This window comes from Phoca vitulina, unplaced genomic scaffold (assembly GCF_004348235.1).
Source record: "Phoca vitulina isolate PV1807 unplaced genomic scaffold, GSC_HSeal_1.0 scaffold14, whole genome shotgun sequence".
Taxonomy (NCBI): domain Eukaryota; kingdom Metazoa; phylum Chordata; class Mammalia; order Carnivora; family Phocidae; genus Phoca; species Phoca vitulina.
This window is the reverse complement of record NW_022589717.1, coordinates 20101871-20246049: the sequence shown is the minus strand read 5'-3', so window position 1 is coordinate 20246049 and position 144179 is coordinate 20101871. Positions and strand designations below refer to the sequence as shown.

Here is a 144179-nt window from a genome sequence, read left to right as displayed (position 1 = left end):
TACTTTATTCAGATTTTCTTAGTTTCTTTTCATTTTTTGAATCTTGGGCATTTTATTTTTTTCTGGTTTTATGGAGAAATAATTGACACACATCACTGTACACATTTAAGGCATACAGCACGATGATTTGACTTACATATATTGTGAAATGATTACCACAATAGTTTCAGCTAACATCCATCTTCTCATATAGATACAAAAAAAGAAAAGAAAGAAGAAAAGAAAAAGAAAAAAAATTACTTTTGTGATGAGAAGTCTTAGGATTTACTCTCTTAATAACTTCCTTATGTGTCATACATCAATGTTAGCTATGTCATCATGTTGTACATTACATCCCTAGTACGTATTTATTGTATAACTGGAAGTTTGTGCCTTTCAAGCATCCTCCTTCTGTTCTGCCCCCTCCCATCCTCCTCTGGTAACCACAAGTTTGATCTCTTTTTTATGAGTTTGCTTTTTTTTCTTCTTTTTAGATTCCACATATAAGTGAGAACATACAGTATTTGTCTTTCTCTATCTGACTTATTTCACTTAGCATAATGCCCTCAAGGTCCATCCATATTGTTGCAAATGGTGGAATTTCCTCTTTTTTGTGGCTGAATAATATTCCATTGCATATATACCTTTATCCATTCACCCATCGATAGACACGTAGGTTGTTTCCATATCTTAGCTATTGTAAATAATACTACTATGAACATGAGGGTGCAGATATCTTTTTGAGTTAGAGTTTTTGTTTCCTTTGGATATATTCCCAGAAGTAGAATTGTTGGATCATATGGTAGTTCTATTTTTCACTTTTTGAGGATCTTCTATACTGTTTTCCATAGTGGCTACACCTATTTACATTCCCACCAACAGTGCATAGGGAATCCCTTTTCTCCATATACGCACTGGCATTGTTGTCTCATCTTTTTGATGATGGCCATTCTAAAAAACATGGGTGATATTTCATTATGTTTTAATTTGCATTTTCCTAATGACTAGTCATGGGGCATCTTTTCATATACCTATTGGCCTTTCATATATCTTTTTTGGAGAGGGTGTCTGGGTGGTCGGTTAAGCATTTGCTTTGGGCTCAGGTCATTATCCCAGGGTCCTGGGATCAAGTCCCATATTAGGGTCCCTGCTCAGCGGGGAATCTGCTTTTCCCTCTGCACGCCCCCCCCCCCCACAAGCTCATGCTTGCTCTCTCTCAAAAATAAATAAAATCTTAAAAAAAACCCAAACTTATCTTCTTTGGAGAAATGTCTATGCAGGTCCTTTGTCTATTTTTAAAATGGGTTATTTGTTTTTTTCCTATGAGTTGTATAAATTCTTTATATATGTTGGATATAAACCCCTTGTTAGATATATGGTTTGCACATATTTTTTTCCCATCTTGTAGATTGTCTTTTCACTTTTTTGATGTTTTTTTTTTGCTGTACAGGGGATTTTTAGTTTGATATAGTCCCATTTTTTAATTTTTGATTTTGTTGCCGGTACTTTAGGGGTCATATCCAAAAATAGTACTGGAAGCCCTAGCCAAAGCAATTAGACAGGAAAAATAAATAAAATGCATCCAAATTAGGAGGAAAAAAATGAAACTGTCACTATTTACAGGTGACATAACATTATATGAGGAAAACCCTAAAGATTCCATCAGAAATTATTAGAACTAATAAACAAGTTCAGTAGGGGCACCTGGGTGGCTCAGTCATTAAGCATCTGCCTTCGGCTCAGGTCATGATCCCAGGGTCCTGGGATCGAGCCCCACATCGGGCTCCCTGCTCCACGGGAAGCCTGCTTCTCCCTCTCCCTCTGCCCTTGCTGGTGTTCCCTTTCTCGCTGTGTCTCTCTGTCAAATAAATAAAATCTTTAAAAAAAAATAGATAAATAAACAAGTTCAGTAAAGTTGCATGATAACAAAATCAATACATAAAAATCTGTTGTATTTCTATACACTAATAATGAATTATCAGAAAGAGAAATTAAGAAAACAATCCCATTTACAATGACATCAAAAAGAATAAAATACCCGGGAATAAATTTAACCAAGGAGGTGAAAAACCTGTATATTGAAAACTACAAAACATTAATAAGAGAAATTGAAGAAGACACAAATAAATGGAAATGTATTTTGTGCTCATGCATTGGTAGAATTAACATTGTTAAAAGGCCCATTCTACTTAAAGCAATCTACAGATTCAGTGCAAATCCTATCAAAATACCAGTGGCATTTTTACAGAAACAGAACAAACAGTCCTAAAATTTGTATAGAACTGTAAAAGACCTCGATTAATCACGCAATCTTGAGAAAGAAGAACAAAGTTGGAGGCATCACACCCCCTGATTTCAAGTGTTTATTGATAGATGTATGGATAAAGAAATAATGAAATATTATTCAGTCACAAAAAATGAGGAAATTCCACCATTGTGACAACATAGATGGATCACCAGGGCATCATGCTAAGTGAAATAAGTCAGACAGAGAGAGACAAATACTGTATGATCCCTTTTATATGTGGAATCTATATATATACTAATATATTAATATATATATCTTATATATATTAAGATAATGCATATATATTAATGATTTATATATTTGTAACAATGGATATCTTATATATATCTTATGTATATATTAAGATAATATAATTATATATTAATGATTTATATATTTGTAACAACAATGTATATATCATTAATAATTTATTTATATTTATTTACATATTTATATTATTTATATATAGTATATATTAAATATCATAGAACAGAGGCAGATTGATTGGTTGCCAGAGGCAAAGGGTGGAAGGTGGGAGAAATGGGTGAACTTTTGTTTTTTGCTTTAGTTTAAATAAATTGATATATAATTAAATTAAATTAAATTTTTAAAAAAGGCATCAAGAAATGCCAGGCTGAGAATAGAGAATTTAGACCTATTCTAGAATTTAGACCTACTTCCTCAAAGTACCCAGGTACTAGACCACCCACATCAGGGATATTTTTTAAAATACAGATTCTCGAGCCCTCCTGGATTCTGAGGATTAAAGAAGAAGAAGAAGGAGGAGAAGAAGAAAAGAAAAAACACAATCCCTAAACTCTAAAGTAACTACAGATCTCATAGTTGTAAAATAACTTACATGTAACAGGTCATCAATAATTATTATTTGAATGAATAATTCATACTTTCCATTTCCATCTTAATTTTCTTTGTGTTTTCTGAACGCTGTTTTTCTCAAGTTTTGATAATCATTTACTCATAATACAAATGAATGTGTGTTGAAACTAAGTTGTATGCTCCGTGTGTTTCCACAGTTTCCTGTACTTTCCTTCACGCAAGGGATATCTACCGGCCCAGTACATTGAACTCCTCATGAAAGATGGAGCTTGCACATGTGTTAGCACAAATAAACACTGGACTTTAAGAATATTTAGAAAGACATTCATTAAAAGGAACAATCAGCAAAGCTGGGGCACTGGGAGCTAAAGTTTCTTCCTCCCCACCCCAAAGCCTCAGGATGCCTGCAGGGACCTTTTTCATTTTGGTGCATACACAGTCTGGGTATGAAGCTCACATGATTCTTATCAGACTCAGACTAAGAACTGACATCCGAACTCACTCAGCTTCCCATGAATTTATATTCAACTTCATATGGAATGTTACTGAACAAACTACACTTCAGGTATTCATACCCTTGAGGTATTCATAATGTAGGCATGCCATGGAAATGAACCATCACTGAACACCTCGAATTCTATCCCAGGATGCACTGGCATTTTGTTGTTATTGCTTAGTCAATCAAACCTCTTATGCATTCTAGACTTTAAGCAATGGGCAAAGGGAACTGTGCTAATTTTGTTATCCATTTTCTGTCTGGTAGTTAACACAATGCCTGACACACAGTAGGAGTTATTATTAACTATTCCAGACTCTGTGGGGGTAAGGAGGAGTCACAAATGTGAAAGAACTGGTTGTTTCCCCAAGAACTTGTAACTTTGGTGAGGAAGATTGATGGGAAAATAACTAACAGTAGTGTAAGTCATTAACATAAATGTTAGGACGAGATTAAAATGATCAGCTCTTGTAGTCTCCAAAATAGGGAAGTTAATTGCTAATTTATGGGATCAAGGAAGGCTTTACAAAGGAAGTGTTTTTCAGCTGCACCTGGAAATAATGCAGTCTAATATATGGTAGATTCCTTCTCTAGAGTGCATTCCCTTTTTCCTGACTTCTAGTCTTTTTCCTGAAAGGAGAAATTTTTAGAAGGTCTTCCTGTTACTAAGGGTCTGCTTCCTGCGGAAAACCCTGAATAGTATTCAATGATTTAAAAACAAGAACCTCTGTGTGATAATAATAGATCCAGATCTGGGTGCTTCAGTCTGGTAGGAAAATATTAACCAAATTTTCAACCCAGATGCTAGTCCAGGGCCTTTGGGTGTCTCTCTGCTTTGGTTTAAGCAATTCGTTTTTGGCTTACAAATAATCTCAGATAATAGCAGCATTTCTAATTAGATCTTAGTCTGTTTACTATAATTCATTCAAGGGTGTGAACATTTTTTTTTTTTTTAAACTGGATTCATTGTGTTTCTGAATGTTCTGATGACCAAGAGAAAACATACAGATTTCCGTAATTGGATTTTCCAACTGAAGGGCTATTACCTCTCTCAAAAAGAGAGAATATATAAGAAATCCATTTGAACTCTGGTACTTTCTTATAAAACGATTACACATTTTTATAAAATATTTTGCTAAAATACTACAAGTTTTGGTGGGCTATGTCACTGGTTTACATGAGGAACCTGGCTGAAAAAGTGGAAGAGAGACAAATCATATTATTTTTCTTTAAACGATTCCTTCAGCACAGAAAGTTTAAGAGACTTGCTCTTTATCACACAGCAGAATCATTAACTGTATGCTATATTATGTGCTTGCTTTGTGGCTATAAAAAAGAATTTAAAAACTTTGCCCTAATGATAGAGTTTTCACTAACCACTCAGAAAATGAGGTTGTGAGGTGGGAGATAAAGAAGTTAAAATGAATGTCCTGAAAAAGGCAAGAAGAGGTGGGGAAGATGAAGGCTTCCTGAAGGAAGCAGGATTTCTTGAAGCAATCTGTAAGGCCACACCATTGGCCCATGATGCCAAAATGGTGGCCTATATAACATCAGAAGAGGCTGAGACCCTTGGTGATGGGTAACCAAAAAAGAGCTGTGGCATATCTGACTACATGAGGGTTGGTTGGATGAATTAAACATTTCCAAGCCTTTTCTTCTTCCACCTGAAATAGTTTATGTGGCATTCTCTTCAACAAAGTTTGTTGCAGTCAAAGCATTTATTGTCTGTATCTCAGAATTAGCTCTCATCTATTCCTTGGGCTATTTACACCAGCTTCTCCTCAAATATATTGTAGTTGCTTTAGGGACAAGGACAAGGGGGTATAGATTGCATCCCCACAGGATTTGGTACAATTTCTTCTACAAGTTAGGAAGTCAATAAATACCTTTTGATGGTATTTTGTTTAATTTAGATGTAAGGGATGTCCATTGCGCTTATCACCTGTTCAAGACAATTCCCATTTTTTTAAATAAAGATTTTTATTTATTTATTTATTTATTTGTCAGAGAGAGAGAGAGAGAGAACAGCAGGGGGAGTCATAGGCAGAGGGAGAAGCAGGCTTCCCACTGAGCAAGGAGCCCGATGAGGGACTCCATCTCAGGATCCTGGGATTATGACCTGAGCCAAAGGCAGATGCTTAACCCACTGAGCCACCCAGGCATCCCCCATTTATTTTTTAGGGCTGATGTGCTCCCCTTTCCCACCTGTGAATCACCAGATGAGGTACCAGAAACCATACCTTCATGTTGAGGTTCTCCCTGAACCTCACGTGGAACTAATAAGATTCTTTTTCTTAGACATTTGTAGTTTGACCTAAGGAAAATAGACATTTGAGTTTCTTGCCAGTGGAAACCCATTTATAGAAGAAAGGAAGGTCCACAAAGTCCCTGGTTCCCAAATGTGACACACACTCTGGCTGTGTACCTAGAAGCATAGCTTCTCTTTTTATCCATTATCAAACATCACAATTTCCCTCCAGTGTTAGCTGAAGATTCCTTGATCTCATGGAAAATGAGTACAAACTTCTAGTCTAGGGATGGTCATAAATCTACAACCAAACTCATTCTAATAATAATCATAAACTCAGCTCTATCTAATAAGACATAATAGAAAGTCTGCTAAGTGTCTTCTGAGAAATACTTATTATTCCTTGAGAAAAAGAGAAAGAATAGTAAGTTTCTTTCTACCTTAGCCACCATCCTCACCCCCTGATTCCTGCCTTTGAATGGAGTGCCTGGTGTCAAGGCAGCCATCTTGTACCATGAGACAACTAAGCACAAAAATGGCTGACACACTGAGGCTGGTGAAGTAAAAGGATAGAAATGTCATCTTTGATGACTTTGAGACATCAATGTCTCCTTGATGACATTTTCAAATCACAGAACCAGCCCTGGAAAATCTGGAATGTTATTTTGCCAAACAATTAAATCTCTTTATTTCTAAAGCCCCTCTTAAATTTTTAGTTACTTGCAATAAAAGGTATCCTAAATGATAGACCATAGTGACCCAGATCTTCCTTACATTCTATTAGATTCACTAATATACTTCCTACAGATTCTTTTTCCTCCTTGGATAACTAAAGTAAATTTATATTTTATGCAGTCAAAGAAACATTAATTTATTATATAGGCTTTTTAACTCATTATATAGGCTTTTCACAAAATATTTGAGGTTTCTTTTTACATCATAGGAAAAAGTCAGGAAAAGGTTCATCAAAACATAAAGAATAAATGATATTTCCTCTGTCTCCTTTGAGTGTTTTCCTCTGCAATTTGACTTAAGTCTGGATGAAAGCAACACAAGCTCATCAACTGTTGTTGCTCTGATACTCTCCACTTTGAGAAAGAATTGCAAATGGGCAAGGAGATGATTTGAGCATAGCTTAATCAAAGGTAGGTGCTCTTGCTAGTAACCAAAGAAAGGCAATTCAGAGTTACCATTTTATGTCACCTGAGTTGAAGGTAAAGTTTAGATACAAATATGTGGCAAAGAGCATTTCAAATTGACATCGCTCCCTGTAAGATAACACTGAATAAAAGCTACAAAGAAGACATTCATGTCCTTTGACCAAGTAATCCTACACTAGAGAAGTTTTCCTAAGGAAATATTTTGACAGATGTAGGACAGATGTTTCTATCTGTAAGAGAAAAAAAGAAAAAGAAAAACATTAAATATTCAACAATAAGGAAATAGTGTGTTTAATTACAGATTGTAAACAAGAGGAACTCCAGTACAACCATTAAATATAATGATTATGTAAGCACGTAAGAATACAGAAAATGTGCTTTTTTAAAAACGCAATATATAAAATGACATGTAAACTATGATTGCAATTGTAGATAGGATCTGGAAGTTACATGAAAAAATAAAAATAGTTTTTGGAGCAAGGTGGAATTAAGGGTGATCTCTTTCATTTGTTCCATCTTATGCCAAAGTGTTTTACTATTCATGCCAAGCATTGTGTCATGCCAAGATCACCACCTATGCATAGAAATGAATGTTTTCCCTCTCTCCAAACATCATGTGGACTTAAGAATTTGCTTGTTTTATGTTCTCACGCTGAATAATCTGAATGATGGAAAACTCTTGATGAGTACAGACCTGAAAACTGACAGGACCACCATCATAAGGGACAGAAATGTTCAACACAAAGCTCTTTGAGGCCTTAGCAAGATTGATGATACAGTGTCCAAGTGGGATCAGAGTGGCTTACATTCTTCGTAATCCCTAATTTCTGTTGTCTACCAGGCAGCTATTTGTCTCTTATCCTTGAGGAAGTTCCTGAGCTTAAAAAGTCCTCTCCTAGGCCTGCTGTAGTTCACTCACAAGGAGGTTGTGTTCAAGACACACCACATATGTTGCTGGGAAAAGATCTCAGTGAATAAAAGTAGTTCTTCTTACTAGAACCGAGAGTGCTTTTCTTGAAAGAATGCGATCGGTGCAATAATATCTAGAAAACACTTTCATTTGCCCTTTCGGATGAGGAAGTGTTGGAAAATGGTGAATGTGGGCAGAGCTGGGCTAAGACAACAGAGAGGGAACTCCAAGGTGAAGCAAATACATCCACTTTTATTTCCACATTGCTCTGTGTCTCTATAGAAGATAAGAAAACCCTAAACAACAACAATCATGTGTCATGGTCAGAATGGGCCCATGTTCAGTAGGAACCACACCTTCAGCAGAGAGGAATGCACCTCTGGAGAGAAACCTCTGCATTATGAGTAAGAAATCTTGTGTCCCAGCCATAAGAAGTATAAATTGCCTTTTAGGGTTGTGAGAAATAGTAGTTGTCCATACAGAAGCATACATTAGAGGTATAGTGGTTCTGAACCACATGAGTTCCACCTCGGTAAGAATTTGGAAATGTGAGGGAGAATGTGTGACGTCAGAATGACTAGCAGATGTTGCTCAATGTAGTGAGCTAGGAATATTAATGTTGTCCTACAATGTCGTAGACTGTCCTGAACAGTGAAGAATCAGCCCCCATAAAATTCCAGTAATGGCCCTACAGAAAACACTAGAAGATTGAAGCTGGGAATAATCATGAAATTATCATCAAAAATAGAAAGAGGAGGGGGAATGCAGAAGAAAAACACACTTCTCTGAATAGTGAGTTTTTGTTTTGATGGTAATAATTCAACAATGCAGCAATGTACCGGGTATGTTAGGAAAGGCTTTATTAGAGACCCTTATGTAACATTGTCCAAGGAGAAACCAGCTGCTTTGGAATTCCCCAGTTAGATGCATTCTGAAAGTGGTGACATTGAGAGATTTTTATTTTATTTTATTTTTAAAGATTTATTTATTTGAGAAAGAGGGAGAGAGGGAGTGGGGCAGAGGGCGAGGGAGAGAGAGAATATCAAGCAGACTCCCTGCTGAGAGTGGAGCCCAGCACAGGGCTCAATCCCATGACTCCGAGAACATGACCTGAGCAAAATCAAGAGTTGGATGCTTAACTGACTGAGCCACCCCGGCACCCTGAGAGATTTATTTTAGAGAGAAGCTTTCAAAACTCAGGTTTCAAAAATATACCTGTTGCAGTTTTTATCAACCTTTATAATTTTCCTAGGCTTTACAATTTTACCTAGACTTTTGGGATGGCAAATTTGTACACAGAGAATACCAAACAGATAAAGAATACTTTTCACTTACATTTTTTATTTTGAGCCTAATTCTTACTCAAAACAATCCAATAGCTAAAGAATATCCAATGCATAAAGAGGTGGTATATACACACAATGGAAGATTACAAAGCCATGAAAAAGAATGAAATCTTGCCATTTGTGATAACATGGATGGACCTAAAATGTATTATGCTAAGTGAAAGAAGTCAGACAGAGAAAGACAAATATGGTATGATATCACTTACATGTGGAATCTAAAAAAAACCCAAAACTGGGGCACCTGGGTGGCTCAGATGGTTAAGCATCGGCCTTCAGCTCAGGTCATGATCCCAGGGTCCTGGGATTGAGCCCCACATCGGGCTCCTGGCTCAGCGGGGAGCCTGCTTCTCCCTCTCCCTCTGCCTCTCTCCCTGCTCATGCTCTCTCTCTGTATCTCTGTGTTTCAAATGAATAAATAAAATCTTAAAAAAAAAAATTTAAAATTAAAAAAATTAAAACAAAACAAAACAAATGAACCAACAAAACAACACAAAAACAGAAACAGACTAATAGATACAGAGACCAATTTGGTGGTTGCCAGAGGGGAGGGCCATCTTGGGATGGGTGAAATAAGGCAACGGGATTAAATGGTACAAACTTGTAGTTACAAATGTCCAATTTGGGGATAGTTGGGTTTGTACTAATGTGTTTAGCCATGCAGCATGATAGACTTTTAATTAAAACTATTGTATGATGAACTTACTGAGCCTAAGGATGTCTCGGTAACACATATTCTTCATCTGTCAGCTTCATGCAAAGGCATTCTAGCAACCATACAGCTCCAGCTATGTGTTCAACCTGTAGTTTTAGGGTTTGGCTAAGCCTTTAATCTTCTTTTCCCTATGACTGATTATTCGTTATTACAGAGGATTAATATAAGGGAAGGATTAGTCTAGTAATGACCTTTCCTTAATTGCATTTTATACTGTAAATAAGGAGGAAAACCATAAATTGAAGCACACCACCCATCAAGCTAAGGGTAAGTAAACACATTGAAAAGAGATAATATTATCAACTTCTTTTCAGTCTTTTTCATATGCTACTAATGTATTTGAAAGTGTTTGCAACCTGGGAGGTGGGTGGGGGATGGGCTAGATGGGTGATGGGTATTAAGGAAGGCACTTGTTATGATGAGCATTGGGTGTTGTATGTTAGTGATGAACCACTGAATTCTATTACTGAAACCAATATTGCACTGTATGTTAACTAAATAGATTTTAAATTTTAAAAGAAGTGTTTGCAACCCTAAATCTAGGTTTCCTCATAGAAGAGACTTTAGTTTCCCTTAAAGAAAAATCAAAATCTTCTCTCACTCACTCATTTTCTCTGCTTCCCTTCATTTTTCCTCTTTTTTTATGAAAAGGATTCTAGTGCTTTGGCTACTTCTCAATGTATTTTTGTTCTCCAAGTGCTTTATTTTTACCCATCTTGAGCAATGGAACCCTGTGAAGAAGAAGTAACTTTAAAATCTTAACACACCTTCTCACCCCTTCACTGTTCTTGTACAACTCCTGCCATGTTGCTTTTGGCTAAGTCCTCCGGTACATTTACTTCTGGGTCTTCTGGAGAAAAGGGGTGTGGGTCTTGAGCTGGCTATGGGTCAGCTTCCTAGGTGGCTTTTTGGAGCCTGAACTTCCACTGCACTGACAGGGGAAAAACTCTCTAGGGATTGGAGGGAAAAGATAAAAGAGTGTTCTTCTTAGTTTATAGATCAAAATGAGAACCTGATACTTGAGCTTGGTTTTCAGTGCTCCCTAACCCAAGGAAACCAGTCAGAAGAGGGAAGGCAGGGAATTTCTCTCCACTTAGGAGGTCATAACCCCATTCCCAGACGCCTTCCCTCCAGAGCAGAATATTGCTCACAGCCTGGGTGGCCCTGAAGTTCCCTCCTGGAGAGATGAACTGAGAGTAAGGGAGTGGCCAGAGCATTGGGTAGGTGAGCTGTTTGTGCTAATTCTTCCCTATGCTGCCCAGGGGGCTTCTGTTGGGAGCTCAAGTTGGGAGGGCTGATGGAAACAATTTCTGTTTTGTGTTGTTTTAGGTGAGAGAAATATGACTGTATCATTCCATTCTGTATCTTCTCTTCAGCCCTATTTCTAGAATATACCTTTTTTTTTTTCTCCTCAGTTGATAGTGCTAACTTAAAAAGAGTTTGTAATGAAGGTTTCTTGAGTGTATATAAGAAAACATGCAAGGTAGTCAGAAGAGACACAATTCCCTCCTGATAAATTCTGGTAGAGGCTGAGTACCTGGGTGGCTCAGTCTGTTAAGCCTCTGACTCTTAGTTTTGGCTCAGGTCATGATCTCAGAGTTGTGAGATCAAGCCCCTCTGTGCAGAGCAGGGAGTCTCTGCTTGAGGTTCTCTTTCTTTCCCTTTCCAGCCCCCCCCCCCCCCCGGCCCCCACACGTGTGTGTGTGTGTATGTGTGTGCTCTCTCTCTTTCTCAAGTAAATAAATCTTTAAAAAAAAATTCTAGTAGAGGCTTATGCTGTTTCTGTTGCTTTCATTGTCCACTGAGTTCTTTTCTGTTTGGAGAACTGCTACTAAATTTTCAATCTTCCTCTGCAAAACCTTTCCTGAGAGCATTTCCTTCCCATCTTGTTATGACTTCCCAGTGCCTTACCTTGGTGGAAATAAAGCTTTATTAAAACAGCATTCTCTAAGCAGCCCACAGGCAAGCTGCTTACTAGGTTTTTGTCCTGTCTGGGACAACAGATCAAGTAGTCAGTTGGGCCCACCCAGTCCCCATAGCTTTCTGGGATGGTACCTATAGGGGGATTCTTGAACTTGAGATTTTCAGAAAGACAACAGCAACAAATCTACAAAAGGAAGATGACTGAATCCACATGACGAATGAAAACAATTTACACTTGGCTATAGTCTCAACTTAAATCTCTGTGCTGGATTTTCTGTTGGGATCTAAGCAACATTCCAACTCCACAATATTCTGCCCCCGCCCACACCCCCTCCCTCACCCCATATTCCATATTGTAAGGTTTGGAGGCCTGGAAACTACTTTTAGCGAGCTGCTTTGCCATCAGGCTTCTAGTATAGGTTCCAGAAATGGGAAGCACTCCTTGAGATTTAGAACATAACAGAAAGAAAAAAAGAGAAGTAGAAGCTATCACTGACTCAGCTACTGTGGACTAGTATGTAAGCTCTAGCAATGGGCAGTCATGAGGTTTTGCCAGAAGTTTCTAAGTACTCTTCTGGAAATCACTCATTCTGGTGCTGTGGAAATCTGAGATCATTGGCAGAGGTTTCTTCTGAATCTTGAACTTCCTGATTTCTGAATGTTCTGAGGAGCCTCCCTGACCTTTATTCTCCTCATCCTTCCAGTGCTTTTGTGTAAGAGCTCTGATTCTCCATATTAAATTCCTTTTTTTTTCTTTTAAAAGATTTTATTTATTTATTTGAGAGGGTGAGAGCACAAGCAGAGTGAGCAGCAGGCAGAGAGAGAAGCAGGCTCCCCGCCGAGCAGGGAGCCCAACTCAGGGCTTGATCCCAGGATCCTGGGACCATGACCTGAGCTGAAGGCAGACACTTAACCAACTGATCCACCTAGGCGCCCCTCCATATTAAATTCCCCTTACTGCTTGAAACACCTAGAGTGGTTTCTGTTTTCTTGACCAAATTCTGACTGATACAATCTATATAATCATGTAGAAGAGACATTAAGGGCAAAAGGGTGGATTTTTGATATGAGATTTTGGTTACTACTTATTAAGGCTCAGATGATTAAAACAAGAGTCATGCTTTTTCGGATGCTATCCACTCTGCTCATCCTCTTTTGTGTGTTTCACTCCTGTTTTGTTTCATACTTCTATTGTGATTCGCTTTTCATGTAGCAGCTCTTACTCTATTCCAATGCTCTGCACATAGTAGGACCACAATACTTATTTGTTGAATTAAAAAAAACTATGCTTATGCTTTTGCTTTAAATTCATTTCAGCTTTAATATTTGGTAGCTGAACAGCAAGTAAAGGAGGCTGCTATACTTGCAAAACATTTTGCAAAATGTCTGATGGTTATACACAACAAGAAACAGTTTATCCTTCAGTGTGAATAATGTTGAATTATTGCTTATTCATTTTTGCATATATAATTCACTCAGTAAATATTTATTGGCCACCTACTAGATGTCAGGAATCATTATAAGTACTTGGGATGTATCAGGGAACAAAAGTGGCAGAAATCGCTGCCCTATTCATCTCATTGCTTTGATTTGATTTTGAAACCTGAGACTGGATGCTGTTTCCTTTCTTTGTTAAGTGTCTCATTGTGACTAAGGCAATTATTCTTGGTGGGATAACAAGTGTTCTGATTGCCATTCCAAATGGAAAACAGAGTTCCCATATTAAGAAGAAGCGTAGAGTCCAAAGCTTTGTGAACCTCATCTTCGTGGGATGCTTAATACAGGATTGACACTTTCTATCTTCCTCGCTACTCAATGTCACATACATATATGGACAAATTTTTTTCCTGTGTGAAAATCCAAACTTCTTCCTCTTTATTAGTAGAAGAGTAAGGCATCATTTCTCCCCAAATCTTAGCAAGTTGTTCTACTGAGATGGATAATATGCAGTAGCACTCATTCAAGTTTTTTCTTGTCTATGATTTATAATATAGCTCTTATTGTTTATATTTAGACATAAAATAGTCTGCAGTGGTTTCTTATTCTATCTCTTGTTTTTGGCATATTTCCATGAAAACATCCTCATTATCTTTGCTCCTATACCACTTCTGAGTGATTTCTGGGATGAGACTGACTCACTGCTTATGACTATGTTTGGTAGATTTTCTTTGGAAAAGATCACAGTTAATCTTAATATATAACAATTCTGAAATATTGAGTAATTTAATTGTGGGTAAATGATGGGAAGGTATTGATTTCATGTATATATGTGGTCCTTCTTAGTAAATTTAATACATGAGGTGGAGAATTCACCCAAACATCATTTAGGTTAATTTTACTGCTATTCATGAATAAAGGAGGCTGAAGCAGTCACTATACTCCTGGTGGTCTCAAAGAGTGGCCAGAAGGAAACCAGGGACTGATAGTGTTTCTGGTTGATAGAGTCCTGGAGATAATGCCTTTGCCTTTATTTCCTTATTCAATCTGTAGCTCCTGCCTTGCACCAAAGGTGTGATACTCTGACCAGGGCTGAGAAGGGCAGGGCTGGCAGTGGGCCAGGTGAGATCTGCTGATCTGGGCCAGAAGAGCAATGGGGATCGAGGCAATAGCACTGCTTATTTCCAGCCTAAAAGATGTTTGGTTTGCGCAGCTGGGGTTTGGCTCTATTCAAAAGAACCTGTGATTAAAGTCATAACATAGGCCAACTGAACTTGGATTTTAACAATTTAGGCCAATTAGTACAGCATGCATTTTTCCCCCCCGAAGATGGGAAATATACACTTCCAGATTTTTACTCTCTGGCCAGACATAAAGGTAGAAAACAGCAAGTCAGGACAACTGTATTTTACAGTGTGTATATCATGTTGCCTAGCTGCATATAGAAACAGACTGAGCGAGGTAGAAGAAAGACCAAAAGGGGTGCCTGGGTGGCTCAGTCAGTTAAGCGTCTGCCTTCGGCTCAGGTCATGATCCCAGGGTCCTGGGATCGAGCCCCATGTCAGGCTTCCCACTCGGCGGGGATCCTGCTTCTCCCTCTCCCTCTGCCTGCTGCTCTGCCTACTTGTGCTCTCTCTCTCTCTCTGTCAAATAAATAAATAAAATCTTTAAAAAAAAAAAAAAAAGACCAAAAAATTGTGAAGGGAGTAGGCAGAGAAAAAAAGAGCAAGGTAGTGGGGAAGACTCATAAATCAGTTATAAAAAAAAAAAAAAATACAAGGATGGGGCACCTGGGTGGCACCTGGGTGGCTCAGTTGGTTAAGCGTCCAACTCTTGATTTTGGCTCAGGTCATGATCTCAGGCTCCTGAGATCTAGCCAGCGTAGAGCTCTGTGCTCAGTGGGGAGTCTGCTTGAGATTCTGTCTCTCCCTCTGCCCTGCCCCCTGCTCTCTCTCTCTCTCAAATAAATAAATCCTTAAAAAAAATACAAGGAAAGGAAATACTAGAGGCTTACTTTTAATAATGCTTATGAATTGTCTTAAACCAACAAAGGAACCCAAGCCAAAAAGAAACAAACAAAAACACCTCAAACTTTGTAGGACAGTACATCAACTGAGAAATTAATTTTACTGTATGTCATATAAATAAAATCATAATAAAGTTTTTTAAAACTCAGGAAAAAAAAGTGTTCCAAGCCTGAGGCAGAGCTGGAAGAAGCAGGAAGATGAGGCTTAATGATTACTCTCTCTTTTGTAGTGTAGTTCCATTTTAATTCAATCTGTTAACATTCTGCATGTTATTTATTCAAACTGAGGGAGGTATAACAATATACTATATAATATAGGAAGGCATAGCTGGAGATGTTCCAGCTTTGAAAACGTGGTAGGTAAAATGGCAGTGGAGCTCCCCTGGCCAGCACATTCCAGTTCCCTTGGCTAACCAAAGGGCGGTAGTGCAAAGAAATCCTAAGCAAATATTTTTTCAGTTAATGGGAACAATTACCAAAATTTCACACAACACTTCCATCTTGCTCTGCAGTTCAATTTCCCTTCCATACTTAATATCCAACCTTTAAAAATAAACATTTACAGAGCTAAATTTACTTTAGCAAGTTTTGAAAAGTCCTATGAAATGGGTGGGGACATGCTTTGGCTTGTTTTAGGCTGTGAATTTCTTCTCTTTCCCACCTCTTTTTTCTCCAGATTTTCCTGTCCTGATTTAGGGGCTGTGTTGAGGCAGGGAAGCAGGTGGGGTCTAGAGGCAAGAATAGGGAAGGGTGGTTCTATATACTATCGGGTATCTTTTCTTAGGATGCAATCTCCTTAGGCAGTATCCACAACTTTTTACATACCAATCAACATTATCTTTAATGTCTTCTTTATTTCTACCAAGATTATTTCTACTAAGAAAGATGTGAGATTATAATTAAAACCATATACAATGAACGGAATAATAAGATTAGAAAGCAAATTTAAAGGCCATATAGTGCAGGAAATGAAAATATAATGGACTATTGCTTATATTTAGATCTTTAGAGTAACTAAAACAAGAAAAGAGAAAATATGCATGTATTTATTGAGATTTTGCAATGTGCCCAGCTCTGTATTTGAACACAGAAAAGCACTCATAATAATACATAATAATGTCCAATTATATCATCTTTCGTATCTTCACACTGGAGAAAATTTGGCGATAATTAGCTTTATTCTGACTATTGTTAACTGCGATAATCAAAATACACATTAAGCAGTAGTCATACCTAGGGAGTTAGAGACCTTTTGTAAACATGTCTAAGGACATGAAAAAGTGCTGTTAGCATATGTAATTGAGGAGTCTGGCTCCAGACCCAAATCCTATGTGTGATCGATCTTTCAAGCCCAATCACAGGCAATTAGAAAGGCTTTATCTGGTAGACCTCTTGGGGAAAGCTGCCCTTGCCACCAGTGGTGCAGTCTGGAGGGTGTTTCAGACACTCAGTTCCCCCACAGGCCAGTTGTGCTGTTGCACGTATCGACATTCCTGGTCCAAATGCCTCCATTCGGAGGCCTCCTTCTCAAGGGGACTTCAAGACCCTTTTCTACACTCTGGCTCAGTGTTTAGTACTTTTCCACTCTTGTCCTCCTCCCCATCTAGAGCTTCCCAAATAGTGAGACAATCTCCTCATCTGTGCTAATACATCTAGCTCTCACCTAGAGCTGACCTACAGGCAAAAACAGAACACTGAGGGAGCCAATGCTTTTTAGGATTTTACCTCTTTGTTATACTATTGCAACAGGTCAGCGTAGGCTAATATACCTTGCTCTGTAAGTTGGGCATAAAACATCAACCAAATTTTCTGGGTTCCAACTTACTCAACTATAAAATGGAGACTTTGGACAAGTGGATATCTAAGATGCCTTTCACTCTATGATTTTATGAAGAGAGTGATTGCCTGGGTCATTGCCTCTTCATTCCTGGATGTAGGTCATGGTATCTATAAATAACTTTACTAGGATGTGAGAGAGGTGGAGAAAGTAGATTGGGGCAGAGGGCATAGTCCTCGGTGTCTTCAAGAACAACTGTCTGGTCCTAGATCATTCAATGGGGAGCTCTAGGATTTAGATAAGAATTTGTGTTTCTCCAAGGACAAGAGTAATTTGGCCTGGAAATTTTACAACTGTAAAAAACTGTATAAAACTCATTGTCTAAATATGAAGCAAACAAAAAATGTGGCATGATAATGATTGATGTAATATAAGAAAAGAATATTCATTTGATCTCGACATTGGAAAAGTTTCCTTCAAGCAGCACATGTTTATTGACATAAGCTTCTGTTTCATTCTTTCATTTGTTCTGCTGAGAATAACATTTCCTTAATCATGTTTTAAATATTTATAATTGTTTTTTAGTTTTCATAATTTGGCTTTTAGACAAAGTTTAGAACATTGAATTATAATTGTATGTATGTACATGTATGTAAATCCACATAAAGTAAAAATACCATAAACTTCAATAGTGTACACATTAAATGTAGAGCTGATAAGCTGGAAGAAGATGTAGAAGGAAAGTTGGAGCACGAATGTAGGGAACTGATTTTTCATTTTATAAATTGGGGAGTTGAGAAATACTATCTGAAGTGGGGGGATAGAGAAATAGAAGATACAGTTTTTTAATATTACAAGATTATGAATAGTAGAATCATAAGTAAGTGGTGTTGGAGCCTCTGAAGAGAACTAACCAATGGAACTCCTCTTTCCCAACCAGTTTCTGAACAAATTGGGGAATAAGGCTAGGAGTAGGGTTGATGGGAGATTCCAATGCTACTTTATTATTCATAAAGGCTAAGCTGGAGTATATGATGGCTGTGAGAGCTAAAAGCCTCGTTTAATGCATGTCAGGAGGAGGAACTTGATCCATGCAGTGATAAAAGTCCTGGACCAAGGTAGCCCTTCCTCCATGCAGGCAGAGCCCACATCTGGATGAGCAGCAGAGCACAGTTTCCCCCAGAAGCTCCAGCCCCCAGTTTCTCTTTCTCAAATTGACCACTCAGATTAAGCCATTTAAAAAACAAATTTCATGGTGGAATGGAGAGAGACCAGGACTGACACATCCCCACATAGAAGGAAAAATCAGGAATGGGGAGTTTTTCCCTTAATAGTTTTCTCTGGGGAGTTGAACCTGTGTAGGCTGTGGGGTGGGGGCAGGAGAATAGTTTTACTTTTCACTCTATACTCCTTTGTACTCTTCATATATGTATATATAAAGAGTGACTCATAATAATATAAAAATAACTTAGGAACACTAGCAATAGAGGGAAAGAGGTGAGTGAGGGCTTGGTCTGTGCCTCACCTTCACTGTGGCCTATTTATGTTCTTATTTTGCCCCTTCCTAATCCCCCTGGATTTAGGTTGAGCCATCTGAGAGGAGGAGATGATGGAAGATTAAAGAGGAACAAATACCAGCTCAATACTGTAAGTCATTCTCCTGAGTATTTATTTCCAAGTCACATCACCTCTGATGTAGAAGCCACACCTCAGTCTCCTTCTATAGACTTACCTTTATTTTGTTCACTGAGACATGGGCCTGGCGTGATAGCTCAGCCACCATGTCCTGTTTTTTGGATTCTCAACAGCCTTGCTTTCTTGTCTTGCATGTGAATAGATTCTAACAAGAGTGAGAATCAAGGGAAGACCCCCAGGCCCTGTGAACAGACTGAGGTAAGCTGCTCCCAACAATACAGATCTCTCTTGACTTAAGATGGGGTTATGTCCTGCTAAAACCATCATAAGTTGAGAATATCTTAAGTCAAAAATGAATTCAATACACCCAACCTACCCAACTTTATAGCTTAGCCTAGCCTACCTTAAACGTGCTCAGAACATGTACATTAGCGTATAGTTGGGCAAAATCCTCTTACACACAGCCTATTTTATAATAGTGTTGAAGTTCTCATGTAATTTACTGAATACTGTACTAGAGTGAAAAACAGAATGGGTTGCATGCGTACAGAATGGCTGTAAGTGTATCTGTTGTTCACCCCTGGGAGTGCGGTGCTGACTGGGAGCTGCAGCTCGTTGTTCCTGCCCAGCATCATGAGAGAAGATCACACTGCATAGTGTGTTGGGGAGCTGTGGTTAGAAATGTTTGACATGAGAATGCTTAATGATTTATGTTCTCAGAAACCAGGAAGTCCTGGACATGAGTTTCATTTTTTGAGGAGGTTTTCTTTCTGGTGATGCTGCCCACAACCCACTTGTTTTATCAAAATAATAAGGTTTCTGAAGAAAAATAAAGACCTCCTTCAACCTTCCACCAAGAGAGAAAGGAGACAAAAAGATGAGATTCTTGAGAATGTTGCAGAGTACAGTTGTGTCCCCCTCCCCCCACCCACCAAGTGGAGGTGAAGATGATGCGGGAAAATAGGCAAGGTAGGAGAAAAGAGAGGACATAAAGGCCTCTCTCAGAAGAAGGAGAAAGCTGAGAAATGGAGGGCCTCTAAGAAGGAATGACAGGAGTCAAAAGAACTGCCATCCGGTCTTTGTGGTAACGTGGTGGGGCCCTGAACCCTCTGCATTCCTTATGAGCACAAGGAGTTAACACTTTGAAAAGAGGAATAGAGGCAAACAACACAATGTCCATCAATGAGGACTAGTCTAATGAACCATTGTCTATCCACATGATGGGATGATTCCAGTTCCAAAAGGGAGGTAACACTATTTCTCTGTACTATTACAGAGTGATCTCCAGGATATGCTTTTTAAAAAGCAAGGTGGATAAAATCATGGATAGTGAAATTCCATTTATCTAAGTATGTTTCTATCTATATCTATCTATCATCTATTATCTATCTATCTATCATCTATCTATCTATCTATCTATCTATCTATCTATCTATCATCTACCATCTATCATCTATCTTTATCTAATGTATACATAAATTTGCTTTAAAAAAACAGGAGGATAGGGCGCCTGGGTGGCTCAGTTGTTAAGTGTCTGCCTTCGGCTCAGGTCATGATCCTGGGGTCCTGGGATTGAGCCCAGCATCATCGGGCTCCCTGTTCCATGGGAGGCCTGCTTCTTTCTCCCTCTCCCACTGCCCCTGCTTGTGTTCCCTCTCTCACTGTGTCTCTCTCTGTCAAATAAATAAATAAAATCTTTAAAAAATAAAATAAAATAAAATAAAAAAACAGGAGGATAAACTATAAAATTAAACAAAATGGATTACTAATGGGGGAGGGAGTAGAATGGGGAAAGGGGTAGAAATTGATCTTTGAATATACCTTATTTTATAGTTTTGATTTTAGACTCATGTATGTTTTACATAATTATAAAATAAGAAAATAAATTAAAAATCAATTCCCAAAAATAGAAATTAAGAAAAAGACAAGTGAATCTAACTCTGAATCAAGTTAGAGGCATAACCATTTAGTAAGTAACTATTCTAAGTGATTCTTTATAGCAGTAATTTGATTGTAATCCTAGAGGGATATTTTCTATGGGAAACTATAAAACAGGGAAACTGTTTTATCCAACAATGACAACAACAAATAATTTCCAAGGAAAATAAAAGGAAGAGAGAAGGAGAGGGAAACCTATAGACTTAAGAAGTCTGAGAGGGCGTATCTAAATCCATTGCAATGTATTGATCACATGTGGATTCTGATTCAAACAAAAACAAACATTCTAAGACAAAACGTTTCTAAGTAATGTATAAGACAAAACATTCTAAGACAATAGGGAAAATGACATTGGAAATTTCATGATGTTAAGAAACAATTGTTAATTTTTCATATATGAAATCTTTATTGGTTAAATTTTATTTTAAAAAGAATTCTTAGGACTTAGTGATATAAATAGAACTATTTGAAGACAAAATGAAGCCTGGGATTGCTTCAAAATCCTGCGAGAGGGGAAGTGGTGATAGTACACCGAGGCTCATTATACATCTTATCTTTTTATATCTTTGAAATTTTCCAGTCTAAAAAATAAGTCATATATAGCCAGCAGGAGAGAAAATTCTCATTGAATGGTACATTTGCAAGTTTTATGAGTAAAGTTTTCTTCACACGATTGAGGTCTTTAGTTAGATTTGGGTATCTGTGTTCCCTCCTGTGAGATTCAAACCCCTAGAGATAATGTACTTTTTCAGGCCACAAGAGAATAATGAAGGCTTTAGGAGATCAGAATTCAGAGGTTCATGGGGTCTGCCGATTTTAAAATGGCCCCACAATTTGCTTCTCTCATTCATCTTTTTTTTTGCTGCTGCCACCAGCCTAATTCTATCCTTTTGCTAATTCATGCTTAAATAATTATAGTCACTACCTTATTATTTTTTTCTATAGCATAAGGCTAATAGAATAGAATCATCTCTATTTAATAACACACTTAAGACCTCCCTAAACATAAATGTTTAAAAAAGGGTCTAACCAAAAAGTCATAGAATGGAGAGGCAGAATTTATTTAGGTTTACTGTCTAGTCAGTGATGTAAGTAAATGCAGTAAAATGGTGATTTTAATTTTTACTTATTTATTTATTTATTAAGATTTTATTTATTTATTTAATTGACAGAGAGAGAGAGACAGAGAGACAGCGAGAGAGGGAACACAAGGAGGGGGAGTGGGAGAGGGAGAAGCAGCCTTTCCGCAGAGCAGGGAGCCTGATGGGGGGCTCGATCCCAGGACCCTGGGACCATGACCTGAGCTGAAGGCAATCGCTTAACCAACTGAGCCACTCAGGAGCCCCAGTAAATGGTGATTTTTAAAGAACAAATTGAAAAAATGGGATTATATACACATGAGAGAAAATTCAAAAAGTACAAAAAATATACTGTAAAAACAAGTCTCCTTTCTACCTCTAGTCCCCCAGTTCTCTCCCTGGAAGCATTAATACTAACAGTTTATTGTGTATATTTCCAGAGATATTCTAAATATATTTGCAGAAAATATAATTATATATCATAAATGGTAGAAAATTAAATATAATTATTGAATAGTTTTTAACTTTTCCCAATCTGATTTTTTTAGTACTTCTTTTTATTTCTGGACTATCATCAGCTCAGAAGAAGCAGTTCTGAAAAAATATTTACCTCACATTTATATTTTTCTTTGGTTTGGAAAACCCACTAAATATCAGGTATATGGTAGACATTGGGATGAAGAGATGAAGAAGGCATTCCTTCAGAGGGAATTCAATCTAGTTACAGTCATATTTTCAAATAGAGTTAACAATCAACTGTCTTCATGTACTCATCACTTTAATGGGGATTGTGTTAAATATATATATATTTAAACCTGTAATGGCAAAAAATTTCACATTAATCAATTTATTTGAAGTCTGAAAATTAAAAACAAACTCCCAACTTAAAAAATCAGAGGAGAGTGTTTACAAATAACTCAATATATTAATGATTGATGTTTAAAGTTATTTGACAACCATAAAAACACTCCTCCATCTGTTACAGATTTTCCTAGTGATGAAGGAAAACCAACTCACTCTTCTAAGTGCCTGGTTATTGCATCTATAGATGATTCAGATCCTTAATTTTTCCACTTTTCTGTTGCCTATTTTTGGGGGACTTTATTTTTTAATTAAAATCTCTCCTTAAGATGAGTAGGAGGAGACAGGAAATGAAGGTTAGAGCAATGCTCAAGTATACTTATGCTAGTCATGTAACTCCTTGCTAGCAGCTCTGTTCAATTTCTGTGGAGAGAGTAAGGTAAGCCACTGACTACAGGGTTATCACTGAAGTCTTGCCAATTGTGATCATATGTGTTTTTTATGAAGATCCTCTTTATAAAAAACATTATTAACTCTCTTGTTGTTCTTCCTTCAAAGCAAGTCTCCAATATACTAGGTGTTGTTAATTGACACTGGGTTGCCTAGAAAATGGAGATATGGATTAAGGCACTTATTCTGAGTCAATAATAGATCTGGGAAGATAATTTATTTGCCAGATGGCAACCAATCTATTATTTTGTCTCTAGTATTTAATACAAACTTCGCCCTTACATACTTTATATACTTACAAGTATCTAACCATGATATTCCAATAAGGGATAGTGAGTATTCTGTAACTGTTTCAGAAAACTGCTGACGTTTATATTGGCAGCCAGTGTCCTTGCTGATGACAAAATAGAATATTCTGGGCAATCATTTCCCAAAGCAAGATTCTTAGTTTAGATAGGAATATTTTATTATTATTTTGGCAGGATTTAAGGGAGGCCAGTGGAGACTGAGAGGCAAGTTTTGTATTATTATCATTATTGCTTTACTTTTAGTTTTGTGCTCATCTTAGTTAGCCATTGGTGAGGAAAGTAATAAACTTGTCTCTGATCATTGGCTAATTTGTTTAGTTGTTGCTTCTGCTATTACTGAAAACCAAGAGGGTGGGCATTATCCAATGCAAGAACTTATTCAGCAGAGACATATAGAAGTGTACCATCAATTATCATAGCAAATTACTTTTCCATGTTTTGAACCTAGATTTCAATATTTTCCTCATTAACTCTGGACAGTGTTTGAAAACAAACTGCTCCAAATGGAACCAAATGAAGGTCAAGCCTGCCTTTCACACCTGAAAATGATGAAGTTCTCTGGAAATATAAGCTGTCAAAAATACATCCTGAGTAGTATTTATAAACATGTGCCTTGGACTTGGCCAAGTGTATATAGATCACCCTAGAGAAACTGAACGGCAGCAGTGCTCTCTACTGGAATATTGTGATTTTGATATCAAGAGCACATACCACATCTGTTATTGTCCACTTAAAGAAACTAGGATCAGTGCTAGCAAGTGGAAGACAGTATAACCCCAAGCTCAAGAAATAAAAATAAAATTAAAAAGAGGACAAGATGTTCTAATAGGCAAGCAAGCATTATGAGCTATTTCTTTTCTTAAAGCCATGGGCAGAATGGTTGGTTAATAAATGGTCAACAGAAACAGCATTAAGTCTATTGCTCTGTAGCCTTAATAATTGGCAAGTCATTAATATTGTCATAAGTTCCTCTTTTAAAAGTCATGTATGGTTCATTCTCTAAGAAGGACTCAGCCTGAAATTTCCAGGAAGATGGGTACCCAGAGTTATTTTCTTAAGTATTTTCATTTATTTCAGAATTAGAGAATAGATAGGTATTTAATTTTTTAAAAGGGTACCCAGATAATGGGTATCCAGGTTGGGAACAAGGCATACAATTACAAAATGTAGTTTATCACCACTCAATCATGTCCATTATGGTAGCCATGGCCACATGGGGCCAATGACCACTTAAAATGTGGTTAATGCACCTGAGAAACTGACATTTTAATTTAATTTAAATTTAAAAATACTCAGTTTAGATGTATGTAAACAATTCATTTTCATCCTCTCCAATTTTCTGCAACTCTCTTAGACCAAACCCATCATTCATCACTGGGGCTCTTGTGGTAGCTTCTGAACTGCTTTCTGGCCTCTAGTCTTAAACTCTGCTAGGCCAGTCTTAAAAGAACTTCCTGTTATAAGTAAATTTTCAAACTTTTCTCGAGGTATACAAGACATACAGAAAAGTACAAAATTGTAAGTATACGGTTTGATATGTTATATCATAAAATGAACATGACTGATAAATGAACAAGCAGGTAAAAAACAGAACATTAATTAACATTAATTAATCACACTGCAGAAGTTCCCCTTTCATGGTCCTTTCTGATCACTTCCCTCTTCCTTTTTTTCCAAAGGTAATATCCTTACTTCTTACATCCACAAATGACCTGTTTTATATAAATGGAATTATAAGATTATGCATTCCTTTGTGTCTGGTTTGTTTTCCTTAATATTATGTCTGTGCAATTCGTCCATATTATGATGTGTATCTGGACTTCATTCATTTTCACTGCTGTCTAGGAATTTAATACATGGATATGCCACAATTTATTTACCTATTCTACTCTTCATAGACCCTTTGGTTATTTCAAGTTTTAGGCTATTATGAATAAGACTACTTAGAACATTTAAAATTTTGTTTTGTGCACACATTTCTGTATGATCTATTCCTAGAAGTGAGTTACTGGGTGACAGAGTATGCTTATGCCTAGTTTTGGAAGATACTGCCAAACAGTTTTCCAAAGTAGTTGTTATCAGTTCACATTCCTATAAATAGTATATGAGAGCTTACATCCTACATCTTCATCAATGTTTGATTTGTCAACCTTTTTTACACTTATTCTGTGAGCATTTAAAGGATTACCAAGTGCTTTTATTTACATTTCTTGATGTTTAATAAAGTTCAGCATCTTTTTGTATTAGAAATTTGTTGTCTTTTGAAGTGTCTGCTCAAATCTTTTTCTCGTTTTTCTATGAACTGTCTATTTTTTATTGATTTGCAGCAGTTACTTATATATTCACTTATGAGTTGCAAATATCTTCCATTCCATGGTTTTCTTTCCCATTCTTCATGGTGTATTTGATGAACATAAGTTTTTCATTTTATGTCATCCATTTTATCATTGTTTTCCTTCATGACCAAGGCTTTTTGAGTTCTATTTAAGAAATCTTTCCATATTCCTAGGTTTTGAAGATATTCTAAGTAATCTTTTAGAAGTGTTATCTTGCCTTTTAGATTTATAATCCACCTGAAGTATATTTTGTATATAGCAGAGATGAGGGTTAAGTTTCTTTAATTTTACATGATTATCCAATTGCCCCACTATAAATTTATAACTTTATAATTTATTATAAAGACCATCTTTTCCTTACAGCTCTAAAGTGCCACTGTTGCTTAGGGTGATCAACTCATCCCAATTTGCCTGGAACTTTCCTAATTTTAGTTCTGAAAGTTCTGTGACCTGGGAACAGCCTGTCTCAGGCCAACCAGGATGTATGGTCATCTTATTTTTGTCATAAGTCATATATGCATATAATTTTGGGTCTATTTCTGAATTCTTTCTTCTGAACAGAAATAATTAGCCCACTCTGTATTTATTTTAGCTTTATAAAAGACTTGTTATCCTGTAAAGAAACTCATCCTAACTTGTTCTTCATTTTCAAGAATCTTGGCTATTTTTTATAAATTTTCCATTTTAGAATCGGCTTCTCAATTAATACAAAAAAGAAAAAACAAACAAACAAAATAATCCCAGGGTGCCTGGGTGGCTCAGTCGTTAAGCGTCTGCCTTCAGCTCAGGTCATGATCCCAGGGTCCTGGGATCGACTCCTGCATCGGGCTCCCTGCTCAGCGGGAAGCCTGCTTCTCCCTCTCCCAATCCCCCTGCTTGTGTTCCCTCTCTTGCTGTCTCTCTCTCTGTGTCAAATAAATAAATAATCTCTAAAAAAAAAAAAAAGAAAAAGAATCCTAAGGTTGGGAATGCATCGATTCTATACGTCGGTTTAAGAAAATTTAGATATTGGGGCGCCTGGGTGGCTCAGATGGTTGACCGTCTGCCTTCGGCTCAGGTCATGATCCCAGGGTCCTGGGATCGAGCCCCACGTCGGGCTCCTGACTCGGAGGGGAGTCTGCTTCTTCCTCTCCCTCTCCCTCTGCCTCTCCCACTGCTCCTGCTCTCTCTCTGTATCTCTGTGTCTCAAATGAATAAATAAAATCTTTAAAAAAAAAAAAAAAAGAAAATTTAGATATTTATACTATCGAGCGTTCTAAGCCATGATTTATTTGGGTCTTCTTTAATTTTCTAAATGTTTTGTAGTATTCTGTGTGGAGGTCTTTATACATCTATTGTTAGGTTTCTAAAAAATGGACTTTTTAATATTACTGCATATGTTATCATTATTAAATTTTATATTCTAATACTTGTTCCTGATGTATAGATATACACTTAAATTTTATATATTGGCTTTGTATTCAGGGAACTTGTTAAACTTATTAATTCTAAAAGTTTATATGTAAGTTATATGTGACATTCTTATATTATTTTGGATTTTCTATGTAAATAAGTGACTGGCTCTCACAGGGTATAGCTTGCCAAACCCTACTCTAGTCCATGTTTATACTTCTTTTCCTGGAAGGGAGTCTCTTGTCTTTACGGTGTGTGCTAGATGCATGGTGTGTGCTAGATGCATGGTGGATGCAGCAGGAGATCTAAATTGCTGCTCATGGGCACAGTGTGAGTCTTGAGCTTTTCCAAAGCTGTTCCTCCATTCCTGGATATTCTGTAAATTGAGTCACTGGTGCGAAATCTATTCCCAGTATTCTTCATTCATTTATGTAGATCCAAGTTTCCATCTGGTATCATTTTCCCTCAGCCCGAAGAATTTTAACATATCATCTAGTGCAAACTTCAAGGAAAAATTCTTTTGTAAGTATCTATTTCATCTTCATTTTGAATGACATTTTCACAGATACAGTGAATATTCACAGGTTCACAATTTTTTTTCTTTCTGCGCTTTTTAGATCTGAGTCATTCCATTGCCTTTTAGCTTGCTTACTTTCTTATAAGACTGTTTTTCTTCTGTGTTTTCAGGGGTCACTATTTTTTTTTTCTTATAAAGTGTTCTAGTAAATATTTTTGGCTTTGCAGGCCATACAGTCTCTGTCACAACTACTCAACTCTGCCTTTGTAGTGTGAAAACAGCCACAGACAATAGGTAAACAAGTAGGTGTGGCAGTGTTCCTATAAAACTTTATTTATGAAAAACATGGAGGCAGGATAGATTTGGCTTGAGGGTTGTATATAGTTTGCTGACCTTTTTGTATGTAATGTGTTCTGTTTCTTTGGCTGCTTTTAAGAATTTCTTTGTCATTGTGTTTAAGTAATTTGATTATGATGTCATCATGTGATTCCATGGTATTCTGCTAGGGTTGAGTTTCTTGAATTTTCCACTTCTTTCTTCATTGTGTTCATGTTTTTCTTTACATTCTTTTAAGCTCTTAGTTTGTCAATTCCCTTTCATGATTTCTGAATCTGTTTGTATTGTCTTTTCCCCCCTGGATATATTTTCCCCCTTTGAATGCCTGATAAGTTTTTACCAGATGCTGAAATTTTACTTTCTTAAATGCTAGGTTTATTGTACTCCTTTATTTTATTTTATTTTTTTTTAAAGGTTTTATTTATTTGACAGAGAGAGACACAGCGAGAGAGGGAACACAAGCAGGGGGAGTGGGAGAGGGAGAAGCAGGCTTCCCGTGGAGCTGGGAGCCCGATGCGGGGCTCGATCCCAGGACCCTGGGATCATGACCTGAGCCGAAGGCAGACGTTGAACGACTGAGCCACCCAGGCGCCCCTATTGTACTCCTTTAAAAAGTGTTTAGTTTGTACGACAATTAAATTACTCACAGATGAGTGTGACTGTTTCAAGTCCTGCTTTTAATCTTTGTTGGGTGTAAATGATCAGCCTTTACTCTATGACTAATTTCACTCCACTACTAGGCCATGGCCTTTTCAAAGTAAAAGCAGTAAGACACAATCCAGGATAAAATGGGAGACTAATCAGTTTGGGAGTGTAGTATGAGAAGACTTAAGCACAGTAAAAGGTTAGCAGAAAAGCAGAAATTAGTCAACAGAAAGCAGGGAGGGGAAAGTAGAGTAAGGGAAATGGTATGCTCTACTGAGACTTGCATGTACAAAAGCCTAGAGATGGCAAGTACATGATGTTTGAATAAGAACTATGCAAGATCCAATATGACTGAGGGAGGCCAGAAGGGGAAAAATGGAAGAAGTTAGGCAAGTAAGCAGAATTAAACTGGCTTAGCAAATGAGTTTGCTAAGAACCATGTTTGTCAACCATTTAGATCATTACTTACAGGTTTTAACAAAGCAGATCTCACTTTATGTTTTTATTTTTTTGGAATCATATTTGAAGGGCACAAGGAGAAGTGAAACATTATAGAAATTTTGTTTCAAAAAATTTATTGGGCAAGGCTTTATTAATATGTAATTTGCGTAAGTCTTTAGCTCACATTTTTCTCCCACTTGTTATTATCTTTCCATTAGAATACTGACTCTGGAGTTCTTAAGACTTTGGTTAAAATCTCAAGTCTTAGTTTTAAAAATCTCAATTTTTTATTTTTTAGCTGCATGATTTTGAGCAAGTTCCTTGGTAAGACTTTATTGATCTGTAATGGGGTTAGAGAGAGCAAAGTTATGAGCAAAAAGACATAGAAATATCAACCAGTCTCCTGCACATGGTAGACAGTCAATATACTAGTTATCTTGGATAAAAGCCCTAGGAAAAAACTCCTTTTCTAGCCCAGAAGTTCTCAACCAATGCTGCACATCAAAATCACATGAAGAACTTCAAAAAATATTGATGTGTGGTCCCCACATAATTTAATTGGTCTGGGGTGAGGCCTGGATATGCTCTTATTTTTTATAAACTCTCTGAGTGATTTTAACATGAATGCAAAGTTGAAAACTGCTGATCTAGCTAGGGAAGGCTTTTTCATCTCTCTGAAATCAACGTGTGTGTGTATGTACGTTGTGTGTGTGTGTGTGTGTGTGTGTGTGTCTAGCACACAAAGCAAAATGTGAAAACATGAGATCTATTAAGAGAAAAACAACTGCAGGCCATAACTGACACTGATGAGTGCTGGCAACACACTTGGCTGACTTCTTAGATTCTATTTTTAATGTCAAATCCACACTGGTTATATAACATTGGGGCTGAAGGTTTTACATAACAAATCCCTTTGAATCTGTAAAACCCAGGTTGTTGATTTTATAAAAATCTTTATTTCATGTCTTTAAAAATTAGTTCTATAGTGATTTCTTTTTATAAGGGAGCTGCAGTTTCTTTACAAGATAGTGCTTTAAAAAAAAAAGCCGTTTATTTTAAATCTTTGTTTTTTTTTTAAATCCCCCATTCATTTTGAGATTCACTCACTCCTATAAAGAATTCTTTAAGAAAATTAACTTAGTAATAACAAAATAAGGCTAACAATATGATGGTATGTGACAGTTTGGTAAATACTTAAGAATGTATATATGGAGCAACTTATATTTTAGATTTATTTTTTAAGCTTCCTTAAGACAATTTTTAATTTAAATTTGCTAGCTGTTGCACTTTAAGCGCTCATATTACATTATCCAAGGTTTAGCCTTACTCCCTCAGATGACGTTACTGAGTTGTTAATAGAAGTCAGTTAACACTTCTCATGTTTTTATAAAATGTAAATAACTTATCCTTCTTTACTTCAGCAATAGTTTTAGAAATCTAAACTCATTAGAGAAAAGCAGAGGATGAAAGGATATAGAAAGTATAGCATTCATATGACAAAGATACTATACATAAATGTACGGTATTATTTCCTCTGAAATAGTCACTTAAAAAGCTCTCTTTGTATTGAGTATATTATGTGAAGTGCACAATCACAGGAAAAAGATATACTGGGAATTAAGAACTGGAACAAAGTACACAACATCAAAATGGTGATTTCCATTAACATCTGTGTACTGGACAGACTATGCCAATTTTGTTTTTCTTCAACTGTGTTGCATACACAAGAAGCATTCAACCCTTTCATATAGGAGGGTAGCAAAAGTTTTTAAAGAGGTAGTATATGAAAAGACAACTATTTTGTAAATAACATTATCATAAAGAGAGTAGAACTAATTGAGAAGGAACGTTACAGATTTCAGCTTAAAACTTAGTTTTGAAATATTTTTTGTTCTTTCTAGATTTGAGTTAATAGTAGGCTTTTTTGAACCTGTTATAAGGATCCCCAATACCTCTAGACATCATGAGGAATCTTTATTTCTACATCCAAAGGATTCTTCTGGAGTCTTAAGGTATGGAGACAAAAATCAGGGATCTTAAGCCCAATGCCGCTCTTTCTCTTGATTATTCAGCTGGAAGAGAGATGGTGGGAAGAAGCTTGAACAAAGAATGAATTAGATTCTGTTCTCCAACTTGAACTATGTAAATGTCATGAGTCAGAGCTGCATAGGCACCTGCTTAGTGAATGGATTATAAGGGCTTGCATGAGTGACCACATTATATATATTTTCTTCTTTGCATATCTCTCTGAAGAAAAATTCTGTTTTTCTCAATGTGTCAATAAAGATCTTTGAAAGGAACAGACTTAGATATCCAATTTTTCATTTTGTTGGTGATGGGGCCTAATGTGCTCTTTTGAGGAGCACTGAGCAGCTTCATTTGAACTGATGACCTTGGAATGAACTAAAGAGAAGCAGCAATAGTACCCTAGCAGAGTCAGACCTTACAGAATCTGTAAGAGGCAAAAACCTCTCTATAAGAGGTTAGGAATGTGAGAAATGGAGCCTCTGGTTATTCTAGTTTCAAGTTTCAAGTTCATTTATATAAATACTTTAAATTCAGCAAATGATTGTTATTATAGTTTTAATCTGAAAAGGAAGTCTTTAAGTCTTTGCTACTGGTATGAAATTATTATCTGAATAGTTCCAGTATTATTCTATAACTAGAATTCCATCTTTTTATCATTTTGAAAATTCAGTATGTATTACTTTGACAGATAAAAATCCTTGAATGATTTGGTATTCATAGATAAACCCATGTGTAGGTCTGTCTTTAAGAAAGTTCCCAGGAACACCTGAGCCCAATATTAATGTACCAGGTATTAAATGACTTTACCAATTTCAATAAATGCTAACACTGATATAATCTGATAATAAATCATTAATTACACAGGGGATAACTGAATACCTAGAGTAGCTTAGCAATACACTATTAAGACAAGAGGAAGCACACAGGAAAGACAGTGTGATAAAAATTTGTTTCATTCATTTATAGAAAAGACAAATCTCAATCAATTCTGCAAAGAATTTCCACTTTTAATCCAATTAGTTTTCCTAATCTTCCCGGTGACTGGAAACGAGTTAGGAGTAGGACACAGTGGAATGAAGATGAGGAGTTCTGTTTTTAACTATGACTGTTAAAAGCTTGGGAAAAAGATAAACTCCAAATCACCAAAGAACACTCTTTCCTTAAAATGTTTTCAAAATAAATATGAGACCGATTTCAGAACAATGTACAACCATGGATAAGTTAAAACTTTCAGGAAACGGGACAACCGGGATAACTCCTAGAATACATATAATCAAGACCCAGGAGAACTGACTTGTTTCCCACTCCCTGGTAAAAGAAAATGTGGGATGGTAGGGTCTGACATTTCACCATTTTATCTGAAAACTATGAAGCAGAAACAACTGTGCAAAGCACAAGATTCAAATAAAAAAAAACCAAACAAATGTCCAACGCTAAAAATATGCAATTGATGTTTAATAATCTGAGGATTAAGTAACAAAATCAAAAAAGATTTTTTACTTGCCTAGGCTCATTTCCTCTGAATTCTTCTATGATTTAAAAATAATCTATCACACTTATTGATTTAGAACCATTGGATTTTACTTCAGGAAAATCTAATATCTTTCAAAAAGTTATAATTTTAATGTTAGCACAAAAAAATTACTTCCTAACATTTCATTTTTAAAAAACTTTTCCGCAGCCAAAGATTCCTATTTTTGAATTACAGTACTGCAAGGCACATACAGAACTCACCTCCTTCAAAACACACAGAAGATATACTCCCTGAAATAGAATTTAAAAATCCTTAAACAATTAGAAATACTACAAAGTTAGCAATATTTTAGGTAAAAATGTTCCTACAGGATCATGCACCTTTCTTAAAATCAGTTCAGCATATATGTATAAATAATCCTTTTTTAAAACATTTGTACTTGAAATGCGGATACAGTGATGCTGAAGATAGCACTAAACAAAAACCTGAAAAGTACTATAGCCTAATAAATTTTATGTTATTGCCTTCATTAGAGACTGTATTATCTTTAGCATTTTAAAAGATTTGAATTTAATAATGGGGTACTATGCATGAAATAAAGGATTTTTTTTTCTTTTTAACCAGTATTTCCATCATTTCTAGCATCAATTCTTTTATAAAAGATGCTAAATGAATTATATTTTTTTGTTTAGTAAACTGAGGACAAGACCATTTAAATGCCTCTGCTAAATTTAATGCAGCTTAATTAGGGACCGGGTACACATTTTCCTCTGAAAATTTTTGGTCAAGCATGTCTAACCATAAAAGCAAATGGAATTTTAAGAGGTAGATTTTTTTCCCATGATGCATTTGTTAATAAATGTATTGTCAAGAAAATAAAAACAAGCACTGAGTGTGTTTCCTTAAAGTACAGGGTCTAATGAAAAGAAAAATAAAAGATAGGTATATTTGTTACAGTCTGACATTTTAACAGTCATAGTATTAGATGTTTTGTGACCAGTGCATTTTGGATTCTCTCAGGATCAAAATACGAGTCTGCCAACTGTATTAAATCCTCCTCCACCCCCTCCACCAGTTGGTCCACAGCTTCCTGGTGGGTCATTGTCATCAAATCCATTGGGACGAAATGAACAGGAGGCAGATGCAGCTTGTAGGGCCCGGGCTCGAGCGTTCAACTCTTGTTCCTAAAATAAAAAAGAATTTTTATAAAATTAAAACCTTAATGGGTTTTAATGGATGAGTATATCATCTACATAAATATTTTAAAACTGACTTAATTCTTAATAAGCATCCCTCAAATCTCAGTAATTTAAAGAATATTGACTACCCTAATCCTTACCAAATCTTACTAAAGTACATAATCACAGATAGAGCAAGTAATACAGAGAGCAAAATCCTGGTGTAACTCTACAGGATGACAGATCCTAAAGCCCGTTCTTTTTCAATACTTCACTTTGCGGAAGAGAATATTGAAGTCCCATATCCTAAAATTCCTCTACAGGAACACTATAGTTCGTGTAAATACTCATCAACACACAGAGGAATAGATTTCCTTTCTAATACACAGAATGTAGAATTTAAAGGTTATGACAATGGGTCATCTACTCTTTATCCAGTGGGACTATTTTGTATGTGGGTGATACAGTAAAAGGTATAAATAATGAAAGAAGGCTGAATGCTGCCTACCCTTTCCTCAGAATCCTTCTCAGTAAATTAAGGTAGGATTTCAGTAACATTGCTAAGGAAAATGGTGCCTATCTCCTTACAGTATTACTTACAACGTTTCCCTACCAGATTATCAGAACTTTTATCAGGAACCAGTCATACCGGTCTACGGGCCAGACACATATTAGGTGCTCAATAAATATTAATGATCTCAGATTAGAACACTATTAGCTACTTAGCTTCAGAAGGAGCAAATGTAAATAAATAATGGCGAATTCATTTGGCAAGGTGTCAAACTGCATTCTAAAACTGGTACAAACTCCTTGGAAGAAAATGTAAAATACTCTGGCATGTACCCATTTTTCTGGGAAAGGTTCTATAACTTTCAAATGACGTGCCAATTAGGTCTAAAAGCTACTCTTATAATTTGTTAGGCATAATCATCCGACGAACTTTAAAAACACACTTAACAGTAATCATAAAAACTATACTATTTCCAATTTTCAACTAAAAGCCCAGTTACTTTGCTCCAACTGACAAGGTAGTGTTATTTTATAATTTCTAGCTAAATTTTTTTAGCTAACTATTCTCCCCTCTTCACAAGATGCCCAATTTTTATTATGGAGTAAAAAGCCAAGCTTACTTGGACATCTATTTCTCACATTATGAATACCTTATTTCTCAGTAACATACAGTGACAGCTGTGCAATTGCTAATACAAAAAAATGATCAAGAATCGCATATTTTTATAGCTGAATGTGACCTTAGATAAGAAATCCTTGTAACAGAATGGCCTAATTAGCCAGTCTCAGGCAGGTTTAAAACTTAATTTGCAAGATACTTCTCAAAAACTTTTTAATTTACTGTGCTGGTTCCTTTGTATAATGTTTTTTAAGATATAATCTATTTTTTAATCTGTAAAATTAAAGTAAGAATTAAAATAGAACTAAAATTTTTAGTTTTATAGATAGAAAATAAAAGCTATAGGTATGTATGTAAGAAATAGACACAAAAATGAGAAACAAAATCCTCATTGCTCTAGCTCTATAACCTGTTAAACTATCCAAACAAGCAACGAAAATGACTCTGTATCTAAGACTGGTTTCAGATATAGATCATGTTCCCTAATGAAATAAATAAAACTGAATATGCAAGGTAGAGTTCAAGAAGTTCTGCTCCCAAAAGATATGGCAAATTTTGTTAGAAAGGAACTCCCCCCCAGAAGCAGTGTTAAAGGACACACACAATATAAAATTAAGTCTATTGCTTCTAAGACGCATGAAAGCTACATTGTATTTCAAGACAGCTTCCCAAGAAAGGAATATTCCTTTTTTGCTTTTTATCTACTTATATAAATGTATGGCTGACAGAGAAAAATGTATGATATCCTGTTTTCAGAAGACAAGCTTAATGGATGAAGCGGGGAAAACTGCTTCTCATTTTACTTCTTTTAATACAGATGTATAATGTCAAAAATTATGATTCTCATAGTATATATAATTTATATCCCAATTTTATATCAAGTATTAAAATTAATCCTTATTTCAGTAGTGGACTATAGGCCTGGAGTTACTGTTGCTTTGGGACAAATAACTTGCAGAATATTTAGATCTCTCATTTAAGTAAATATGTTAACATTAAATTAATCCATCTTTTATTTTTCTTTAAACTACACAGATATATTATGTATACTTTTCTGTATGTACGATGAAGAAAAATATTAAGACATTAAACTATCACCTCCTCCAAAGAAACAAAGGAAAGAAACCAAACAAGAAAGGACAGAAGCTCTGTCTGTAGTTGATGTGGGACACGTGGGGATAGGTGGTGATCTTCACAGTGCGGTGCTGGTGCTACTCACACCAGCTTTCTCTCTCTGGATCCTACCCAAAGCATAATTTTGGCGTCCAGACACTAAAATAATACAGACATTCCTTATGCAAGTTGGACTGAAGGGAAAGAAAGAAATGAAGAAAAAGCCCTTCCCAAAATTTACTTTGAGATCCACAATCTGCACTGCTGTCCTATGTGTCAGGCTATGATACACAGCAGAAAATGGTTTGGTCACATGGGAATTTTTGCCGACTTTTCAAAATCATTAATCTCACCAGTTCCAGAAAGAGCAAGAGTTTCTTTCTAACACAGGTCAATCTAGATATGATTTTAGTAAAATTTAAAAATGGAATCCCCAAAACAGCTTGTTAAAATTATACAAGATGAATTTCTAATTTGATTATGAAGAATTAAAAAAGAAAGTAGCTACCCTGATATGTACTATGATGGTAAATTCATTTGCAGTACTACTCAAGAGCAAAGGAACTCAAAATGTTCACTCCACATCCTTACTTTTACTAAAATTTGGTTAAGTTTTTGCAATTGTTTTATAAAGAGGTTTAAAGCTATATCTTAAAACTAAAGTTGTATTCTTTTTTTTTTTTTTTAGATTTTATTTATTTATTTGACAGAGAGAGACACAGCGAGAAGGGAACACAAGCAGGGGGAGTGGGAGAGGGAGAAGCAGGCTTCCCGCCGAGCAGGGAGCCCGATGCGGGGCTTGATCCCAGGACCCTGGGACCATGACCTGAGCTGAAGGCAGACACTTAACGACTGAGCCACCCAGGTGCCCCCAAAGTTGTATTCTTGACATAGCAATCTATTTTAAAGCATTACTATGAAATGAGCACAAATTTTGAACTATACCTCAAAAATGTAAAAACAAAAACGAAAATAGGAATGAAAACATATGTATACATATATGTGTGTGTGTATATATATATATATGCTCCATGTATTCAAAACAATATAGTCTCTTAACACAACTTAAAATACCAGAATGATTCAGTTAAATTGTATGAGAACCATTACAATTCAAACCTCAACATGAATCAATTACATTATTGTATTTAAAAGTAAGTAATACAAAGTATAAATGTACTTAAGTTTTTAAGTAAGAGTTGAGTATTTATTATCATAATTTGCTTCAAAAAGGTAGTTTGGTAATAAGCATTGATTTAATAGCCGGTCTTAATACAGGAACATAAATATCTTATTGTAAAATTTGGCAGTATCTTTTTTACATTCAATAACTTGCCAATCTGAGACTTCAGACAGAATTTAGAACAACTGCAAGCACTGAAAAACTGAATTAACAAAGTACATAATGCTTTCCTTTATAGTGACAACGGGCCTTAAAACAATAATGAAAAGAACGGCTTATCACACTCAGATATTGTAAATATTGTAATGGGGTAAATAGTTAAGAAAGAGAAAATCATTTGGGGGAAGGCTGTAATAAAGTAGTTGTTATGGTTACAAGAGCTTTTGGCAATCCAATCACAGAAATAAAGCAGTTCCTCATCTTTTTAAAACCCATGTCTCTCTCCTTTGATAAATATACTATTTTACCCAATCACTGATATATAATCTGCATATTTTCACAAGTCAATATTGTACTAGGCCTTATTATCTGTATCTTATATCACAGAAATTTTCTATTTTAACCTAACCCTCTTGCCCTTACTCCTCCTTTCTAATCTTCAAGAATCATGATTATTAATATCTGGTGCTTATTTAATATCTAGCAAGAAGGATATGGTTGAATACATCTTGTTACCTAAATCATAAGCCTTCTGACTGGATGTAAGAATCTTTGGTGGTGAATCTGGTTTAATAAATATTGTTTCTATTTTTTTTTTTTTCCTGAAAAATACATTATTTTTGTGTTACTCTAGAACATTGCCACACTCCTTTAACAATGTATCATGTATCATTATTTGAGTATTTTATAGTATGGTAAATTTGAAAACTTTTGAGAAAATTTCCTTCTAAAAATCAGTACTATAGTGACCCATTTCTTCTCTTAATCTGTATCTTTCAGCTTTGTGATTTTCAAACACAAAATTTTTAGAACTTACTTATGTAAATTCATAGTCACTTGGACTATACAGTTAATACACCTACAATTTCACTGATAATTTAGTGTTGGTTTTTATGCTATTAGCAAGTTGGCAGGTTTCAGAGAAAAATACTTGCAGCAAGATCTAGCTCATATGAAACCTTTGTTCCATGGCTTTTATTTACTAATTGTTCTATTAGCTTCTTGGTTTTATTGCTCAGTTCCTTAAAGAATACAAATATGCATTTTTAAATATATTCTACCTTTCAATGTCCTTTATCTTATCCACCTGAATGTTAATAAGTGCCCTTAAAATATCTGTAAAATAGTCTAGAATGGAATAAACACCAAATTCAGTAACTGTTTCCCCTGGTAGGTGGGACTAAAGAGGAGAGGGAAGACACTTTCCATTTTACTAAGCTTCCTATATTTCTGTATGGAATGATTTGATAATGATCACATCTTTTGTAATTAAAAACAAGTGAGGTCTTTTATACTGCATCTAATTGCAACTTTCCATAATTAATTCATTAACACTAGAAAGTAAGATAATTTATATAGGCTGAACCCATTTCATATAAACCCAGACTCAAATTTCAGAATTGCCACTCTTAAATTTCCTTCAAAATGCAGAAGTTGGATTTCAAAATTAGGGTATTCATTTAACCACTGTTAAACCAATTGTTTAAATATTTTCCACAAATGATGAAGTTTTTATTTCCAACTTACCTGTAAATATAGTTTATTGTCTTTTGTTATAGCATCCATAAGTTCTTTCTGTAGAGGTGGGTCTCCATTTACCCACAGTCCACTGGTTGAACTGTTACCACTTAAACTGTTGGTGCTATTCTGTTTTTTATACAAAAGCACATAAGCTGTGTCCTTTGGAAACCTACTTGTAATTTTCTGGACTGACTGAAATGAAGTAAATGTCACTCTGCTGTCATTAAATAAAAACCATTCTTTTGACATTTCCTTATTTTCTAAATCCTGCTCAATAACTGCACCGGGACTATTTCTCCCCAGTAAATGACTCTGGGAGGATGCTAATGCCAGAGTTTCAGACTGATGGCACATCTGGTATGAGGACTCTGTACCTGTGATGTTTCTGGCATAAGAATAGTAATGCCCACTTTCAGAGGATATACCAGAGTGAACGACAACAGAACTTAATAGATATGGCACCAATCTGGAGCAGCAAGTTTCTTCAGTTCCAGAAGGCTTTAATTTTTTAGCTAGGTTCTCACTAATATCAGTGAAGTCAACATCTATAGACCAGCTTTCTGACAATGAAGAGAAAGAAGTAGTTCTTTTAACTGGCAACTCCAAAACCAGTGGCAGTGACACGTTGTCTAAAATTTTTCTTCTCACATGATACTTTTGATCATATGAAAATCTCAGGAGAGTAAGAATAAGGTACTCAGGCTCCTCCGTGATTTGCATAGTTTTCTCGGCATTCTGCAAAGAGGCACAGTTTTCACAATAATACTGGTTGTCGCCAGTAAGAATCTCTGGAGCCAAAAAATAATTTAGTAAGTCAGTTACTGAAGGTGTGCTTCCACCTCCTGGTTTCTGAGGTACATCTTTATTAACAAGAATCCTGCTAGATTCACTGGGGACACAGGTGTTTTCAGTACAGCAAAACTCATCAGAAGGACTGCCTAACATTCTTTCATTCATAGCTGAGTCACAAACAAAGGCAGCTTTTGCTGGATTATAAACTCCTGGTTCTTCTGAAGGACCGGGTATATCGGCTTGCATTAGACCACCATCTGGTGTATTGGGTGATGATGCTGGATCTTGAAAGGACATGTTTTCGATAGAAGAGGAAGGACAAAAGGCCAGTGAAAGATCGGTAAAGGCTTCCACTTTTTGTGAGGTACTCCTGCAGTTCAAACAACATATGTGAGTTCGTAGTTTTCCTCCAAACATTTTTTCTATTAAAGTCTTCTCACCATCACTTGTGCAAGAGCTCTCTGTTAGTACAGCTGCCTTATTGGCTATTTCCTGCAAAGAAGTTTCATTGCACCCCAGACTTTCAGAAGGCTTGTGTGAGGACTGAACTTTCAAGATCTTTTCTTCTTCATGTAGCCTGCAGGAGAGTATATACCATTATATCGCTACTTCACTTACGTTTCAATGTCATTGCTATTTAAAAATATTGGTGGCTTATATAAACAGCCAAATTATTTTTATCAAATATAAGATTTAATTTTAAAAAATCCAGTTTTTTCTCTTTTAAAATAAGAGGAATATTGAACAATTTGAGAATGTAAATTAGAAGTGAGGGGCTATCACGACTCTATAGACTCATTCTTTCTTCATACTGTTATTTTATAGCACTTATTACATGATAGTAAGTGATTATCTTATGTCCGCTAATAATCTTATATATCTTTGTCTGCCTGACATCTCATAGAAAGCCTAGTACAAAGAAGCCACTCGACATGTCCTTAGCTGATTGCACATGTTAAGTTCAACTAACTTTACTAGTCATCCACGTAATAGAAGGGAGGCAAAGATCTGGAGAAGATAGAGGTTTTATTAATTAAGTAGTAAGGACACAATAAAATATACCAAACTCATCTAATTATGATCTAAAGGAGCAACTATTAAATTTTTTGGTCTCCAGACCCCGTTATACTCTTTAAAAGTAACTGAGGAAAATTGAGGAACCCAACAGCTTTAATTCATGTGGTTATATCCATCAATATTTACTGTATTCAAAAACTAAGAATAAAATAATACATTTGAAAACAATAATAAACCCACTACGTGTTAATATTAATAACATTCATTATGAAAAAGTTATATTTTCTAAAACCAAAAAATTTAGTGAGAAGAATGGCATTGTTTTACATTTTGCAAATATTTCAAGTATCTGGCTTAACAGAAGACAGCTGGATCCTCATAGCTGTTCTGCATTCAATCTATTGTGATATGTTGTTCTGGATGAAGCATATGAAGAAAATCTGGCCTTGATTACATATACACAGATATACAGTTAGAAAAGGGAAGACCCCTGAAAATGTTTTGGAACCCCTAGGGGGTCTTTGTACCACACTCCGAGAACAGCTGGTCCAAAGTAAGAAAATAAAAAAAAAGACACCAAATTAAAAACAAAGAACACTTAAATATATACAGTAAATGCAAGGTATTTTAAAGATTAACATTTGAAATATGTTTTTAAAGGCAAAAACAATATGCCACAGTGTTATGAAAGAAAACAATTCAAATCATAACTTTCAAAATACTTTTTACCTGTCTAGCAGAAACCTGAGGTATTCAGAACAGTCTTGCTGTGATCTGGGGGTAAACCATGGAGGTCTAGAAGCCTCAAAGAATACCCGAGGTGCATATGCTTCTCTCTTGATATCAGCAGAGAAAATACAAGGAAATGATTCTCACACCATGAATCAAATAACTGAAATCTTAATTTACAATGTTTAATAAAGATTAATTAAAATTACATTGCACTTAACCCTACTACAAAGTACCAGAAATGGGGACAGATAAAATTAGAAATAAATTTAGGTAAGCTTCAGTCATAACTTCTCATTCTGCAGATAAGAATTAACATCTAGAGAAACATGTTACTTGCCCAAGGTTATACAGCTAAAGTAGTGCCAGAGGGAGTCCACATTAGAACCTAGGTCTCTCGAACACTTAATATAATGCTACTGGCATTATCTCTCTATAACAGTCATATGCTTGCATCCATAATTTTTTGGAAATTATAAGGAAAAGACAGGCTGAAGAGTATGTATTTTAGATAAAATAATGAGGGGGAGTACTGTATAGGGCCATGCATATCTACTTTAAGTGAAAATTTCTTTGACTAGGTACACATTTCATAAATGCACAGAATGTAAGTATATTGTTTAGGGTCCTTGCTGATTTTTTTTTGGTGTGGAGGAGGCTTAGTGAAGTGGTTGCTCACTGACTTCGAAGCAATCTTGGTTCAAATCCTAGATTTTGCAACAACAAAAAGGAACTGAAAAGGCATCTGAAAAGATGTGATTGTAACTTGAAAACTTAGAATTCTCCTGACATTTTGAATATTTGTGGTATATAACAGAGTCCTCAGTTAAGAAAAATTTTATCAAAATAGGGGTGTTGATAGCATTCTGAAGGAAGGAACTTTAACATACCAATTGAGCATGAGCTCTAGAGTCATTTGGTTCATACCCCAATTTGCCACTTGTTTGCATGACCCTGAAAAGCAGGTAATGTAAACCCAGTTTCTTCATCTCTAAAATGGGGATACTACCTTATTAGTTCATAGATTGTTTTTGAGGATTAAGAAATAATACATGTAAACTACTTAGGATAGAAGCTAGGCAAATTTAAATGCTCAATAAATGTTAGCTTTCTCAATTATAAGAAAAAAAGCCTTTTCAGTTATATAGGGAAATCTATCTACCTAAAACAATCCTTGTTAGCTTGCTATCAGACAAGGTCTCAACTGTGACATAACTTTCATTAGGTTCTCTTGTGAATTCCTTTCTTCTTTCCTTGGGAGCATGGAACCCTCCTATAGTTTTTTTCTAACAGTTCTGATTCAGTAAGGTAATATAGTATATATAATGTATTTATATCTACATTAACACACATAGATACATATACATTTTATATAGTATATGGTAAATATAGACTAGTGATAAAGCAAGTACAGAAATCAATTTACTAGGAAAACAATGTTTGGCAGTTGGAGGGAAGAGATTTCATCTCCCTTGGTCCTGAGATGTTAAATTTAATTTGTGAACATATTTTCCTCAGAAAGAGAATAATTATCTCTTTTTAATTTATCTTCAGAAAGAGAAAATTATCTGAGTATATTACTACTTATAGGCTATCACTCATATGTTAATTTTTTCCATTTAAGAAGTTATACTTGAGCTATTTCACAGCGTATAGATAGAAACAAGGCATTCTTATCAACTCAATCCCACTAAAGCTATCTTCTCTTCTGACTCTCCCACCTACTCCTTTAGAACTCTGTAAAAGTAAGACAATCAGAGTAAAACCAGAAAATAATAATATACATTATTTATAAGTGATATTTATATTATTCATACGTACTGCTCAAAACTTAAGAGTTCCTTGAGCATAAGAATTCCCTTCCCCTTTGAATGTTTATCAGACTCTACATTGTATTTCTCAATAATTGTCTCTTGAATGAATATTTACTATATATGACTTTCTTGCCAGCAGCATAAATTCATTTTCTTGGATTAATTTGTGGACATAAAAGATCATCATAAAATTTTAAGCCTTAGAACTTAACAGATAAAGTTGTTTATCTGTTAACTTCTAGAGCTTAAAATTTTGGTCACAATGAGAATGAGAGGGCACATATATAAGAAATAGGAGAAAAAAGAAGCCAATGTGCCACAAGATTATTTTAATTGTTTATTATTGTGAAAAATCTATCAATTTAGTATCTACAAGCTATTAAAGATGCATTTAAAAAGATTTCTTCATGAAGAAGCTTATTTATCGGGGAGAAAATCAGCTTTTATCTATAATAATTAGAACAAAGGGTCAGCATAATATTCATCTACAAGAATGGAAAACAGGGGGAAGAAATAAAAACTTAGAGCATATCCTGATTTTAGGCAGAATCTCTTTAAGCATATCTAAGTGGATTTGTTGTGCTGCGTCAAATATGTATTATTTAAAAAAGATTCACCAAGTTTGGTATAATGTGAAGTTTAAAGAATATTATCAATGAACTTAACACATACATACTACACACACACTCACCTGTGTATGAGCCAAAAAGGCGAAGAGATGCTGTAATTTTTTCATTAATGAATTGCACCCATTTAGATTTAAAGATAATACTTGTCTCCTGAAACTGAAAGAGAATAAAACAGTGATTCTTGTATACATGTACATACATACACACATGCATTTTTTTAAAAGCTAAAAGGAAGTTAGTTCAAGAACTTGTTATCTTCAAAGTAAAACGTCACTCACCTGATGGCCCTTTACCTAGCAGAATTACTACTTACAATGTAGTGAAGAAAGAAGGGAAGAATGGCGATAAACAAAACAGTTACTAGGGGACCAGGCAACGGCCTATGTGCTGTCACATATTATTCCTATTTTCTGGATTAGCAAATAGAAATGGATTAAGCTATTAATTAATGACTTAAATAAGCAACTTTTAAATTCTTTCACACACCTGCATGAAATAAAAAATATATTGTCAACAAAACATACTATAACGTTAGAGTGATTTTAAGACTATGGTACAAGTACAGGATGGGAAAAGGATAAATTATTCAAACAAGAGAATAGGAACAATTCAGTATCCATTTGGAAAAAAATGGAATTAAATAAAATTTTACATTACTACAAATGCCACACAGGAGTAATGAGATAATGTAAAATAGAAAACTACTGAAGTATTTAAAAGAAAAAAGGGGGGGGAATGTCGAGGGGGAAGCCTTCCTACAATTCAGACACTACAAATGAGAAATAGCAGATTTCACTATATAAAATAAAAAATTACAAATGAAACACTCTACAAATTTGAATCACACTAACAGGAAGAGAGCATGTAATGAAGGATTATCATCCAGCGTATATAAAAATCAATATGAAAAAGAAAAAAAACTCAATAGAAAGGTGCACAAAAGAAAGAACACGTTATTTAGAAACCAAACACAAATGAACAAAGAAAAATATAGAGAGAAAACTGTAATGGTCAGCAATATTGCAAATTAAAGCAAAAAGATGTTTTCCCCCGATTAGAAAAAATTTCAAAGACTACTAAAGGTATGGGGTCACAGGTACAATTACATATTAGTATACAAGTTCAAATGCTACAGTCTTTCTGGAGAGCAATTTGGCATACCCCTTTCAAAGCAAATCCTCTACATCCGCATATGGGCAGAGAGACGTTAATTATGAGCAAAACAACCTAATGTTCATCAACAGGTGTATGGTTAAATAAAATATAGTACATCTATTTATTTAGAATGACAGTTCTGTCACTACCCTATCATGGGAATACTTCCAACACGAATCATTAAAAGATAAAAGCAAGTGCTGGAAAAACCATATAAATAAGACTATAAATATTTTTTAAAAACAATATATTTTTTCTTATTCTAGATAAAATCTTATAACTGTAAAAAAATGATCTGAAACAAGGCACACAAAACTGTTAACAAATTACTTTTGCAAATGGGGATGTTTGATTAAAAAAATTTTTTTATGTCTGATTTTTATTTCATATACTTCTAAATTTATTTTTTTAAACCACAAAGAATTCACATATTACCAAAGAAATAAAATATGCTATGTGCTTATTCTTAGATAGTATCGTTGGCTTATTCAATAAGATGACTCTTTGAATTGCTGTTGCTAGTTACAATTGCTTTGGGTCTCTCCTTTCACTATCATCTGGCTGGACTAGATGACATCTGGTGGTGACATACAGATTTGAATTTAGTTTCATGCTTAGTATCACTTGTGTCTAAGTGTACACATTTTTTTTAAAAATTAAAAATCTCAAATACAAACAAATAAAAAAAAATAAAACACTGTGCCAAACAAAAAAACACCTTAGTGTTGACAGTATATTCTGGGTCCATAAAATAAAATAAATCTAACTCTTCATCTTTTAGTTTATGATTCTAGGTAGGCATAAAAACTTACAAAGCCATGGAACTCAATTTGTAAAGACCTTTGGTCAAGTTCCATAAATACTCTCCTGGCGATGAAGAGAAAAATCCAACCATGTTGTTGTCCTTAGGAAAAGTTTATCATTATTTTGTACTTTTACAGATAGCAATCACATAGCTAACAACTTCTGATTTTATATTTGCTTGGCTGCAAAAGAAAATGAATTTGAAAGTAAATCTGTAAGAGGACAAAGGAACATATATGTTTGTAAATTTGTTCAGTGTCTACAACTTGTGGAGGGAAACAGAGCTTAAGCTTCTTTCACAGTAACAAAGAAGTTATCAATCTGATAAACAGCAAAATATCTACAAGCAGAAAAAACTAACTGTAACTCCCTTAAAAGATATATAGGTTAAAAAAAATACACTGTCTCATAGGATAATAATAAATTAGTACTTGAGGACACTTAAACTCTTTGGAATAAGCCCACTTAATCCTTCTGTTACACTAATAAATATCCAGCCAGAATAATTCAAAAGATTCTCAATGCAATATATAATATAAACAAAGTAGAATTTATGTAAGTTAACATTTTAATAGTTCCTGAGCACTGAAAGCAATTTCATTTCTAAATAAGGCAATTATATACAAATATTAATATTTCTGCCATTTATAAGAAATAATGTGAAGACAATCCCACCATCTTACATTTCATCAGTATGCATCAATTTCTACAGTTAACAAAAAAGGTTCAATTTTAAACTTACTCTGTAGCCATAAACAATGCTTGTATAATACTGTTCATATAACATGTATTTCCTAGATTAATAAGACCAGTTTTCCCAGTTTCAGATTTTCCAGAAAGTCTAGACAAGCAAGAGGCCAAAGAATTGGATTGAGAAGTCCAGGCACTTTGATTGAGAATCAATTTAATCTTCTCTTCACTGGGCTTAGGAAAATCCTGTAGATCATCAAGAAGAGAAATAGCTTAAAAATATAAACTATTTTTGTTATTAAATTAATTAACACCATAAAGATTCTTCCACTGACATTTAACCTTTCTTTTCTTCCACTTAGTTTTGAAATCACCCCAATACTTGACCAGTCATCAGAAAAAGTTACATTATATTACATGGCAAAAATAATTGTCTCCTAAAATTAATAAGTACATCCTAAAAGTAGAGTTTATCAAGTTAAGAAATATTCAAGAATGAGGAATTCAAGTCACACTTGAACTATTTATGTTTCCAATGTGGCAGGAAAATGTTTCAGAATAAAACTGAGGTCAGAGAGTATACTGCAATGCTACTCAAAGGGACTAGAATGAGGACTTAAATTAGCACACAACTGAATAACCTAGACAATTTGCTTTCAAATTTTCTAGTGAAAGTAAAAAATATCTCCTTTTCATTCACTACTACTATTTACTCAATATTAACCCTTAGAAATAAAAGCTCAAAGTAATCGGGATGAAAATGAAAGCACCTAAGCACAATGACCTCTGACTTGGAAAAATAAAACTCAATCTCATGTTTAACAATATAGAAAATTATTAAAAGATACAGATTCTTTTATCTGCTCTATGATATTTGAGATACAATTTTATTTTATTATTTATTTATTTTAAAGATTTTATCTATTTATTTGAGAGAGAGAGAGAGCAGGCAAAAGCAGGGGGAACGGCAGAGGGAGAGGGAGAAGCAGGCTCCCCAGTGAGCAGGGAGCCTGACGCGGGGCTCGATCCCAGGACTCTGGGATCATGACCTGAACCAAAGGCAGAAGCTTAATGGACTGAACCACCCAGGTGCCCTGAGATACAATTTTAAATCTAAGTGATTTCAAGCATGAATAGAGCAATGGAGAATAATGAAAGTTGGTAACATCATTAAGCCTTTTTTTTGACTGCTACTACCATCTGGTACTTAGACCTCAGAAAATATTTTCTGAAGGAATTTTTATCTCTTAATTTTCTTGTTGTTGACAGCTAATAGAAAAGTGTTGCTCTTGGATTAGGAGTGAGAACCTTGCTTCTTCTGAGCCTATTTCAGTTGTCAGAGTTCTCAACATGTAAAGCACTGAAAAACGGCAATTAATGGGAAGAGGTGAATCATCTATCTTCACAGAGAGACACCGTAGAAAGAGATTAACATTACTATTAAGTTCAAGATAAAATGCTCCTATACATAAAAACATTTATTTCTGGAGGGTCAAATGTCACACTACTGGAATACATTAATTGCTCAACAGTCTTGTTTTGGGTTCAACCAAAATCAGTTTGATTTAGCTAGCTACATAGTAAAAAGAATAAACTTTGTATTCATTTCAGATACAGAAGAGGTAATAAAGATAATGAGACTTATCTTGTATTTCAGATCTCAAAAAGGAACATTATTAATAGAACTGATTTCTAATAACTTCTGATTCGGTCTGCCTGAGGCAAATTTTCCAATTCTTTTGCGACACCCTGATTATGCAGTAAATTTAAGAGTGAAGTATGTATATCGTGACCCATTCTTTAAGACAAACAGAATCAGTGCTTTTTAGGTCTACTATCTACACAAAGTTGAAAAACAGGGTAAGTTCACAAAGAGCTCAAGTAAAGATTCTATAAAATATGGATCTTCATGAACAGTCCATAGCAAAAATGGAATAAAAACAAGTAAGGAAACAAAGTCAAATATTTTATTGAATTGCCTTTTCTTGATTCTAAGATGTTTTTTAACACTACTATAGGAGCCTGGGTGGCTCAGTCCGTTAAGCGTCTGCTCAGGTCATGATCCAGGAGTCCCGGGATCAAGCTCCATGTTGGGCTTCCTGCTCAGTGGGGAGTCTGCTGCTGCTTCTCTCTCTGCCCCTCCCCCTGCTCATGCTCTCTCTCTCTCTCCCAGATAAATAAATAAAATCTTAAAAAAAAATATTTTAACAATTCTGATACTGGACATCGTATGTATTCACTTAATGTAGCATTTCTTTTTAAACAAATTTCCCCAACAGCTGTTATAAATTTAAAGATATGCCTTATAATTGATGGCACTGTAGAACTGAAGAAATATGGTTATTTAGATTAGTTATAACAAATAAGAAAGAGATTACTTCCAAATATTAATGAACCCTGATTCCAATTACATTTTTCAAATAAAAAGCATATTACCATAGAATAGTAAATTGAATAGTTATAGAAATGTTTCACTACATTCATCTATCACATCATGGTCTGCAGCTATACAAATATTGGTGCAACTACCATCATACCTTTATTGCTTCCAAAATAGGTTCGTAGAGATCTGGAAATCCAGAATAATGATACATCATACAGTGTATCAGTTCTGTTAACTGCACTAAGAAAGCTGTACTGGAAGGCAGACCATCACTTTTGAAGGAGTGAACCAAATTAACTATGTAAGGAATAATCTGAAGAGAAAAAAGACAAAAAGACAAACATCCCTCTATTTATACAAATGGCAACAAATTCTCTAGCCTACAAATGGAATGCAAATGTTACATGATCAGCAAGTACTTTTCCGTATGTTCAGTCAGTCTTTTTCTAAAAAAGTTATGAAGTTAAAATTTCTAGAATATCAAGGTAAATTGAGTTTCAAAGTCACATATAATTTTAATTCCATATTAAGACCCCTCCCCTTTTCCTTATACTCCATCTAAAACACAAACTAAGGTACAAAATAGAAGCCTTAGTCACCTCTACCATTCTGAAAAATGTTAAGTCGAAAAATGTTAGGACTATTATATTTACCAGATTGTTTAATAGGAACAAACTTTTAAAATATAAACCTAGAATTAGCTTAAGAGCTCCATCTAGTGTGAATTTTAGATTTTTCACTTGAAAGAATTAAACACTGTACATTGCACATTAAAGTCTACTTCAAGAAAGTAACTAAAATAACTAAAATTACAGCTCAGGCTCTTCTTTTAGATAAGTATAGGGAAGATGTCTTATGTTAGCATGGTTATCCTTATTAATGCCTTCAATTCCCCACCTCCAAAAGGAGGAGATGGTTCTAAAAATAAATGGAATCAGAAATTTCTATTATTTTTAAGAAACTGGAGTTAAAAATAAAAGGGAAATTTAAAATGCTCATTGTTCAAAAACATGTAGAAGACTTAGTATTGATAATAAGCACAACAGTGTCCTTTCATTATAAAATTAGACTAAAGTCAATATAGAGTCATCACATATTCAAGAGGTTATTAACAAGATAAACTTGGTTTTGCAGAAATGGCTCATTCCATTAGTGCAGTGGTATCCTTGTTCCAATTAATTATTAATCACAATCTAATAATACACATTTATACTTCATATGTAAAAGGCTTCTAATAATATTATGTTCTATTTGTAGAACATTTTTTGGTTGCTAACTTGTGATAAAAGTGAAGTTATGGCTTATTGTCTTATCACCAATGGCAGTAACAACAATTATAGTAGCATCATGATCAACTCCCTTTCCCTCCTCCTAAAAGGAACAATCATATTCTTAAATTAACAGTGCTATTCTCATTTTGCTCTGATTTTATGCTTCAAGTCTTAAAATCGCATTTTAACTTTTGCACTACCTTCTTTGTTCTTACCTCCATCAAAGGTATTAATTTGACCATGAAACCATCAGTTCCTAATAAGTTCACTCTACTGTTCTCATCTCTCATTTCTAAACAAAGCTGAATTATAGTTCTGCTCCATAAAGCCACATCTTTCAGATACTCTCTTGCTAAAGTAGCAGAAATCCAAAATTATTTTGTTTCCTCACAGGTGAAATGAGAGAGAGAAATGGAAGAGAAGAAGAGAAAATAATTTAAAAAAATGATTATTTAATTTATAATTCCAAATCTTCCAAAAGCCTTCCTAGTGTAGATCTGGTCTTTGCAATCAGGTAATATAGTTGTCTACTATTATATCCTATATGGTCAGAATTATTACTAACATAGAAATGAGACTAAGTTCTTCACAGGCATATAAATATATGTCCAAGCAAGCTATTACTTTCTAACTGCTTGAAAGTTGATTTTTTTTGAGTGAGCAAATCTAAATATTTGTGGACATTTACTGTAATACTCACTAAATTTAAGTTACTATTTGAGAAAATGTGTATAACTTATTAGAAACTTTGATGTTTTGTTTAAAATAAATTTCTTTCCACTTATAAGAGGCATATAAAAAGCGATTTGGTCTATAATAACACATATTATAACATCAATCTTGGTTTGCTCTAAAATGCCATGTTGGTGATTCCAGGTTATTGATCATATTTAACAACTTCTAAACCTGTGTCCTTCACTGAGAATTATAGTTGACTTAACTACTACATGACACACCACTAGATGCCCAAGTTCAATTTAGTTGAGTAGCCAGTCAGGCTATACACAGTATGTAGGCAATAATTAGATCTTAGTTTTTAGAATTTACTAAGCCAGATGACAATTTTCAATTTCAGATCTAATTAATCCTTAAATAAATGGTTTCATATCAATATTTCAATAAGCCAAATATTTCAGAGTCAACCATTTTTATTTTAACTATCTTTTTTTTTTTTTTTTCAGAAAAAGCAATACAACATATGGAGATATCCTCCATCTTTTAAAAAACTCTATCTTTAAAAAAAAACAGATTTAGAGTATGGCATAAATGGCTAATCAGAGAGATTAAGAAATGTCCTCAGTGTGAAGAGCAATAAACATTAGAATGGATGAGTAGGTTAGAGAATCTCCTTCTCAGAAAATCTGAAAATAAACCTTTTCTCAAATGGCCCACACATGATTGTGCCTGAAGACTGACACAAATGATTGATGTTCTATATCTTATTAGACTTAGCTAGTACACGTGCTATCTTAGTTCGAGTTTTGAGTTTTGTTTATGTGACAGATATAAGGTTATTGGTTGATGGTCAAGATCATCAATTATGCAATTAACTGTAGAAATTCTCAGAAAAACCTATTCTAAGTGACAATGTATAATATAATTACTTGTTGATAAGGATTACTTTCTATAAAGCCTGCAGATTTTCCTTCAGTAGTAGTGAGGCACTAAGTAGCCTAAGTATGCATGTGGTTCTTTGAGGCTAGTTCTATTTCTAGCTAATAATCAACAACTGGAATTCAGCACTTCTTCATCAGTCTCCCTTGAATTTGCTTGTACTGAGTCAGCATTCCTAGGATATTTACCTTGTGGGTGTACTAATAATGAGAGTCTAGTCCTGGGGATCAGACCCTAGGAGAAGCAAATAACCACATAAAGCACTGCTTTCCTGTGATACACTAGATAGATAAATGGACAGGTTCTCAAAATAACATTTTGTCATTTCCACATGTAATGACTGATAATCAAAGAACTGAAGTCAAATCAAATCAGATCAAAACCAGTGATGTAGCTCATTAAAAGTCGTAGGGTTCTGGATATATTTTAAAGGTAGAGTTAATAGCATTTGTACATTATGGGTTGGAAGAGAATGAAGTCTTAATTCTGGGGCGATAAAACAACACCTGATGTTTTCACATTTCTGAAATTCTAAAGCATTTTTCTTCTACACTGTTCTACGTGCAACAGACAACCATCAGTGACACTGACACGTGACATCTCTCATGTAGAGCAATAATATTCAACTGCTGATAGTGGTTGTAAGTGCGGCAGTTTTGGTGAGACTCAAAACATTGTGAAAATATATTCTTTAGAGGGAAATCCCCACAACCTCAATTTTCTAAGAAATCATAAAGCTACAAGAAAATAGATTCAGGACTAACCTATAATCTTTTTCACTATATACAAATGTGACTCCATATTAAACTAAATTTTAACACAAAGTTCTTCAGTGCAGAAAGCTTGTGTCCTAACTTACCAGATGGAAAGCCTCTGGAGAATGCTGAAAACTGAGCAGCATGTGAGAAAGAACTGCAAGAGCACCAGGTCTCACAAGAGGAAACCAAAGTCGATTAAAAACCTTCAAAAAAGATAAGACATCCACCTTATGAGTTTGTAGGGAAATCATTAACGCAATCAGTGGTTATTTTCCTTGGACCAAAAATATTTATGTGACTATTCCCCTTCCTGGAAAGTTCTACCATAATACGTCACTTTGGGAGAGAAAGTTGGGAAATAACAACATGACAGAGATCAAGGGAATATAGTGGCCTAAAAAACTCTTAAAACCCCTTGATCAAATACAAATCTGTCAAGCCTTACCTACAAAGTGATTGTTCCTTGGCCCATGCTTCATTCGATTTCATTCAACAAACATTGATTGAGTACCTACTATTGCTTGGCATTGTTCTAGGTACTGAGGATACAACAGTGGATTAAAAAAAATTTCTAATTTGATAGGGCTTACTGTCTCCAGGGTGGGTAGACAATAAAATGTAACATGGAGATAAGTACTATGAAAACAGGGTATGAAGAATAGGGACTGTTGAGTAGCAAAGGGGTCTGTTATTTTATTAGGGTATTAAAAAAATGTGTCATTTAAAAGGTGACATCTGACTATAAAAAACTGAAGGAAATGAAAGTAAGCCTGCAGATACCTGGGAGAAGAGCATAATAAGCAAGGCAAAGGCCAAGCACTACAAAAGCCCTGAGGTCTCCAGCCTGGTGTACTAGAGACAGAGCAAAGAGAGCAGTGTAAGCAAAGTACAGAGACTGAGGCAATAATAGTGGGAGACTCAAGGAGAGAAGCAGCAGTGGGCTAGATCATGTAGGTCTTGTGTGACACCTGTAGGGGCCCAAGGGCAGGAGCAGGGAGACTACTGCAATCTGTACAGCAAGGGATGATGAGGGCTTTGGACCAAGGTGGTATTGATGAAGCTGGTTAAAAGTGGTAAGATTCTGGACATTTTAAAGGTGGAGTCGATAGGATTTGTAGGATAAGGGCTGAGAGAGAATGGAAAGAAAGAATGATAGCTTTCAGGTTTTGTCCTGGGAGAGTAGGATGGAGTCACTATTTAGGATGGGGAAGAGCAGGTCTGGGAGGGAAAAATCAGAAATTAGATCGTGGATAAGTTGAATTTGAGATTTAAGTATAGACACTTGGATACATGATTATGGAGTTAATGGGAAAATAATGAACAAGAAATATATACCTGGCAGTCATTAATTTAGAAACATTATTTAAAACCATGGGACACATATGCTGGGAGAATGGACTGAGAAGAAAATGGCTCAAAAATGAAACTCTAAAGCACTCTAAAGTTAGAAAGATCCATCATGGGAGACTGAGGTGCCAGTAAACTAGGACAAAAGTCAAGAGAACTAGGACAAAAACTAAGTGAGGCAAGTGTTTCAAGAGGGAGTGATCAACTGTGTCAAATGCTGCTTATAGGTCAAATGAGAGGAGGCCTGAGCAGTAACTCCTGAGGTTAGCAATACGGGAAAGCACTGGTGTCAAAGATAGTTTTGGTAGACTAATGGTGGTAAAAGCTTGATTAGTTGGATTTAAGAGATAATGGGAGGAATAGGTTTTCATATTAGATACTTGAAAACAGCAAAATTATTTTAATTACCTATACTTAAATACCATTCTTAATTTCTATTTCAAAATTATGATTCAAAACCAAACCAAAAACAAGAACATATTCAACATGCTTTATAGGGGACTACCCAAAGATTAAAAGATTGAGACCATTCATTCTAAGAGATTTATATACTCCCACTTACCAGTTCTATTTTCAGTAAAGTAACATCTATCAAAATAGTAAACTTCTGGACAGCTGCCAGTCCTTTTAGGAGTGCAATCACCCATGTATCCACATGCTGAGCCAATGGCCAGGATAGCCAGTCAATCATTCTGAAAATTTAAAAACAAAACTATCAGTCGTGAAAATATTTTCAGCGTCTTTTAGTTAGGAATAACAAGAGTTACAGTAGGTACAGGGGTTCCTTCTTTTGTGACTCAATATTTACTGAGCTTGCTTGTGAAAAGCACTGTTCAAGATGCAGAAATGAGTATAAAGGTGCTTGTAATCAAGGAGTTTCCAATCTTGTAAGCTGACAGTTTCTTACATATTTCAATAAAAAGAATTTCTGATAAAGTGTCATTTCACATAAATGCAGTTTTAAGTTGATTCTACACAGTGCTATCTAGAATTTATAAGGCAAATTTACTGAAAGAAGAACAGTTCAAATGTAGCTATTGGGCTAAGATACATGGAAACAAAATTTCTCCTTTCTGGTGATTGCAGTCTAAATATGAAATGCACCGTTAAAAATGACTATTTTGAGTTGTGAAACAGGTCTTTTCATCCCTTTCATTATCCTACTATACCAAGACAAGAAAGGAAGCTTTACATAGATAAAAGGGCACTGAATGTGTAAATACACTAAATGGCCTCATACTGAATTAGTGAGTGTTCTTCTTGAATATCAACTCAGTTTAATGGAAATAAAGACAAAGTAATATGGGATGTGATGGAGACTGTCCTTAATGTTAAATATGAATCACAATGAAGAGCGGTACAACCCTTTTGGAAAGCATTTGGGTCAAATGTTCATAGTATTTGATCCAATAATCCAGTTTTGGGGATTACACAATAAGAAATAGTAGTGGAAAAAAAAAAAAAGGTTTTTAAAATCAGAGTGATCTGGTTTCAAAATCTCAACTTACCATTTATTAGTTGGGGGGCCCTAATACCTATGTAAGTTATTTAAACTCTGTGTCTCAGTTTCGTTATCTGTAGATTATAGATAAACATGTTTATTTTACAGGGTTGATTTGAAGACTACATGAGTTAATATATGACACCGGAAATACTCATTGTGAATGCCTCTCTTCTACCAAATATCAACATATGTGGCAATAAATAAATAAATAATTGAACAAAATGTCAAACATAAATACTAAGTACAAAAGCACTGCCCAAAAGAGCAACTAACATGTTAAAAAAATTGACATGTTCAAAATTGACATAGTTATTTTCACAATAGCTATGCTATAACTAACTACATTAACACTAGAGTGTTATCTTTTTTTAAAGTTTTTGCTCTTAAGATTAAAATGTTCCATCAGATGGAACCAGAGTGGCCCAAAGTCCACATGCTTATGTTAATTACAAGTTATCTGTATGTTCCTTATGTTGCCTACACATATTTTATTTCCCTTCTTGTTTTTCTGGCCATCTTCTTCAAATAATGATGGTTACAAATCATTAAAATAGCCTCTGACAGCTGTTCCACATATTCTAACTGTTGTTAAGCTGATTTTCATAAAAGTTTGTAGCCACTCTACATACAGGGAGTAGAGAGACACTTGCATTTGTGTATAAAGAGTAAGTTCACTGTAGCACTGTATCTAGGATATGGAAAAATGCAAACAATCTAAATGTCCATCAATAAGGGAATGGCTAAATATACTATGGAACATCATGTAGAGTTTTAAAGAATGAGATGGATCTATATGAATCTATCCGTGAGGATCTAACACGGAAAGATCTGAGATATTGTTCAATTAAAGAAGAAAAAAAGTGACAATAAGTCTTTTAAAAACTGTTCTCGTTTAAAAAAATCACGTTAGGACACGTTTTGTATTTTTTTAGTACAAATATGCACACAAAAAAAGATGTGGTTCAGAGAGAAGAACTATATGTGAGCACATGTCCTTGGCTCTGTGAACTCTGCCCTGTGGGGAATGGTACCTCCAGAGCAGAAAGAAACTGGGCTCTCCAGAACACGGGGCCCTGGGCCAGAACTCCCTTAGCTCAGATCTAAGAGCAGAGTAGAAAATTCCACTTGGCCATTATACCTAATCTTCATTATACTTAATCACCCAATCAGCTTCATTATATCTAATCATTATACCTAATCACCCAATCAGCTTTTTCCTCTCCTCCCCATTTCTAGCTTCCCATCTCAAAAGCCTTCACTCTTTACCTTATCCCATATGTACGCAATCTCCTGACCATCCTAAAGAAACTTCAAGTCAGAAGTAACATGAATTAGAAGCCATTCACTCAACAAATATTTGAGTGCCTATTATATAACAGTTACTCTGTTAAGTGCTGAAAACATAATAGTTACAATTTCTGCTTTCAAACTGGTAAGAAAAGTTAGGAAATTTGTCAACAGTTACACAATTAATAAACAGAAGTACTGGTGTTTGAACTAAGCTCTGCTAGTGTATAAATGCAATGCTTTTAGCTACACTTTAGTTATATTCCAGTTCTGCTTCAATTTGATTGGACTTGCATATATATGCCCAAATCCTTTCAGGCACAGGCATTGTAGGATGAGTTATTTTTATGGTTAACTACGCTAATCTTGTCCACCATGTATTGGTTACTACATGAATTTTAAGGACACTTAACCCTGATATATTGAGTTAATTTCTTACTATTTAAAGAACATTTAACTATAGTTGTAATTTATGTACTTTGAAATCTTCTTTCCTCCATTAGACCATGAGCTTAAAAGCAGTGATCTTCTTGTTGTTGTTTTTTTTTAATCTTTAATCTGTGGATCCCCAGTACTTAGCACAGTGCTTGGCACTGAGAAGGAGTTCAAATTTGTTGAATAAATGAAACCATTCAAGTTGCAAAAAAATGCAACTTGAAAATCTTAACATTAAAATTGGCAATATTATAAAAGACAAAAAAATAGATTTATTCTTAATTTGTACAGAATAAAATCAATTTTTACTTTTAGATGGCACCTTCATGGCTAGATCTAGCCTCAGTTTACCTTGTTCCACTGTTTTAAAAATTGGGAAATTTCACATAAAAAACTGGATTATAGGCTTCTTTTGAAAAATCAGATCAGCAACACTGAATTCAAATTTCTTTTTTTTTTTTTAAAGATTTTATTTTTATTTGACAGAGAGATAGAGAGCACAAGTAGGCAGAGTGGCAGGCAGAGGGAGAGGGAGAAGCAGGCTCCCCCCAAGCAGGGAGCCCGATGTGGGACTCGATCCCAGGACCCCGGGATCATGACCTGAGCCGAAGGCAGCTGCTTAACCGACTGAGCCACCCAGGCGCCCCTGAATTCAAATTTCTTTGTGGCAACAAGAAAACTGGAGTTGAGGATCAGCATTCTCTTTTAGAAGGTGCTTGTGTACCCCATTCCTTATTATTTCAGTTACATCTGGCCAATTTCATACTTTAATGTTATTTATCTGTTTCTGGTATGGTATTTGCATTTCTTTGGATTACAGAAAATAACAGTTCAAGTATGGTAAGTGCTATGTGTGGGGAAATATAGACTATGGGGAAGTAGAAGGTGGGAGTATGATAAAAATAAACACTGCTATCCTGTTCAGTTACATTTGCAATATAAGAATAATTACTCCAGATAGACTATGGGTTAAATAGGATCATGCAGGATAAATTAGAAATGAAATACAAAAACTGGATCACAACTTCCCATAGAAACAAATAGGTAAAAATTAATTACCAAATATATTTTAAAAACAAAACAAATTCAGAAGTTGGATACCATGGCTGTTTTGAAAAGGTTGAAAAATTAAGACGAAGAGTGCTAAATACCAAGAATTGGAATTTGCACCTGATTTAGTAAGGGGTGGAAGTCACTGCAGATTGTTGATCAGAAGGGAAAATTGAATAGATCAGGATGACTTAGAGAAGAGAGAGAAGTAAGTATAAGTCATGCTGGCAAAAAGACCAACTAGAAGACTCTGCTGCAATGACTTATGGCATGTAATGAAAAATGTTAGATATTATTACCTAGGCAATGAAGGTGACGGACAAACTGATTTCTAATTTCACTTTCAGCTATGAAATATGTAATTCTCTGAATTCCTATTTTGCTTAAGGACAACATAATTTATGATACATTCATCTCAAAGAGAAAGAAATTTTAGTGCTGTTGAGGTCACACTGATAAAGTAGTGTTACTGCTAAATAGGACATATAAGGAATTTCATTATGGAGAGATGGATGGGATATGAGTCTTTCTTTTTTTCAAAAGATTTTTATTTATTTATTAGAGAGAGAGAGCACAAGTAGGGGGAGCAGCAGAGGCAGAGGGAGAAGCAGGCTCCCCGCTGAGCAGGGAGCCCGATGCAGGGCTTGATCCCAGGACCCTGAGATCATGACCTGAGCGAAGGAAGATGCTTAACGGACTGAGCCACCCAGGTGCCCTTTCTTTCTTTTTTTTTTTTTAATAGGCTTCATGCCCAGCGTGGAGCCCAATGTGGGGCTTGAACTCACAACCCTGAGATGAAAACCTAAGCTGAGATCAAGAGTCGGAGGCTCAACTGACTAAGCCACCCAGGTGCCCTGATAAGAGCGTTTCTTAAAATTAAAAGTAAATGAACAATGAGAACTTTACATAAAGACTTGGAAATCAACCACATATAGAAGAGAATTGAAAAAGTGGTACGAATAAAGGGAAAAGGAAAAATAAAAAGAACAGACAATATGAAGAAAATCCTAACAGCATGGTGTCACAGGATTTCTAGAATTTTAAGAACTATGAATACAAAGACATCAAGAAGATGAAAACAAAAATACAGAACACTAAATATGGCAAGGAGATAACCATAAATTGAGAGTAGTAGAGATAGAGGCCATATAGCAGGAACAATATTTATATAGATCTGTGGAACTTTGAGAGAATGAGCAACAAGAAACTGAAAGTAATATTTACAGCTAAATTGATTCAGTTAAATTTAAGACCACAAGGAAAAAAGAAGGAAAGCTAGAAGAGAAGGGTCTTTTCAAACACTACATAAAAAGGGGGAAAAGGTGGAAAAAAATCCAAGTCCCCAAAGTTTGTGTTACAGATAGTAAAATTTATACATGTAGCTTTTGGAAAATACAACATAAATACTTAAGTTTATATGTCATGACTGCAGTTTTATAACAGGTACACAGAAACCATTTTGTTCCAAATCCTTGTATTTTATTTAGATGTGCCACATATATACACATACATGTGCATGCACACTGTAGAAAAAAATTACAAAAAAACCCAGGTAGATGTGAAACAAAAATTGGAAGAGAGGAAAAGCTCAATTAGAAAAATAGAGTCATTGAAATAAAGAAACTCAATAGCTAGAATAAGCTCTACAAATGGGTACCTTTGAAGAAAAAATTAGTGAGTTGTAAGACAATATTGATGTTCTTCCCCTTAGATCTCCACAGGCTTTGCTCCCTCATTTCTTTTACGTCTTTACTTCATCTTCATGTTCTCATTGAGGTCTTCCTAACCCATCTTATTTAAAATTGCAAACCACTCCCTCATACTTTATGTCCTTCCTATCTACTTTTTTTTCCAAAACACTCATCACTATTCAAATACTAAATTATAATTTTAATTATCATATTTAATAAAATCTAAAACAAAATCAATTTTAGGTTGTATAATTAGTTTATGTACCACTAAGGAAGGCAAAGTCATGCCAATTAAACTAGAATATCAAGTGACTGTATATTTCTACATTTTGACATCTCTGAAATCAGGATACATCTTATACGTTACTAATTTACTGTCTTCCTCTCCATCTAGAAAGCAAGTTCATGAAGACAGATTTTTTTATCCATTTGTTCAAGGTTTTGAAACACTGCCTAGCACTCATGGTAAGTAAGTGTCCAGTAAATACGTTTTGAATAAATGAACAAATGAATTAATAAAAGCATGAAAATGCTGAGGATAAATATTAAGTTTACACCTAGAAATATAAGAATAAACTGAAAGACATCAAGAAGAAAGAGACATAAACAGTACCAGAAAAAGCCTAACTACTCACAAAGGAATGACAATTGGATTGACAGCAGACTCCGTATCAGCAACAATAAATGCCAGAAGACAATGCAGTATTATTTTCAAAATGCAGAGAAAATGACTATCAAATTAGAATTCTGCATCTTACCAAATCATCTATTTAAGAATAAGGAAGAAAAAACATATTTTAAACAGACAAAGGTAGAGTGTATTATCCAGAGATTCTGATTGAAAGAGAACGTAAAAGTACGTACTTAGCTTAAAAAAACAAAAACTAAAAAACCCAGGGAGAAGAAACAGGTTGCAGGAAACCATAATGAGTAAGGAAATTAGTAAAACATATTGATAATCCAACCAACTCCTTACTGTACAGTAAGTGTATACACGTGTATATTTTTGGAATTAAAAAAAGCTGAACTGAAAATGGACTTTGAATTACCGGGAGGCCTGTCAAACCTATATAGTAAGGTAAATAATTCATTCCAATTAGTTTGGAGAGTATGTATTTCATCCTATGATTTCAGTTTTAAACATCTAAGTTTTTCATCACCCACAAAATACAACAAAATATCTCCTCCTCCCAAATCTACACCACCATCTACAGTGTCATGAAGAAGTACCTGCAAAGAGCTTGGGTCATACTTGCATCTTTTACATTTGGATCCGTAGTTAGGCTCCTGATGAGAACTGTAATCATCTGAAGAGGAATATGCTGCACAAGGCTTGCCAATGCTACAGAAGGTTCAAATGATGTATCTATTTTTTTAATTAAAAAGAAAAAGGAATATGGCAAGAAGGTTCAAGTGAAGTATTTAGAGAGAAACAACAATTTACAAAAAAAAAATGTACTTGCGGCAAAGGTGTTACTCAGGAAGCACTTGTTAGGCTCTACCTCATGGGTAGACTCTAACATACAAGGAATGTTAAATTACAGAGATGAGAGATGAAGGGTGAGTAGCAATGATTGCTCATTATAGAGAGAACTACTGCAATATAAAAACTACTGTTCACTACGCCATATTTAGTTCATAAGTTACTTTATTTTCCTGCATTATTAATATTAAGTCACTGTTGTGTTAAAATATTCATTTGTAAGTCAGCAGTCAGAAAAGAAATTCAAGGTATCATTTAAATTCCCACTTTAGACAAAGTAACTTATAACTATTAATTACAGTAGTCATTACATTGTTCTAAGGAAGATTTAAAAAAATCTCTTAAAGAAGTAAAAATTAAGGTGAATTTTGAGGGGACTTTGCTTAAACTATATAATAATTAAGCCAATTCAAGGCAAGCACCTTTACTGCCACTGTTGAAAAAGTTCTGGGGAAATCTAACAGTTCTAGCAACACAGGCAATACAAGAAAAATTACAATTAAAAAATTAAAACAATTCAGATACTGCAAATATATAGTTGGTAATTCTTTCCTAAACACATTTAATTCATCAGAATACATGGAGCTTGTTAAAACTCTATTCTTGTTTCTGGTTCCCAAGATAAAAGACACCTGCTTCACAAGTTCAATTTCAAACAGTAGAAAAGGAGAATGGTTGTACCAAGTAGAGAGGAAGCGAACACAGTTTTGGGTCTATTGTTTCACAATTTACAGAGCTGAAAGCTCCAAGTCCAAACAAGGAATGTAAATGCAAGGTAAAATTCCTGGTGAGAAAGTATTTTCTTGCCAATTATCACTTGACTCCTTCCCACTTTCTAAGGATGTAGTTCATGGGCTATACACTGAGTACAAAAACACCTATTTAAGTCCTCATACTCTTTCCTTTCCCTCATTCTACCTGTACCCTCTCTGCCTGTACACTATTGTAGAAAAAAATGTCAGTATTCAAAAACTACTAGTTAACTGTGATAATCCAGTAATAAAACAAACCACACAGCCCAGGAATAAAAAAGTGGGAAAATTAAAAAACAGGGGAAAAACTTATAATGACAAGATGACAGAGTCACAGTACAATAATAATATGGTAAACATTATTATGCTATCATTAGTCACTAATGAATAGAAGCTTTATTTAGTAGCTATCATCCTCAAAGCATTCCATAACTTCAGCAGAGGCTGGGTAATTAAGCAACTTATTTAGTGCCAAAGGTCTTAGACCTCAATGTTTTCAACATTTAGAATAGGAACACTACTTTTTTTTTTTTTCAAAGGTACAAAGGGACAGCCTAAATACGGAAGTGGATGGGAATTAAACTTTGGATGAGGGTATTAAGATTTGTTCTCCATTAAGAATGTTTTCAGGGCAGAGAAGCAAATATGATGTGTGTCTAAGAGACACACTGAATTTCCAAGAGAGATTTTTCTGGAATATAATGACACTTACCTGTGGAAGAAATGCTTGCAAAAACTTCTTGCAGGGAAGGCAGGAGTGTGGAGGGCTCGGCCTTCCAGATGTTCTGCAGCAAATTACTCACTTTTGTCACCTGAGAGACATACTCCCGCAGCTCCTTCTCCTGGGTGGACACGCACTGGAAATGGCCTATCGTTCGAACAAGCTGTTGACAGAAGGTGATCGACAATTTCCCCTTGGGGATGCACTGCATGAAGTCGGTCAGGAGGTCGCTCAATCGGGCACAGAGCTGCGGCTCCGGCCTCTCACACACCATGCGTAACACCTCCACTTGCAGCAGGCTGAAGAGGTCCAGCACCGATGGGCAGCTCATGATCAGCTTCAGGCCGTTGTGAATGTAGTCCAGAATGGCTACGTCCTTCCTGTCCAGCGAGTGGTAGCCCTGCTGAAGGAGGCCCAACACGAATGTCTTGTTGAAGAAGGACTCGAACTCTGGCCGGTGGTATCGCGCATAGGCCTCCAGCACTTGGTGTCCCACCTGCCGCTGAAAGGGGTCTTGGCCCTCCAGGATGAGCCGGGTGGTCAGGTCAAACATGGCTTCACACTGCGCCTCGTCTAGCCAATGTTCTGCCGATTCCACCACCTTCCTCACAATCACCCGCTTTAGGGGCAGGGGGTGCGAAGAACTCACCAGGCCCTCCAGGATCTTGTCCATTGTCGCCAAACTGCAAGGCCAGGGCCAGGGGGTTAGGAGCGGGGGGGCGACAGTCCCGACGTGGGGCAGGAGAGTCCCGCGGCAAAGGTGGACTTGGAGCGCAGCAGCAGCAGCGGCACCGACCACCGCCACCGCAGTCTCAGCAGCCACATTTATCGGGCAGAGGGGCCCATCCAAGCCCGGGCGGGAGGTGGCAAGCCTGGGGAGCGTCGGAACCGGCACCGCCCGCGGCGGGCCTAGGGAGCCAGCGGCTCGCACTCCGCCGCCGCCCCGGGCCCGCGCTCCCTCTCAGCATCAGCGCGAAGGGGATGGCGAGGACCCCCGGCGGCGGCGGTCACTCAAGGCCCGTGGCTGCTAGCCAGTAGGTGGAGGAAGCGCGCCTTAGGGTCCCGAGGCAGGTGTGGACGTCCGGGCTCAGCAGGTCGTAAGATGAAACCAGCCCTGGCTTGAGTCAGAAGCCGCTGTCACTGAAAGTGCCGGGTCAGCCCCGGAGAAGATAAGGAGGTGAACCCCCTTGACCCGGATTCAGAAGTTCCCGCAAACAGGAAGTGAAGGACGGAGGTCCCTCCGGAAAGGCCCGCCCTCCGGCCCTCCGCCCCTCCAACTCTCTAACCACCTCTTACCCCTCTCCCCCTTCTCCTCCCCAACTCCCGGCCACCCTCCAGGCTACGCTCGGACCCCCTCCCCGCCCCGCCCCGCCTCTCTCCGCCGCTGCTGCGCAGGTGTGGCCGCTTCCAGTCGAGTCGCACGGCGACTCTCGCGTCATTGGGGAACGTGTGTCGAGTCACAGGCGGTTTTTTGGGAGGCGCGGCCGGGAGTGGACGCTGAGGAAGTGGCCACGACTTTAGTATTCCCACCTTCCGACCTCTGTAGGTTCTGTGCAGGTCAGGTTACTCGTGAAAGCCTGAGGAAGTGCTGTTTATGTAAAATTTTGTGAATGAGAAAGTTTTGGAAACGAGAGAAAAACTTTCGGGGAGAAAGTAAGGAAGAGAACTCAAAACTGTGATTGAGGAGAAATGGTTTAGGTCTTGGTTCGTTCATCGAGAAATGAGCTAGGGCTCCTAAATGTGAGTGCCTTCTCCTATGTTGTGGTTATTAAAGTAAGAACTGTACTGGCAGCTGCGTGCATTTAGTGAGGGTCATTATTGGTAGAGATTTGTTTTATCAATCCTCTAACTATCTTTTTAGTGAGCTTTTGGGGCACGCTGAAAAACTAAAAGCTGTCCAAAAAATGGTGGAAGAGTAAGGAAAAGGTGGCAGGTGAGAAAGAATGACAGATATATATTTGCCTATGTCATATTAAAGAGTACTTTGAAAATAGAAAACCAGGTGAAAATTGCACAGTGTTTAGTTTCTCATTTTGTGGCACTTCACGCACTAGAGTAAATAGTGGTTTGCAGATACTGGTTTATAAATTGAAGGCTTGTGGCAACCATGCGTTAAGCAAGTCTATTGGCGCTGTTTTTCAAACTGCATTTGCTAATTTTGTGGCTCTGTCACATTTTGGTTATTGTAGTATTTTAAACTTTTTGATCATTACTTGTTATGGTAATCTGTGAGCAGTGATTATGATTCACTGGAAGCTCAGATGATGGTTAGCATCTTTTAGCAATACAGTATTTTTAAATTAAGATATGTATTTTTTTAGACATAAAGCTCTTGCACACTTAATAGACAACAATATTGTGTAAACATAGCTTTTATATGCCCTGGGAAACCCCAGAATTCATTTGACTCTTGTGATATTCACTTCATACTACAGTGGTCTGGAACTGAACCTGCAGTATCTCTGAGGTTTGCCTGTATGTGTGCATGCTGACATTGAAGACGGTTTACAGTAAACAGCTGCAGTCATCATGCTTGTACTTCTTTCAAGTTAAATTCCAAAGATTTACAATAAGAATATAGGCTTTAATCAGAGGCCTTTAAATTGGAAAAAATTGTGTAATTATAGCCCCATTCAGGTTTGGGTAATATAGTTGTGAAATAAGGCATAAATGGCCTCCAATAATGACAAAACTTAAAAGAAATGGTTTAAGATAGAATAGAAGTAGAATAGATAGATATATTTTCCAATAGAAAAATGAACAAAATTGTACATTTTTTACTTTGCTAAATATTGTTTTGCTTTTACCAATTTACAAAATGATTATACCAATATATTTAACATGTCGATTAGGGTAATCTTAAGAATAGCAGTTTAGATGAGAAAGGAGCCGAGTAGAGGAAACTTGAGACTGAGTTTGCAGGAAGAAATTGAAGATAAAAGAGAAATAAGGCAACTGATCAGTCTAAAAGACAGTCATGCTAGAGCACAGGAATAGCTTTGGAACTTTTTCCTTTTCAAATAGATAGAGGGTAAAACTACAGAGAAAAGTTGGAATTTACTGGAAATGGTGCCATATTGGAAGACAAAAATAATGTAGAAAGTAAAACATTAAGAGGAAGAATGGTAGGACTGGATTTGTGGAGTAGCAGAGATTTGGAATTAGCCTTAGTGGAGGGTTTGCTAGGGAGCCACTTGAAGATCATTGAAGATTGCTGAATAACAGGAGTGAAGTAATTGCTCCAAAATAGGAAGGAAAAAAATACTGGTTAGTTAAAAACTTAACAAATCATTAATAACCTTTCTTTCTGTTAATATTCTGTCTTGAGAAATTGAATGTTATAAAATAAGATGTCTGAGAGAACATAGTGCAAGTTGTTCTCAGTCTGCATAATACGGATAACACAGTTTCATACTGTCAGGCTTCCAAAAGCACCATGACTCAGTATTTTTAAAGTACTTCTTGAGTGATAGATGCATGAAATGAAATATTTAGTAGGTTTTTATGCTAAAGTATTCAAAGCATGTTTTCCTGTTTTGCCATTGGTAAAAAAAAAGAATGTACACAATATGCTCTTCTGTTGTTATAAGATTTCAGTTAAAAGTGGCTGGCTTTACATAATTGATTTTATCCCACAACTAAAAGTTACATACAGTACCATGTTCTTGTTCAATATCTTAAAATATTTTCAAAAGTCTATGGAAAGATTTTGTTGAAGGGTGTTGTGCCACTAATCATTGAATTAATAGGTGCTATTGCTACAGGCTTTAAAATTTTGTATAAAAATTTACTCTAAGGCCCCAGTTATGAATTAATGGTTTTATAACTATCTTAGATCTGGAAATAGGAGCTAAGTGATGGGGGTGAATGAGAAAAAGCTCAGGATAGGGAATTATCATTTATTAAACACCCTCTATTTGCCTGGAACTCAGTATAGTATAATTTATTCTTAGTTCTCAAAACAGACTTTGGAAGTAGACATTAGTGACTACAATTTATAGATAAGGTTATGAAAGCATGAAAGGTTAAATAAATAGCTATTAGGTGAAAAATGTGTGTTTATATGTTTGTGATAGGCAAAGAGGAAAGACATTTTCAAAGGCAGTGGTTAGAGTTGTCCAACTGCAACAGCACTACTATGAGGTTATCTTTACCCAGGATATTTATATTTCCTTATAGAATCAAAAGCAAACTCATTGTGTAGACTAGAAAGAGCTGTGATTAATAAATCATCTTGTGAATAGTTGCTAATAATCACTTCATGCAGTTTATGTTCATGTACATTTTTTAAATTTTAAAAAGATGGAAAGAAATATGGTATGGTGGGATAATATTTTTTATGATATAAATAATGCACACCACACTTACCTAACAACTTAGTTTTAAAACCTTCAGTGCTTCCCATCTTATTTAGAATAAAATTCAAGTGCCTACCATTAACTGCAAGACTTTACATGAAGCAGCTCTTGAGTCTTTTTCTTACCACTCTCCTCCTTACTATGTGAGCCACACTGGCCTTCTTATGGTTTTTCCTCAGGTAACTCTTTCAGGTCTCTGGGCTTTTGTACTTACTGAAACTTTCTTCTGTGGCTACTATAATATAAGTCTGCTGAGAAGTCATCTCCTCATAGGGTCAGTTCTAGATTATCTACCACACTATTAGGTTATTCTGTTTATTTCTTTATAGTACTTAGCCATCATGTGAAATTAACTTGTTAATTAATTGCAGTCCTTTTCTTTCCTCTAGAATCTAAGCTCCATGAGGTCAAGAAACCCTAATTTTCTTAGTAACCTCCATATCTAGTAGTTAGAACAGTATCTGGCACAAAGTAAACAATCTAATAATTTATCGAACAAATGAACTTTTTATTATTTTTAACAAAATGAAGGAATTAGTTTTAAAATTCCAAGAAATCAACAAAATAACTTCTAGAAAAGGGAGTTCAGCAAGATCTCAGGATACAAGATAATAGACAAAAATCAATTATACTTTTATGTATATACTAGCAATGAACACATGGAAACCAAAATAAAAAATGTAATATTTACAATCATAACAAAACAACTTAGGTATAAATCTTCTAAAACATGGGCAGGACTTGTACTGAAATTGACAAAACACTCATGAAAGAAATCAAAGAAAATATAAATATATGAAGATACATATTGGGTTCATGGATTGGGAACTCGTAGTAAAGATGTTAATTATTCCCAAACTGACATATAGGTTTAACATAATTCCTCTTATAATCCCAGCAAGATTTTTTTTTTTTGTAGTTACAAGAGTATTCTAAAATTTATATGGAAAGACAAACTGGAATAATAACAATAATTTTGGAAAAGAAGAATTAAATGGGAAGAATCACTCTACCCAAATTTAATACTTATTATATGTTACAATAATCAACACAATGTGGTACTGGCAGAACAATAGACACATAGATCAATTAAACAGGTTAGACTACCCAGAAATAGACACACACAAATATGCTCAACTGAATTTTGGCAAAGATACAAAAGCCATTCAGTGGAGAAAGGATAGCCTTTTCAACAAATGGTGCTGGAGCAACTGGATATTTATAGGCAAAGAAAAATCTTGACTTAAACTTACACCTTATATAAAAATTAATTCAAAATGGATCATAGATTTAAATGTAAAACATAAAATCATAACACTTTTAGAAGAAGACATAGAAAAAAATACTTGGGACCTAGGGCTTGATAAGAGTACTTTGACATAATACTTAAAAGCAAATCAATACATTGGACTTCATCAAAATTAAAAACTTTTCCCCAGTGAAAGACCCTGTTAAGAGAATGAAAAAACAAGCTACAGACTGGGAGAAAGTATTTGTAAACCAGGTATCTGACAAAGACATACCTAGAATAAAGAACTCTCAGAATTCAACAGTGAAAGGCTTTTGCGTATCCAGTGACACTATCAAGAGAGTGAAAAGACTAAACATGGTATGGGAGAAAATATTTGCAAAGCTTACATCTGATAAGTGAATAATATCCCGAATATATACAGAACTACAACTCAACAATAACAAAACAATCCAATTCAAAAATGGGCAAAGGAGGGGCGCCTGGGTGGCTCAGTCAGTTAAGCATCTGCCTTTGGCTCAGGTCATGATCCTAAGGGTCCTGGGATTCAGCCCTGTGTGTTCTGTGTCAGGGTTCCCTGCTTAGCAGGGAGTGTGCTTCTCCTTCTCCCTCTACCCCCGCCCCCCCCCCCCCCCCTTGTGCCCCCCCCCGCCCTCCATTAAAAAAAAAAAAATGGGCAAAGGGCGTGAATAGATATGTCTGCAAAGAAGATATTACGGATATACAAATGGCCAGTAAGCACATGAGAAGATGCTTAACATCAATAGCCAGTAGGGAGATGCAAATCAAAGCCACAATGAGATACCACTTTATACCCATTAGGATGGGTATTATTTAAAAAGGGGGGGATAATCAGAGTTGCTGAGGATGTGTAGAAATTGTGCATTGCTAACAAGAATGTAAAATGGTATAGCTGCTGTGGGAAACGATGATTCCTCAGGTTAAACATAGAATTACCATGTGATCCAGTCCAGCAATTCCACTTGGAGGTATATGCCCAAAAGAATTGAAAGCAGGGACTCAAATGGATACTTGAACACCAGTGTTTGTAGCAGCATTATTCACAATATCCAAAAGGTGGAAAGAACCTAAATATTCATTAATAGATGAGTGGATAAACAAAATAAGGTATATCTACACAATATTATTCAGCCTTAAAAAGGAGTGAAATACTACAACATGGATCAACCTTGAAAACATTATGCTAAGTGAAATAAACCAGACACAAAAGAACAAAAATTAAATGATTCCACTTACGTGAGGTACCTAGAAAAGTCAAATTCAGAGACAGTTGAATAGAAGTTACCAGAGGTTAGGGGAAAGAGGAATTTGGGAGTTACTGCTTAATGCATACAGAATTTCTGTTTGGGAGGATAAAAGTGTTTGGAATTGGATAGTGGTGATGATTTTGCAACATGTACTTAATATTGAACTGTACACTTAAAAATGGTTAAAAAGATAAGTTTTATGTATGTTTCACCACAGTAAAAAGTTTTTAGAAAATGGGCAGTAAAAAAATTAAGAAATCCAATTGAAAAGCAAAAAACCTGAAGACATTGCACTGAAGAGTATACACAGATGGCAAATAAGCACAGGAAAAGATGTTCAACATCAGTAGTCACTAGGGAAATACAAAGACCATGAGGTATCATTACACACCTCTTAGAACAGCTAGAGTAAAAAATAGTGACTATACTAATGTTGGCAAAGATGCAGAGAAACTGGATCTCTCATACATGCTGGTAGGAATGCAAAATCATACAGCTACTCTGGAAAATTATTTGGCGGTTTCTTAGAAATTAAATATGCAACTACCATATGACTGAGTCATCAAACTGGGTTTTTATTCCAGAGAAATGAGAACTATGTTCATACAAAAACATACACAAATGTTCAGAGCAGGTTTATTTCTAATAGGCAATAACTAGAAACAACCAAAATGTTTGTCAGTAGGTGAATGACTAATCAAATTGTGGTACATCCATACCATGGAATACTAATCAAAATAGAAAGGAACAAACTCTTGATAGACACACCACTTGGATGGGTCTTAAGGACATTATGTTTAAGTGAGAAAAGCCAATCTCAAAAGTTATATAATGTGATTCCATTTAAAAAAATTTTTTTTAAAGATTTTATTTATTTATTTGACAGAGACAGACACAGCGAGAGAGGGAACACAAGCAGGGGGAGTGGGAGAGGGAGAAGCAGGCTTCCCGCCAGAGCAGGGAGCCCGATATGGGGCTCGATCCCAGGACCCTGGGACCATGACCCGAGCCGAAGGAAGATGCTTAACGACAGCCACCCAGGCACCCCAGTGTGATTCCATTTATATAACATTCTCAAAATGAAAACAAAATTTAGAGATGAAGAATGGATTAGTGGTTGCCAGAAGTTAGGGATGGTAGGGTTGGGGAAGAGGAGGGTGGGTATGAATATAAAGGGATAGCTTGAGGGTGATTTTTGTGGTGGTGAAATAGTTTTGTAGTATATTAGTGTGGGTTCTCCAGAGAAACAGAATGAATAGAAACAGAACTGTATTGAGATTTATTATAAGGAATTATCTCACACAGTTATGGAAACAGAAGTACTAGGATCTAAAGTTGATAAGCTAGAGTTCCAGGAGAGTCAATGCTATAGTTCTAGTCTAAGTCTGAAGGCAGGCAGAGAAAATGAATTTTCTCTTACTCTGCCTTTTTCTTCTATTCAGGCCTTTATTGGATTGGATGAAGCTCACCCACATTGGGTAGAGCAATTTGCTTTACACAGTCTAGTGAATCAGATGTTAATCTCATTCAGAAATGTCTTTACAGACATACCAAAGAATACTACTTGACCAAATATCTGGGCACTCTGTGGCTCAGTCAAGGTGATACAAAATTAACTACACAGTCTATCCCTTGTCCATTTGGCACCCCCACACATCTCCTTAAACCATATTTAATCTCCAAATAAAGACAATGACAAGATCATAATTTTACCAAATATCCTGAAATATGGTTTCCCTGCTTCCCCAGAAGAGAAGATAAAGTTTTGAATGATGTTCTCTCTTCTTTATATCTTAATAACTTTTTATCTTTATAACGTAAATACCAAATGTTGTAAAATTAACAATACTTGCATACTGTATGTTCCATCTTATGTTACTTAAGGGAATAAGAGGAAAGAGAAAATATTTGCTGCATATATTAATATATATACTAAGAAAATACTTTTCTTATACATACCATGCAAGTATATTACATACACAAACAGATAACAAAATCAGGAAAAAATATTTAGGATATTTATGGTCCTCATTTGTGTAACTGGTCATGTTATAAATATGTTATAAATAGCTGGTATTTATAAGAACCTTTTTCTCACTATCTTTATTCCTTTTGCCTTCAGCAAGCACTTTAGCTGGTTGTGGTTTTTTGCCTGGTGGAGTGACTCAAACCTTTATTCCTGAAGAGTCCCGGTCCATTAATAGTCCTGTTTTGTTTGGATTCTTATAGACTGACTTTAATCACTTAGGGCATGTAGTGAGAGATGCCTTAAAGTATCTCTTATATTCCGGACAGAGTACATTCCTTATCTCCAGGGTAGACTAGCAGTCTGATTTCTCATTGATGGCCAGGATCAATCACCGTAGCCAGCACAACAACCCTTTTTTTTGCCTGTTGATTCATAGGTATGAGTTGTCCAATGTGGCCTAGTGGCATTCTTAACTCTTAGTTCATTGGAATCATTGTTGTGTTTCCTTGTGGAAGCATTCCTCTGTTTGGATCCAAGACTTCTAAACTAGCAGAGCATAAGATCTCAGTAAGAGGGAACAAAAATTTTGCTAGTAGGTCACCAGGGGTAATGAGTGGTGCCACTCCTACTTCTACCCCTTGATTTCAGGACCTGTGAATCCTGGTTGTGAGAGAAATAGCATCATATATCAGATATTGATTCAGAGAATACATAGCCTTCTGGAGAACTTTGCTTTAGCCCTGCAAGTTGTCACCAAGTTGGCACTGTAACTGAGTCTTCAAAAGGCTGTTCCACTGTTCTCTCAAGCCAGCTGCTTCAGGATGGGGGGTGGGGAACAAGATAAGACCAATGAATTCCATGAGTATGGGCCCATTGCTATACTTTGTTTGCTGTGAAAGGAGTTCCTTGATCAGAAATAATGCTATGTAGAATACCATGATGGTGGGTAAAGTGGTAGTTTAGGCAGAAGCATTGTATGCAGAGAAGGAAAACCCATATCCAGAGAAAATGTCTGTTCCCAGTAAGAACAAAACACTGCCCCTTCCATGATGGAAGCAGTCCAATGTAATCATTCTGCCACCTGGTAGCTGGCTACCACCTCAGGGAATGGTGTCATATCAGGGATTAATATTGTCTTTTCTATTGACAGATTGGACACAGCAGTGGCCATAGCTAGGTCAGTCTTGGTAAGTGCAAATCTATGTTGCTGAGCTCATGTTAACCTCCATCCTTGTCACCATGGCCACTTTGTTCATGAGCCCATTGGGTGATGCCAGGAGTGGCTGGGGAAAAAGTGATTGGCCACAGTCTATGAATCAGTATGTAATAATATGTCTGGCCATTTCTCCTTCCAAGGAAAGTGAGCAGTCAGGTGCACTGTTCAGAGTTCTGTCCACTGGGAGGGTTTCCCTTCACCACTGCCCTTCAGGGATGTCCCAGAAAAAGGGAATGTAGCGCTCCAGCTGTCCATTTTCGGGTGATGTCTGCATATTGTCCAAAACCATCGGTAAACCAGTCCAGAATCTTCCTCTGTCAACTGATTGTAGGGAACTCCCCATGAGGCCATAGGTGCAGGCTAGGAGAGAGAAGGTAGTGTGGCAGGAGTGAGGACCATGGGCATTTGGGCCACTTTTACAGGTAACTTGTGCCCTCAGGGCCTGCTTGAGCCTAATCACATATATACCATTTTCACTTGATAATGGAGTCCTACTTTGCCTGCCACATTTGTGCCTTGGTGGGTCAGATAACACCCAGTTAGTTCATGATGAGCAACTCTGGTCACATGTTATCCTGGTGGCTCATGATTGTACATTCACTTTCTACTAAGGTCCAGTTGCAGGCCAGGAGCTGTTTTTCAGAGTAAATATCTACAGAAGATGGTAGAATTTTGCTTTAGAATCCTAGGGGCTTGTGTTGTTTACTTCTAGGGACTTGCCAAAGGCTCCAAATAGCATCTCTATCTGCCACTGACCTTTCAAGCTTTCAGGCTCATCGGATATGGTGGATCATATGGCGCAAGTAACAGAGCTGCTTGCACAGCCACCTAGACTTTTTGCAGAGCCTTCTGTTCTAGACCCCAGTCAAAACTAGCAGTTTTTCAGGTCACTCAGTAAATAGGGTGGACTAAAACACCCAAATGAAGAATATGTTGCCTCCCCAAACCAAAGAGGCCCACCAGGGGTTCTGCCTCTTTTTTGTTTGCCCAAGGGGCCAGATGCAACAAATCATCCTTTACCTTAGAAGGGATATTTAAACATGCCCCATACCACTGGATCCCTAGAACTCACTGAGGTAGAAGTGAATATTTGGCATATTTATTTCTCACTCTCTGACATACAAATGTCTTACCAATAAGTCCATTTTGCTCACTAGGTCCAATCAGCATACTGTCATCATTGTAATAGACCAGTGTGATATCTTGTGGAAGGGGAAGGTGATCAAGATACCTGTGAACTACATTATGACCTCTAAGTTAGGGCTGGAGAGTTAATAGTCTCCCAAGGTAGGAAAGTGAAAATGTATTACTGGCCTTGCTAATGGAAGCAAACTACTTTTGGTGGTCTTTAATAACAGGTATGGAGAAAAAAAAAAAAATTTGCCAGATCAAAAGCTGCATACCAGAGACCAAGGAATGAGTTAATTTGCTCAAGCAATGAAACCACATCTAGTAGAGCAATAGCAATTGGAGTCTCCACCTGGTTAAGTTTATGCTAATCTGTTGTTCTCTAAGATCATCTGTCTTCTGCATGGGTTAAATAAGTGAGTTGAATGGGGACGTGATGGGAATCACACTCCTGTAACTTTCAAATCCTTGGTTGTGGCACTGATTCTGTAGTCTTTTCAGGAATATGATATTGCCTTTTGGTTTACTGTTTTCCCAGGTAGAAGGCAGTTCTAATGGATTCCACTTGGCCTTTTCCACCCTAATAGCCCTCACTTCACAGGCCAGGGAACCAATGTGAGGATTCTGCTAGTTGCTGAGTATATATATTCCAATTATGAATTCTAGAACTGGATAAATAACCACAGAATGGGCTAGGAGACCCACTGGGCCCAATGTGAGACAGACTTGAGCTAAAATTCCATTGATCACTTGACCTTCATAAACTCCTACTCTGGTAGATCATAATGATGTTTTGGATCTCCTGGAATTAGTGTCACTTCTAAGTCAGTGTCCAGTAGTCTCTGAAAACTGATTATTTTTCCCACAATGCAGTTAACCGTGGCAAAAGCTTGTAAGTCACTTTGAGGAAGGTTTGGAGAAAGATTAACAGTATAAATTTTTGCCAGTGTACAGGGGTTCTTCCTCAAGGGTACCCAGCCTCCCCTTCTTTCAAGGGGTTTTGGGTCTGTAAACTGGCTCAACTCTGAGAACTAGTTGAGGAACCATGACTGTTTTTATGATTCAAGTTAGACTTTTGTTTACCTGACCCAGAATCTTCCTGTTTATAGATCAAGTAAGAATTTAGTAGGCTTCCTATCTATTTCTCTATTTCACTTCCAGGAACACTATGATTGACTAGCCAATGCCATATGTCTACACAAATCAGACTATTCTGATTGCTGCTTTGACTCTGCTATCCATTATGGTAACCACACCTTGACTTTGGCAGTTAAGGGCTGCCACTTGACTCCTGCTACCTTGGGATCCAATTACTCTCATTGCATTTAGGTTTTCTAATTTGGTGACTACAGTGCACGTTGTAAGGTCTGGCCTATAGAGAAGAGCAATCACTGAACATTTCAAAGATGTTGGGGCTCCCCTTTCATATTTATTTCTCACAGTAGTAAAAAATATGTTCTGTGGACTCTCCCAGTATGGGCAAGTAGATATTAAATGACAAGTCCACTTTAACATTCCAATCTCCCAAAGCCTTTGAATCTCTTCTTCTGCATTAAAGCAAGGCAGGTTTGGCATTTCTTTCTTTCTTTCTTTTTTTAAGATTTTATTTATTCATTTGACAGAGAGAGAGACAGCGAGAGAGGGAACACAGGCAGGGAGAGTGGGAGAGGGAGAAGCAGGCTTCCCACTGAGCACGGAGCCCAATGCGGGGCTTGATCCCAGGACTTTGGGATCATGACCTGAGCCGAAGGCAGATGCTTAACAACTGAGCCACCCAGGCGCCCCAGGTTTGGCATTTGTAATTTCCTCACTGTGGGGTAATTGAGATTACTAAAGTAATTAGTGTGGTTAGAAGAGAAAGCATTCTAAGCTGGACACTCCAACATTAAGACTAGAAGGAAAAGACTAGAAGGAAACAACAAAAGAGACTATGAAGAAGCTACAGTATATAGAAGGGAAAAACCAAGAGAATATGGTATCCTGGAAACCATGTGAAGAAAACAATTAGCTGCATCACATATTGCTAAACGGTCTAATATGATGAGGATTGAGACCTGACTACTGGATTTAATAACATTAAGATGAGTGGTTGGATGGAGTGGTGAGTATTAAAGCTTGATAGTAGACTCAAGAGAAAATGGGAAAGAAAGTGGTGACAGCAATTTTTAACAACTCTTTCAAGGAGATTTGCCAAAGAGAAGGGGAAAAAATGGGGTGGTAGCTACAAAGTGAAGGAAGATCAAGCAAAAGTTTTAAGAAAAGAGAAAAAGCATGCTTGTTAGCAAATGGAAAAAAAATCTAGAAAAGAGGGAAAATTATTGATATTGGAGAAAGAAGGAACAATTGCCAAGACAATGCCCTGGACTAGATGGGAAAAGACCTAGTATACAAATGGAGGGGTTTCTCTTTGCTAGGATCATGAACAAGTTCACTCAGTAATAAGACAGCAGTTGCAGGTAGGTAGGTGCTTGAAAAATCTTATCTTCCTCCACCCTATTCCTTGAAGATTTTAGTTCCTAACTCCCCAACACTGTTTCAGACCCTATTCCTGTCATAATTTTCAGTTGACTTCAATGGCTACATAGATGATCTACCCAATACATTGTCATTCAGTGCCTTGACCTCCTCTCTTCCAATGATTTTATCCTCCACCTCACTCTAGTTATTTACTCACATGACCATACCTCTACCTTTGTCATCCCTATTAACTACAGCTTCTCAATCATCTCAATTTGAGGCATTCCACTTTCTGACCACTATCTCCTATCTTTCTAGCTTAATAACCTATATTTGAAGTATTCCAACAAGTCTCTGACCTCACGAGAAGCTACAATTCATTGATTCTAAAATCTTTTCATTGTCTCTCACCCCCTCATACCTTAACTTCTATTCTTATCCACCTTAAATTGCATGATCAATCATAATCACTTCCTTGCATATACCCTTAACTCTCCTTCCCTTCTCTTGTCTCCTTGTATTTGGCTAAACCACAACCCTGTTTATGTCCAATTCTCTGCCTATTCCATACTTGTACCTGTGCATGTATGTAAACATGGCTGGAGGAAACAAATAGGGGAATTAGTGCTGCAGTTTGATGTCATGAAATTTAAATGGAATGTGTTTAGGAGGAGGGAGGAAGAATGGTATGGAAGGAGCAACAAAAAATGAGAATGTCATCTCTAACCTCCAGGCCTCCTAGTAGTGGAGTTAGGACTTTGAGCTGCAGAGAAGAGGGCTGAAGGCTTGATCAGGTTTTTAAAGCAAGAAGTGAAGAGAATGTTCAGAGAAGTCCATTCTGCTAATGACTGAGTCTCAAAAGTCCCAGTGGAAAGATTTCAGGTGTTAGACAGGGATAAAAAATGGGATCAAAAAAGGGGATATTCAGAGCCTTATGGGAATTAGATTCTTGAAGATGAGAGTTTACTCTGGCTTTTTGTGACAACTAAAATCAACAGGCATAAAAGGCATTCTGAAATTAATCTTGAAAGTCTTTAATAAAAGCTTTAAGTTCAGAATTGAAGCTACAACGAAACAAATGTGCAACCTTAGTACCTATTCAAAGACAAGCTTGGGCTCAGATTACTCATGAGTGCAATACCTGTTGGCAAAATGTTTGCCTCTGAAGGGTACAGGGTGGTAAATAAGGTTATGAAGGAATCTGAAGACCTTGAAGGTAATCATTGTCTTCAATTTATATCATATGGCAATTATTGCTGCTATCTCAAAGACTTTCATTATCATAAAGGGATTTTTCTCAAAAGCTAAGCAATATTTTTTCCCTCTTGCCTGGGAAGAGTTTGTGTAATAGTAGCATTATTGTTGATTTATAGACATTTTACCTATTGTTACATTCAAACAAAATTTTATTTTATTTTATTTATTTATTTATTTATTTATTTATTTATTTATTTAAAGATTTTATTTATTTATCTGACAGAGAGAGACACAATGAGAGAGGGAACACAAGCAGGGGGAGTGGGAGAGGGAGAAGCAGGCTTCCCTCTGAGCAGGGAGCCCGATGCGGGGCTCGATCCCAGGACCCTGGGATCTTGACCTGAGCCGAAAGCAGACGCTTAATGACTGAGCCACCAAGGTGCCCCTCAAACAAAATTTTAAACTTGAAATTTGATTTTTAAAAATCCCCAAAGATTAAAGCAGTCATAACTGGCTGAATATGAATTCAAAACAAAGAAATGGTAGGGGAACTCCAAAAATGGCCCTAAACAATGGACAGAAATGTTTATAGGTACATAAAAAAATTATTATGGCTACCCCTATGCTGCCTAGCGTCATCCACAAGTAATACAAGAGAAAACAGTGGGTGGGAATATTAAGTTTTGTCTATTGTTTTGGTCAACCCACTTATCTTCCCTAAGACAACCTGTGTGTCTCCTCTTCACTTATTTATAACAGGAACTCAGAACTACCATTGCTACTGTTGAATGTTGAGAGAGGAGCAGCTTTCTGATTGGGGACAACTGAGGTATTGCCTTGCTCAGAGAGGGGCATGTAACCACAAAGCAGGGCAAGTTATCTTTCTGTTTTTTTAATATGTTACATATTTTTTTCACTTTCAGTTATAGATTAGTGAAGAAAAAATACTACTGTTTTTCAAAACAGACCGAAATGGATTGACTCTACTCTCTCTTTTATGGTGTGGCCTTGGGTAAGTTAACATGCTTGCACCTCAGTCAGCTTCCTCATCTGCAAAATGATAGTACCTCCTTATTCCCAGGAATGTTCTATGTATTAAATAATCCAGTGTACATAAAGTGTTTGACACATAATAGCACACAACAAATATTTCTTTTCCCTCTTTTATTAGTTGGTGGTTTAGCTGAGAAAAAACAGCAATGTAGGATTTTACTGAACCATATCCTTTGGCACTCAGACCAGGTCCCCCCTCCCTCCTCCCTCCCCTCCCTTCCTTCCTTCCTTCCTTCCTTCCTTCCTTCCTTCCTTCCACCTTCTATCTGAAAAGTAAAGGTTGTGGTTTGGGTTGTCATTTGTTTTTATGAGGAAGGTCACTAAGGGGTGAGGTTAATGGAGGATACAGACTTTCTCAGCTATCCATGTCTGGATCTTGGATTGGTTTAGAAAGCTCAGAAAACTGGGGGGTTGGAAGTTTTTGGGAAGAAATTGTTTAGTAAAAGCATTGAGGAAAACAGCTAATGGATTGTTAAATGCATTTATTATTCATGACTCTATAATATAGGTGCAAGTGCTAATTACAGAGTTTCTGTATTACAAAGGAGCCCATGAAAAGAGAGGAGTTGGATTGGTGGGCAGGCTAGAGTTTTTTTGTTTGTTTGCTTTGGTTGCTTATTTGTTTGTTTGAGATAGGATAGCGAGGCACTTTTTTCTAAGCTTGTAGTAAGAACTTCGAATATAATCTATGAGTATATTCTTCCAAAGCCAAAGAAAGCCTGTCCCTTTTTAATGTCTCTTCTAGAGTAAAGTCAGTGCAACTGTATTTATCTAACCAGAACATTTTTCTGTCTAATGTATCTCATAGTTCCATATTTTGATTCTGGTCAAATCATCTGGAAGTGATGAATCACAAGGATAAATTAACCAATTTACTTAATTTAGCTTACAACAGTTGCAGTTATTCAAATGATTCATTTGTTCTATTCCAAAGTTTTTTGATTCTTACCACTGATATGTACCACAGTAGCTTTAACTCCCTATTGATTATTGTATGGTTAATAACGGGTCTTCCTTACAGAAAAGAAAGAAATTTCAACTAATCAGTAGTCACAGCTGCAGGTATTATCTAATTTATTTAAATTTTTATTAGTTGGATTCAAATGCTGGGTCAACCCCATAATTCAATTCTCTTACTCCCTGATTGCTAAAATATTATTAAGTCAGGAAACTGGACTAATCGATTACATTTCTAGTTCATGTTATCCACTGATGAAATAGGTGTGCTCATTGCTGTTAAACAAATTTTATGTTCATCTCTAAATATTTCATATTCCCCCAGTACCTAAGGACCCTCCCCCTGCTTTTCTTTGATAATATCCTTCTTTCTTTATTGGAAAGATTAAGGACTATCACATCAATTCTATTAATTTCTCTTCATTGGAAAAAAGTTTTTGAATTTTTATATTCTTCCCATCTTCCTTCTAATCTCAGAAAAGAAAACGTCCTCTTTTTGTTAATTCTGATGCTTGTGCCTTCCATCTCTTCTCACCTTTTAGTGATACTTTGCTTCATCGATTATATCCTTGTATCATCAGTCTCTTTCCATTCTCCTCTCTCTCTCTCTAAGTACATGTTCCTTTCTTTAATCTTGTTATCATCTTATCTATTTACCCTTTGGGAGCTCATGGTATTTTAACAACACTTTATAAAGTAACATATGCTTTACACTGTCTAAACTGTATGAAAAAGAATGTACACTTGACTCTTATAGCTTAGGAGTTACGCTTTAGTGAGCCTCAGTGAGAATTACCAGTGAAACTAGCCTTAACCATGTAATTCACTTTGGCATATGCACTTTTAAATTATTGAACAATGTTTCTATTAATTATTTAGGTGATTAGAAGTATATCCTCATTTTAGTAATTTAACAACAAAATTATTTTCCTCTGTTCATATTTTACTCAGAAGTGATCTGTTAGACAAAGATTGATATCATTTACCAAGAAAAAAGACATATCATTATTCTTGCAGGAAGAACCCCCTCTTGGGTACTTTTGTATCTCTCTGGGTTTATGATTTTGTACCCTGAAAATCACAGTCATTATTTCAGTGACTACTTTGTAGTTATACAACTACTAAGATACTTTGCTGTCCCAGGAACTAATCAAGGCCAACCCTATCCTAGAAATGAGAGTGATATAACCTTTTGAAAACCAGTTTAAGAACACCTCAGATTGCTTATATCACTTAAATACCACCATGCCATAATGAAATAGCCAAACAACTACATTTTCATCCCATGGCAAAAATATATGTCTCATGAGATTATTTAATAGACCTGTTAGATTGAAATACACCACTAACACAATCAAAGCATTATTACCAAGGGCCATCTGTTGATATATGAGAATAGCATCTTATATAGAACCAGATAAAAAAATTACCTTCATACCTAATTGTGTACTTTCAAAATTAGAGAAATAAATGCACAAAAGATACATAGTAATAATGTCCAAATGAAATACATGAATGTTAGATTTTTAATGTAATTTATATTATTGTCCGAAGCACTTTTTTGTGAGAAAAATTAATAAAATTATTAAATGTTAAAAACACATTATGGAGGATTCTCAGAAGATGGTAGAGTAGGAAGCACCAGGAAGCTGTCTCCTCATTGAGATAACAGTTACACTGGCAGAATCCGTCTGCTGCAACTTTTTCACAACTCTGGAATCTATTGAAGTCTTGCAAATTCCAGGGGATACCTTGGATGGCAAATTGCAGTTAATTTTGGTCAATTTCAGTAGTAATTACCAACTCCCCACTACCAGCCACTGTGGCAGGCGGCTGTGCACATGTTCCTGGAGCAGTCTGCACATAGCTTGCAGGAACCAAACCAGGCAAAAATAGACCCTGTCCTCCAAATCTCGAGGTCTGATCACAGAGATGCAGGTGTCCTCCTCCCACTGTTGCAATCCCCCCCCCCCCAAGGCTGAAGTGACTTCCAGAAGATTTTAAAGTGCCAACACCTTTTTCCTCTCCCCTTAATTTTTTTCTTTCCCTCGCTTTTGGGAGCCAGGACATTAGAAAACAACTTCACATGTGGGAAAATTAGAATGTGGCTATACGTGCTCAGAGAAGGTCTCAGAAAAGACCTGGATGATCTTAATTGTACACCTGCAACTGATTCTTGGCACAGACATAGCTTACAACAGCAACAATGACCACCACCACCACCACAAACAACAAAAACAATAACAAAAAATAGTAAACCCTCAAGGAAGAGGAGAATCTGATTTCCAGTTACCACATTATTAGATACAAATAGCTACTTTTCAACAAAAAAAATCACAAGGCATACAAAGAAACAGGAAAGTATGGCTCATTCAAAGGAAAAAAATCAACAGAAACTGGTGTTGAAAATATCTAATGGTAGATCTACTACACAATGATTTTTTTTTTTAAAGTATCCTCCACACCCAGTGTGGAGCCCAACACAGGGCTTGAACTCACGACCCTAAGATCAAGACCTGAGCTGAGATCAAGAGTTGGACACTCAACTGACTAAGCCACCCAGGCGCTCCATACAACACAATGATTTTTTAAAAATTTTTTATTGTTATGTTAATCACCATACATTACATCATTAGTTTTTGATGTAGTGTTCCATGATTCATTGTTTGTGCATAACACCCAGTGCTCCATGCAGAACATGCCCTCTTTAATACCCATTACCAGGCTAACCCATCCTCCCACCCCCTTCCCTCTAGAACCCTCAGTTTGTTTTTCAGAGTCCATCGTCTCTCATGGTTTGTCTCCCCCTCCGATTTACCCCCCTTCATTCTTCCCCTCCTGCTATCTTCTTCTTTTTTTTTCTTCTTAACATATATTGCATTATTTGTTTCAGAGGTACAGATCTGTGGTTCAACAGTCTTGCACAATTCACAGAGCTCACCATAGCACATACCCTCCCTAATGTCTACCACCCAGCCACCCCTACGCAATGATTTTTTAAAGACTATCTTAAAGATGCTCAAAGAACTAAAGGAAGATGTGGAGAGAGTCAAGAAAATAGGTATTAAGGAGGGCACTTGTGATGCGCACTGGGTGCTGTATGTAAGTGATGAATCACTAAATTCTATGCCTGAAATTAATATTACAGTGTATGTTAACTAAATGGAATTTAAATAAAAACTTTAGAAAAGAAACATATTATGCAGATAAAAAAAGAGTAGAGCTTTAATGTTGTCACCATAACAACAACAAAATGTTAATTATGTGAGGTGAAGGATGTGTTGACTAATATTGTGTTAAGTATTTCACAGTATATACATGTATCAAACTATCACATTGTATACCTTAAACTTACACAATGTTATATGTCAATTATATCTTAATAAAGCTGGGAAAAATGACAGAATTAAGTAATTATTATTAGTAATTATTTTTTTAGTAGTAATTATTTTATATATAAATGATAATCAGAAAATAGAGATTGAGAGATTGGATAAAACAGTTCAGTTAAACATAAGACTAGACAAATAAGGGTCACCTGGGTGGCTCAGTCAATTGAGCGTCCAACTCTTAATTTCAGCTCAGGTCATGATGTCAGGGTTGTGAGATCGAGTCCCACATTGGGCTCCATGCTGGGTGTGAAGCCTGCTTAAGATTCTCCCTCTCCCTCTGACCCTCCTCCACATGCTCATGCTCTCTCTTTCAAAACAAAACAAAACAAAACAAAAAAACCTAAACATTGTGGTAATCATTTTGCAATAAATACATATATTAAATCATTATTTTGTACACCTTACACTAACACAATATGTCAATTATATCCCAATAAAACTGGAAAAAATAAGGGAGAAATAGACAATTCTACAATAACATTTGAAAGACTTCAATATACTCTCAGTAAGGGATAGAACAAACAGAAGTAAGGAAACAGAAGAATGCAATGCACTAAGTAGATCAAACAGACATACACAGAACACTCTACCCAACAATAGCATACATATTCTTCTCAAGTGTACATGGGACATTTTCCAGGATAGGCCATGTTAGGTGACCTATTAAGTCTCAGTAATTTAGAAATTATATAAGTATCTTCTCTTACCATAAGTGGATGAGATTAAAAAGAAATGAACTATCAAGCCATGAAAAGACATGGAGGAACCTTAAATGGATGTTGCTAAGTGAAAGGAGCCAGTCTGAAAAAGCTACATATTTTATGATCTCAATTATATTACATTCTGGAAAAGACAAAACTAAGGAGAGAGTAAAATGATCAATATATGCCAGAGGTTAGGGGGAAGGAAGAGATGAAAAGGCAGAGCATAGGAATTTTTTTTTAAGATTTTATTTATTTGTCAGAGAGAGAGAGAGAGCACAAGCAGGGGGAGTGGCAGGCAGAGGGAGAAGCAGCTCCCCACTGAGCAAAGAGCCTGATGTGGAACTCCATCCCAGCAACCTGGGGTCATGATGTGAGCCAAAGGCAGACGATTAACCAGCTGAGCCACCCAGGCGTCCCGAGCATAGGGATTTTTATGGCAGTGAAACTCTACTGTGTGATATTGTAATGATGGGTACATAACATTATACATTTGTTAAACCCATAGAATGTACAACAGAGAGTAAACCCTAATGTAAACTATGGGCTTTGGTTAATGATAAAGTATTAATATTTGTTTGTCAGTTGTAACAAATGTACCACATGAACACACGTTGTTAATAATAAAATTGGGGGTTTGGGGTATATGAAAATTTAAAACTTTCTGGGGAATTTTGATGTAAACCCAAAACTGCTCTAAAAAATAAAATACATTAAAAATCACATTATGAAAGATGCTATTTATCTCATTTGTCTATTCTGGGCTCTTGAATCTTTATTACAGAGTGAAGCAGGGTTTGTTCTGTGATTTGATTTTACCGTGCTTGCAAGTTAATAAGTTAGGCTGGTACTGCTTCATCAATGCATGAGCATCAGTATATTTGCATCAGTTCCCCTTGGCCCTCATTTACATGAGGGTGGCACAGAGGGCTTAGGTGGGAGCCTGTACATGTAGTTGGTTGTGTTATAAGAAAAGAAAACCAAATGTGGGAATCCCCTGCTTTTATAGCAAGCAATAAGCAAGCCTGCTCTTTGGGATGAGGGCATTACCCTATCTCTCAAGATTGCTCACTGTAAATACAACCTTGAGAAATGGCCTAGGCAAAGAGTGGTTAAGGTTTTGCATTCTTGGCACACTCTGTAAGAAGGTGCGGGATGCCAATTACCCATGGTGGATCACCTCTCCCAATAGGTCCTTTTAGTTATGGTATCTCTTTCTAACAATGTTTAAGGAAAGAAGTGCTTCACATTAGGATTTTTAAAAACAATAAATATACATTTTCATGTGCAATTGACCTATGTATACTTATATAAAATTAAGTATAAATTCTGATGTCAATTTCCATTTCTTTTTAATAAGCATTCTTCTCCGTTGTAGTCCAATCTAGATTTATTTTCTTCCCAGTCTTCCTAATCTTCCTTTGGAAGTTTCCATGCAAATCTTCCATGGAATGGTGGCTTTTTTTTTTTTTTTTTTTTTTTTGGTATCAAAGCCTTTATTATTTGCAAAAATTTCTTCTCCTATGCATCTGCAGTTTCTAGACCTTACTTTAAATGTGGTCTTTTCCTAATATGACTGTTGTACCCCTTGTTTTCTTTGCCATGCCCTGTTTTCTGCAATGACAAAGCTCTGGTCTACTCCCTTTGGTAGGAAAAATTCCTTCTTGTTTGATACCTAGACTGAAAACAGGACCACAATGGACAGAATGGCTACCATAATGCTTCCTTGGTAACATTATTAAATAATCTCCTTCCAGTTACCTGCATAAGTTCCAGGAAAACTGTTCATTTTATTCTCAGTATTGTGTGGGTTGATAAAAATCCATAGAAATAGAATTCAATATCCAATCTACAGTGTTTTATAAAAAATGAATGTCCTTAATGAATAAAATAAGACAAAATTGAGTGCCTATAGTTTATAACTATCATTTATAATAAAGGTTATGGAGTGCCTATGTCGTTTCTAAATATAATTTCAAATCAAATCAATACTCTTTTATCCTCCAAAGTAATATTTTAGTCATATATTTTGATCTAATTAATGCTATTAACAAAGTTGATAGAGTTCACTTACATCTTTCTTTGCTTATCCCTACTGTTGTATATGAGAAAGCAACGAAATGAAATAGCCTGTATAATCTGTAATACAGATTATATGTATGTATGTATGTGTATATATGTAATACAGATTATAATACAGAGAGGAAAAATAAACTCACTAAACCTCTTGTTAATTTTCTTAAAACTCCAGTTTTATTGTTTCAGAAATTCAGAATTGACCAGCCCATGTATCTTTTTGGGGTACCATGGGGGTAGGGGGGAGATTATGCTCAGTGGGATATCAAAGGCTCATTACATTTTGAGAAATGGAGTAAAAATAATAGTTTTCTCTATTATTTTTTAAAAATTTTTCCTGATGTTAGAAACTCCCTAGATGGAAGTCACATTTATTTAGAAACCGCATTGGCATTTTAAGGCCATTTTGGTGCTAATTAATATATATATACTTTCATCATACTAAAATAGCACCTAGACAGACATTCCAAAGGGGTTTCAGAGACATGATAGTATAACAAGGCAGTGTTATTTGGAATTAGGAACAAGAGCTCAACTGAGGAGTTAGAGTCTGAGTTTAAAACTAGTATTAGAATTTACTAGCTATCTGACCTTGGGAAAATGAATTAATCTTGAGGCTTCAGACCTCTCATATGATGGTAATAGAGAATTTAGGGCTTTTTGGATGATAAATGAGATAATCCATGGAAGGTACTTAGTTCAAGTGGCTGTCACATAATATTCCACATAATGATAGCTTCTTAATATTCCTTAGGATTATAATAATAGAATAATAATAACAATACTTAATGAGTGTTTTCTATGAACTTGACACTACATTTTCACAAGCATTGGCTCATTTTTTTTTTTTAAGTTTTTTTTTTTTTTTTGACAGAGAGAGCGAGAGAGGGAACACAAGCAGGGGGAGTGGGAGAGGGAGAAGCAGGCTTCCCGCTGAGCAGGGAGCCCGATGCGGGGCTCGATCCCAGGACCCTGGGATCATGACCCGAGCCGAAGGCAGACGCCTAACAACTGAGCCACCCAGGTGCCCCAAGCATTGACTCATTTAATCCTCACCACAATTCTCTGAGATAGTGATCTTAACACAGAGGATTGCATTATCAAATCAGACACTTCAGTATTAGAGATCTTACTCTGCATCAAACTTTACTAATATTAATTACAAATAATCTTGAAGCACAGGCTTAGCAGGGAGAGGTCTGGGACCACCAACACAGATCCCCATGTCCTTTCTTGCTGCACCAGGATTCACTCTGGCATGAATGAACATATGAAGTCTTTAACTAAGTAATGCAAGTTGCTGCATTATTTACACAAAAGGTAGCTTTTTCCATAATGACACATTTCCATTTCATACTTAGTTATTGGTACCTGACCCCTAAATCCCTAGATTCTACATTCATCTACTATAAGCAATCAAAACAAATCAGGTACGCTCTGCTAAAGGCTTTCCATAGATGAGGACTGTATTAGTCTGCTAGAACTGCCATAACAAAACACCGCAACCTGGGTGGCTTAAACAACAGAAATTTATTTTCTCAGAGTTAGGGTCTAAAAGTCCAAGATCAAAGCGCCATCAGGATTTGTTTCTAATGAGGTCTCTCTTCCTGGCTCGTAGGTAGTAGCCGTCTCACTGTGTCCTCACATGGTCTTTCCTTGTGCAATATGGAGAGATGCAGAGGTCTCTGGTGTCTCCTCCTGTTCTTATAAGGATACCAGGCCTATTGGATTAAGGCCCACCCTTACGACCTGATTTAATCTTTATTGTCTTTTTATAGGCCTTGTCTTCAAATATAGTCATATTAGAGATTAGGCCTTAACCTGGACACAATTCAGCCCCAAACAAGGACTTTCTCATTAGCATCATTTGGTAAAATGATGACTTGGCATACTTAATGTGTTTGCCAGTTTTGTCATTAGCGTGTTCATAAGGAGATTTAACTTGGTCAACTTTCTTTTTCTCTGGGGGCCTCCCTGTAGTAAAGGGAGAGAATGGATTGTAGGAATATTGCTAGCTAGTTTCTTCCCAGGCAAGCACTAGTATTATTCCTATTTTAAGGTTGAAGAAATTGAGGGACAATGAGTTTAAGTTAGTTGCATAAAGTCAACCAGCCAGTAAATGAGGGAGCCTGGGTCATAAAGATTGTGGTTTATTGAATATCTACATACATGAGGCACTAAATTGCATAAAAACCTTCAAATTCACATTTCTTTTTTTCTTTTTTTACATTTAATTTCTTAATAACTTAAGATTTGAAAAAAGATATTCTTATAGATACATAAAATATACACATGTATAGCAATACATTGAATGAGAATATTATACAAACCTAGTCTAATTTTTCTTTTTTTTAAAAATTTAATTTAATTTTATTATGTTATGTTAGTCACCATACAATACATCATTAGTTTTTGATGTAGTGATCTATAATTCACTGTTTTTGTATAACACCCAGTGCTCCATGCAGTACGTGCTCTCCTTAATACCCGTCACCAGGCTAACCCATCCCCTCACCCCCCCCCCTCCCCTCTAAAACTCTGTTTGTTTTTCAGAGTCCATAGTCTCTCATGGTTTGTCTCTCCCTCTGATTTCCCCCCCTTCATTTTGCCCTTCCTTCTCCTAACGTCCTCCATGCTATTCCTTATGTTCCACAAATAAGTGAAACCATATGATAATTGACTTTCTCTGCTTGACTTATTTCACTTAGCATAATCTCCTCCAGTCCCATCCATGTTGATGTAAAAGTTGGGTATTCATCCTTTCTGATGGCTGAGTAATATTCCATTGTATATATGGACCACATCTTCTTTATCCATTCATCTGTTGAAGGGCATCTCGGCTCTTTATACGGTTTGGCTATTGCGGACATTGCTGCTATGAACATCGGGGTGCATATGGCCCTTCTTTTCACTACATCTGTGTCTTTGGGGTAAATACCCAGTAGTGCAATTGCTGGGTCATAGGGTAGCTCTATTTTTGATATTTTGAGGAACCTCCACACTATTTTCCAAAGTGGCTGTACCAACTTGCATTCCCACCGACAGTGTAAGAGGGTTCCCCTTTCTCCACAGCCTCTCCAATATTTGTTGTTTCTTGCCTTGTCAATTTTTGCCATTCTAACTGGTGTAAGGTGGTATCTCAATGTGGTTTTGATTTGAATTTCCCTGATGGCTAATGATGATGAACATTTTTTCATGTGTCTGTTAGCCATTTGTATGTCTTCTATGGAGAAGTGTCTGTTCATGTCTTCTGCCCATTTTTTGACTTGATTATTTGATTTTTGGGTGTTGAGTTTGAGAAGTTCTTTATAGATCTTGTATACCAGCCCTTTATCTGTAGTGTCATTTGCAAATATCTTCTCCCATTCTGTGGGTTGCCTCTTTGTTTTGTTGACTGTTTCCTTTGCTGTGCAGAAGCTTTTTATCTTGATGAAGTCCCAAAAGTTCATTTTTGCTTTTGTTTCACTAGCCTTTGGAGATGTATCTTGAAAGAAGTTGCTGTGGCCAATATCGAAGAGGTTACTGCCTATGTTGTCCTCTAGGATTTTGATGGATTCCTGTCTCATATTGAGGTCTTTCTTCCATTTTGAGTTTATCCTTGTGTATGGTGTTAGAGAATGGTCGAGTTTCATTCTTCTGTATATAGCTGTCCAATTTTCCCAGCACCATTCATTGAAGAGACTGTCTTTTTTCCATTGCATATTTTTTCCTGCTTTGTCAAAGATTATTTGACCATAGAGTTGAAGGTCCATATCTGGGCTCTCTAGTCTGTTCCATTGGTCTATATGTCTGTTTTTGTGCCAGTACCATGCTGTCTTGGTGATCACTGCTTTGTAATATAGCTTGAAATCGGGCAACGTGAAGTCCCCAGCTTTGTTTTTCTTTTTCAACATTTCCTTGGTGATTCGGGGTCTTTTCTGATTCCATACAAATTTTAGGATTGTTTATTCCAGCACTTTCAAAAATGTCATTGGGACTTTGATCGGGATGGCATTGAAGGTATAGATTGCTCTGGGCAGCATAGACATTTTAAAAATATTTATTCTTCTGATCCATGAGCATGGAATGTTTTTCCATCTTTTTGTGTCTTCTTCAATTTCTTTCATGAATGTTCTGTAGTTCCTAGAGTATAAATCCTTTACCTCTTTGGTTAGGTTTATTCCGAGGTATCTTACGGTTTTTGGTGCTATTGTAAATGGAATCGTTTCTCTAATTTCTTTTTCTACAGTTGCATTATTATTGTATAAGAAAGCAACTGATTTCTGTGCATTGATTTTGTATCCTGCCACATTACTGAATTGCTGGATGAGTTCTAGTAATTTGGGGGTGGAGTTTTTTGGGTTTTCCACATAAAGTATCATGTCGTCTGTGAAAAGAGAGAGTTTGACTTCTTCTTTGCCAATTTGAATACCTTTTATTTCTTTTTGTTGTCTGATTGCTGTTGCCAGGACTTCTAGTACTATGTTGAACAATAGTGGCAAAAGTGGGCATCCTTGATGTGTTCCTGATCTTACGGGAAAGGCTCTCAGCTTTTCCCCATTGAGGAGGATATTCACTGTAGGTTTTTCATAGATGGATTCTATGAACTTGAGGAATGTTCCCTCTATCCCTATACCCTGAAGAGTTTTAATTAGGAAAGGATGCTGTATTTTGTCAAATGCTTTTTCTGCATCAATTGAGAGGACCATATGGTTCTTCTCTCTCCTCTTATTAATGTGTTCTTTCACATTGATTGATTTGCGAATGTTGAACCACCCTTGCATCCTGGGGATAAATCCCACTTGGTCATGGTGGATGATCCTTTTAATGTATTATTGGATCCTATTAGCTAGGATTTTGTTGAGAATTTTGGAATCCATATTCATCCAGGATGTAGGTCTGAAATTCTCCTTTTTGATGGGGTCTTTGCCTGGTTTGGGGATTAAAGTAATGCTGGCCTCATAGAATGAGTCTGGAAGCTTTCCTTCTGCTTCTATTTTTTGAAACAGCTTCAAGAAAATAGGCATTATTTCTTCTTTGAATGTTTGGTAGAATTCACCAGGGAATCCATCAGCTCCTGGACTCTTGTTTTTTGGGAGGTTTTTGATCACTGCTTCAATCTCGTTACTGGTTATTGGCCTATTCGGGTTGTCCATTTCTTCCTGTTTCAGTCTTGGCAGTTTATAGGTTTCCAGGAAGGCATTCATTCCTTCCAGGTTGCTTAATTTATTGGCATATAGTTGTTGATAATAATTTCTAATAATTGTTTCTATTTCCTTGGTGTTAGTCGTGATCTCTCCCCTTTCATTCATAATTTTATTAATTTGGGTCCTTTCCCTTTTCTTTTGGATAAGTCTCGCCAGTGGTTTATTGATCTTATTAATTCTTTCAAAGAACCAGCTTCTAGTTTCATTCATCTGATCTATTGTGTTTCTGGTTTCTAATTCATTGATCTCTGCTCTAATCTTAATTATCTCTCTTCTAATGCATGGCTTAGGCATCACTTGCTGCTTTTTCTCTAGTTCTTTAAGGTGTAAAGTTAGTTGGTGAATTCAGGATTTTTCTATTTTTTTTGAGTGAGTCTTAGATGGCTATGTATTTCCCCCTTAGGATTGCCTTTGCAGTATCCCATAAGTTTTGGACCAATGTGTTTTTGTTCTCATTGGTTTCCATGAATTGTTTAAGTTCTTTGATTTCCTGGTTGACCCAAACATTCTTGAGCAGAGTGGTCTTTAGCTTCCAAGTGTTTGAATTTCTTCCAAATTTTTTCTTGTGATTGAGTTCCAGTTTTAAAGCATTATGGTCTGAGAATATGCAGGGAATAATCTCAATCTTTTGGTATTGGTTGAGACCTGATTTGTAACCCAGTATGTGGTCTATTCTGGAGAAAATTCCATGTGTGCTTGAGAAGAATGAGTATTCTGTTATTTTAGGGTGGACTGTCCTGTATATATCTATGAGATCCATCTGGTCCAGTGTGTCAATCAAAGCTCTTGTTTCTTTGTTGATTTTCTGCTTAGATGATGTATCTATTGCTGAGAGTGGAGTATTGAGGTCTCCTACAATTAACATATTGTTATCAATGTGACTCTTTATTTTGGTTAACAGTTGGCTTATGCAGATGGCTGCTGCCATGTTGGGGGCATAGATATTTACAATTGTTAGATCTTCTTGTTGGATAGACCCTTTAAGAATGATATAGTGTCCTTCTGTGTCTCTAACTACAGTCTTTAGTTTAAAATCTAATTTGTCTGATATAAGAATTGCTACCCCAGCTTTCTTTTGAGGTCCATTGGCATGGTAGATGGATCTCCATCCCATCACTTTCAGTTTGGATGTATCTTTAGGTTCAGAATGAGTCTCTTGTAGACAGCATATGGATGGGTCCTGTCTTTTTATCCAATCTGCAACCCTGTGCCGTTTTATGGGAGCGTTTAGGCCATTCACGTTGAGAGTGATTATTGAAACATATGAATTTATTGTCATCATGTTGCCTGTGAAGACCTTGTTTCTGTAGATTGCCTCTGTAAATTTCTGTTCTGTATCACTTTTGGGGTCTTTCTCCTTTTATAGAACCCCCCTTTATATTTCTTGCAGTGCCAGCTTAGTGGTCACATATTCTTTCAGTTTCTGCTGGTCTTGGAAGATCTACATCTCTCCATCTATTCTAAATGACCGCCTTGCCAGATAAAGTATTCTTGGCTGCATGTTCTTCTCATTTAGTACCCTGAATATGTCTTGCCAGCCCTTTCTGGCTTGTCTGTGTGGATAGGTTTGACGTTATTCTGACGTTCCTCCCTCTGTATGTAAGGAATCTCTTCTCCCTAACTGCCCTTAAGATGGTTTCCTTGGTTCTAAGATTTGCGAATTTTACTATTACATGCGGAGGCGTTGGCCTGTTTTCCTTGATCTTGGGAGGGATCTTCTCTGCCTTAGGACATGAATGTTTGTTTCATTCCCCAGATTAGGGAAGTTCTCAGCTACTATTTGCTCAAATATATCTTCTAGTCCTTTCTCTCTCTTCACCCCCTCAGGGATCCCAATAATTCTGACATTGGAACGTTTCATGATGTCACTTATTTCTCTGATTCTATTTTCATGGGTTTTGAGTTGTTTTTCCCTGGCCTCCTCTTATTCCTTCTTGTCTGTTAATTGGTCTTCTAGATCACTAATTCATTCTTCTGCCTCACTTACTCTAGCTGTTAGATTATCTAGATTAGATTGGATCTCATTGATAGCATTTTTAATTTCTGCCAGTTTAGCTTTCATTTCTGCCCTTAGAGACTCTATGTTGCCTTTAATCAATTTCTCCATTCTAGCTATTGTCTTTGCAGTTGCTACCCTGAATTCCATTTCCGACATCTTGGTTATATCTGTATCCATTTGTAAATCTGTGGCAGAAGTCACAGTCTCTGAGTCTTTCCTATTTTGGGCGTTCCTCCTTCTAGTCGTTCTGTTGAGGGGTGGTTGAGGGAACATACAGAGTCCAAATTATTGATCACAACCCAAGTAAGATGGACCTGTTTTATAGGGACCTTAGGGTTGTCGGCCTCTTGTTCTCCCAGCCTGTCTTCTGGGGAAGGGGCCTGCCATGCTGTTACTCAGGCAACCCCATTTGGGCAGAGTTGCCCTGCTCCTTGTGGTGGGGGATGGGCTCAGTTAAAACCGTTTTTGGGGGACTTTTGTTCTCAGGCGGCTTTCCCTGGAGGCTTTCCGCATCTCTTCCGAGAGTCAGAGCAGAAGATATCGTTTCCAACCCCCTGCCTCAGAACAGAGAGATCGCAGTCTGTTCTTCAGTGAGTTCTCCAGGCCACACTATCTCTGTTTCTGTCTGTGCTGCTATAAACTGCAGCGTCCTGGGTTGTGCACGCCTCAGCAGGGATCCCAGTCCTCGCCTACAGGTCTGGGCATGGGGGCATGTCTCTGCCCTTTGTGCTTCTAAAACAGCCAGCCACCCCCTCTTTGCATGGGTGGCCCCGCTGCTCCAGGTTTCAGTCTGGGGGCACTGCCCTAAAGTCCTTTCCCCACTGCTACCAGTCTGCGAGTCTGTGCCCTGTCCCCAGCTCAGGAGGCTATCACTCACTGTTGGTGTAGGATCCCCACAGCTCCCTCCCCCTTCCATTTATCTTCAGATATGTGCCCACGGAATCTTGGCTCCCTGCTTCATACCTTGAAACCAATAGCCTGCAATATTCTGTTTGTACAGATCCAGATATATCTTCTTACATCTCAGGCTGATTTCATGGGTGTTCAGAGTGGTCTGGAAGATATCCAGCTCAATTCTGGGGACTGGTTGGAATAGGGTCCCCTACTCCTCTGCTATCTTTTCCTCCCCTCCTAATTTTTTTCTTTCTCAGGAATGGCAACATCAATCTGCTTCTGCAAACCAGAAATCTAGGAGTTGTCCATGGATTTTTTCTTTTTCATCCCCATATCCACTATTCCATAAAGAATTCTCTTGTTTCTACATTGTAAAAACCTCTGTAAGTGATTTACTTATCTCCACTTTTTCTATACCCCCTAGTCTAAGTACTATCTCCACTCTCCTGAACTACTGCAATAATACATTTCCAGGTGAGAAAACAGCCTATGTGATCACACTCTTAAAATATGATCTCTATACCACTTGCAAAATGATCTTTCAAAATGAAAATCTTCTCATGTCATTCGCCACTTACAATATATTACGGATCCTCATTCTTAATGTAACAACAGAAGTCTTTACTATGGTCTGTGAGGCACAACATGGTCTAGCTCCCAACTATATTTCTTGCCTCAAATTACACCATGCTCCCCCTTGTTCTCTGAATTCCAGCCACTCTGGCCATTTTACAAACTGTTGTAATTTTGGTGCTTTCTTCTTGCAAATAGTTTTTGTATATGCTGTTCCCTTTGTTTCCCCTTCCTTTTGTTTGGGTTTTTTTTTTTTTTTAAGATTTTATTTATTTATTTGAGAGAGGGGGATTGAGAGAATGAGTGGAAGAGGGGCAATGGGAGAAGCAGACTCCCTGCAGAGCAGGGAGCCTGATGCTGGACGGGCTTCCAGGATCCTGGGATCATGACCTGAGCTGAAGGCAGATGTTTAATGGACTGAGCCATCAAGGCACCCTGTTTGGGTGTTTTTTAAGTTATCCTTCTGACATCAGTTTTTTTTGCTCAATGAAATCTTCCTTCACCTGTCTGACAAGGTCAGATTCCCCAGTGATAGCCTCTCAAGACATGGACTCTTGGTAATTTCACTGAGAAACAGTTAACTGAGAGTCAATTTCAGGAATGACCAATTTGCTAAGAAGAAATTTGGCAAAAGTCAGTTTGCAGATGACCAGTTCATCACCCTGGCCTGGGATGGTTCTCTGCAGCTGTCTTTCTGGAAGAGGTAGAGATAGGCAGAAGCTTAAGTCTGAAGACAGTAAACTGCATTTAAAGAGAAGCCCACCATTTGCTTACATTAGATCATTGGGCATTAGAGAAGGGCTTGGCATCTGAAATGTGAAAACATGAAACTGATATTCAGCCCAGATAGACTGTCAAATTTGGGACTGAAGAGCTGTCATAAAAGGACTGCATTGAAACTTTGGTGAAATGAAGACTTCAAAAAATCTTCAATAATTCAGTGGATTGGTCATTTGGTAAAATGATGATTTGGCAGACTACTTTTTATCAAATTGATTTTCTAGAAATTGGCTTCTGGCAAACTCACTTTCAGTGAATTGTCTGTTAGGGAATTCAGTGAATCAGTCATTTGGAAAATTGACTTTTGGCAAATTGACTTTCTGCAAATTGATTTTTGGCAAATTGGCTTTCTTACAGCATCATGCACCTCACCTTGTAACATTTTTCATAGTTAATGTTTTCTATTTGTTTTATGATTATTGGAATGGTGGTGTTCTCCCCCACTGTATAAAAGCAACACAAGGGAAATATCTGTTTCTATTCACCATTATATTCTCAGCTTCCAGCACAGTGTGTGGCACATAGTTAGGACTCAATGGATACATGTAGAATGAATGAAAAAAAAAATGACAATTCGCTACAGATAAAAAGGGAAAAATAATGGATTTGGGACACCACTCAGTGGGACTTAATTGCCAAATATCTCAAGGACCTGATTATGTGGCAGCTTCTTACAGGTAAGTGCCTATATGAATGCTGCATATATATAAGATGGTACCATTTTAACTTAGTTAAAGGTTAATAATAGCTAAACTTTATATTTTCACTAACTTCCAAACTTTACATTATTAATTCATTTGTCCTTGCAACAATCCTATGGAAAGATTACCACTGTTAACTTCATTTTACAGATGAAGAAGCTGGGGATAAGGAACTTGCCCAAAGTAACACACTTGCCTGAACACAGGCAGTCTGGCTCCAGCATTAGCCAGTTTATTGCAGCTTTAGGAATTCAAGAAAACTGAAATTTAGGGGCGCCTGGGTGGCTCAGTCATAAACGTCTGCCTTCAGCTCAGGTCATGATCCCGGGGTCCTGGGATGGAACCCCACATTGAGCTCCTTGCTCAGTGGGAAGCCTGCTTCTCCCTCTTCCACTCCCCCTGCTTGTGTTCCTGCTCTCTCTGTCAAATAAATAAATAAAATATTAAAAAAAAGAAAACTGAAATTTTGGTCAAAATTAGATGATGGGAAATGAACAGTTTATAAATTTTAATATCTCTTAGGATAGCCATGGACATGGAAGAGGAAATAGGTTATGAGAAAAGAAGAGTGTTCTTGGTATAGATACAAATGTGATCTAAGAATGCAATTTTGAAAAGTGTCATGGAGGTTAATGGTTGATGATGGGCCAAATGATGGCTGGGCATCATGCAAGGAAGGGATTTTTAGGTTCTTTGTATCTACATCAGCCTCCTGAAAAACTACCTCTAAAACATATAACATATATGAAAAACAGGGTCCTTGCTTTGTAAGTACAGCATCAATGCAAAAATCCCTCTACTTACACTGGAACTAAAATAGTGTCCTTGCTGTGCGAATTCACTTTAAGACTATTTTCCTGATGTGTCCTTCTTACCAGATCATTGTTCCAAGTTCCTTCTATATAGAAATTCTGGAGCTGACTCCAGTTCTTATAGGATCACCTGGGTGGGAATGAAAGCAGCAGATGTGGGAAATGTATCAATGATAATGTGGAGAGTGAGGAATGAGATTAAATAATTCATGGAGGCCTTCTTAGTATTATTAAAATAGTAATATAGTAATAAAAGCATTATCTGTGCAAAAAGATAGAGATCAACAAGAGAGGATGAGAACATATTGCTTTAATGCAAGCTTTTATATTTATTACTTGGTGAGGAGATGTATTTTCTAAATGTACTACACCTAATTTTTACAATAAATTTGCAAGTGAAGTATTATTCTTATTTTATGGATAATGAAACAGACACAGGGTAATTTTCTCAAGGTCATATATTGAGTAAGTGATCTTGAGTTTCTAATCAAGGTCTGTCTTATTTCAAAGTTCACGTAATTTCTACTATACCACACTGCTCTTGTAGGATATTGTTAGGTAGGGATAATAATGAGGGTGTTGAAAATTGAATGTTTATTCTCAAGCACATATTGTACAGAATGTGAAGGAAACAAAGTTTAACCTAAGAAATGAATGTTGGTGACTGATACGAAGGAAAGAGATACTGTGGTGAGTAGAGCCTGTTTAACTGGAATGATATGTTACCACAGTCATTTATCAAAACAACAGCAATATATTGGCAGCACGGCTATCTTTTTTTTTTTTAAGATTTTATTTATTTATTTGACAGGGAGAGACACAGTGAGAGAGGGAACACAAGCAGGGGAAGTGGGAGAGAGAGAAGCAGGCTTCCTGCTGAGCAGGGAGCCTGATACGGGGCTTGATCCCAGGACCCTGGGATCATGACCTGAGCCAAAGGCAGACGCTTAACGACTGAGCCACCCAGGCGCGCCTGGCAGTGCAGCTATCTTTTGTTTAAAGATAGGACTGACTGAGAGGCTGTTCTTGAGAACATGCTATTGAATTTATCTCTAGAGATTGAGCATACACTTGAAATAGACTTCATACATCAAATGAAAGATGAACTGCTTCTTGCAAAATTTCTTTTCTCAATGAGATGAAAATGTTGATTATTGCTGAAGATTTTGTGAAGAATGTAATAGTGCTAGACCAAAATTGAAAGGTTCAAAATGATTTATGCAATCTTTCTGAAAGCTTCATCAGCAGTTTTAATTGGCCTTACAGGGAACTGTTCATTTCATCAAATTCTATAGAAGCAACTGGAATGGATTCATGTATATTTCTTTCATCACATTATGCTCACTGTTTTTCTTCTATTATCACCTATGGGAACTGCTATGTTAGCCTGGAAGTTACACATATTATTAGTCATATTCACTGTTAAAATTAATTTGAGTCAAATACCATCTTTTTTCATATGTGCTAAAAAGTAAACACATACACATCTTTAGATCTGTGCATTTGTTTATTCTAGACAGAGCTAAGGAAGGTATAAATTTGAGCTCCAATATTATAGAAAGCATCCGATGCATTATTTACCAACAATTTTTTAAAAGATTTATTTATTTGAGAGAGAGAGAGAGACAGAGAGAGCACAAGCAGGGGGAGAGGCAGAGGGAGAAGGAGAAGCAGACTCCTCACTGACTGGGAGCCCTACGTGGGGCTCGATCCCAGGACCTGGAGATCATGACCTGAGCCGAAGGCAGATGCTTAACCATCTGGCCACCTAGACGCCCCTGTCAACAAATTTTTTAAATAATATTTTGTGCTTTGGAGTAAGGCAGGATTTCAAAAAAATGCCTTTCTTTTTAGAAATGCCATCACTTTGTAGCCATTAAAAAAAAATCTCTGAACAATTTCCCTTCCCAACTCTCCAAATGCATACGCAAACAATGACATACATTTGCGACCAGGATTTGTGGTGTGATGATATGGAAATTCTGCCTTTTAACTTTTTTTGGTATAAGAGCAGTAAAAGTTGTGCATTTTCTTTTTGTGTGTGTGAATAATGCTGCTTCATTGATTTTGTGGTCTCATCTGTGAAGGAACTAATCTTGATATTTCAATCTCTGTCTTTTATAACTTTTTAATGACATAGCTCAAGATGGGATTATATGACAGATGAAATTATTTCCAAAGAGAGCAGTAATGAGAATATTACTTATTCTATAAGGTTTGGTTTGCTGTAGAATCTTTACAAAGCAGAGATCATTCAACAATGAAAAGGTATTCTGAATATTTCTTTCTCTGAGTCTTTTGAGTTGATAATCAAGACGATAACATTGCCTTGTTTATTTAAAGAGTGAAAACAATATCAATTTTGTGTGTGTTTAATTAAATATGTGATTAAATAATGAGAAAATGCCATTTTATGCATTTTTTTTTCAGAACATGGTAAAAAGGTTGATTAAAATTTTCTTAGTTATCTGCACATTTTTAGGTAAATTCCTTTGCTTTGTTAAACCAAACCATACCTTTCTTGGGGAGTATTTTTCTGTCTGAGTGATACAGATAGGGGCCAGTTTATTATAATCCAATCAAGACATGTTATTGATCACAGACAATAAGAGGTAGGCTAATATTTAATAGATCAGTATTTATAGATACAAATGATATTAGCCTGTTCCAGCCTATCAGGTTAAAAGGAATTCTCTCTTACATTTTGCTGTAAGGTTTCTCCCACTTTAGAATAGAAACACAAAATTCAGTGGTATAATTTTGCTCTTTAAAAAGATTTCCATAATATATCAAATGATAACTATTTTACCAACATGATTTAACATTGCCCAGACTTTTTATGGCTAAATTCTTACATTAATAGATTCCAGGTAAATCTTTTTATGCTGTATCTCTTTCCATCACCAAAGTTCCTCAGGTTGTTGACAATTAAGAATTTTATTTATTTATTAACAAAATTTTAACGTGCTTATCAAAAATTCAGTACTACCCAGGTCTTCTTATTGGTGGACTTCCCTTGGTATTGAAAAGAATTATGAACATTCATTTCCTTTAGGTTTTGAACAATCAACAAAGAACCAAGAACTAAAGTCTTGTAATAAATGAGCTTAACTACTTGCTTTGGTTAGGCCAAACTTAATGGATATGATAGTATTTTCTGTGGAGGAAGTTTGCTAATATATGGAAATGTGATTTCTGTCTGAAAGTTGGTTATAAATCTCTGTCTTTACTATTAGTGACCTGCTAATTTTTAGGTAGATCCTATATGGAGAGACTTTTTTCCTCCATATGTTATTAATTGACTATGAACTGTTCACTTTGTAGTTTACTGCATTTCTATTTTATGCTAATTTATTTTAGATCAGATTTTTGGGTAGCCATATGAAGAATGGGCTGATGAGGGACAAGATAAGACACACGGAGACCAGTTAAGATGCTATTGCAGACCAGTTAGGATGTTAGCCAAGAAAGGACAGAGGTTTGAACTAACATAATGTCAATAGAGATGATGTTATTAAGATGATCTTTATTTATTGAATACTTTCTGTGTGCTGGATACAGTACTATGTACTGTATGTGGATTGTTTCATTTATTACCATGTCTCTATGAAATGGGCTCCATCCCCATTTTACAGAGTAGAAAGATGAGATCTAGAGAGATTAAATAACTTAGGTTTAATGTTATACAGTTAGCAAGTGGTATTGCTGAGATTTGACTCTAGAGCATGGTCACACAACCACCATACAACAGACAGAAATACTTAAGAGGTAGAATTTAGAAACTGATTAGAAGCAGGGAGAATAATGCCAGGGAGCTCAGGTGTGACTCTTAGGATTCTTGATTGGGCACTCTGGTGAATGATAATGCTTGTCTATAGGCCAAGGAATACAGAATGAGGTATATGTTTGGAGGATTAGGGAGTAATGTGTTTAGTTCTGGACACCCTGAATTTAAGGTGCCTTTGAGGCACATAGAGAAAGGTCACATAGACTATGTGGATCTGGAGCTCTGGCAGGAATCTGGTCCAGAGTGCTTGGCATGATGCCTGACATTGTATAATTCTCGATGAATATTTGTTGGATGAAATGATAGATGGAGAGAGAGAGGGAGAGAGAAGAAGAAGAAGAAGCAGGAGGAGGGGAGCAGGAAGAGGAAGAAGAAGGAGGAGGAGGGGAAGAGGAGGACGAGGAAGAAGGAGGAGGAGGGGAAGATGAGGAAGAGGAAGAAGGAGGAGGAGGGGAAGATGAGGACGAGGAAGAAGGAGGAGGAGGGGGAGGAGGTGGTGGAGAGGGAGGAGGATGGGGAGGAGGAGGAGAAGAAGGAAAAAGGGAAGAGAAGAGAATTGGTAATCATGAGTACAGTTGGTACTTTGGACAATGGGCATGGATAAAATTACCCAAGGACAGTGTGTCAAATGAAAAGAGAAGAACTCAGAATAGTTCTGGGGCACATTAGAATTTAAGAGTCAGATAAAGGGGGCAGTGCCTGGATGGCTGAGTTGGTTAAGGGTGAGACTCTTGATTTTGGCTCAAGTCATGGTCTCAGGGTCGTGGGATCAAGCCCCGCATCAGGCTCTGTGCTCAACGCGGCTTCTACTTGAGATTCTCCTCCTCCCCTCTGCCCTTCCTCCATGTTCTCTCTCTCTCAAATAAATAAATAGCACAAATCTTTTTAAAAAAAGAGTCAGATAAAGGAAGAGGAACTTGAAAAGATGACAGAGAAGAACAAGAATTTTAAGAGAATGATATCACAGAAGCCAGGAAGATTGAGGATTTCAAGAAGGATATTAAGCATCAATGATGCATGAGCGTCAATAAAGCCTCCCCCCCAACACCAATAATATCTCTTTTGCTTAAATCACTTGCAACATACATTCTTCCTGATATAATCTCTTGAGAGAACTTGAGGAGTGTGGCATGGAATAAAGAGATTTAGGATTCTCTGTTAGCATTGGTGAGAAAAACAAGACAGGATCCAACTACAGTACTATTCCTCCCTCCTCACCACCCATCTGTGGTTTCACTTTCTGTGGTTTCAGTTACCCATGGTCAGAATCAAACGATCCTCTTTTGTATCTTCTTCACAAGGTAGTGCCTAATGCTTTGTCACAATGCCTACAACATTCGCTTCACTTCATCTTATCATGCAGGCATTTTATCATCTCACATCGTAAGAAGGTGAGTACAGTATAATAAGGTATTTTGAGAAAAAGACCACATCCACATAACTTTTATTATAATACATTGTTATAATTGTTTTATTTTGTTGTTTTTGTGGTTAATCTCTTACTGTGCCTAATTTATAAATTAAACTTTTCATAGGTATACCTTATTGGAAAAAACAGTATATATAGGGTTTGGTACTATCTATATTTTCAGGAATTCAACAGGGGTCTTGGAACATACCTCCTATGGATAAGGGGGGGATGACTGTAGACACAGATTAAAGGATTGCCTAGAAACACTGAGGTCCTACTGAAGCATAAAACCATTCCCTTCATTTGTAATTACTTTTTGTTTGTTTGCTTCCACCATTCCAACCTCCAGTAGAAAATAGACTATAGGGAGTAAGGAGATAACTTATCTAGAATAGTTATACTAACTTTTTAGAATCACTGTTGTTTAGTAGGTGACCCACTAGTTTTTAAGACAAATTTCATTGTATTTATAAGAAAATAAGCACCTTTTAAGAATTTTTAAGTTAAAACTTGTCAAAGGGCAAAAATAATGTTTGATTTACCTGGGGTTATTTAAATGCTGAATAAAGTCTTAATCCTCATCCAAATTCTTCATCATAGATTGTTCACACTATTAAGGACACTTTCCAATTAAATTTGTGAATTTATGGATCTTAATGTACTATAAGCATTCTCCATAATTCACACTTAAATGACTAGCTTACCAAAAATAGGATCTGACTCCAGGACATATGGTATTCACATAGATCATCAGTATGCATTTATCAGTATGCAATTATCATTTGTTGTCTGTCATTCCTCAGAAATAAGTTTTTATGGTTTTGTGGAGTTTTACAGCTCATACATTCTTTTGCTGCTGATAACTTTTCACATATTGTGAATTTGTAGTAAATTTTATTGTTGACGATAAATAATAGAACAGTAATAAAAAATAGGTTAGTGGAATGAATAGCAAGGTAGAAATATGCTACAAAGAGATGATTTGGTGAACAACTTTTCTGATTTCACTTTGAATATGATTCAATTTCAGGAAAAGAAATTTATATTAGACACTTGAAAAAATGCTTTGGTCCTAGAATTGTGATTTTGATATTCAAGAGAAATTGAATGTCTTCTTTGATGCTGTGCAGGAGCCACACACAACTTCTTTATACTAGTGGTGTTTTCTTGAGTTATTCAAACTGGTTTTCCATTTGTCGGATGGGATAATGATACTTTATAGTGTTGTCATAAGTATAATCCAAGTGACCCCAAATAAAATATTTATATAAACTCAGTTATGCTTTTGTTATCTACTGTGCAAGCTCCAGCACCTTGTTCAGTATTCTAAGAGATTCCCTTGGATATCTAAATAATTTTAAAACACTTATTGTGGAAGTCTGCAGAGGTACTTCAAGGGTTCTGCAAGCACTTAATTTGAATATCAGTTTTTATTGTATGGTGACTAACATAACATAATAAAATAAAATTTAAAAAAAAGATTTTATTTATTTATTTGAGAAAGAGAGTGAGAACAAGCAGGGAGAGGGACAGAGGGAGAGGGAGAAGCCGACTCCCTGCTGAGCAGGGAGCCTGATGTGGGGCTCAATCCCAGGACCCTGGGATCATGACCTGAGCCAAAGTCAGATGCTGAAACGATTGAGCCACCCAGGCGCCCCTTGAATATCATATACATATATACATGCATACATACATACATATATACATACACACATACATACATATGTATATATTAGTTTCAGAGGTAGAATTTAGTGATTCATCAGTTGCAGATAACACCCGGTGCTCATTACATCAAGTGCCCTCCTTAATGCCCATCACCCAATTACCACATCCCCCCCACACCTCCCGTCCAGCAGCCCTCAGGAAACCCTTTGTTTCCTATAGTTAAGAGTCTCTTATGGTTTACCTCCCTCTCAGCTGTCATCTTATTTTATTTTTCCTTCCTTTCCCCTATGTTCATCTGTTTTGTCTCTTAAATTCCACATATGAGTGAAATCATATGGTATTCATCTTTCTCTGACTGACTTATTTCACTTGGCATAATATCCTCTAGTTCCATCCACGTCGTTGGATGGCAAATGGCAAGATTTCATTTAATATCATTTTTACATTAAATTTTTATTTATCACACACAAATACACAAAACTACTGTAAGGCTTATAACAAGAACAGCTGTTCTTCTCTCTACCCTCCCTACCCCCAATCCCTTCTCCACTGCTTTCAATGCTATTTAGTTTTTTCTTCTGTTATTTCCACCATATTTCTAATATACTACTCTTTTTTTATTTTTAAATTTTATTATTTTTAAAATTTAGAAATAATTTATTTAAAACATTAAAAAACAAAAAATGGAAATTAGACAATGATAAGATAATAATTTTTAAATTTCAGGCTTTCTTTCAGCTTGCCTCCTACTATGTAAGATGAAGATATAGTTCTTGTATTTCTCCCTGTGCTACCCATTGCATACACAGCCACAGACCTACACATTCCTTTGCCCTCTTTCCTCTCCGTACAACTATGTCATAATTTTTGTTTAAATGACTGATATTTGTACATATAGTTATAAATATGTAAATATTGTTCATAGCTAAGCCATGTTTCTATTTCCTTTCTTGTACAATTTTTACCTTTCATTGAGTTAACACTGCTTCATTTTAAAAAATTTGCTTTGTTTTCTATGTTTCTTTTTCTAATTATTTTTTTTGAGTGAAGTTGATACACAGTGTTACATTAGTTTCAGGTGCACAATATAGCTATTTGACAAGTTTAAACATTATGCTGTGCTCATCACAAGGGTAGCTGCTATCTGTCAGCATACAAGGCTATTACAATATCATTGACTATATTTCTTATGCTGTACCTTTTATTCCTGTGATTTATTCATTCCATAACTGGAAGCTTGTATCTCCCATATCCTTCACCCATTTTGCCCATCCCTCCTACCCTTCTTCCCTCTGGCAGCCATCAGTTTGTTCTTTGTACTTATAGGCCTGATTCTGCTTTTTGTTTGTTTATTCATTTTTGTTTTTTAGATTCCACATGAGCGAAATCATGTGGTATTTGTCTTTCTCAATCTGACCTATTTCACTTAGCATAATACCCTCTAGGTCTTTCCATGCTGTTGCAAATGGTATGATTTTATCCTTTTTATGGCTGTGTAATATTCGTGTGTGTGTGTGTGTGTGTGCGCGCGCGTGTGTGTGTGTATCTCACATCTTCCTTACCCATTTGTCTATCCAGGGACTCAGGTTGCTTCCATATTTTGGCTATTGTAAATAATGCTGCAATAAACATAGGGGTGCATATATTTTTTCAAATTAGCGTTTTTGATATATTTGGATAAATACCCAGTATTGGAATTATTGGATTATTTGGTATTTCTATTTTTAATTTTTTGAGGAACTTCAATACTGTTTTCCACAGTGGCTATATCAATTTACATTCCCACCAACAGTGCCTGAGGGTTCCTTTTTTTCCACATCCTTGCCAATATTTGTTATTTCTTATCTTTTTTATTTCAGCCATTCTTACAGGTATAAGGTGATATCTCATTGTGGTTTTGATTTGCATTTCTCTGATGATTAGTGATCTGGAGCAGCTTTTCATTGGTGTCTGTTGGCCATTTGTATGTCTTCTTTGGAAAAATGTCTATTCAGGTCCTCTGCCCATTTTTAATAGATTGTTCTTTTTGGTGTTGAGTTGTATAAATTCTTTTTTTTTTTTTTTAGTTCTTTATATATTTTGGATACTAACCCCTTACTGAATGTATCTTCTCTCATTCAGTAGGTTGCCTTTTTGCTTTGTTAATGGTTTCCCTTGCTGTGCAAAAGCTTTTTATTTTGATATGGTCCCAAGAGTTTATTTTTGCTTTTGTTTTTCCTTCCTTAGCAGACCTATCTAGAAAAATGTTGCTATGCTCATGTCAGAGAAATTACTGCCTGTCTTCTCTTCTAGGATTTTTATGGTTTCAGGTCTCACATTTAGATATTTAATCCATTTTGAGATTATTTTTTTGTATAATGTTAGAAAGTGGTCCAGTTTCATTCTTTTACATGTAGTTGTACAGTTTTCCCAGCACCATTTATTGAAGAGACTGTCTTTTCTCCATTGTATATTCTTGTCTCCTTTGTTGTAGATTAATTGACCATATAATCGTGGATTTGTTTCTAGGCTCTCTATTTTGTTCTTTCTGTGTTTCTTTTATTAATTTAGCCTACAAATTTCCCATAGAACTTTGAAATTCTTCTCAGTATAGTAAAATACATTGATGATTTGTCAGTTTTTTGTTTTTTTTCTGAAGCCAATGCTCTCAGAGCCCTTGTTAGACCCCAGCTGGGATTGACAGCTCTGTAGGCCTGGTGGGACTCTCCTTCACCAACATGTTGGGAGTCCTCTTTATCTCTATCCCTTTCTGTGTCCTGTTTTCCATGCTCCTCCTTTTTGGTTTACCTCTTCATTTTAGTGGAGATCATTTGCCAGTAACAACCTAAGAATGGTGCATTGGAGTGAAATTGTTGAGATCTTGCATGTCATTAAATATCTTTTCTGCTCTCATACTTATTTAATAGAGGGGTTGGGGATAGCATTTTTGGGTAGAAGGTAATTTTCTGTCAGAATTTTGAAGGAATGCCTTTTTTGTCCTTTTGCTTTTCACTGGCAATTTGTATGTTGAATGAATAAGGAACTTACATTTAGTCATATGTCTTCAAAGAGCTTGGAGTCTGGTGAGTGAGTAGAATATGGAAAGAAAGGGTTAATGTTTATATATTTACCATATATCAGGCAATAGTATATTATTTAGTTTAATCTTCATAAAATTTAACTTTCTACTAAAGCAACTGAGGCTTGGAGAAATAATTTGCCCAGGGTCACTCAGAGAGATAAAGATTTAAATATATGTGTAGCTGTAGTACATGTTTTTCTCATTCTCTAATGCTGCCTTCCAAATATACCAGTGACATCTTGTTTGATCTCAGTTAGCAGTTTGATATTGCAGTTCTTAGGGGCATGGCTTCTGGTTTCATATCTGCCTCTTTCTAGCAGAATTATGACTTATTATGGATAGAGTACTTAGAGAAATACAGTAGATTCTGTATAATGCTAGCTATTGTAATTATTAAAGTTGATTTTCAAGTGGACTCTTCTGGGTCCTGCTCTCCTCCTCTCTCACTCTGTTTGTCTAATTAACTTCTCATTCTTAAAGTTATCAGCTCCAGTTTCACTTCCCAAGTAAAGCCATTCCAACCAGACAAAGCCTCACCTCCAAAACTGAATGTTTCCATCTACCTCTCACATTGTAAACTGATGGAACTTAGTAATTTTCTTTCATATTACAGTTGGTAATTATGTGTTTTTGTGAATATTTATTTCAAATCTGTTTTCCATACTGAAGTGTGTGCTCCATGCCTTTTTTGCTTACTTTTATACCCATAGCAAATACTTGGAACATAGGTATTACATAAATATTTGTTGAAATATAAGTTGAATAAGTGAATATTCAGCACATGCAAATCTAAATATATGTTTTCTCCCTTACTACAATAATATATTTTAACAGGAGGTTAATAAATAACAAACAACAACTACTATCATTTTTTTCTGTGTTTCTTATGCATCTTATGCATCTAAATGTAGGGAGAAACTGTTCTCCCTATATGTCTGCCTCAGAGAGTTTGCAGGTCATTAATGGTTTAATTAGTGGGTTGCAAAGTCAATTTAGTGGGTTATGACCAGTTTTAAAAACATGATATATAATAGAGGAGAAAATATCAGAGTACATCACATATAACAAGGGGTAAGTATTGTCTCATGAAACACTTGTTTCAAATTTTATCTATATGTATCTGTACACACGTATATTATTTTGTGAAATGGATCACATTATAATAAAGAAAAAAATTTACCTGAGTATGGTTAAAATGTCTTGCCAAGTCAATTGCTCTAGGGCAGAGATTGGCAAACTTTTTTGGTGAAGGGCTAGCTAGTAAATATTTTCAGTTTTGTGGTTCATATGGTCTTTGTCACAACTATTCAACTCTGTCATTGTAGTGTGAAAGCAGCCATGAAAAATAAGTAAATGACTGGATATGGCTGTTTCCAATACAACTTGACAAAAACAAAAGGCTGGATGAATTTGACTTATAGGTCCTGGCTTTCTGACCCCTGCTCCAGGGGAACAGGTTGGTGGGGAAGCTTCTACCCCTCTCTCCACCCTGTTAGTTGAAGGAGAGAGGGACATAGGCTGCACCCTGAGCTAAGTTAACTCAGGCTCTTATTCTTGTTACTTTCTTTGCATTTCTGACTATGTGATAAGAATTGAAAGAGAGTAGGCAGTGTTTTCTTCTGTGTAAAGGGGAGCTTGCCACTCTCTTTACAAGGCTTTTGCCTATGTCTTGCATGTTATGCACTGCATTATGGTGCGCGTGACTGGAGCCCCCTAGAGTTGTGCCATCTAGCAGCTGGCTGCCTGGTAAGTAGCTTTAGAGTCTACTCTGCAATTCTGCTTCTAAGAGTAGGTCTTAAGGACCAGACTCAGGGTGTTAGTAGGATGCCTACTTAGGTCTCAAGTCCAATCCATGTTCTCAAATCCAGCTGTTAATAGACCTGAATTTTAAAGTGATTGTGCTTTTGTTTTGATGAAATAAAATGGATTCTATTGTTATAAGTTCTTCGTAAGAGTACTTTTTAATTTATAACACAGAGGGGTGAGTTGAAGTTCTCCAAACTTCAACATTAAAGATCAGATATTCAAACTATATTTCAAAAGCCAAAAAGTGGACGTTAGATTTTCCATTCTCTCCTGAATAATGTATGTCTCTCAAACTTTTCTCACTTCAACCAACCTGAGAAATATGACACACTAAGGTGATTCTGATTTGGAGTGAGGACGAGTTGTGGAGGGATGGAATCTATTGAGAATAACTGCTTTAGAAGAGTATGGCAGATGTAATAGATTGGCTACACCAAATTGTTTTGTAATCCCCTCCTTTTTTTCTTCTACAGAGTGCTTGAAAATCTTTTTTTTTTTTTTTAAGATTTTATTTATTTATTTGACAGAGAGAGAGAGAGAGCACAAGTAGACAGAGTGGCAGGCAGAGGGAGAGGGAGAAGCAGGCTCTCTACTGAGCAGGGAGCCAGATGTGGGGTTCGATCCCAGGACCCCAAGACCATGACTCGAGCCGAAGGAAGGCAGCCGCCTAACCGACTGAGCCACCCAGGTGCCCCAGAGTGCTTGAAAATCTTAAAGATTCATGTTCTTTAGATTCTCTTGAAGCTAAGGTGAGCCATGTGACATAGTTATGGTAAATGAAGTAGAAGTATTTTCCCCCCTTTTCTTTCTAGATGAGATGGTTCCTAGCAGGTGCCTGTAGGTGCAGCAGCTGTCTTGTGTGCATGGCCAGGAAAACTCCCTGCCTAGGATGCTGGAACAGGAGATGGAAGGAATCTGTTTGCTTGATAACACCACTGAGCCTTTAGATCCCCTACCCGCAGACTTTCTGTTGCATGAGTTAAATGAGTTCCTATGGTTTAAACAACTATTAGTCAAGCTTTTAGTTTAGGGGTGAACACAATCCTAAATGATACCAAAAGAAGCTTGTTAGATGGAGACTCTTATAAAATAATGCTAGGAGTACATAACCTAGGTAATGACAGGGAAAAAAACATTTGTTTGCAACTTATTACTTTGAATGAATAATAAGTTGTAAGTTATTTGTAATGCTAAATCATTATTTCTATAAATGCAAGAAGTTGTAGTGAGACTTTTAGAACTTTATAATTGCAGCAGTTTCCCAACTAGGGAAAACTTAAGATCTTTTAATCCATAATGCCCACCGAATACCTAGTATATATTAAATGCCCAATAAATGCATGTTGAATGAATAATTAAAAATATCATTGAAGAAATAAGTGAACGTGAAAGATATTTCCTGGAGGAAGTATCATAGGTGACCTCACCAAGAATATTTAAAAACACAAATCAAGAAAGGTATAGAAGTTCCTATACTCATTTCCATTGATGTCAATAAGTTTAAAAGATAGATGTAGAACCTAATATAAAAAAATTTTCATGTTCCAAAAAGATACGATCATGCCTAAATTGAAAGTGGGAAGGATAATTTAACCTGGGAGTACGTAAGCAAATAAACAAATGGAAACATTACCTTCTGATTTTATTATTCAAGTTGAAATTAATTTCTAAATGTCCATACTTCTGCCAAACTATTTTCTGGAACTGAAAGGGACAAAATGTATAATAGGAAGCACAATGACATTTTAGAATATAAAATGATAAGTGTTTTTGATTACAAGTTTGGGAATAGTCTGAGTTGTATACTTTATTATAAAACTATAATGGTAAGTATAGTGCTTTCCTGAGTTCTGTAGTAGTGAATTATTGAACCTGAGGGTTATGGGAACCCTTGGATTTGTAGCCAGTTGGTGAGAAGTGTGGGGTCCTGGGGACCCCCTGAACTTGTAGCTGGCATTGGAAGTGAGGGCAGTCTTGCAGAGGACTGAACCCTTAACTTATGGGGTCTGTGCTAACTCCAGGTGCTTAGTGACAGAATTGAGTTGAATTACACCCAGTTTGGGATGGAATGGGGTATTTTCCATAAGAAATGATAGGCATTTGCAGTTCAGTAGCATTTTCAGACTGTGTCTTGTCTGCCATTAGGTTGACTCTATGAGGAAACACACTCCTTGATGGAGATTAGCATGCAGGTGGTTTATTGGAGAGTATTCTGGGGATCAACACTTGTTGAAAGGAAGGGAAGGGAAAGGAAGAGAGTAGGATTGGGCAGGGGTGATTAGAGCTGTGATGCAGTCTCAGTGGAAGCCTCTACTATCCCTCTGGAGTATTCCACAGGTGGGATGACTCCTCAAAGCTGTACCAAGTTGGGGCTAGAGGGCTGGGACTTTAAACCATTGTATTCAGCAGTTATTATATGTAGGCCACCCTGAAAGTGCGTATAGCTTTGGATGAGAATGTTTTTGTTAGCTGAAGTGGAGAAGAAAGTTGATGACTCAGGATTGCCTACTGGTAGCACTCCCAGAGGTGCATTATCATTATTCATGATAATGAATTCTTCATTCCTAAAGGGGAGTCTGAGTGCTGCATCACAGCATCTACCCCACGGTCTACTCCTTATACTGCTCAGATCAGTTTCTTCTCAAAAGTTTTGAAAGTAGTTTCACTAGGATTCTGGTAGCCAAAACTTAGATTACTCGGATGAACTATAACCTCCACTATTGCTGATCTTGCAATTGAATCTCATCCTCTGCCTCCTTTATTATCTATCTTATATTGCCCTCACTTTCAGCTAGAACTTGTGGTCTCAGTGTCTTACTTGGTAGCATGGCCCAGACTCTCATCCCTGAGGGGCTTGAGCCCTTGATCCACAAGAGTCAATACATTTGTCTAGTTACCATTAAAACTAGGCAAAGAGTGCCATGACATATCCCAAAGGATCCCCTGGTATCAATCGTGTTATTCCTTTCTCCTATTGTATAACAGTAGTTTTACTTCCCCTTGACAGTGATCCCTGAAAGATAGTGACTTTGCCTGCTTGTTCTTTATTTTTTTTAATTTAATTTTATTATGTTATGTTAGTCACCATACAATACATCATTAGTTTTTGATGTAGTGATCTGCAATTCATTATTTTTGTATAACACCCAGTGCTCCATGCAGTACGTGCCCTCAATACCCATCACTGGGCTAACCCATCCCCCCACCCCTCTCCCCTCTAAAACCCTTAGTTTGTTTCTCAGAGTCCATAGTCTCTCATGGTTCATCTCTCCCTCCGATATCCCCCCCTTCATTTTTCCCTTCCTTCTCCTAATGTCCTCCATGCTATTCCTTATGTTCCACATATATGTGAAACCATATGATAATTGACTTTCTCTGCTTGACTTATTTCACTTAGCATTATCTCCTCCAATCCCATCCATGTTGATATAAAAGTTGGGTATTCATCCTTTCTGATGGCTGAGTAATATTCCATTGTATATATGGACCACATCTTCTTTATCCATTCATCTGTTGAAGGGCATCTCGGCTCTTTATACAGTTTGGCTATTGCGGACATTGCTGCTATGAACATTGGGGTGCATATGGCCCTTCTTTTCACTACATCTATGTCTTTGGGGTAAATACCCAGTAGTGCAATTGCTGGGTCATAGTGTAGCTCTATTTTTAATTTTTTGAGATACATCCAAACTGTTTTCCTTTAAAAGAAATTGCCTGAAATATCTAGACAGTCATGTCTTATAGTTCAATGGGACTCTTGCTGTAAAACCTACTTCAAGTACTCTCCTGTTGGTAAACAGGAACTCTGAATCCTAAAGCCTAGAACTGATGATGGCATGGGAAATATACATTCCCTAGCGAGTCAGTGGGAGTGATGAGAGGCAAGAGCCCCTTGGTTTCCAGGCAAAAGTAGTATTCCTGTTGGGGACCTGGCATCATATAAAATTTGTTGATTTGAAATGTATACTGCATTCTGGAGGGTGGGGCACCATATTAAAAAATTATCGCATTCAAACAGGTTGTGCCTTCAACAGGCAGCCTCCTTGCTTTATGAGACCAGTAGCTTCAGGATGGTGTAGTATATGATATGACCAGTGGATCTCATGGTCCTTACCTAAGTATAGGTAAGTGTGTACTTATACTTACACCTTCTTTGCTGTAAAGTGGGCCCTTTAGTCTGATGAGATGCTATATGTGATCACATGCCGGTGGATCATTCAGTCAACCCTCTCAGAGAGGGGTAGTCTAAGGTATATCTGCTGAAAAGGCAAACCAATGCCCAGAATTTGTTTTTATTCTTATTAATTGCTGTCCTGCTTTTCGTACAGAACTAGCCCCATGTAAAAACAGTCCCCCTGTAAATACTGTTCCTTGACACTGTTATATCACACGCCTATATGGTGGTTCCTTTTTCAGAAACTCTTTTCTTATCTGGTAGTTGTCTTGTTTTCTGGGTTATTTTTTAACTGAGGAAGAACAGCTCACCTGCCCAAGGGACCAGCCCCTGAGGCGCCCCGCCCCTGCCCACCCACCACGTCCACCAGGCTCCAGAGGCTGTCTTATTCTTCCTTTGAGTCAGGAGTCACAAGCGACATTTTTTTTTTTTCAATTAAGGAAAAAAAAAAAAACCACAGCTCTACCTTTATATATGCCAGGAGTGTCCGCATCGCTGTCCATGTTCCCTCATTTGCTGCTGCTAATGACAACATGATGACTTACTCTACTATCGAAAACTATTTTTATGTAATTAATGTATGCTTTCTTGTTTATAAATGCCTGATTTAAAAAGAAAAAAAAAGATTAATAGCTGTCCCTTCCTGAGCAAAAGTGGTTCAATGTAGTCAATTTGCTATCATGTGGCTGGTTGGTCTTTTCAAGGGATGGTGCTATATTGAAGACTCAGCATTGGTCTTTGTTGTTGGCAGGTTGGGCGTTCAGTTGTGTAGTAGCTTAATGAGTCTTGGTAGGTGGGAGCTTATGCTACTACACTCATGTGTGGCCCCTATCCCTGACACCAGAGGAACTCTGTTCATGTGTCCATTGCACCAACCCTGGGATGGCCAATGACAGAGAATGTTGACATTACCTGATTGAATCATTTTGTTTATCTGACTTTTTAATGACTCTTCTGTGGTGGTTGCTTTCTGGTGGGCATTAATATGTGAAACAAGAATTTTCACACTTCATGCCCATTCACATACCTCTACTTTCTTTTTCTTTTCTTTTTTTTAAGGATTTTATTTATTTATTTGAGAGAGAGAATGAGAGAGACAGAGAGCACAGAGAGAGAAGGAGACTCCCCCACTGAGCAGGGAGCCCAATGCGGGGCTCCATCCCAGGACCCCGGGATCATGACCTGAGCCAAAGGCAGACGCTTAACCGACTGAACCACCCAGGTACCCCTACCTCTACTTTCTCTACTCCTGATACCAGTTTTTGCAGATTGGCTTCTCCAGGAAGTAGATTCTTAGATGGAATTAGTGTGTGGGAGGTTTATTAGGTATGTTTGTGGGAGCAATACCTGTAGATGGTTGTGGATTGAAGAAAGCATGATGAGGCAGAATGAAATGCTGAGCTGCTATAATGAAGTCTGAATGGAGGCCTCAGCTGACCATATTGGGGATTATAAAGCTGGAATGAGCTGGGGAGAAAGGGCTGGGACTTTATATACATAATTTGTCAGTTACTGGATATAGGACTGCTAGAACAGAGCCATGACTTTGAGCAAGCTGACTTTCTTTAGCTGTGAGAGTTCTCAGAGGGTGCTGTGGCCTAGGGCTGTCTGTCAGAATAACTAAATACTGGATAATAAATGCTCCATTTTTGGAAGGTAATCTGGATGGCACAATTCAGTGTCCACCACTATAGGAAGTTGGAGGCCTTTTTTCAATTTGTACAATCTCGGTCTCTTTTAGTCCAAGCCACATCCATAACTTGAGACAGACCTCTTTCTGGATGATGCATCTTCATAAGCTGCAGGAAAACACCATTAAGACTCTTAGTAGCCATTTGTCTAATTGAGAGTCTGCTGAGCCCCATCTTAAATCTTCTGAGATCTTAGTAAATGTTTTACAATCACATCCTTCAGTTGATCTTTACTCTGAGGCCATTTCTTTAAGAATTTTTTGCTGGAGAGATTGGGTTGAGAAACAGTTTTACATTGCAGCCCAGCAAGTCCAGGGCCCTCTATATTTCCTGTACACTGTTTGCAAACTGATTAATTCTTTCTTTGTGATCTCCCTCTTCTGGTACTTTATCATACACAGCTCAAGGGAGACAGTTGACTCTTTCAACATTCTGACTAGCTCATTAGCTGGATCCACAAGTTCATTAGCTTTCAAATTACTTCAGCTAACAGTATTGTCAATTATTCCTCCATTACTTACCATGAGTTTCCATTTTTCCAGACTCCAGTAACAATCATCCCCGCCTCTGAGGCCTGACAACAGTTTGTTTACCATTTCCCCAGCCATCCCTGCTGTGTTTCCGGCCTTTGCCCACCACATGATCCCAAATACAATGATGCATGTTTACGTTTTTTAATTAAGTCAGAACCCTACTTCTAGGTACCAATTTCTGTAGCAATTATTTATTGCTACATAATAATGCACCCCAAACTTTGTGGTTTAATACAACAACCCATTTATTTACCCTTGGTTTTGCAGTTTGACTAGGTTCAGCTGGGTGGTTCTTCTGCTAGTCTTTCTTGGGGTCACTGTCTGGCTGCTCCCCTGGGAGTATGTGTGGCTTTTAACTGGTGCTGTTGGCTGAGGGCTTTTTTTAGTTTTAAGTCTTCTCCTGCAGGATAATCTGCGTTTTTTGTTTTTTTTTGTTTTTTTTTATATAGTCATTGCAAATATTAAAAAGGGTGAGAAAATAATTCTAAAAGTTGAGCCCAATGCTTAGAAGTCACATGGCATTACATTGCCATATTCTATTGGTTAAAGAAAATCAAAGGCAAGCCCTGATCCAGGAAATAGACTCCACATCTTGATGACAGAAATTTATAAGAATCTGTAGTCAAATTTGATATTTGCATTTTAAAATAGTCTTGGTTAGCTCTCTTTTGGTATCTTCTCCAGGCAGTGTCTAATATTCATCCATTTTTTCATTCACTTCTTTATTCACTTATTCTTTATACTTATTCTTTATGTTATATTATTTATATTATTCTTTATTCACTTACACTTATTAAATGTAAGTTTAGCAAATATTTGTAGGATATCAAATATGTATTAGGCATTGGGATGAGCATTGGAGATGCAAAGATCTATATTTTGGAAACTGTTAAAATTAAAACATTCTTTTAAAATTGCAAAATTTTGAGAGCTTTATTATGACTTTTTTTCTTGATTTTTAAATGTATTATCACTGTGAAAATCTTATAACTTATGGTTCAGTTGAGCCACTCAGTTGCAAACAAAAGTTATGAAAGCTGAATAAAATGTCAAGATGAACAATGCCTTTCTGTGAATGATTTTTTCTAACTTCATTTTCAGAATAGCTTGATTCCAGACCACACAAATTAATAAAGAACAAACAAAGATTTATTTTTCTCAAAAACAAAACAAGACAAAATATAGGGCTTGTTGTTTGCTTTGTTTTAAATTGAGGTTTTTTGTTTGTTTGTTTTTTGTCTTTGTTTGTTTGTTTTTAATGATTCAGAGAAACCCCTTGGATATCCAGGCATCTATCAGTGCTATATCACCAAACCTAATGGGTCATGAATAGAAGTTATGTCTCTGGATGGGGAATTCTGATCAGTCAAGAGAACTCCAGGTTCATCTCAAGTCTTTTAGTCAAGGACTACCTGACCAGCCTCCTCCCTTCCCCCAAAGTTAGTTGCTTTTCCTCTAGGTTATTACAGCAACTGGTATAGCACCCTGATATGGAATATTTTGAATCATTCGCTTGACATATGTAACTTCAGTTATGATCTCAAGAGCAATGACTTATCTTTGCATTCTCTGGATCTAGCATGTACTTCATGTATTGTAGACACCTAATATCTTTGTTAAATACATGAACACATGCTATGATAGTTTGCCATATGTGAATTAAGATGAAGTTAGAAATTACTCCAATTGCTTTGTAAACTTCTAGAGTGCTGGAAATACCTGTTAAAGTCATAAAAATTCAGAGTTAGAAAAAACCTTTGAGTCAATCAGATCAATACTTTTTTCTTTTTTATATAGCTGAGTGAAAAGACTCAGGGGGCTTAAGGGACTGCTTATGGTAACACAAGTAGTTAATTGTAGAATAAGCACAAAACCAGAGTATTGCTCACCAGTTCACTATACCGATTTGTTTTCTCATCCCAGGATCTCTGAATGTTAGGTCTCATTTTTAATTGGGCAGCATTTTCTCCAGTGTTGCCTAGAGTAACTATGAATATGCTCTTGTCAGCATGGACTTTACCACATTGATTGGCTAGCTCCTCAAATCACTGTTTTTGTTTGAGAAAAATCTGTTGTGTTCAGGGAAAGAACTCTGGTATTTCCGTGTTATATTACTCTCCCATTCTGAACTCAGTGTATTCTTGGTACATAGAAAATGCTAAATAAAGATATGTTGTCAAATTTATTCATATTCTTGAAATGTAACTATATTCTAAAAAGTCAGGAATGAAAGTGTGGAGTTGGGAAGGGACAGGCCTTATAGATGTGATTATCCATTTGGAAATGATGAGAAATAAGATTAGGATGGTAGGATATGGAGCCAGTTTATGAAGCAAATTGAACAAGGAGAAAGTTTTGGAACACTGGACACTCTGCCTATTGTAAATGGCCATAGACTGTCATGCTTTTGTGTTGGGTTAAAGAGAATTGTAAATTTTTCCCTGGGGATTGGTATGAGTCAAGCAGTATATTGCTACTGCTAAGGTTGATTTGACACATATGTAGAGAAAGAGAAGCTATGTAGAGGAAGAGAGAGATATTAACACATAGATCCACACACACACAGGATCTCATAATAATCCAAGTGTGATGAGGTCATGAAAATAAGGTCTAAAGTAGTAGTAGGAATGCAGAATAAAGCACAAATCTCCCATCTTTAGATTAATTTAACTAGTATTTTATTTTCCAGTTGCTCCACTGTTTTTCAGAATCACTTATATTTTCTTGCTTTTCTTACCCAACTTTCACTTTGAAATATTAGTCATTTCTGTGGTACTTATGAATCTATGGAGAAAACCACTATTTTAAAGTAGTGGAGGAGATATAGGAGATATACTGGAAGCTTTCATATAGGCAAAGTTCATTTTGATTTGTTTTCATTATTACTGAATTTTATTCATCTTTTCTTTCATACCAGTCATATTGGGAGACTTTCTTCGTCTTTTTTCACAGGTGTGTCAAGTTAGACAAGGTGAAAGAAGGAAAGAGTATGTACATAATGGATTTTGAAGAATAAGGGATGAGATGTGGAGCTACAGAAGCTGATGGAGGAGGACCAAAAATTATGACTATATTTTTTATTATTCACTTTTCCTTTGTCACTTTTTCCTTATTCACTTTTTCTACTCCTCCCCACCCCATTTTGGCTCAAGGGTCCTAGAGAGAGGAAGGGCCTTTATTGCTTATAGAGCATTCCTGTTTCCCCACGCACTTGATTCAGCACTCTAGTAAGTAGGATGTGTTGTTCTTTGTGATCACATTTCTATAGGTTTTCAATCCTAGATAAGCCATTTCTTGGTGTTTGAAAGTACTTTCTCTGCTCTTAAATCTTCCATTTTTTTCTCTGTTCTCTATTACGAGCCTGGAGTTTCTGCACAACTGCCTTGTGATTTGGGCTGCATTTTTTTGCTCTCCAAGTGCATCTTTCATGAAAGTGATATATAAATGATATATTTAAGATTTTTTATTTATTTAAAAAAAGAGATCAATTGGTTTTTAAGCAGATTCTTCACTTGACAAAGAAATTAACCATTAGATTATTGTCAGCATAGAGTCTCACAGTGCAATTAAAGTATCTTATTAAAACTTCTATTTATACTCTAAGTCATCAAAACATGACAGAAGGATATATAAAGGTTGGCAACTGATTTTCGCAGTGGGGTCTCAGGTGGCAGCATCTCAATAGATCACCTCACTCAGCTTTACTGGTTCAAAAACTGATTTTGATTTATTTATCTAGAGGTGATAAGCCTCACACTCAACCAGCCTACAAGATATTGATTTCTCCACTATTTCACTGAAACTGCTCTTATTGAGGTCAACCACTAGCCCCTTCTTGACAAATCTGATGGCTAATTTCCTCCCCTTATGTTACTCATGTTCTCAGCAATATTTGACTCAGCTGATTGCTCTCTTCTTGAAACTTACTGTACTTGACTTCTAAAACATACCATCCTGGTTTCTTCAGACATTACTGGCTTTTCTTTAGCCTCCTTTGCTTGCATGGCATTCTCTGCTTGATCTATACATAGTAGAGTGTTCAGGGTTCAGTCCTTAGCCCACTGTCTTCTCTGTTTGCTCTATTTATGCAATCTAATCTAGACTCATTACTTTAAATGCTGTTTGTGATGATTCCCAAATTTCTATTTACATTCCTGCACTCTCTATGAGCTACAGACCTGTATATTCAACTGCCTGCTTGTTGCCTCAAATAGGATATCAAATGAGCATCTCAAATTTAACAACTCCAAAACTGAGCACTTAATTTCCACCATCCACCACACCTGCCAATTGGCTCTTACCCTTACTTTCCCCTTCTCAATAAATTCTTGATTCTTTTTTTCCCTTTCATTCCTCAAAGCTAGTTGGTCTAGCTTTGTAGCTAGACCTACAAAGAATAGGTCCTCTCATTTCTGTCTTCAAAATATATCCCAAATTCAAGTGATCCTGTCCTATTCTCATCAACTCAGCTACCAGCTAATTCTGAGGATGTCTTGTTAGGTACATTTACATTTATGATAAATATGTCTTTTTCTATTGTTCTCTTTGACAGTATATTATGGTCTTCTTTTCTCTTTTTATATATATGTATATACATACATATTTACCTGCATGCATATATATAATAAATAAATATATGCATATGTGTATTTACACATACATGTATGTATCTATTGTTAACAGAAATTCAACTGAGTAGGGCGCCTGGGTGGCTCAGTCGTTAAGCATCTGCCTTTAGCTCAGGTCATGGTCCCAGGGTCCTGGGATCGAGCCCCGTATCAGGCTCCCTGCTCCACGAGAAGCCTGCTTCTCCCTCTCCCACTGCCCCCTGCTTGTGTTCCCTCTCTCACTATGTCTCTGTCAAATAAATAAATAAAATCTTAAAAAAAAAAAAGAAATTCAACTGAGTAAATTTAAAGATCACATTGGCTTTATTCAGTGATTGATGAATCAGGCAGCATCCCATCTAAGAGTAGAAAGGAGCTCCATTGCCCTGTAGACAAGAAAAGGCTTTTAAAGGCAGAAAAAGGGCAGAAAGAAGATTATTAGTAAAGAATGCATTGTTTCAGGCAAGGTCACCTTCCCAAGGGGAATGAAAGGGTCTGTTGGGTGGATTACCTCATTAATGCTGATCAGGTCATTCCAGATTGATTGATGAAGGCTTACATTCTTGGGTGGTTGAAACTGCAATTAGATTTGGTATTAAGTCTCGGTTTGCTGACATGGAGTTTAGCAGAAGTGACTCCATTTTGGGCCTGCTGTCTCCTTTTTAACACTATGTATAACTTTTGGTCTAAATAATATTTGTCACCTTGACTAAATTTGTTAGCCCAGATTCCTTTTGTTTCATATTTACCTCATATTTAATCTTTATTTTAATCCTTTGTCTTTTTGTTTAAGGATGGTCTACTAAACAACATTTTGTTTTTTGTTTTTTTTTAAATCAATTGAGTCTCTACCAATTCAATGAATATATTTATGCTATTTGTAGGTATCATGTTATATAGTTCTGCTAGGATTTATTGCTCTGTATCATTGCATATTTTTCTACTTACTATACCTTTACCCCCACTTTTCTTGTTTTCCATTGCATAGATCACATTTATTTCTTTTGGCTTAAAGTTATATATTCTATTTTATTTTCAAGCTGGTTGCCTTTGTAATAATGCCTGTTGCCCTTAAGACTGGTACTGATGTTTATTTACCCCAACTAATTTATCTTATTAATATATACATTGTTACTTTTAATAAGACAAACACTTTGATATACTCTTATGTCCTTTTTTTTTGTCTCTCTCTCCGTGTCAATCATAGCAATATTGTCTAGAATATTAATTCTAGGTAATAAATATACTTTATCTTTTCCTGGTTTAAATTTTTTTAATTTAATTTTTAGACAAAAAGAAACTTTGCTAAGATATATAATTACTTTTACTTTTCATGCCCTTTGAGTATATATTGAATTATATTATATTATGTTCTATTATATTATTATATTATATATTATATTATATTATATTACATTATATTATATCCTACCTTCCTCCTTTTTTCCCTCCTTCCCTTTGTCTCTCTCTCTTTTTTTTTCTTTCTTGGTTTTTTTTTTTTTTTTTTGCAAGTAGTATTTAAACATGGATTTTTGGTGGCAGAACTTCTGAGCCCCATATGCCTAAAAATGTTTTTATTATACCCTCAAATTTTAATTTTGCTGTATAGAAAATTCTAGGTTCAGAGGTCTTTTCCTTCAGTGCTTTAAAAATATTACTTCATTGATTAGCATTCATTACAGGTGCCAAGATATCTGAGGACAATTAGATTTTTTTTTTTTTTAATTGTAGGTGACTAGCTTTTTTACTCTGGCAACTTTTTAGAATTTTCTCTTTGAAATGCACTTCAGGAAGAGCTGTCTCACTAGGTGTCATTCCCCAACCTTGAGCTTATTGATGGAGGAGTGGAGAATATGCTACAAGTCTCTGATCAGCTCCAGCCCTATTTCAATCACAGCCTCCAGCAGGGTTTTACTTTGTCTTGACATTGTCATGCATACCTAGTCACCCAAGAGTTGGGCTATTGCTAGTTGAATTCTGCAATGAAGGGGCAAATAGTAACTATCCTAAGACAATTCTGGGGATGGGCAAGAATAAAACCTAAACATTTGCCTTCCACCTAGTTTCTCACTGCAGTGTTTTCTGCTTCTCTGCCCTAGGCTGCATCCACTATCCCCTCCAACACCTATTCAAGAGTCTTCACTCTGCATGGATGTCTCCTGCAGTTATAACTGCCATTAATACCTGGAATCTCTGTTTTCCTCTTGCTTTTGTAGTTTCTCCAAGGTTGATTCTGGTTGAGAGAGCCAGCAGGCCACGCTAATTTGCCATGTTGAAAATGTAGGTTAAATTTAATAGGGTTAAAATCCATTTTCTCTCATATAAATCTTGAATAATAGGGGTGCCTGGATGGCTCAGTTGTTAAGTGTCTGCCTTCGGCTCAGGTCATGGTCCCAGGGTCCTGGGATCGAGCCCCGCATTGGGCTCCCTGCTCGGCAGGAAGTCTGCTTCTCCCTCTCCCACTCCCCCTGCTTGTGTTCCCTCTCTAGCTATCTCTCTCTCTGTCAAAAAATAAATTAAAAATCTTAAAAAAAAAAATCTTGAATAATTGCAGTCATTCTTTTTTTCTTTTGTAGTCATTTTTTAAAAAAAAACCCAAAACAAAAAATAACAGGGAGACTTTTTTATGCTTTTGTCTTTGACCTAGGAAATAGTTCACCAAAAAACTCAGTGAAACTTAAAAAGCATAGAAAAAAATAATTTACCAGTCTGTGAAACACTCCTTCCTCTCTGTTTCCTCACTTTTAGGAAGACAAGTGTAGGTCTTATTCAATCATTGTAACTTTCTATACATATTAGATATAGTATAGAAAACCAGGTTTAATGTTTCACGCTGCCACATTCTAACTGTTAAATTTTGGACAGATTCTTTAAACTCCTAGAACTGGAATATCTTATCTACAAGTTGAAAGGGTTGGAGTTCATGACTGATTTTTGTCCCTTTATTTCTTTTTTTTTTTTCAGCTTTATCAAGATATAATTTACAACTAAAATTGCAAGATATTTAAAGTGTACAACATGATTTAATATATGTATACACTGTGAAAGAATTCTCCCCATTGAGTTAGTTCACACATCCATCATCTCACATATTTGCTTTTTTTTTTTTTTTGGTGAGAACATTTAAGTTCTACTTTCTTAGCAAGTTACAATTATACAATACAGTGTTAACAACTATAGTCACCATGTTATCCATTAGATTCTCAGATTTTATTTGTCTTATAACTGAAAGTTTGTACCCTTCACCAACCTCTCCCTATTTTCTCTATCTCCCAGCCAACCATCAATCAACTCTGTTTCTGAGTTTGCCTTTTGTCTTTCTCTTTCTGGCTTATTTCACTTAGCATAATGCCCTCCATGTTTATCCATGTTGTGGCAAATGGCAGGGTTTCCTTCTTTTTTAAGGCTGAATTTTATCTGTATCTATATCTATAATCTATATCTCACATCTTCTTTATCTATCCATCCATTCATCCACTGACAGACACTTAAGTTGTTTCCATATCTTGGCTCTTGTGAATAATGCTGCAGTGAACATGGGAGTGCAGATATTTTTTTCAAGATTATGATTTTATTTCCTTTGGATATATATTTCAGAAGTGGAATTGCTGGATCATATGGTAGTTCTATTTTTATCTTTTTGAGGAACCTCCATACTGTCTTCCATAGTGACCGCACCAGTTTACATTCCCACCAACAGTGCATGCTGGTTCCCTTTTCTCCACATCCTTGCCAGCATTTGTTATCTCTTGTGTTTTTGTTAATAGCCATTCTAACAGCTGTGAGGTGATATCTCATTGTGGTTTTGATTTGCATTTCCCTAATGGTTAGTGATGTTGAGCACCTTTCATGAGCCTGTTGGCCATTTGTATGTTTTCTCTGGAAAATGTCTGTTAAGGTTCTTTGCCCATTTTTAAAATTAGGTTATTTGTTTTTCTGCTATTGAGTTGTATGAGTTTCTTATATATTTTGGATATTAACCCCTTATTGGATAGGTGGTTCGCCAGCATTTTCTTCCATTCCATAGTTTGTCTTTTTATTTTGCTGATAATTTCCTTTGCTATGCAGAAGCTTTTTGGTTTGATGTATGTATGACTACTTGTTTATTTTTGCTTTCTTTGCCTTTGTTTTTGGCATTAAATCCAAAAAAATCATTGTGAAGACCAGTGTCAAGAAGCTTACTCCTCATGTTTTCTTCTAGAAGTCTTTTGGTTTCAGGTCTTAAATTCAAGTCTTTAATCCATTTTGAGTTTATTTTTGTGTATGGTATAAGAGAGAGACTCAGTTTTATTCTTCTGCATGTGGCTATCCAGTCTTCCCACCACCATTTATTAATTTCCCCATTGTATATTCTTAGCTCCTTTGTCATAAGTTAATTGACCATCTACACATGTGTTTTATTCTGGGCTCTCTATTCTTTTCCATTAGGTTCCTTTCTACTTTGTGATTTTACGACGGTGATTATATGGAGTTTTCAATAATTTATTTTATTCCTAAAAATTCTTACTGTTGTGAAATCCTTGTCTACCACTGATGAACAGTTTTATAAAATTCTGCAGATAAATAGTAAGTACGTGGTATGAAAAAAGCAAATTATTAGCCTCTAGGATTAGCAGTTGGCATGTATGTTCACGTTACAGTAGTGGCCCACCACTTCAAGTGTCCATGGGAATGAATTGTAGAGAGTTTGAAAAAAAAGTACAAATGTATTTGTGAAATATATTGCTGCTAGGCTATATTTTAAATAATTAAATCAGATTCTCTGGACATGGGGACAAGGCCTAGATATTTTTTAAAAACTAGATTTTTCTAATTTGCAGGGAAAGTTGAGAGTAATTAAAAGCTAATAGGCTAAAGGTAATTGAAGAGGCAAAAGTGAAAGAGATTCAGTTTGAACAGTTCAATTTGAACGGTTTTGAAAAAGTTCAAAATATAAATGACAATTTTAAAGTAATATACAACAAATTTAATAACTCAACTGAATTCTGGAAATACATAATTTGAAAAAAATTAAAAAGAAAATTACTGCTAAAGCACAAATTAAAACTCCTTTTCCAGTTCAAGTTTGTGAAATACATATTGGATATTGGATATTGGATATTGGATATAATACACATAGTGTTTTTTGCTTCTCTTTGGACTGTTTGGGAGTCAAATGAAAATCCCTGTTAAGTTTCAGGCATTTTCTCATTTGATTTCTGAAATTGTTTTATTTTTAAAGATAAGTATGTATGAAAAGAAAGCTTCAGAAGGCAAAATGATTATTTCACTAAAGCATATATAAGAAGTACTCATTATCTAAGGGTAAGGAATAATTGATAAGTGGTGTATTCATTTCCTAGGATTGCTCAAACAGTTCACCACAAATTTGGTGTCTTAAAACAAGAAAAATTTATTCTCTCACAATTCTGGAGGGCAGGTGTCAGCAGAGCTGTCCTCCCACCAAAGGCTCTAGGGGGGAATTCCTCTTTGCTCTTCTAGTTTGGAGTGGTTCCTGGCATTTCTTGGCTTGTGGCAGCATAATTCCAATCTAAGCCTCTATCTTCACATGGCTTTCCTTTCATGTATCCCTAGGTGGTTTTTTTTTTTGTCTTTTATAAGGAGGCTAACTGAATTCAGGGTCCACCCAAATTCAGTATGCTCTCATCTGGATCCCTACCCTAATTACATCTGCAAAGACTCTATTTCCAAATAAAATCATATTCTGAGGTTCTGGTGGACATTAACCTTTAGGGGTACTGTTCAACCTACCATACCAGGTAAACACCATCTATGATGAATCTGTTAAATATGGAGACCAAATTTTTATAGTAAATAGTGTGTGTGTGTGTGTGTGTGTGTTATGGGAAGAATTCTTTAATACAAATTAATAAAAAATAAATTAATAAAATAAAAAATAAAAATAAAGAATTAGTTCTTTAATTAGAATTTCTCTGAAATGTGAAACTAAAAAAAACCCCTACATTATATTGGCTATAATTGCATCTATGTATGAATTATTAGTGTTTACATATATACACTTTATATATATATATACACATACATACATACAAATACAACACCATTTGCTTCATGGTTTTGTTCTCCAGAAGAATCATAAGAAGGCTCATATTTTCAAAAACATCTGTAAACTTCATTTATTTTCCAAGAGGTCTTTTTAAATCTTTTTTTTTTAATATGGAATATTTCATGAATTCGCACGTCATCCTTGTGCAGGGGCCATGCTAATTTTCTCTGTATCATTCCAATTTTCATATATGTGTTGCTGAAGCAAGCACTTAAAATCTTTTTTTTTTTTTTAAGATTTATTTATTTTTTAGAGAGAGAGAGCACAAGTGGGAGGGGCAGAGGGAAAGGGAGAGAATCTCAAGTGGACTCCAGGATGAGCACAGAGCCTGAGATCATGACCTGAGCCAGAACCAAGGGTTGGAGGCTTAACTGACTGTGCCACCCAGGAGCCCCAAAATCTTTTTATATTCACACGCCACACACACATATACCACAGACACCAAACAAACATCTTGTACCAGATAGGCAGACACACACACACACACACACTCACCCCCCCACATTTATACCACACTAGACATACACCACACATATAGCCCACAGTCCAGGGGGCAAAGTAGACATTTAAACAAATAAGGATAGTGCAGTGTGATTCATGATTGTGAGAAATGTTCATGCTGGTAACATAGAGGAGGAAGTAATGAATGATTTAGGGAAAGTGGTGTCGGGAAAGGCTTCACTGAGGAAGTGAAGTACAAACTAATCCTGAAAATTGAGTAGGAATTCATCATTTAAAAAAGTTAAATTATGGAGATAACATTTCTACTCTAGGAAATGCTGTTAGAACCTAGGAATTAGGGCAATATCAAGACAAGCCACTCTAAGATATGATTGAAATGAGCAGCTAAGGAGACTTAGTGATAAGATGCTTATGTCCTATTAACTGTTTTTATGTCTTAAAATTCTACCACAAACAGAATAAGAAAATAAATAGCTATGTACTGGGGCGCCTGGATGGCTCAGTCGGTTAAGCGTCTGCCTTCGGCTCAGGTCATGATCCCAGGGTCCTGGGATCAAGCCCCACATTGGACTCTCTTTCGGACTCCCTGCTCGGTGGGGAGCCTGCTTCTCCCTCTCCCTCTACCCCCCCACCCCACCCTGCTTGTGATCTCTCTCTCTCTCTCTGTGTCAAATAAATAAATAAAATTTTTTAAAAAATAAATAGCTATGTACTAACAAAATAGGATATAATTTAGGAGCTACAATACTATAGAGAAAGGAAAGATTAGTGTGGTGTGGAATGTTCTGAAAGTCTTTAAGAGAAATGAAGTTTGAAACTCAGCCTCGATGATGAAGAAGAATTGGAGAGATGGGGAGAGAGGAGGTTGATGACAATAATACCATGGGTGCCCTGGAAGGAAAGAATGTCAAGAGGAAGAAATGATTAATGTCTTGGAATCCAAGTAAGATAAGATTGAAAGGAGACCCGGACACCTGGCTGGCTCAGTTAGTAGAACATGCAACTCTCAATCTCCGGTCATGAGTTCAAGTCCCATGCTGGGCATTGAGCCTACTTAGGGGGAAAAAAAAAAAGAAGACCAACCACTAGAAGGGCCTTGGTGATATTCCAAGAACAGGCTTGGGTTCTCAGAATAAGTGAATTTGTATTGGGTTAAGGAGTGAATGGTGTTTGGTTTTGGGTGGCAAATGAATGCTCAGAGACTGAGTATGCCTTTGCCAGAAATTTATTTAAACACAGGTTCACTGCAGGAATTCCACAAGCCAATAGCTTATAGGATAATGTCTCTTAATAAGCTCGTAAAGATATAACATGCTCCAAAGACATGATATATTCACTGTTGCTCCAGGCAAGTGGAGATGAAAGGAAAAAAGTCAAAATTAGGCTGAAGTATATACCTTTATAGGAGTTGATACTTAGGAGTGAAGGCTTAACCAGGGGAGAAATGCCAGCTGCCAGCACAAAAATAAAAGTCCTCTGTTGCTAAAGCATGTTGCTAGGGATCATCGGGGCTGGTATTGACAGGCCACAGGGGCTCCTTTGCAGGTGCCACTTCACTTTTCACCGCTGCTGGTAGGAGTTGCCTTTACTGTGGCAGAGCTAACATCCCCAAAGTCTTTGGAGAGCTTTTTAGATCAGCAGAGAGTCTCCTTGCCCAGACAGAACATTCTCAGATAATCCTTATAAACTTTGGGTGTTTATAGTGTAAATATCCCCCTGCCATAGTTGTTTCTTCATGTTTTTCGATAAGCCCCAGTGGGGCATGTCGGCAGCTGAGCTACTGAGTTCTTATTGGTGAGAACAGTCTTTGTCATAATCAAATGGATTAAAAAACTTCAGGTAGTTCATAAACAAGTGGATTTGAAATCATATCAAACCAATACACAACAGGTAGGAAATAAACAAATATGTAAAGAGATACTGTGTGTCCTTTGATGTCTTAGATTGTTTAGTAAGGAGCCAGTGGTTTTAAGTGCTAGATTAAGGAATTATCAATGGCTGAAGAATTAAAGGAAAACAGTTGATAGGGAATTTGAGCTACTTGGAGGTACTGGTGGGTCTATATCAGTGACTTTCAAAGTTTTCTGACTGTATCTTCAGTAAAAAATAAATTTTATGTTGTGATCAATAATAGGCACAAACACACATAACTGAAACAGAAGTTTCAAATGTCAATACTACTTCCTACTACAAGGGAAACACTTCTTTTTAATATTTTTATTTTTTATTTTTTTTAATTTCATTTTTAATAATGAAAATCAGGACTTCTGTTATGCAGTGCACTTCAGCTTCGGACTGTCGATCTGAGTTTTGGCTGTCTAAGATTGGTTTTTGACTGTGAGAAGGATTATATATTTTAAAAACATTTGTATTTTATATATTGTAATAATATTCTAACTATTCCTAAAATTTCTTGTTTAACTTACAATTTACTTATTCAATTTATGTAAAATAAAATAACCATATTTTGGAAGACTTTGATTTATGATCATTTAATCCAATTGAAAAGATTAAACTTGCTTGAACAATAAATCTCATTTACAAGTTTAATTACACATTATGAAACATTTATTTATTTTTTTAAGATTTTGTTTATTTGACAGAGAGAGAGAGCACAAGCAGGGGGAGCGGCAGAGGGAGGGGGAGAAGCAGACTCCCCGCTGAGCAGGGAGCCCTGGGATCATGACCTGAGCCGAAGGCAGTTGCTTAACCTCTTGACCCACCCAGGTGCCCCTATTATGAAACATTTAAATTGCATTTAATAAATTTAATATGTTTGATTTTCCTTTTAAGTACTTCAAATGCTTGACTAGGCAAGCAATGACTTTATTAAGCAACACTCCTTTAAAGTACTTAACTCTTTTAAATGTGATTAATTAACCCTAGAAATGAAGTAAATTTCAGGTTCTTCTAAACATGTTCAGGATGTGAAAAAAAATTACTCCTAAAATTAGTCAGGAGCAAGGTAGTCTACTAACCTTTTTGGAAAGTAACATTTCTGATGAAATGTTTAAACAATTTTACTAATAGATTTAAGAGCCTCTTCTGGGAAACCCCTCCTGATTGTCAATCATGGAAGGACCCTAACAACTTTTAACCAGTCTTACAAGGAGTTTAATGATCTTTAATGAGGTCTTCTATATCTAGTCTTGCAATGAGTATCTAACTCCTCTTTTTTAAAAAAATTTAATCCTATGAAATATCACTAATAGGACGCAAATCTTTGAAATGGTTCTTTTAGAAAGCCCTTCCTCATAGCAAGTTTGAAATAAAATTCAAAATAAAATAATTTGTAACATGCTTATGTTGAAGGATAATTTTTTAAAAGAGGCAATATCATGGATCTTGTACAAATATAAATATGTGTCAGGTATTTTATTTAATTAATAATAAGGAAGGCAGTAATATGTAAAACAGAAATTAGAGGCAATCAGGGACTGTGAAATGAATTTGCTAATAGCTACAAATAGGTTCTTCTTTGGAATGGGGGTGATGGTGGTGAAATTGATTGTACTTCTGTGGGACAAAATTCATTTGCATCTCTATGGATAAGAATCATTTATATGCTATCATTTTTTAATAATTTGCAGAGCTGTATAACAGCTTAGTTAGAGATAAAGAAAGGGGCAGACGTCCAGATAACCTGGAGGTATACACTAGACAATGCTTAGTGTTCCTTTGAAAGGACACTCATTAATCTACCCTTGCCCATTTCAATGTCTTTCACAATTTTCCCCATAATTTCCCCACCTGATGATCATAATAATATTAAAGATTATTCACACACACACACACACACACACAGGGCTGGTCTCATTTGGTTTAGTCTAATTTTTTACATAGGTGCAGCAGAGTGTTAATATATGTCTCCTTGAATTGGCTTTACAAATCTAGAGTCATACTTCATATATCCAGAAAACAGAACCTTGTTACAAGACAATATTCCAAATAATTACAATAACATTTCCCACATTAATTTGCTCAGTTCTATGTATTCTTGTTCCACTGGATCTTAGATTAGGAATCTGCTTTCTTAAAGCCTTCTGTTTCATGGAAAAAAATCCTGAAAATCAGTTCACTGGTAGTCGTCTACACAATATCAGTTCAGAAACCCATACCCCAAAGTCAATTATTTGAAGTGCCAATGGTTTAACGTAACGGTCTTTTTTCCATGAGGCTCTGAGACTCTCTTTTGTTAAAGAAGACCTATGGCTTTGTTCTTTGGGTTTTTCTCCTTAACTAATCCGAGGTGTAATAAAGTCAACATAAAGCACAGAAAATTATTTTAATAAGAGACCTAAGTCTAGCACATTTATTAAAGTATTAAAAATTCAACTTCCTTATTTTTTCAGAATTTTAGAAATATTTGATTTATATAAGTGCCCATTTATCTCTATAAGCTAATCAGAATAGATATCCTTTAAGAGACCTCATAATTAATTAATATGCTCCAGAGACAGGAAAATATTTTGCACTCTCTCAATGAAGAGTGAAACCCTTTGAACTTAAGTTAAACTCGCATACCTTTCAACTTAAAAATCAGAAATCTGAAATCAATTATACATTTTCTATTAGAATCACAAAACTAATTTGTTATATTCTCCAATGTGCCAATTCTTTTAAACATTACAAGAACTTTAAGTTACAAAAAGTATTCATAATCAAGAGTATTAATATTATGGATTGATCTACTTCTTAATTCCTTTACTCTAAAACTATCCTGGGGGTTAAGAAGATACTTCCCACTGAAGGAACAATTTTGTCATTTCAAACAAGTTGAGGTTATATCAACAATTCACTTCCATGCTATTGTGACTATTTCAATCCAGACATTGAGGCTACAACATGGGATCTGCTTTTGTAGATGTGTGGGTGTTTCTTCCTTAGCAACAGATAATGTTATAATTTCTATGAGCATAGAGTCCTTCAAGTCCATGCACCTTAGATGGCTCTGGTTTTACAACCTATTATTTTTAGGATAAAATTATACCCTTGGTAAATTCTTTCTTTTCATTTGACAAGAGAAAAGTCTGTATCCCTACCAAGGCTGCAGTAAACTTTTTTTATCTTTTTTTTTTAAAGATTTTATTTATTTGACAGAGAGAGACACAGTGGGAAAGGGAACACAAGCAGGGGGAGTGGGAGAGAGAGAAGCAGGCTTCCCGCTGAGCAGGGAGCCCTATGCGGGACTCGATCCCAGGCCCTTGGGACCATGACCTGAGCCGAAGGCAGATGCTTAATGACTGAGCCACCCAGGTGCCCCAACTTTTTTATATCTTGATGATATTCTGCATTTCTTGGACTATCCTATAATACTTTAATGTATTTAAGTTACCTTGTAAGACATCTTATTGACATTCCTTTGGAGCTTCATTACCTCTCATACCTTTTACTAAGATAATTCTCAAGTCATTCAACGATATTTCAAACTTGCATACCTTGGACATCTTTGTTCTTAGAGAAAGAAAATCAAACACCGAATCCAACCCAACCAACCCAACCAACCCAAACAACAAAAAATAGCAACAAAAACTGATGACAAGCATATATTGTTAAATGAGAATGTCTTTTGAGGGACTTATCTCTTTCTCCAATCTGCTTTTCAGAAGACCTGCACAAGAAGACTTGTTAAACTAGCTATGAAGAGGATAAAATTTTCAGAGTATTATTATGCAGAGAAGAATTACAGTGCTTCTATATATTACTAACATTACCAACAGATTCTGCTGAATATGACATCTATTCCAAACATGATAGAGCTTCTAAATGAGAAAATGCTGAATAAAAACATGTTATGTATACCTGGATCTGTACCTTTATCTGACATTCTTATTTTCCACTCTCTCTATTCAATCAGAAAACACCCTCTGCTCTATATAGGCACATTTTCTTCATGTTCCTCAAACATGTTAAGTTTATTCTAGCTCCATTCCCACCTCTGCCCATTCTCTTAGGATGCTCTCCTTACCCAGAATGCCTTAAAAATTCCTCAGCTTTTCTAAGCTCTACCATCTTTTCAGGATCAGCTTGAGCTCTCCCCTCCCCATTTGAGGTTTTTGGGGTTATTCTAGTCCTCAGTGACTTCTCTTTCTCTGACATTTTATGGCATAGATCATCTGCTTCAACCAAGTTAGCACTAGTATTAAGAATGTTTATTTCCATTTCCCTGAGTGAAATTTCTTTAGGCAAAGAACCTGGCATATCATTAGGACTGATTACCAATAGGGCTTAGCACAGTGCTGAGGACATAGAAGGATCTTAAAGGAGATCAATTACAGTCAAGATTCCTTAGGGCGGTGACTTTTATCATTTTATTTCTAGCACCTAGCACTGGCCTTAACACTCATTAAGTGTTAATTGAATGAAACAAATTATTCTCAGTAAATACTTTCTAATCTAAAGATTGTTCTATGCAGTTTTAAGTAAAAACATAAAGTGATGTTGAAACAGTTTGCTTTTCATATTGTGGATGGATAGAACTAGAAGACAATTTTGTTTTGTTTCTTTTTTTTAAATTTAATTTTATAATGTTATGTTAGTCACCATACATTACATCATTAGTTTTTGATGTAGTGTTCCATGATTCATTGTTTGCCTATAACACCCAGTGCTCCATGCAATACGTGCCCTCCTTAATACCCAACCCGGGCTAACCCATCCCCCCACCCCCCTCCCCTCTAAAACCCTCAGTTTGTTTCTCAGAGTCCATAGTCTCTCATGGTTCGTCTCCCCCTCTGATTCCCCCCTAGAAGACAATTTTCTTAATAATTAGTGATAACCAGAAGTTAATGTTACTGTGAGCTGTTGAACAAACATGAAATTACTGTGCATTTGTCAGCTGATATCTTTAACACATTCTAACCTATAGAAATATACCTGGCTTGCTATGGCAACAAAATATTTTGTTTTTTCCCCTACACCCAATAATTTTATTCTGGCCACAATCCGATGCACTTGATTTATTCAGACTTGAAATATTTCCTCAGTAAAGCTAAACTTGAACCAGATTATGATCTCCCTACCTCCTAGGTCACCATTCCGTAAGGATCCATTTTGTGATTTTTAATTTCATATATATATAACATTCTCCTTTTTGCCGGTTTCATTCCATTGTAGTTACTAGGGACAACACCATCACCCTCTCGAGCAAGCCTTAAAGTGTAACACAGAAGACTTTTTCACAGATGTTGAGTATGCAAGCTATATAGAGAAAGGCAATCATAGGTTCATAGTATATGTTTGACTAACAAATATAATTAAAGTGTGAATCATAGGAATCATTCATGAATAAATCTCAAAATGCCTAGTGAAAAAATCACCAATAACATCTGGGTACTAATATACACTGAGTGAAATATAGGGATACATATCTGTATTAGTAATCTATTGCTGTGTAACAAATTACCACAAACAGAAGTGTGTTTATTTATTTATTAAGATTTATTTATTTATTTTAGAGAGAGAGATTGTGCCTTAGTAGGGGGAGGGGCAGAGAGAGAGAATCTTTAAGCAGACTTCCCACTGAGCGCAGAGCCCTACTTGGGGCTCATCTCACAACCCTGAGCCAAAACCAAGAGTCAGACACTTAACCAACTGAGCCACCCAGATGCTTCCAAACTTAGTAGTTTAAAACAATACCCATATATTACCTCAAAATTTCCTGGGTCAGGAGTCTGGGTGTGGCTTAGCTGAGTCCTCTTCTGGGGCTTTCAGAACACTGAATCTAGACATCAGCATGGCTGCATTCTGTAGGGAACCAGGGTGGTCTACTTTGCTATATTGATTATTTTAATTTAAAGTTACTTAAGAGATAGCCAGTGCAAGAAGAATACTCTGAGCCCCCTTTGTCTCCAGAAAGCAGGAAATAAATCTCTCAAGTGGAAGGTACCCTCCCTGGACCAGGATGTAGATAGACCTCTTTATTGTCAGAGATAGGGAATTCAGGGCCAAAGAAGCCTATATAAACAAATCTTGTTACTTTCATTAATTTACTATGCCAGCCCAAATTCTGTTTAGAATTCCTAACTAGCTGAAGCTCCCAAGCATATATTTTCTTTGTCCTATCAATTCCTCACAGATTTATGCCTCTTTGTCCAAAATGTATAGAAGCTACCTGCCTTGGTCATTTCTTTGGGTCTTTATTTCATTATTGGACCTCTAAGTCCTGGCTCTGCCACTGACCCATTGATAAATATAGACAAGTCAGTTAACCCTCTTTTTTTTTTTTTTTTTTTTTTAAGATTTTATTTATTTGACAGAGAGGGAACACAAGCAGGGGGAGTGGGAGAGGGAGAAGCAGGCTTCCCTCAGGGGAGGGAGCCCGATGCGGGGCTCAATCCCAGGATCCTGGGACCATGACCTGAGCTGAAGGCAGACGCTTAACGGCTGAGCCACCCAGGCGCCCCGTCAGTTAACCCTCTTAGGAAGAACTAGATTTTTTCTGCATTTTTTTTCAGATGCTGATATTCCAAAATTCTTGATTCTATCTTGAAGTTTCTTTGTAGGCAGAGGAGACACAATATCAGAAACATGGTCACAATTCAATAGATGTTAGTTTACTGAGGTAAAAAATTCACCCTACATTATAACGTGTATATAGAGAAATTATAGTTACTGAATGTAGTCTACAACTAATTCACCCTTTCCATACAACCTTCATGAACAAATTGGAAGGGAGAAAAAAAACCTCAATATCTAATATCCAATATCCAACTTCATATTCAATAATTTAAAACTGACTATTTGGGTAGTGTTTAATACCTCTTGCAAAAAAGTGCAGAGCCTTTCCCGCAACTTCTTCCTCTTCTCTGCCTTCTTCCTAAGACAATGTCAGCATCTATGAGGATAGGGATGATGATGCGAAGGAGGATGGGTGGGGTGAAAACATCCTTATCAAAGTAGAGAAGTGCTAGCATCTTCAAGTGTCATCCTTTGCCTCCTCCGGTCTTCAGGTAATATGCCAGAATACTCGGGTGCAGTATGTCTTGCTAGCATTCAAGGCTGAGCTGTGGCTGGTATAATTTATATTTCTTGTTTGGCTTGCTCAGGACCCAGCAGCACTCCCTGATTTAATTGGTCTTACTTAGGCTCCTGCAGGTCTCCTTTCCTAGACACTCTCCTCACATTATTTAGTATTGCCTCTTTGCTGGTTGAAGCTTGGAAAAGGAAAACAGGGAGGCTCCTGGCTGCCTATCCTACTTTTCTGTTCCTGTGGTTCTTTGAGCCAGAAGAGTAAACTGTTTTTCTTTTGTGTCTGTAAACTTCCTCCTACTATCTCAGAGCTATTCTGATTGTCTTAAACTGAAGGGCTATGCTATAGGCAAAGCAAAGCCTTCTCTGATTTGCTTTTCATATACTAAAAGGGAGATAGAGGATTTTGAAAATCCAAGCCAGTTGTCTTGTTTTAAATCTAAGATTCTGATGTATAACCATATTTTTGAAAGTTATTGAATATTAACTCAGTCTTTACCTTTACATTCTTTTTACTATAAATTCTAATCTACCCTGGGCAATCAGACAGCTAAAGTAAATGTGTGCTCTGGAAGGTATTTTAAAAATACTATTATTGCATCACTTCAGTTAGCTATTAAAGTACTGTTATTATTATCTTGTTCACTTGTGTATTCCCAGTGCCTGGGAAAATACTAGGCACATAGTAGGCTCTATTAATAAATGTAAGGTGAATGAATAGATAATTCTATGTGTGAATGAGTGGGGTAGAGAAAGTCTTCATAGGAAACTTGTTTTACAGCATCACATAATCTGAACACCTTTTCCTTTCTTTCCCTCTCTAAGGTCCTATTTGCTCAGATCTTGCAGAAGTCCATATTATTTCTTTCTGCTTTTATTTGCTATATATTTTCCTCTGGGAATCTTATACCTTTTTTGGTTAAGCTACAAACCAAGCTATCCTCAAAGTACATTTCAGCTTTTACTGAATTAAAATAACTTTTTTTTTCCTGTCAAACTATGTCTCATTTCTCACTAAAAAAATGGAATTTAATTTGATATGTGATTCTCTAAGAATTATTTGCTTATTGATAGGGAAGGTAGAGAGTCATGATTTTCCTATTTAAGCCTATCATTTACATTTTGTGGTGTTAACTGAGGTAGAATGAAGAAGATAAATAGTACATATCGTTATAGTAATAATAGCTAATATGTATTAAGTGCCTATTTTGTATTGGATACTATGTTAAGCTCATTTTATGTGACCATATTTATGTTTCGCAAGAACCCAGTGACAGATATTAGTGTTGGATCAAAGTATAGTGAGGAAATTGAGCCTCAGTTTAAATAACAATAACCAGCCCAAGACATAAAGTTATAAAGTGGCAAAGCTGGAATGAACTGATGTCTGTGAGATCCCAGAATCTGTAGTCTTTACATTCCGATATGCTGCCCTGGATCCATAACCATCTTATTTTTCTAAAAAATATCTTGAAAATAATTCAAAGGTAATTTAAAAAAAATGAAATGAAGTGCTAAACACCAAGAACTTTATTTTTTTATTATGTTATGTTAGTCACCATACAGTACATAATTAGTTTTTTTTTTAAGATTTTATTTATTTGACACAGAGAGAGAGAGAGAGAGAGCGAGACAATGAGAGAGGGAACACAAGCAGGGGGAGTGGGGGAAGGAGAAGCAGACTCCCTGTGGAGCAGGGAGCCCGATGCGGGGCTCGATCCCAGGACCCTGGGATCATGACCTGAGCTGAAGGCAGACGCTTAACGACTGAGCCACTCAGGTGCCTCCTACATCATTAGTTTTTGATGTAGTGTTCCATGATTCATTGTTTGCATATAACACCCAGTGTTCCATGCAATACATGCCCTCCTTAATACCCACCACTGGGCTAACCCATCTCCCAGTCCCGTCCCCTCTAAAACCCTCAGTTTTTTCTTGGAGTCCATAGTCTCTCATGGTTCATCTCTCTCTCTGATTTCCCCCCCTTCATTTTCCCCTTCCTTCTCCTAATGTCCTCCATGCTATTCCTTATGTTCCATCAATAAGTGAAACCATATGATAATTGACTTTCTCTGCTTGACTTATTTCACTTAGCATAATCTTCTCCAGTCCCATCCATGTTGTTATAAAAGTTGGGTATTCATCCTTTCTGATGGCTGAGTAATATTCCATTGTATATATGGACCACATCTTCTTTATCCATTCATCTGTTGAAGGGCATCTCAGCTCTTTCCACAGTTTGGCTATTGTGGACATTGCTGCTTAAACACCAAGAACTTTAAAACAACATGGTTTTATTCCATTTAAACAAAGAGTATGTAGGTTAAGAGTATGTGGGTTAGTATTTTGACCAAAATTCTCAACATTAAGAAAAGAACTATTGTTGAGGGGAACAATGGGAGGCTTCTGAACTATTTAATGAAAAAAAAAGGAAGTTATTTCAGCTTATACTAACAGAGCCAGGTATGGTTAAAAAATATCTAGTGACTTAGGTATATAGACAACAAAGCCACCCAGAGCACTTGAATTGAGAAACAAAATTAATTTCCAGAAGTTGTAAGTGGAAGCTGGAAGTGGTAACTCAAAAAGCATTTATTTGTGTTATTAAATTACACACATACTATACTTGCAATTAAAAGGATCAGAGTGGCATATGGAGGGTGGACATTTGGGAATTTGGAAAGTTATTTGCTAAAACAAATAAGAATATTCTTAAAATATGTTACTCAGACTTCTATGGGCTTGGAATTATGTACTATTTAATAAGGTTATCTTACAAAGGTACATATTTTCCAAGATGTCAACTTTTTTCCCCCTAGAATATCCCATGTAAAAATAGTAATCAAAAAAAGTAATAAAAAGCAAAACCAAGACCAAAGAGAATAATATCACACACACACACACAAACCCTCTCCCCCTCATCTACTCAATATACATAATAGAAGATTTCTAAATTTTTGTGTATTGAAGTTTAATAATTGACAGTTTCTTAATGCTCACCATTTATCCTTCACCTTTAGTCTTTTTACTTCCCCAATCATCCTTGAAGATCAATCTTTGTGCAAATTGCATTATTTAATAATGACAAATTTCTAGAACATGATATATTAGGCATTGATTTAGTCTAGCTACATAGCAAATACCAGCAGACTGAATAGCACTGTAGTTGGCCAAAATTTATCTTCCTTTCTCAATTATTTTTCTTCCCCAAATTAAGCTTCTGATTAAGCCTTCCTATATTGGGATACAATATTCTCATGTTTTTATCTTGAAGAAGTCTCGCCCTAAAATTGACACTAAAACTTTCTCATACCTTTAATAATTTTAATAAAGATCAAAGACTTAATCTCTAATAATAAAGATGTGTGTGTGTGTGTGTGTGTGTTGGGTAGGGCAAGGAAAGGAAGAGGGAGGAGTTAAAATGGACAGCGGCAAAGACAGATATACCATGAAGCTAATTGAGAATAGAATAGGAAATAGAATTAGTTCAGTTTTAGTGTATAATATTTATGTGGTTTGTAGTCATTTCTGTATAATTAATTACTAGCTATCATAGTGTATCCATAAGAATATCCCTACCACCTGCTGTGTCAATTAGCCCTTTGTTATGATATGGAGGTATGGGACCAAAAGTCTTCTTGTGATATGAATGTATCCTGTGGGGCCAGGAATAGAAATACACAGTCAGTGGATGAGAAACAAGGATTCAACAGTGTGGAGCCAGAAGCTAGTCTATGGGAAAATTCTTACCTCCATCACTCCATCTCAGAAGATGATGTGTCTAAGTTCCTCTAGGGTAAATCTCAACACTGGATTCCATCCCTTCAAGCCTCTTCCAGAACCTTGGTCTATTATTTATACCAATGTGTGCATTTATGGTGTCTGTCCAGATAATAAAAAATAAATACCTTCTCATTTTAAATTAGACCACTTTTGAGGGATCTACCATTTTACTAGGCCACATTACCAGTATCAAGTATGAGATCATTGATTTATTCATTCAATAAATATTTAATAAGAATATATGCATCAATTTTCTATTGCTGTGTAACAAACTACTCCAAAACATAACAGCTCAAAACAAAAACATTTATATTACTCATGAATCTGTAATTTGGCAGGGCTCAGTGGGAGCAGTTCATCTTTATTTCACATGATATTAGCTGGGGTGGCTTCACTGGGAGCTGGAGAATTCACTTTCAAAATGGCTTGTTCATATGGCTGGCAAATTGGTGCTGGCTGTTATCTGTGAGCTCAGCCAGGGCTCTGAGCCAGGGATTTGATACCTCTCCACATAGGCTGCTCCGTGGACTGCTTGGGCTTTCACACAGCATAGTGGGTAAATTTCAAGAACAAGATCCTGAGAAAACAAGGCAGAAGTGAATGACATTTTTATGACCTAGCTTCAGAAGTCACACGGTGTTGCTACCTCTATACTGGGCAAGGCAGTCATCAAAGTTCACTCAGGTTCAGGAGGAGGGGACATAGACACTCATAGTTGATGGGATGAGTGCTGACATCACCTTTTAAGAAGAATATATGGGATGCTGTATTAATTTCCTAGGGCTTCTGTAACAAAGTACCACATACTGAATGGCTCGAAACAACAGAAATTTATTTTCTCATGGTTCTGGAGGCTAGAAATCCAAAAGCAAGGTGTTGACCAGGTCATGCCCTCTCAAAAACTTTAGGGAAGAAACCATTTCATGTCTTTCTCTTAGCTTCTGGAGTTGCTGGCAATCCTTGGTGTTCCTTGGCTTGTGGATGTATAATTCCAGTCTCTGCCTCTGTCACCACACGGCAGGCATTCTCTCCCTGTCTGTCTCTCTCTCCTTTTCTTATAAAGACAACTGTCATGTTGGATTAAGGGCCCACCCTACTCTAGTATGGCCTCATTTTAACGAATTACATCTACAATGCCCCTATTTCCAAATAAGGGCACACTCTGAAGTACTGGTGGTTCGGATGTCAATGTATCTGAGGACACAATTCAACACATAACAGATGGAAAGTGTGTCTTCTTTGGAAAACATAATCTGCAACATTGTATTAAATGGTAGGCACTATTATGTTTGTATGTATATGTATAGGTGATTTAAAAAAACTGGTGATTTTAAAAAAAAGATTATTTATTTTTAGAGAGAGAAAGAGAAAAAATGCATACACATGCACATGGCGTGAGGGGCAGAGAGGGAGAATCTTTCAAGCAGACTCCCCGCTGAGCTAGGAGCCTGATTCCAGGCTTGATGGCACAACCTGAGCCGAAACCAAGAGTCGGATACTTAACCCACTGAGGTACCCAGGCACCTCAGATAAACTGTTGATTTTTATAATATAGCCTCCATGAAACAAAACTTTGTCTAGTGCTTAGAACATTGCTGACATAGTATAGGCACTCAATGAATACTCTGAATAAAGAGAATGAAACAAGATAAAGACTCTGTCCTAACAGAGTTTACAGTTTTGATTAATACCAATCAAGTTATCACACAACTATACAAGTATAAGCTAAAGTACATGCTATTTATTCATATTTAACTTACTAAGCACGTATTTCCTGTCATGCATTGCTCTCAGAAGTGGGTATAGAGTAGAGAACTAAACAAAATTCCTGCCCTCATTCCATGTCAGAGAATAAATAAGCAAATATACATAAGATGGTAATAAGTATTATGGAGAAAAATAAAGAGAAAGGGGATAGGGAGTGATGGTATTGTTATGGGATAACCCAATAATATCTAAGTTTGGCTGCCCATTCCTAAAAAGGCCAATACTCGAGGAGAGTTTTGACTGGTAAGGAATATGAACTTTATGCAGGAAGCCAACCACCTGGGGAGAAGGCAGACTCTTGTACAAAGGCCAACTCCCAGTGGGCACCTGGGTGGCTCAGTCAGTTAAGCATGTAACTCTTGCTTTTGGCTCAGATATTTATCTCAGGGTTGTGGGATCCAGCCCCGTGTTGCGCTCCATGCTCAGTGTGGAGTCTGCTTGAGATTCTCTCTCCCTCTCCCTCTGCTCCTCCCCCTTCTTGTGTTCTCTCTCTCAAAAATAAATAATTTTTTTTTTTTAAGGCAAACTCCCAGGTTTTTGCCTGGCCCAGAGATTTTGAAAGGGGTTTAATCATTTAGGGGTATGCAGTGGTCTGTGACATTTCTTGATTACAGGCAGACTTGATGATGTCAGCTACAGAGTTATCTCCATGCTCAGAGGTTGTGCAAGAAGGTCTGGTTCCTTGGTACCCAGGGGTTATACAGGAGTAGTCTATTCTTTCTGCAAAAGAGGGCATGGTTTATACATGTGCAAAGGGGGGGGGGTCAGTAAGTCATTTCTGTGATCTTAGAAAAGAAAAATATTTTGCTAAATGATTGTTGGGCTAGTCAGAAAACTAAGGGGGCTTCAGACAGACTTGCTGGCCTCTGTGGCCTGGGAATGTTCTGGTCCTTTATTCCTCAAGGCCAGTGGTCTGCAAATCTCAAAGAAAGTAAATTAGTTCTATTATAGATTAAGGGCCTTAAGTCAGCAAGCATGGAGTGTGTTAACTTGAGGCAAGTTAACCCTTAAGACCAGGGGGAGTGCTGTCACAGTATTGGTGATATTTATATAGGATGCCCCTCAGTTTGTACCACTGAGGAGGAAAATTTCTGCAGAGATGTGAAAGAAAGAAATAAGGAGTTAAGCCATATGCAAATCTGGGGGAATGTGCTCCAGCAGAGGGCAGGTGAAGGGCAAAGTCCTTGAAATAAGAAAGGATTTGGCATGTTTGAGAACTACTGCATGGAAATTAGAATGAGAATGAGCAAGAGGGAGGAAGGTGGAAATGGAGATCAGGGATTTATAAGCAAGCCAGTGTAAAGACTTTGATTTTTGCTTCAACTGAGATGGAAAACCACAGAGGGTTGAGAGGAGAGGATCGGTGTGATACGACTTGTGTAGAATCTCAGCTGAAATTCAGCTTTCAGCTCCTATGTCATCCCTCCCTCCAAAAAAGAGATTATTATAAAAATATGTAGCAGGAGAATGTGATCTACTCAGATGGTGGGGAGTTTTGAGCTAACAAGTGGGAGATGATTTTAATTCTCCAATTTTATCTCAATTCGATTTTCAACAGATACAAAAGTTGCATTACTTAACTTTCTCATATTACATGTCAAACTTTCTCTAGTATTTCAAATACGTATGTATCTGAAAAGGAAAAAAAAAAACATATAGTGATAGTTCCACCCAAATTACATTTTTGTTTAGGAGCAATAAGGATTATTCATACCTGCAAATAGGAAACTGAAGCTTTTTCTATTATCTTGTTATTTAAAAAAATAATGCTTGGCCCAAATGATAAAAAATAAATTATATGTCACTTGTTAATATGGAGAAAGCAAAAATTTAGTTCTGTATATTATGAATATTTTTAATAATGATGCCATGTTTATAAAGCCAACATAATAATCTTTAATAATATGATAATCTGAAATGACCTCTTTATCATATACTACCTGTTATGGACTGAATGGCTATATCTCCCTAAAATTTATATGTTGAAACCCCAATCTCTAAAGTGATGGTATTTGGAGTTGAGACCTTTGGGAGGTTCTTAGGTCATGAGTGTGGACCTCTCATAACACTACTAGTGCCCTTATAAGAAGAGATGGGAGAGAGCTTGCTTCCTTTCTGCTCTCTGCCATGTGAGTCTACAGCAAGAAGATGCTGTGTGCAAATCAGGCAGAAGGTCCTCACAAAAAATTGAATCTGCTAGCACCTTGATCTCGGACTACCCAGCCTCCAGAAATATGAGAAATAAATGTCTATTGTTTAAGACATCCAGTCTATGGTAATTTGTTATAGCAGTCCTAGCTAAGACACTACTCAAAAATGAAGAAATGATTTTTAAAGTTCCTAAGTGAACCTATGTCTATGAATGTTGAAAGATTACACATTGCTTGGGTATGTTGGGAAACGCAGCTCCCGAACAGGGTTTGGCAAACTGTAGCCCATAGGCTAAATACTGCCCACTGCCTGTTTTTGTAAATAAAGTTCTATTAGAAGACAGATACACCCATCCATTTTCATATTTTTTATGTGTTTTTTTTTCCTTTTTTCTTTTTTCCACAGTAGCATAGTTAAGTAGTGACAGAAACTGTATGTCTCACAAAGCTGAAACTATTTGCTATCTGGTCCTTTATAGAACGTTTGTTTCCCCTGCTAAGTAATATGTTTGGCAGGCTCAGAGAGGAAGCTCTACAACTTTTTTTGAATCCCAGAAAGGTAAAGTAATTATTGTTAGTGAGGAGAAATTTATAAAAAATGAACTTTCTGGCAATTAAAGTGTTTATTGAGGAATAAATGGTCATGGGACCTTTATACAAAACTGTTCCAAATGGCTTTGTAGATTTTTCCCCAAACCATTTCTACTTCTGTTTTTTTTTTTTTTTCTAAAGATTTTATTTATTTATTTGACAGGGAGAGACAGCCAGAGAGAGAACACAAGCAGGGTAAGTGGGAGAGAGAGAAGCAGGCCTCCCGCCGAGCAGGGAGCCCGATGTGGGGCTCGATCCCAGGACCCCGGGATCATGACCTGAGCCGAAGGCAGACGCTTCTGTTTTTTGTATCAGTCAATGGCACCACTCAGTTGCCCGAGTCAGAAATCTAGCTAACCTTCTAAACCCCTCTCAGTCCTTCCCTGTTTTACACTAACTCAGTACTTCTCTCCATTCCCACTGTCACCCTGGCCAGGCACCTGGAATTCTACAAACTTGCCTGCAGTGCTGAAAACATTTCCTAACAGCCTTTCCCACCTCCAGACATTCTTTTATATTCAATCTGTATCCTACACAGTGACCTTTTAAAAGGCCCAGTCCCCTATTTATATCCTTCAATGGTTTTCTATTGCCTTTAGAAATAAATCTAAACACTGGAGCATAATTTATAGAGTCCTTCACAAATGGCCTTTATTTGACTAACTTCTCTTTACCCTTTAGGTCCCAGCTTATCTATCACTTCCCTTGGGGATCCTTCTCTGGTGCCTAAGTCTGGTTTAAGTCACCCTCAAATGGTCCCCTAAGGCACTTAATAGTTTCTTGTTATAGAGCAGAACACATTGCATTGTAATTGTTTGTTTAATTGTCTGTCTGAACACTGTAACACTGTGAGGGAAAGGACCATGTCTTCATTAACTGGGGACACATTAGGGAGGAAAACAGACATAGTCTCTGTTATAAAGACACTTGCAGCCTGGTGAGAGAAACTGATATTTAT

At 36.5% G+C, this 144179-nt stretch overlaps 1 protein-coding gene, 2 long non-coding RNA genes and 1 other non-coding gene across 4 annotated transcripts in view; 2 read left to right on the top strand and 2 right to left on the bottom strand.

The window, feature by feature from the left end:
* Positions 1–20054, top strand: part of LOC116637488 — a 78930-nt gene extending 58876 nt beyond the window's left edge. Inside the window, exons 4-5 of the long non-coding RNA XR_004300492.1 lie at positions 18722–18785; positions 18976–20054. This is a non-coding gene — a long non-coding RNA (uncharacterized LOC116637488). The remainder of the gene's footprint in view (positions 1–18721; positions 18786–18975) is intronic.
* A 12589-nt stretch (positions 20055–32643) lies between these two features.
* USP38 (ubiquitin specific peptidase 38) lies at positions 32644–63975 on the bottom strand. The gene is made up of 10 exons (XM_032412910.1): positions 62719–63975; positions 61002–61137; positions 54367–54496; positions 52559–52660; positions 48969–49127; positions 46484–46677; positions 43845–43938; positions 41340–41446; positions 38808–40170; positions 32644–33702 (listed from the first exon to the last, which is right to left on the bottom strand). The coding sequence occupies exons 1-10, from the start codon at positions 63398–63400 to the stop codon at positions 33541–33543; spliced, it is 3129 nt and encodes a 1042-aa protein (XP_032268801.1). The 5' UTR covers positions 63401–63975; the 3' UTR covers positions 32644–33540.
* Positions 63976–72718: 8743 nt separating this feature from the next.
* On the top strand, positions 72719–99101 carry LOC116637485. The gene is made up of 4 exons (XR_004300487.1): positions 72719–72758; positions 78493–78581; positions 95680–95857; positions 98834–99101. It is a non-coding gene; the product is annotated as an uncharacterized LOC116637485 (long non-coding RNA).
* Positions 99102–125602: 26501 nt separating this feature from the next.
* LOC116637657 lies at positions 125603–125709 on the bottom strand. Its single transcript, XR_004300519.1, has one exon. It is a non-coding gene; the product is annotated as a U6 spliceosomal RNA (small nuclear RNA).
* Positions 125710–144179: the final 18470 nt, after the last annotated feature.

Excerpts from the sequence above, each read along its gene's own strand:
- USP38 (XM_032412910.1), bottom strand. The coding sequence starts at position 63,400 with ATGGACAAGATCCTGGAGGGCCTGGTGAGTTCTTCGCACCCCCTGCCC. Across the intron at positions 54,497-61,001 it reads ATGACCCAAGCTCTTTGCAG|AATGATTGACTGGCTATCCT; the intron begins GTACTTCTTCAT and ends TTAAATTTTCAG. Across the intron at positions 41,447-43,844 it reads CCTTTTTGGCTCATACACAG|AGAGAAGCATATGCACCTCG; the intron begins GTGAGTGTGTGT and ends GCTGATATCAAG.